Below are 131,729 nucleotides of genomic sequence, written 5' to 3'. Positions count from 1 at the left end.
TAGATAATGAATCAGAATATTGAAACTAAACAGGACAAACTAGACAAAAACGAAAACTGGAGAAAATAATAAACAGGACATAGATAGACAGAAACTAAACTTAAAACCGATATTAAACAAGACAAAATAAATGGGAACAATACCGGACAGGAAATACCAACAGGGACAGGACCGCGTCGAAACCCACGTCTTGCGTGGCGGAAGTTTGTTGACGGACTGACAAAGTAAGATAGAGCACACTTTGCCTAAAAAGACGAAAAGCCAATCTGTTGATGAGCCGCAGCTGGCGCTACACGATCGGGGCCAATTGGGCACCATGGCAATCGAGACAATTTTATAAAGTAAACTATACCCTAAAAGCATTGTTTGAAAACTACCCATAGAAGTTATATTATGGTCAAATTAACTGCTTCGAAACACCGACCTAATATGTTATTTTGCTTTTATTATGGAAAGAAAAAAATACTATAGCAATATGACCAAAATACTGCTACAGTCATACTATAATACAAAAATACTATTACCAGAATATTATACCGGAAAAACTACAATAATACAGTTTCAGTAATATCATAAAACTACTAGAGAAATACTGAAAAGATACTATTATAAAATCAGTATTACTAAAATACAAAGATAGTACTGTAGAAGTATAACAACAGAAATATGATGACAGAAGTACACCAAAATCCTTCTAAGGGAATACTACAAAAAAACCTACTATGGAAATACTACAACAACTGCTAGAGTAATACATTAATAAAAAACACTACTACATCTCGTAGTATCACGATAGAGATTCTACAGACTTACTACAACAGAACTATTATGACAGAAATACTATTACAAAAATACTACGGATACACTACATAAATTCTACCATGGGAATACAGTTCTGCTAAAATACCACTAAAGTAATGCTATAATACAAAAATACTGTTTCAGAAATGTGACAAAATACTATAAAAATAGTGCAGAAATCTTAAGAAATACCATTACAGTAACACAAAAATACAAGGATAGTACTATAGAAGTATTACAACAGAAATATGATGACAGAAATACAAAAACCACTAGAGTAATACATTACACTACCACATCACGTGGTATACTACAGACTTACTACTACAGAATTATTATGACAGAAATACATTTTCAAAAATAATACAAATTCACGACAGAAATTCTACTATGGGAATACAATACTGCTAAAATACCACTACAGTAATGCTATAATACAAAAATACTATTTCAGAAATGTGACAAAATACTATAAAGATAGTACAGAAATCCTAAGAAATACCATTACAGTAATACGAAAATACAAGGATAGTACTATAGAAGTATTACAACAGAATTATTATGACAGAAATACATTTTCAAAAATACTCCAGATTCATGACAGAAATTCTACTATGGGAATACAATACTGCAAAACACCACTACAGTAATGCTATTATACAAAAATATTACTTGAGAAATATGACAAAATACTAAAAAAATACCACTGCAGAAATCCAAAGAAATACCACTACAGTAATACTATAACACAAAAATACGACTACAGATATATTACAAGAGAAATACTACAGAAATACCACTACAATAAAAATAAAAACATTACTATGGAAATAAAACAACAGAAGTACTACAAACATACTAATACAGGCATATTACGACAAAAATAATAGATATACTATAAAAATTATATGGGAATGCAAGACGAATACCACCACAAAAATACTACTACAGAATTATTACAACAGAAATACTACAAAATACAACTACAGTAATACTACAAAAATACTATAGATGTACTGGAAAATTATAATATGGAAATACTACAGAAGCCCTGCAAAATACTATAAAAAAACATCTATTGAAACACTACAGAAATACCTAACCACAGTGATAAGATAGATGGATAGATAGATAGATAGATAGATAGATAGATAGATAGATAGATAGATAGATAGATAGATAGATAGATACATAGATAGATAGATAGATAGATAGATAGATAGATAGATAGATAGATAGATAGATAGATAGATAGATAGATAGATAGATAGATAGATAGATAGATAGATAGATAGATAGATAGATACTTTATTCATCCTCGTAAGGAAATTCACAATAATATAAAGAATACTATAAAAATACTAAAAAAACAACTACAGTAATACTTTAAAATTAAATATTGAAATGTTGTGCTTTAAACAGGAACCTAATATGTTATTTTGCTTTAATGAATGATATGGAAAAAAGGTCTCCAGGAGATCTTTTAACTCTGCCCCCCAACTTCAAATAGTTGCCAACCTCTGGATTATAACATCAAAACAGAATTACTCAATTTTGGAATTAACAAATCTATCTGATTCATGTAATTGGTATTTTCAGAGGCGCGCAATATAACTGCGTGTCGTTTCCCACACGTGACAGGTAACTGAATACGTATATTGTCTTTCTTTTTCCGACGCAAAAACCAGTCGGAAAGGTTTGAATGTTGACAACCTGTTACGAAATTCCCCTGTTCTGCTTGCTTTTGTTGATCGGCGTGTTATTTTTGGGACTGCGTTATATTTTTGAATCTCACAACCCTTCCACTTCAGTCAGTGTGTCTAAAAACAGAAATATGTTGATAACCAATCTGAGGTGTGCGAAGACCGCAAACATTCAACTGGTTTTCAAAGCTAAGAGGATCCTGTCCGCCTCAATTTCCTTGTGATCAGAAGACGAAGGAATTTCTTGAACTCGAACCGCCGTTAAATTGTTAACACACCAAGAACTCGGACATAAAAAGTATATTGTTCCCCAAAATACTGTACATACATGTAGAAAATACAGTACAGTATGTATCAAACTGCAGGCCGCTGATCAAAAAGTTTTGTAAAAAAAAAAAAAAAAAAAAAGTGGTGCATTTATTAGTGTACAGGAACCCCTCGATACTTAGTGCTTCGGTTATCGCTAGTTTACATCTTTGAGGATTTTGAATTGCTAGCTTTTAGCGGCTCATTACCTTGAAAATAAATTCATCAATTAAATCGGACTCTGAGGAAAGTCAGAAACCGCAACGAAAATGAGATCACCAGCGGGTGCTTTGTGGATTGTGCACAATTCGGTAATCAATGCCATTAAAGATAATTCAAATCTATTCTATTATAAATAAGAAAATGTTCTGTTTCCACTCTTGTCTCCAATGTCCCTTTGTGGCCTTCTCCTCCTTAAGAATATATACAGTGTACTTAAAACATAGGGTTGTGGACATTAAAATAATGTTGTTTGTATTGGCATTTTCTGGATTTAAAAACTTTTTTTAATCAATTATTTTATTTATCAACATACTTACGTCATGTCAAGTCATGTTTATTTGTATAGCCCTTAATCACAAAGAGTCTCAAAGGGCTGCACGGACCAAAGACTATTGCTAACTATTATTACAGACTATTATGACACCATCCCCTCATCTAAAACCTACATGAGGGCAAACAATACACATATTATCAACATAAAATATAGGTTATTCATATGCTATAGAGTAGAAGTATGTTTTAAGCTTAGATTTAAACATATCCACTGAGGTTGCAGATCGGATCTCAGGGGGAAGAGCATTCCACAGCACCGGGGCCCGAATGGAGAAGAACGCTCTCGAACCTGCGGATCTCTTCTTGGCTCTTGGGATCACTAGTAGACCAGCGTTTTCAGAGCGAAGGCTCCGGACCAGAACATAGGGGGAAATTAAATCTGAAAGATTTGAGGGAGCAAGTCCATGCATGATTTTGTATCATACCAAGAGAACCTTAAAATCAGATCTTAAGCTAATAGGGAGCCAATGCAGGTTAGCTAAAATCGGGGTAATGTGATCAAACTTTCTTGTCATTAGTTAAAAGCCTCGCTGCAGCATTTTGTACCAGCTGAAGGCTCTTGATTTTGGTCTTCGGGAGACCGGAGAGTAGTGTATTACAGTTATCGAGACGGGAAGTAATGAACGCTTGAATTATAATCTCCGCATCCAACGGTCCCCATTAACCACGAATGCAGAACAACACTTTTTACTCTCGCCATATCCCTGTAGTGGGAAATGGCGAGAGTAAAGAACTCAAATTATTGCATTCTTGACTCTTTCCGGGAGATTGATGAAGAGGAGGGGGTTCCCTGGCCCCTTGCTCAACCCAACCGATGCATCGCAACACCTGTCGTTGGGAGTTATTAGGTGAACAAACCCCCCAATTGCAACCCCTAATCCCCAGTGCCAAGCAGGGAGGCAATGGGTACCAATGTTGTCTCAGTACTTATATACATATACTTTAACACTTTAATTCTGAGTTTTTCTGAGTTCTTTCATTTTGTGTCCAGTTAGAACATGTTGGTGTTCCAACATATCCTGTGTTGCCTTTCATGTTGGGTTCAGTGAGGGCTGATTATTGTTGGAACATATCCTGAGTTATCTGCCTTTCATGTTTTGTGAGTTTAGATCTAGTTTTTCAAACTTATGAAGCAAAGATGGGTAGTGAAACCTGTGTGAGGTGGGGTTGGATGTCCTTGAAGTCTATAGATCCCAGTACAGTGGGACCTCGCTACTTCGCAGTTCCACGTTCGCGGGTTCAGAGCTTCGCGGGTCTAAAAAATAATAATAATAAAATAAAATAATATTTTCTTTTTTTAAGCATTTTTGAAGGGGCATCGCTACTTCGTGGATTTTCACTTTTCGCGGGTGGTTTTGGTCCCCATTAACTGGGTCTAAAAAAATAATAATAAAATAGAATAATTAAAAAAAATAAAATATATATATATATATTTTTTTTTTAATTTATTTTTTTTTCAAGCATTTTTGAAGGGGCAGCGCTACTTCGCGGATTTTCACTTTTCGCGGGTGGTTTTGGTCCCCATTAACCGCGACAACCGAGGGATTACTGTACTTTGTTATGGTGTCTCTGTATACTTTCCAAGAACTTTTCTGTAAATAAATTATTTTAGAAAATCTTATTTTGTGTTAACGATTTTTGGACCCGCATCTCCACTTAGTGCTGATACCATTAGTACTTGATTTACGAAAACTACTTCAAAAACAAAATCTTGGGAATTTAAGAAAATAGGAAGGAAAACTCAAATATAAGATGATAGATGAAAATAATATATATAATCCAAATTGTAACACACACAAAATTGTGCTACTCTTAACAGTCACCCCCCAAAAAAGTGACTGTAGCTTTCAACCAGGAGAAGATGTCATCAGGTGGTGTAATATATACAAATAATATATACATATAAAAGCAGTGATAATGTCTAATATTTTACAGAAATTTTAATACAAATTATTTTTCAAAAAATGATGACCAAATAATTCAGCGTGTGCAAAGGTCGCTGATGAACCTATGTGGTTGTAAAACTGGAATAGTGTACAGCAAGGTAAATTGAGGGATATTTAAATAAGACATGTTATGTAAATTACCAATACAATATAACATTTTTCAAGCAGTAGCTTCATTTTAAAGTGGCTATTGGAAACAAGTTTTATCCAATTGTATTATTACATAATACATTTATCAGTTCTATATCTTAAATCATGGACTAAATATCTCTATATTTATTTAGATAGTTTTATCTGATATTCATGTTTCTTTAACAGGACTGGTTCGGAAAATGAGAATACTCAGATAAAGTTCTTCATTTTCTGTCATGCAATTAAAATGACCAAGTGTATGGTTTCCTTACAAATCAACTGGAATATTGAAAGTCTTATTATTTGAATATTGCTGAAAACTCAGATACTATCTATATCTATCTATCTATCTATCTACACTGGTCATATCCCTTGACCGACAACAAAGACAAACGCGCACACAAAAACAAAGAAAAGAAAAAAGGCAAAAAGTAACGAAAAACACACACAAACTTTTGTGGACCATGGCCAACCCAAATGCCCAAACAAGTTAAGTACCTAGGCACCCAAGTTGGTCATGCTTTCGTCCCTCCAGATGAAACAGGACACGAGTAAGCGGCCATGTCACTCGGGTAAGGGTGACACAACACACTCCTCTGTTCAACAGCAGCGCCCGACAGCTTTCACTGGTTTACCCACGCCACATCATAGAACGCGTCCAAACATTCCAGTATCCTTTCACAACACCTCTCCACTCATTCGTATCACTAACAAGAGCTCTAGCTTCCACTAGATTTAGACCTCTTTCCTGCAGTGCACTCATTACACCATCCACGTCAATCACGGCCTTCCTCTTGGTCGCCTTCCATTTACTTCTGCTCTGTAGATCTTCAACATTCGCTCGTCATCCATACACTCCATGTGTCCAAACCAACAGAGTACTCTCTTATCCACACACTTGCTCAGTTCCACTACTACTCCAGTTCTGGCTCTCACAATTTCATTTCTCAATCTATCCAATCTTGTCACTCCTAACATACTCCTGAAACAATTCATCTCAAAAACATTTAATTTCCTTTTCAAACCTGCGTTCAGGAACCTAGTCTCTGCACCATACAACACAGTCGGCACAATCACACTCTCATACAGTCCTCCCTTAACATCCACACTCACTAAAACTCAAGATACCACACCTCAAAATAATAGACTATTGTATCATGAGAATGTATACTACTAAGCCGTAAAGCATAATTAGCTAAATGAAAATAGTTCTCTTTAAGTTTTGCAAACATTTCAGTCGATTTGCGGTGATTCATAATTATGACATTTAACTTGTTAGGAATTAAATATTCAAATGTATAGTTTACCAAATTGTTAGAGTTAGTTATCTGACTCCATTAACCAAACATAACCTTCATTCACTTAACAATGCATGCTCATTTCTTTTTGGGAAAAGATGGACAAGAATAGCAGACATTTTCACACAGGGGCAGATTTATTTTCTTAAAGTATTTAACTGAGTGAACTCCATCGAATTAGCTGAATCTTAGCTCGAGCCTTTTCTCTCAATCTCCCTCGATCTTCTGAAGTTCCCTCGGCCCACGTTTCTCCCGCTAGCTCGTGTGCCAGCTCCTCCCAAGGGCTTGCCGGGAAACGCCCCCACGCCTCGATGTCTGTCCTTGTGCGTCTGGCTTTCTGCGTCAGAGTCGTTATCAACAGAACTAAACAAAATATTCGCATTCAGAACGGCGTGACCTGAAGCTCACTCAGTGAAAATCTTCACTGCACTCGATAAATGTAATTTGTATTTGATCGTACAAAATCCCTTATAGACAAATGTATGAAATTCTTCAAACTGCATTGCAAAGGATAACTCAAAATATTATTTTCTGACACAGCTTTGTAAATCAAGTGATGCATATTCAAATGAGTTTATTAGTCACAAGAGTCTTGTCATTTTTACCCTACAAGGACACACCTATAATTACATTATTGTACCACACTTTGGGTGGAGACGTGTGACACAATGACAAAAAAAATTGAAAACAATAAAAGAGGCCTGACACAAAACTAATACTTTCAATCCCAATTTTTAATAAATCATCCAAAGTACACATGTATCTACAGAAGCTGTGTAGACCGATCCGATTTTAAGAAACTACAGTACAATCATTGCAGATCTTATTTACAAATTTTCCTCACACAATGAAATGTCAATTTGGTTTGCCAAAATTTAATTTTTTCCTAATTTTAGGCAAATTTAAGATTGAAATCCACAGGTAGTAATCTATTTTATGTCAAGTGAATTTTGGAGTGATCGCGAGACAATAAAACAGCTAATATACTTTCTCAAATAAAGCTCTCAAAGTCCGATGGCGCCCGGAATGCATAGTTCAGACGGCTGTGCTAGGATTCACCTCCCTGCTTCCGCCGCCGTCTTCATATTCGTAAAACGCATTTCAGTGCTCGGGTGTTTTTTGTTTTGTTTTGTGCATGAACAGGTTCGCTTTCAGATAAGACTTGCGACAAACAACAGTCAACAAACGTGAAGGGAAATAAGATCCGAAAGCGATAAGCATTTTTTTTTTTTACAAAGAACACGTGAGGAGGAGGGGAAAAGTGCATGATAAGGACATAAAAGGGCACTTTTGTAATTTTCTCGCTCCATAAATACTGCTGCAGCACATCCCTGTATGTAAGGCCCTCAAAACGGTCGTGAAAGCGACCCCCCCTTTTGGAAAACGGCAACTGGAGGAAGAAAAAAAACATAAAAATTAAATGTCGCTGCGATCTCTTTTGTGCTGCTGTGAAACGTTTCCTCTTGGGGAGTTGGAGGAAGTGCATACACTGAAGCGGTGGTCGTTTTTGTGCCATGAATATAAGCATCGTTAAGCCCGACTGGCCTTCAACGACATCACATTGAACATCAAAAAAAGAAAAATCTCAGTTTGAGGACAAAAGGCAGATAGGACATAGATATAAGCCACAGAATTAATAAGGACAAATCCTCCTTATATATGAGGACCACCATACCGGGTAGGAGATTGTTATGCAAATATAATACATTCAAATGGCCAATTTTGAATGCAGAAAACATAGTTGGCTTGAAAAAAATAGGAAAACTGAGAAAAAAACAGTAAAAAATAATTATGTTTTTTGGGAGGCGGGGCTTTAAAAGTCAGTAAAATCTGTACCATATTTCCACGACCATAGGGTGCACAGTGTTAAAAAAAACACAGTCTCCGTAGCTGCTTCAATTTCTGTATATAACACATACACGATAGGGCGCGGGTGCCCTCTGCTGCAGCCGCCTTACAACCAAATAGCATACAAGTGTGCGTTTTTAAAAACACATCCAGAGCAAAATTGAGTTTGGTTGTGGTTTACTCCAATATTGCTTATAAAGCAACACACACAGATAAAAACATAAGGTTTCCTCCACTTGCAAACCATTGATTAGTATATCTTCAATTCTCTGGCGGCAGCTGCCCGGTTTCCGTGTCCTTTTGCGTTGATATCAAAATTCCATGGCGGAAAAAAAACACAGAAAGCATTCAATGGAGGTAAAGTGAGGTTTTGGTATGAATTCATATCTGGAAAGGCAGCTCTGTTCAGCCTCCAGTAGCACAAAAACTTTCAGATAGATTGTTAGCATCCACGAGTACTTCCGCAAAAAATGGACACATTACGTGTGATGTCACGTGCACTCTTTGGCGCATGCCGGACATTGTGGCGTTCACAAAGGAGATGCGTAGAAGTCACAGGAAGTCGCATACAAGTCCAATTTAGTTAGACATGTGAAGAATCTCTCAAACTTTTTGATGTCACCTTTGGTGTATTACAGGGCATTTTTTGGCACACTTCTTTTTAGTATTTATATGCTTACGTGTGGTGAAATTATACAAAATTATAATATTAGTTGACACTGGAGACACCCGCTCCGTTAAATTGTAGAAATTCGGAGCCCTGGCTTGCGGAGATACAAAGATGGTTGTCACATAATTGTTTGCACCTCAACCTAGAAAAACAGATGTTGATTGTTGGTCCAGCTCATTGTTGTGATTTGTTCTCAAACTCTGTTCTGAACTTTGAAAATGTTATATCACCCAAAGTGGCTTGGTCAAAAATCTAGGCTTTATATTTGATCCTCATTGGTCGTTTCAGTTACATGTAAAAAAAAAATATTCCAATAATCGCTATCTTGCACCCTCATAATATTGCCAAGATTTGCCCGAAGCTGTCGAAATCAAATGCTGAGATCATAATTAATGCATTTATTACTTTTCGGCTTGATTACTTAAATCTTTTGCGTTCTTGTCTCCTGATGTCTAGCAACAAAAGTTTGTAGCTGGTTCAAAATGCGGCAGCGAGACTTTTGACAAAGACATGAAGGTTTGACCATATCTCTCCAATATTATCGAACTTGCAATAGCTCTCTGTGCACTTCAAATGTGACTTCAAGGTTTTATTACCAATATACAAATGTTTGCATGGAATTGCCCCCTTTAAGCTCTCGAATTTAATTTCCCGTTATGTTCCTGCACGGAGCCGCCGCTCGAAAAATGCTGATCTACTTGTGACTCCATGAGCCAAGACCTAAGACACACTATTTTATAGCTAATGCTTGACGTCGACCTCATACTGTTCTTTTCGGCTGCCTGGTTGGTGGTGAAATGAGGAAGGAGGACGTATTGGGCTAAATCAGCGGACCAGCATCATCATCTGCATCGACAGTCCGACTAAGATGGGAAGTTGCTGTCATGAACAATATTACATATTACCGTAGTCTTTTAATTGATGTTCACTACATTTTGTGTAGTGGTACCCAGTGCAATGAGGTTTTGAGTTTTTTTCTTGCCCGCGTGTTGGTTTCAGATCAGGGGATTTAGTAATTATGGCCTGTGCAAATAAATGTGAATGTACTCCCAAATTGAAATTGAGCATTCAGCTCTGCAGTGGGAACCTAGCCTTATATACACACCCACACCCCACCCTTGCAACCTCATCGTGTCCTCAGTTACGTCCACCAATTTACATCCTGCACATAGCGCAATGCTCGATAGGGCACAAGTTGAAGAAAAACGGAGACTTTTATCACACCATATGATCGTTAAAATACGTTAGGTAGCACTGGTACAAAAGATTGGCTTCAGCACGTATGTAACAGGCCACGATAGATGAATCGACGGGTCGGTACGGAGGTGGAGAAGCCAGCCCAGTGAAAAGGAAGACGGGTTAAGACCTTATAAAGGAGAGATCCGGCCTGGTTCTGTCCAGTTTAGTCCATTGGGAGAAGGGCAAACATTAAGGCGATCGACGGTGGATGCCGACAATTGCTCACAGGAGCGAGCAGCGGAAGAAACTGCTTTTCTTCGGTTGTTCTGTGATCTTCACTCCTTGGTTGCTGCCTTGCGGGTTGTTGCCCTCCTGAAACATGGACAAAGGATGCTTAGCTACGGATAATAACATGGTTATTACCTCTTGCGTGCATGGTTACTCACCAGCTTCTTGTCCATCTTTGCTTTGATATCTCGGGCGAGGGATAAGAAGGCCTGCAAGTAATATTGCTAATTAACATTTTATTTAGTTAGCAATACATTGATCTAATTTATTGCAGGGGTAAAGTTCCAAAAAGAACACACGATAGGCTGAATCCGTGAACAAGAAACCTTTCATTTTCTTAATCATGATAAATATAAATACAGTACACACCAGGGATACAAAGGGGGTGCGGGGGGTGGATTTTTGTAAGGTTTATTGTTCTATATTCTTTATCAATTAACCATTATCTGTTATCAGTCAAATCATAATAAGCTTCAAAGCCAAGGGGCCGAGACACTTGCTCTCAGCCAAGAGGCTGAGTCAAGGTCCTAGCCACAGAGCCAAGGAGCAATCAGTGCGAATGCACCGTTCCATTGTAACTTCATAGATAGTACACAATTCCAGAACCACAGCATCCCTGCCCTAAGGCACTTTCACTATACAACTTTGCAGCTTTCATGGGTTTGGCAATGTGACATATGTCTTTCAGATGCTTGTCTGCTATTGGCCATTGTCATATAAAATGCTCGTCTGCGATTGGTTTGAGTCACGACATCATAAAAAATATAGATATACTCTTGGCTTAACTCCCACAATGCTTTTTTCTCTCTTTGTCAAGTTCAGATTCTTGTGTGCTGTGTCTTTGATGGTCAGCCGTGCAAAACTGCTTTTTCTGTGGTGTAATTATTTACTATGGTATCAAAACTTGCAGTGATGCTAAATAAGGAAACAAAAACATGATAACCATTCAAACAAGGCTTGTGATTATCAAGAAATGCAAAGAAGTAACACAAATTGCGACCCTTTCAAAGTTGTATGGCCGTAACCAATCAACATTCCAGACCAATGTTCACTCTAAACTTCCACAGAGCCTGTGAACATTGCTTGGAACAACATCAAATCATGTTACATTTTGCTGAGTTTCCAGCAACACGACTTAGTTTTTTAATGAATTGGAAAGCTCGCACGGCCCAAATATGTCAGTTGTTTTTACAACTATTATATTTGTGTGTGAGAGTGAGAGTGAGAGTGAGAGTGAGAGAGAGAGAGACTTTATTCATCCCCGAAGGGAAATACACATTTCCAGCAGCATCCCTGAGCTGAGAACAATTTTGTTACCTAATATGAACATTTTGTGGATTTATTGAGTTGGTTTCACAATATATAACTGTATTGAATTACACTTTTAGATTAAGTATAATATTGAAATCGTACTTTGACTTAATATATTTGCATATCAATTGAATGTTACGGTAACGGTCAAAGAGACCCCCAAAAGTGTTGTTATCCTGTTATATATATATATATATACATATATATATATATATGTATGGCGGCGCAGTGGTTAGCGCGTGTGCGGCACAGTTCTGAGGTCGTGGGAACCTCCTGCGTGGGTTCAAATCCAGCTACCGGCCTTACTGTGTGGAGTTTGTATGTTCTCCCCGTGCTTGCGTGGGTTTCCTCCGAGCACTCCGGTTTCCTCTCACATTCCAAAGACATGCATTTCAGGTGAATTGGCTGTTCCAAATTGTCCCTAGGTGTGACTGAGCGAGTGAGTTGTCTGTCCCCGTGTGCCCTGCGATTGGCTGGCAAATAGTTCAGGGTGTCCCCTGCCCACTGCCCGGAGATGGTTGGGATGGGCTCTAACTTTTTACTAATCAATTTTCTTCCTTTATTTTATTTGTTACTTCATTTTCTCTTTTTCCAAGCTTTTTAATTATTTTTTCTGCCATTATTTTTTTTTCTAATTTTTTTTTTGTTTCCTTTTTCATTCCTGTCAATTTATTTTTTTTCCTTTTTTCCCCACCTTTTACGTCATTTTGTGACTAACGTTACATGAAGCAAAAAAAAAACAATTTACCGAGCTGTTTGAGAGCCGAAAAAACCTGACTCTTTTTAGTGAGTCGAGCCGAAAGAGCCGCTTCTATGTAAAGAGACGGAACTTTGCACTGCAACATTGATTAAGACACGTATGTAAGAAGGGTCCCGTAGCTATGGACTCTGCCGGTGCAGGCAATAATTAAAGTAAACCACAGTTGTCTTTGATGTTATTTGTGATAAACTAAATAATGTTTTTTTTAAAAAAGCAAACTTATCCACCAAGGGCCGATCCCCCCCCCCCACCCGCCACCTCTCTCTCTCGCAATATCTTGAGCTCACATGTACGCTTACTTTGATTTACTCAATCGTGTGCTGACACTGACTCATAACACTGCAGAGGGAAACCGTGTTGTTTTTGCCTGCATGCACTGTAATTCTGGCCGAATATGCATGTGAAATAATTTCGCAATGACGAGCCCTAAATTTTTAAGCGCAGGATAGAATTTCTTGTGCCGCTGAAAGGGTGTGGCCAGTGGGCATGTGTGCAGCTTAGACAAAACATTGATCAGGAATATTATGAAAAAGGAAATGTCAAATTAAAAGACAATTAAAGCAAGGAACTCTTTTAAGGGCATTAAATTCCTTGAGAGTGAACGTTTTATAAGTCTAGTTTTATTCCACCATCTCCTTTTCCATCTGCATTTACCCACTGACTCTACTGCATGAGCTAAAGTCACGTCACAGTCAAGGTAAACACATTTCCATTTTCCTTTACATGGGTATTTATAAATGTCATATACATGGATTTTAGACCAAAGTGGTTTTTACCAGACACCGTTTTTGTTATGAGACTTTTTTATCAGGAGTATGGGGTTTGGAACTGATACCCAAGGTTTCTATACCCCACTATATGTAAATTCCACTTTGCAACCCCACCTAAGAGCATATAAATCTCCTATACTGGGAGTCTACTTCACTCCAACAAACCTTTTTTCAGGGACAAGCATCTGTTTGACAAACAAAAGTACAGAACACTGTACCTGAAACTTATTCTTTGTCAAAACCTTATCTCTTAGAGACCGTTCAGCCAATCAGAATGCAGAATACAATGCATGATGAAAATACATGTACGTGAAGCAGCAAAACCATGAACGATGGCCCGCATTATACCGGGGGATTACTCAATGAAATAAAAGTGTAAACGTACATTCTCCACATTGATGTTAGCCTTGGCGCTGGTCTCCATGAATTTGATGCCATACTCCAGGGCCAGCTAGAAAAAATGCAAAAGAAAAACCAGTTCATCAAGTTATATAGGGATCGTGTTCCTTTTGGGATTCCTTGCTGACTCATATATTCCGTTACTAAATTAATGAAAATTCACCGGCTTAGCTTTTGTGCACACAAAAAAAAGAGTTAGCGCCATCTTGCTGTATGTTGATGCTTTGAAACTAGGAGAAAGGTCATAGATTTTTCTAAAAGTACTGCTTTATCAAAATACTAAAACAGATCAATCACAATAAATACATTAATTCAATTATTCACTGTTTCTATATAAACATAACAAATATTAGTGTCACAATGATTAAAATAAATTATTTCAAATCTAGAGACCCGTTTAAATTGGTTAAATAATCAATATAAAAAAATGGGGATTTCATTAATTATATTGGGCTTGGTCTACCTCACCTTAGGCACTATTGCATGTAGGAAACAGTGTTGAGAACGTAATTTTTTTATAAACGGGGTAATCTAAATATTTATTCAGCCGTTACCGTTACTAACTGTCAAAAGCTGTGTGTTACTTTGTCTTGTACAAATCAGCATGTTGTCTCGTGTTTAGGCTATGTCAGAGTGTGCAGTCTTATTGTGTGTAAGGAAGACAAGCAGGGAATCCTCGGTCAGCCTTTCGGCACAATTATTCACCAACAATACGCAAACATCAACATGGCTTTCATCCAACCCAACACGACAACTATCTCCAAACAGGGGTCTCAAACTCAATTATAGTGTGTGTGTGTGTGTGTGTGGGTGTGGGGGAGCAATCCGGTTGAACCTGGGCTGCATCAGGTTTTCACACAAAAAAGCTTTAATTAAACTATTCCAATGTCCTCAAATATGATTTTTTTTTTAACACAAAATAAGATGAAAAAATAAACATTTTAAAAATGAACAGCGAAATTGATCAATCGGGAAAATAAAATTATAATCATACAGGAGACATAAACGACTGAAGAAACCACATAGTTTCTGACAAAAAAAACCCGCTGATTTTTATTCAACTCAATTGCATTAAGAGTTCTTTAACTTGTAACTTTCTAAACATAAATGGAAGAATGAACTTACCATACAAATTTGGAGAATGTATGGAAGTATGGAAAATAACTGAAAAAGTGCTAAAGATAGTCATGAGTGAGAAAACGACTGAAACACAACTAAAAAAAATAACTAAATAGCAAGAAAAAGTGCTGAAAAGTAGTATAAAACGATTACTCAAAAGTAGAATAATGAACTGAAAAAGGTTTAAAAAAACGCTTAAAATAAAAATTGACCCAAAATTAACAATACGCCCCAAAAGACAAAAGACGCCCGGAACGACTCAAACCCACTTTTTAAAAATGATCGTTTTTACAAGATGGGGGCCGCAAACTAAGCGTTTAGTGTTGGAGACCACTGATCTACAATAACACAAAACAATGCAGTGCGTGATGACATCACACATTGGAAAATGTCTCACCGAAATATCACGAGTAAGAGCCCTATATAATTTACAATACTTTAAATTTCACTTGGGGGAAACTAGTGTAGGATTCTTTCTCAGTAATCCGTGCTTCTTTAAATACTATTTTTTCTAAAACTGCTGCTCCCACCTCACTGAGAAAAGTATTGCCAGCCATCATAGATAGAGAGGGATAAATCTGTTGTCGGTGAGGCGTTATTAATATGACAAGGTATGTCGCTTGTTCTCTATTCAACTGACATGAATGCTGCACAGAAAATTTCAAATTCTTTGACGTACAACAATTTCTTATTAAAGTAACGGAAATAGTTAATTTCCCAGGTACTATAAAGTAATAGTTACTTTTTGGAAGAAGGAGTAACTATAACTAATGTGTTTAAATAACGTGCCCAACACTGGCAGGGGATACTTATTAAAACAAGTTGATAATAAATCCGAGAGACAATTTCATCATTTCTTTTAGGCTCCTAATGACAATTTTATGTGGCAAATTATTATTAAGTTAATCCAGAAGAGATGGATTGGAAATTTATATCCGGCTCTCAAATGGGGAACACTTATAGCAGCTGTTGCGGCCGTATGTGGTTCTCTGGCGCTCCCCTGTGACTCCGTGGTGCTTTTTCAAAAACGTTTGAGAATGGAAAATGATATGGTTTCCGTGGGCAAGAACAGCCTGGTGGCCCACATCCCTCTCCAGGCTAACATATGTTTCCACTCGGTCTCGAACCCGGGACATAACGCGTGTTAGGCGAATACGCTAACAACTGCACTACGGAAATGTATAACATTTAATTTATTTGCATCTCAAATACATGCTTTTTGGTTTAATATGGCTCTTTTAACATGTTAGGTTGCCAACCCCTGATGTAGAGCAATTATTGGCCTCAATTAATTACATCAATCTATAATAAATCTAAAAAGAAAAGTTCTGTATACAAATGAGCTCATCATTTTCAAACTACATTATTGGACATTATTTTTGCAATGTTTATCCGTGCCAAATTTGATTAGTGTAAAACTACTTCACTGTTTTAAGAAATATATCAGCATATTTATTCCCACTGACAACCATATATGAAAAAGCTATATCTTCTATTAATTGATAACACCAGTAAGTAAATAAATGGCCAAACAAACCTTCTCTCCCCTTTCTTTTGAAACCTGTCGCTTGTCGTTGACGTCACATTTATTGCCAAGGACCATCCTCTCCACGTCCGCAGAGGCGTGCTGGGGACACCAGAAACTCAGAATTTGAGCAACATACTTTCCAAAGCCAAGTGTTGTATTAGAAATTGCAGAATGGGGGTTCTTGACATTTACCTCCTCTATGTTTCGTATCCAGTTCTTGATGTTGTCAAATGATTTTTCGTTTGTGATGTCGTATACTAACATGATGCCCTGCAGATCAACAAACATTTCGACTAAGACACCTGAAGTTGCAAAACCCAAAAGGAGGGTAAGCGCATGTTCCTACCATAGCTCCTCTGTAGTAGGCTGTTGTGATAGTCCTGAATCTCTCCTGGCCTGCTGTATCCCTGCATGGCAAAAAAAAAACACAGTATAGAAGAAGCATTAAAAGGCAAGCTTGGGATTGCTTGATCGTTTCTTCACTAAAGTAGCCTGTGTTGAAAACCAAACGATACAGAGTCTAAAACAGAGCATACATTCAAAACATGTGAATGAATTCACAAAGATGTCCACATCTTCACCATTCTGTGGCTCTTTCACGTAATGCATTTGCTGAAGATCCTCTAAACCGAGTAACATCTTCATCTCTTACAAACTTCCCATTCAATAAAGTTATCAATAATTTCCCAATGCTAAATATCCACTTAAAGTGAAAGTGTGTAATGATTCACCACAAGAAGTTGTTGTAACTTATCCCTGGGAGTAACAACTAAAGACAAGCCGTGCAGGATACACCTGAAGTGGTTGAAAAGAACAAATAGCTGGAGTTGGTCAGAGCCGGTGTAAGTGGCTATCTTTAGCGGCTAGCAGAAGATATTAACCCCTTAACATTCCTGTTAACCTAACTGTTGAGAAGCAAAGCTGTGTTTTCACTATGTCAGCAGTTAATGAAATATGTCATGCCACATATCATTAGAAAGCTTAAATTCCTGGGATTCAATATATGATGATGACCATTTCAAAATAAACTCACCACAGAAACATCATCATCAGTCTGAAACATGATATTCAAAAACTATCAAGCCAGATAGCTCACCAATCAGTCCCATGGTATTCAGCTCATGAGATCATTCTTTGCAAACATGGGGTCGTTACATCCAGGACAGTCCAGTGAATGTAACTGGGTAAAATATTTACTCCAAAACACACAGTAATGTTGACAGATTATTTATTTTTTTACCTACATGCATTTTGTGCATCATTGGACGTTACTGATTGCATTCCATCCGTTTCGCCACATAATTTCCGTTTACAAATAAACAGACTCGTAAAATTATTCCCAAATGGCTGCTAGCCTCTGAACTTTGATTGACACCACTCTCGGCCAATAGCAGGCTTTTGTCACGGCCAGCAGCTCGGGATATCTTTAGCCAGTAGTAACCGATTCAAATGATGATTGACATATTGGTTAGCCAATGAAATTCTGAAAAAACGATGCGCAGGTGTACACAGTGTATTCAAGTTAGACCCCAAAATAAACGTGCGTAACACCAGTCTTGATTCATTTCAACGCACCATTATTAAGCACAAGTGTGCCTAATCATTGATTAACTTCTGGAAAGAGAAGTCAAACATTTACAACTCTTTGAAAATGTCTTAAAAATGGCCAAAGTAAAATATGCAGTTGCAAAGGTTTTAAAGCTGTAAACTGGTCATCTCCAAATGGCCACTTTAGGAACACCGCTAGTGAACCCTTAGAAAAATGTGAAAAATACAATGTTTAGTTTCACAGCTTGTGATCAAATTTAACAAGGGACAAGGTAAGGCATTTAAGCTGTTTTCTTGCCTGTTATCCAGCTGAGATTCTCACGCTACACTCCTCTCCTCCAGGCATTTGATTAAAAAAAAAAAAAACAATGGGCAAGGATAAAACCTTACCGTGTTATTCAACTCGGATTACTCAAGGTTAGCAGCCCTTGTAGTGATCATTTCAAATTAGGTCAAAAGAGACCAAAACTGTCCATGTTCCCTAAACAGTTCAAGAAGAGCATTCAATTTACTCTGAGTAAGTCTGGGATTGAGATTTCAGACAAATCTTACAGAAACGTGAAGGCGTTTCAAGCAGACTTGTTTTAGTATTCTTCATTTAATGCTTGGTGTATTGAGTCAGACTGCTGAGAAACATGGCAACAATTTCCAGCATTTACAAGCACTTCACCCTTTTAAAGCTTGAATACACAAGCATTTTTAAAGATTTCACGCACCTTTATGAACCCTGACTTGCACGAGCAATGTAGCAAACATAGGCAAAGCATATCAATGATCAGCAAAAAAAGCCAGCGACAAAAATATGAAATGACAGTCCGGATGCTGAAAGGCTGAGCTTGCATTCTTAGCATGTGATAGAGAGTGTGACACATCTTACCATATCTGTAGTTTGATCTTTTTGCCGTCTAATTCTATTGTCCTGATCTTGAAGTCAATACCTGGGACAAAAGAAATAGTTTGTAAATCTCATCAGATAAGTGGGACTATTTTATTAATGCTTCACGTACAACTTCCGGTCGCTGTGGAAAATGATACAGCTAACCTAGCTAGTTTTTAGCTTTCCCTCGCCTTTACAAGATTATTCAGTTCAGTATACTTGATATAATATTTTTGTTGAGGGCTATTTCGCGATTTTGAGTTCTGGGATATTTCAAAGTCAGGGTTTGGATTAGGAAGACGTGAAAATGTTATTCAGGCAAGTCACTTCCGGTCTCCCCAAAAAGTTAGCCAAAAATTAGCATTGACGGGATGGGCAGCTCCTCGGGCTCATTTTGTCGGAGACACTCGACACGGACTCACCTATGGTGGAGATGAAAGTGGAGTTAAAGGCGTCCTCTGAAAACCTAAATAACACGCACGTCTTCCCCACGCCGGAGTCGCCAATTAAAAGTAGCTTGAACAAGTAGTCGTAAGTCTTCGCCATGTTATTAGCTTAGAGCTTTACCGCTGCGGATGTCCCGCCTACTTTGACGTCACTACTTACCAACTGGGATTCGATTGGACCGATGAGCTGTCTGTTATCAGGTGGCTTCGTGGCTCCGGAAATCCTTGTTGGGCGTATTTAATATTTTACTTTTTATTGCATATTTTAAAAATCGATATACTACAGTAAGAAAAGCAAGGGAAAAAGTAAAATATATAAATAAAATAGCATAGCTATATATATATATATATATATATATATATATATATATATATATATATATATATATATATATATATATATATATATATTCTTCTACTTTTTGTAGCTCCCTGAGAACACCCGAGTAGCCTGAAAATGTTCTGAAAATAGCTCACCCCTGACGAGTTATTATAATTTTCTAGAAAGATTTCCTCCTGGAACCTATTTCAACCCTACTTCTAATAATTGGTTGGTTGGTTGGATCCCTTAACCGATAGGGTCATAGGGGCACCATTTCCTGAGATGTGTCTTGGGAAAATACAGCCTGGTGGCGCCAATCCCCCGCCAGGCCAACAACCCGGTAATAACTTTATGACAACATAGTAGTACTACAAGATTCAAGAGATTGTCTTTATCTTCAATGTAAAATATCAATTACAACAAGACCTTGGTTATAGTGGTTAATGGGGACCAAAACCACCCGTGATAAGTGAAAATCCGCGAAGTAGCGGCGCACCTTACCAAATTTTTTTTTTTAATTATTATTTTTTTACACACGGTTAATGGGGACCAAAACCACCCGCTAAAAGTGAAAATCTGCGAAGCAGCGACGCCCCTTCAAAAAACATTTTTTTAAATTTTTTTTAACGATTACAGATCGCGAAGCTCTGAAGCCGCGAACGTCGAACCGCGAAGTAGCGAGGTCCCACTGTACATTTTATTTATCACGATGTATTTATCGTGTTGTTACTTTCTTTCTACGTGTACACTGTCACTTATTTTCTTTTGTATGTGTGGAGTAAAAAGCACAGATTTCTAAAGGATTTAAGTATTTGTTTCCTGAGGAGACATTTCATATGTTTTGAAACGGATCGTTTGTTGAAACATATTTATGATTTTAGTTTCATTGCAATCAAAGAGAATCTATCCCTCCGTTTTGAAAATACTGTATTGTTCGGAACTTTTGTTGCTGTTGCTGGTGGTACGCAGGGTCCCTTTAAGAAAAGACGTGTCACGAGGGAGGGGGGAGGCGAACGGTGTGAGTTCGACTAACAGTTGCTCTTGTGTGAATGTTTATCCCGCATATCATTTTGTTATTAAATTGGCGATAAGACTTATCAGCAACTGAGTGCCTCCTCGATCATATCGAGGAGCATTACAATATACATCCAGGTAAAAATGTGTTTCACCCAGTAATGTCATTATATTGCACTACATTTGATTGCAAAACTGTTACAATGCACTCATTTTTCATTGCACTATTATAACTATCAAGTTAAAACTTGAGATTGTATTAGTATAAAGAAAAGAAGACCCTCTGAGTCAGAAATTAGGTTTTTTAGCCCTTCCATCAGAGGTGCATGCTTTCAAGGTTTGCTTCCAAGATCGGCTCAGGAAGGAATCACGCTTCCCTGATGGCTAGAGACTAATTTATTTAGGAACACAGACTTGAAACAACACATCTAATTGGTTTAAGCGAGATCACGTGAATACAGGAAACGTTTCTGATTGGTCTAGACAGAAAATACATGTTTAAATGAAGTGAATAATGCTGGTTGCTAGATGGCGTGCGAGTATAATAAATGAGCAATAAGGATAATGAAACTTTAATACAAAAGGTACAATGAGTCACTGTGAAAGGAATGTGGAAATGGAGGCCACTTCTTGAGCAGGCTTCCCGTCACTTCCCAGCACCAAAGTGAAGGCCTTCTTGGTTAAAAGATAGCGGGCCCCAAGAGGATACAATTGTTTGGCTTCGTTAAGGTACTTTTGAGGATAACATCATACACATTCAAACTATAATCAAACTAAATTTTCCCTCACAATTACTTGGTTCAGTCTCCAGGTACTAACTTGTAAATATTTAACCCATTTATTTAGTTTTTTTTTAAGTATTATTTTTCACTTCAACGTCTTTATTACACGTTTACTTACCATAGAGTTCCATGTCTAATCTTGTTGCATTCACTGTGTAGAGCAAATAAGCCCAGCACAAAATTGACTTCTTTGTTTTGGGTGGCTAGCTTTGGAATGGATGGTACGACAGCATCCCCTTTTGAACAGTTCCTGAACGTACCAATTCACAGTGTACCATAATGAAATCTGATAAAATGAAGTTTGAATGTAATTAAAACATCCAGGGCTATGTATTGATAAAAATAATGTTCTTACCGTACGTAAGTATGTCAATTGGAGGGGCATTCTCAAGTAACATTATGCAAATTTCTTACTTATTTGGCTTTCTAATAAGTTTAGCAACTTCAAACACCGTCATCCGATCCTTGTGGTATCAGATATCTGAGACTACACCCAGAGGCATGATCTGGTCAAATGTCCCTGGTCCATATAAGAAGAGGAGCTGATCAATGGCTCGCCATCTTTTCTCCTGCTTGTCTGGCTTGTTCATCTCGCACGACGGCACCTTCCGAAGGAAATATCACTAAACCAAAATGGCAGTAAACAGGAGCTCTTCAACGGCTACACCCGCCGACAACTTCTATTTTCTTTTCTTGCTCGTTGAATCATAAAGCTCGATGCAAAAACTCAACACATGCTTTCATTACTTCCAGATTATAAACTCGCTGCCGTTTAAATCGTAAATGCATTCTCCCGAAAAATCAAACAAGTTTCTGTAAAACATTTATTAAGCAACATGAACGAGATTTGGCAATTTGAGACCTTAGAATTGATTCAATCGTGATAAAAGGGGTTTACAATGCAGCAAAAAATAAAAAATAAAAAAATTGTACCCCTTTGACAGAAAAGTAGCACATTTTAAAGGCACAGTGTGTAATAATTCACTAGAGCTTGTGGTAGCTTAGAATGGAATTGAAGTGCGTGCACTCGAAAAAGACACACTACAGAAGCCCGAAAATTATCACCTTGCCAACAATATTGGCCAGTCGTGAGTTGAGTGGCTAGAAAAGGAAACAGTGGAAAAAAGCGGGGGGCGGGGGGAGCCTGAATCACAGGGCTCGGCGACCATCACATGCTAAGCTGTGGAAGGTAAATGGCTGTCATGTGCTAATAGCTCCACTAGGACAAGCTACCATGGCAAAATTATCATCACATAATAATTAAATAGCGGCCAAGAATATCAGCTTCTTCTAGTAGCATCTAAAGTTGTGTCATTGAAAATTTCTAAACCTAAAATTGTTATTTAGGTTTATGACTTAGCATGCGTTTCAATTTAAAAAAAAAAACTTAAATTGTTTTATCCAGCACATTAGTAATTTTATGCATTTTTTCTAATCATAATAGAAAATATTTATTTAAAAAATAATACTCTACCATCTGCTGGATAAGACAATTACCTTATTTTAAGTATGTTTTTCTTATTTAAAAAAAAAAAAACCTCCAAAATAAAATATCGTAATACAAGATCATATTTACCAAACGAACCAAAGCAGTGTTTGTTGTCGGTCATGCTTTTGATTTTATTTTATATTATACTTTGAATATTTATATATATATATATGTTTTCATGTTATTGTTTGTTAATGCAACCTCCATTGCAGTCTGGTCCTCTCACAATGTTTCTTCATTTTCTTAATGTTGATGTTTTTTAGTTTTTCCTTGCCTTCATGTTGGCTTTAGATCAGGGGACGGTTTAATAATAGGCTGTGGTTTGCAATAGTCTGTGGCCCTTTGAGACTCTTTGTGATTTAGAGTGTCACAAATAAACATGGCTTGACATGTTTTTGAATGTTTCCTTGCCCTCATGAAGGTTTTAGATCAGGGGATGGTGTCATAATAGTCTATAGTTTGCAATAAGCTGTTGTCTCTGCAGCCTTTGAAGACTACTTGTGATTAAAGGCATCACAAATATACATGACTTGACATGTTTTTGAGTGTTTCCTTGCCTTCACGTCAGTTTTAGATCAGGGGATGGTGTAATAATGGTATGTAGTTTGCAATAGTCTGCGCAGCCCTTTGGGATTCCTTGTGATAAAAGGCGTCACAAATAAACATGACCTGACTTTTAAACAAGCATTTTTTTCTGTCAATTGGGTAAAACATATTTTCCTCTCCTGCATGAAATACACCCACACGAGATGCCGTAAAAGAAATAGTAATGTTATTTATTGTGAGTTTTCTTTGGTCTTGAAAAAATTCCCTGGTATCAAAAATGGATTAAAAAGGCAGGACTACGCTTAACAATTCTATTATGTACAATACGGATCAATTTTTTAGACATCGCTTGCAGTGGGTGGGAGGGGTTGTTTATCATCACAATATTGTTTGTTTTTGTAGTTTTACACACGTAGAAACGTCAGAATTAACGCATTGAACTGTATTATACAAACAAACATGCCCATTGTCGACACTAGCTGCGTTTCACCACCGGATGGCGCTTTAGAGTCACACTGCCATTCCAAAAAGTAGGAAAAAAGTGAATTTTCTTGGGCTGCGAGGAAAAGAACGAGTTTTTATTTAAACGGGTTTCAATGAACATTTGGGAAGCGATCTGTGACGTTTACGAGGACAATGCATATTTAATTTCACGTCTTAAAATTGAATCTTCAGAAAAAGAAAACAATAAAAAGAACATTAAGGGACGTTCGAGTTAATCCCTCTTACTCGTGGAATGCGGTGGAATGGAGTTGAACATTTACGAACTGCGTTTATAAACTGTTTAGTTCCTGCAGGGTCTGATCCAGGACTTGGTGCATGCCCATATTTTCTTCTTTGGCATGCGACAATTTATCTGCAAAGACAAAAGAACAGCAAGAGAGAGAGACTTTAAAAAATGTGGGAAACACAAGCAAGTAGTCGAGTGTAATGATTAATTTCACAATAGTATACTGTTTTTAGTTATGTTGTGCAACGTGCAGAAAATCCAAACCGCCACGATGTGCCTGTCATGCAACAAGGAGGGGAAAAGTCGTTTTTATTAGTTTTTCAGGTGACCAGCCACAACTTTAAATACTGTATCATTTACAAAGTAAATAAGATCAATAATTTGTAAGAAAAAAAAATAATCGCAAATTTTAAAATTCAGATTGCCCAATACCAGGTACGTTGTATCAGTTTGATCCCAAACCTTACCCCAAGAAATCAAAATGTAATTCCTTTTTGTTGAAATAGTGTTTTTTTCATCATAGTAATGTATATTACATGACAGTTGCTATACTGCAAATTATATAAATATATCTTTAAAATGGTTTTATTTATTTTCAAATACTACATGCAATACCAAGGGTCTCCAAAACGGGGCCCGCGGGGACCAGGTAGCCACCTAGGAACACCAGAGTAGCCCACGGACAGGTTCTGAAAATAGCTCACCAGTGATGAGCCGTTTTGCAGGAAATTTCATTCCTAACTGGTATGATCTTTTAAGGGTTGGCAGAGCCTACTTTAACTCAACTTCGAATAATTATAACCTTATAAAAACAGAAAAACAACATAATAATATAAGGATAAGATGTCAATTTAAAAATGCATGTCAAATTGATAGCCCATTATGCAAATCAGTAACCAAAAGTAGGTTGGTGACCCCTGTTCTACATATAAAAAAAATACAATAGTGTGCTGTTGTGACTGCTCACCGTTAGACAAACAAAACAAAAACACAAAACGTCCCCACCTCCCTAAAAGAGAAAAGTAAAAAACAACCCCCCAACAACAGTGTCTTACATAAAGAAAAAATAACCCAAAAACCTCCAGAACAAAAAAACCAAGCCCCAAAACTACACAAAACAAAATAAAAACACAGAGAAAAAAAAAACAACAAAAGACAAACGCCCCCCCCCCAAAAAAAAAACAAGACCCCCCCAGAAAACGATAAAAATAGGTAAAACAAAAAACCCTACCAGAGAGAATAAATCAATAAATGCAAACACCCAAAACAAAAAAAACTTCAAAACTCTGTAAATAGCCCCCCCCCCTAAAAAAACAACCCCCCAAAGCCCTCAAGACTCCTTAACAAAATACAAAACCACAAAACCATTAAAACAACCCCCCCAAAATAATAAGACCCAGAGACCCACCTCCTGACAAAAAAAAAACAACCAGCGCAAAACAAAAACCCAAAACAAGTAAAACTTTCTAAAAAACAAACCCCCCCCAAAAAATAAAAAAAATAAATAAAATAAAGAATAACAAAAAAAATAAACAAAAATCCCAGAACAAAACAACAACAAAAACAGAAATCCCTGAAACTTATCTAGTGAAAGGGTAAACTACAATCATACAAAATCTCACCTCCAAAACAGCGCAAGGCACAACACACCACCAATGCTGTTCTATACAGACACGCGAGCATGAATGAGGATGAAAACATGAATGGGAAAAAGACATTTTTTATTGGTCATCGGAAGAGCTGGACGGTAGGCACGATGGATTGGAGCGAGGGAAAAAGAGCCAAGCGCGTCTACAGAGACGTCATGTCATTGAGGGCATGATCCAGCTCCTCGCTGATGGCCTTGTACTTCAGCTTCTGAGCGTAGAGCTCATCTGGACGTCAAGGAGGAAAGCGAAGACCAAAAGCAAAGCGAGAGGTAACAGAGGCAGAAGAGGGAAAACAAAAATACCAAAAAAGTCAGAAAAAAAGCATGAAAGATGGAATGACTGACATTTGCCCTCACTCTGCCTTTGACATAGTACCGTAAATTCAGGACTATAAGCTGCTACTTTTTTCCCTAACTTTCAACCCTGCGGCTTATTCAGTGATGCGGCCAATTTATGTAATTTTTCTAACGGCCGCCAGCGGCGCTCGAGTGTTGCTACCATTAACTTGCCCTGTCACAGCCACTGTTTGGGATGAAAGCTATATTATTATTATTAAAGCTTTGAAAACTCTCTCGGTGTACCGTTTTTCTTTGTAAATATGTGTAACCCATGTATAATATGTATTTGTAACTGTATATTTTTGTAATGTATTTATCTATTTTTATTACTTATTCTGATATGTTTTGCACGGGTGAACGAAAAATGAGGGGGGGGAACAAAAACGGGGTGCCGAGTTTAAGTGGGGACCGCTAAAGGTGAGGGACAAACAAGAAAAGAAGAGGGGGTAAAAAGTTGGTTAAAGAAAAAGGAGTTGCGTGAGTAAATCTGTTCATCTGATATATTTTTCCCACCCTTACCTTTGGAAATATACACTTTTTTCCTTGGATTACTTTTAACGGGACCCGGACTCTGCAGGTCTGCATCAAACTTTAAGTACCGGTATAATTTTCCGTTCATTTTGCCGGCTGTGATTTTTGGACTGTGGACTTAAATGAAGGACATTTCGTTTCAATCGCGGGACTTGAAGTCGGGTTTGGGTTAATTTTGTGTTTGTGTTACATGTTTAAATGTGGGCGCATGCGGCTTATATACAGGTTTTCCTCTTAAAATGTGGTGGGTGCGGCTTATAATCAGGTGAGCTCTATAGTCTGGAATTTACGGTATACACAATAAGTACACCCCCGGGATACACTGTCCCCGCCTTACGACGTTTTCCCTTTACGATGTAGAATAAGAGGGTTTTTTGGACCCTCTAAGGTATTTTCCTCACCTTACAACATCAGCAACACGTTATTTCACATTTTGATATAAATCCTGTGTCTCATCCCCCTTCTGCATTCGCCCGCTAACTCCACTGCACCAGCTGAAGTCACGTCACAGCAAACTTAGATCATTTTTATTCCTTTACATAAATATTTATTTATGTTACTCGATCTAGGATTCGACCGATATGGGTTTTTCAGGGCCGATAACGATTACCGCATAAGGAAGAGGCCGATAACCGATATTTGGAGCAGATATTCATTTTCCGTAAGAGCCTAAAAATTGGCGTAGGAAATTTTTTATAGTGCTAAATGAAAAAAAAGAATATTTTTATGAATTTGAATTAAACTTAAATAGGTCTTGGAAACCTTTTACAAGTAAATAATTTAGAATTTCAACACAACTTACATGACTAATCTTTCACTTAGACCAAAAACTCTTCGTGCAGATAATGAAATTATGCTTAGAAGCAACTTGTATAAAAGGTAAATAAAAACTTAAATAGCTCCCTGATTTTTTTTTTTTTTTAACAATAAATAAATAAAAATGTCAATACAACCATCATTAATTAACTTCAACCAAAAAGTGCATAGAATTGTAAACTGGACTGGCAAATTGAAAAATGTGGGCAATCATGTTTTAGAGCCAGATTGACGAACTAATGTTATGATAAGAGCTCATTACTTTCACTTTATGTTCTCTCTTAATCACAAATAGACACACCTGACAAATTTTATAATAAGAACTAATATATCAGCCTCCACCCAAACATTCCTCTCTTAAACAAGTTAACTGCACCTTTTACACTATATAGTAATCACACATGCTTTTTGTACCATGGATACAGGCAGGCATTTTGGGATGAGTTAGCTGAGCTGCCGCTTTCTTTTATCGTTCCTGGTTTTGTGGCTCAGCCCCCGGTCGCTTATCCAATCAGAAGGCACAGGTTGGGGAGTGAGGACAGAGGAAGAGAGGAGTAGGAGCAAGGGTGAGAGTGCCTCAGCTGGAATCGGCTTGTGGAATAACTAAATATTCTGATACCGATAGCCGTCACATTCCCAAATATCGGTGGCGAAAAACGGCCCGCCCGATAATCGGTCCACCTCTAATTCAATCATATACATGTATATTATTCATAGGTAGTACTTACTAAATACCAATTTGTTATTTCAATATTTTTATCTGGGGTCCAGAGGTTTGAAACGCATTACTTCTCAAGGTTTCTCCATTTTCCTCATGTTGAGGTTTTTGAGTTTTTCCTTGCCGTCGTGTAGGTTCTAGATCAGGGGATGGTGTCATAATAGTCTGTAGTTTGCAATAGTCTGTGCAGCCCTTTAAGATTCCTTGTGATTAAGGGCGTCACAAATAAACATGATAATAAACATGACTTCGCTAATTACCACAAGTTTCCATCCCCTGCTTCATGACTATTTCATTTTTTTGTTTCTGCCTCAGAACAGATTTAGATCATATCCCAGGGGTTTATTCTTGTTTTCTTTTGTACTTTCCTGGTTTTTACTCTTACCTTCCAAGTCATCAATGGACTTTTCCAATTTGGCCACTGTCCTCTCTGCAAACTCCGCACGAGTTTCAGCCTGATGGGAAAACAAACGACAAACTCCGAATACTAAAGGCAGTGAATATGGTCCTTATTGTAAGTTATGACTTACCAAATATCCTGATTGTTAGAAAAAAATCAATAAAAGACGCTGTCATTGTCAATCTGGGATTAACAATCTTTTTAAGGCTAAGAGATACTTTTTTTGTAATTTAGCGTCAAAGGTTACCAGCTTTACATGCATTACTCAAATGACAACTCATCATGTTGTTACTATCACTATGATATTATTATGTGATTGCCAGGTTTTGATCATAAACTATAGAGTGAAAATACGCTCAGTCAACCACTAAAATATCATGCAAGTTAGTCATCAAATTTCCCAGAAAATCACAACGACCGATCACTGACAATTTTCAAAACCATGAGAACAGTATTTGTAAAAATGGTCAACAGATTACATTTCCCGACAACCTTAAGATTGATTTCTATTACTAGGAGTAATAAAAGTTACAATTACTGACTAGAATCCAAAGGTGTCACTGGCGGTTCTGTACTGATCACTACCAATACCCTCGAGTCGCTAATGATCAATGAAGTACTAGATATTTTAGCAAAAACAAATTGGATTTAAGAATATGATATAGTACATGTTTTTGCTTTTTATCAGATTAAATAGTGTTTGATTTAAAAGGGATTAAGTATGTAATGGTCGCTGTATGACACAAATACCTCTGAAATACAAAAACCTTTACGCACCTCCTTCAGTTTGTCAGTGAGAACTTTGATCTCCTCCTCATACTTGTCCTCCTTTTCTGAGTACTGTAGACCGACAGAACAAAATAACACAATGATTATTTCCACTGTAATTTCAGGTTAATATTGTAATTGCATGTCTATCAAGGTTAATGAAAACCATTATCAGATATGCCTCTGTCCCCAGCCCACTAACAACAATAGTCGACCAAGGATAACGGAACAAGGCCCAACAGGTGCCGTTTATTTTTGGCAAAAAGAACAGTAAAAAAAAAGCCAGCATGCATGACACAAATTTGCTCTCAACCCCTACTCCCAGTAATAGTCAACTGCGGATAATGGATTGTGGTTCAAACAAGGCAGTTCGTTTTAGGCTAGCCATAATGGCGCGCCTTATGGTTATAATTTAAGTGGAACTTTGGATTTTACTATATCAAGGTTCCCGCAGATCCTTGAAAAGTTTTCAAATCAAGGCCTTAGTTGACATTAAAATGTCTTGAATCCAATTTTCGAAAGTCTTAAAAATGTGACCACATTAATTAGATTTATAATCGTATGAACAAAACAAATTGAGTAACACGGGCTCCACAGGGAATACAAAAATAACGTCAAAAGAGCCGCCCGGCCCGAAATTCTTTTTTGATCAATATAATGAATTACAGCCGCACAATTGCATTTCACTTTTGGTGCACAAAATGGCAAAAAAAACACACACAACGCCAGACAAAAAATCTACTCTGTCGGCCCCTGCTCTCAACAATAATCGACCGATGAGAATGGATAGCGCCCAAAACAGCATTTAATCTTAATCGAGCCAGGACATATGCCTTCTGACAAAACTCCCTGCTTGCAGAAATACAAGATTGTGGATAATGGATCGTGGCCACATGAGTGCAGTTCATTTTAGGAAGATATAACTGTAAAAAAAGACGCTGCCATGTCCAACAAAAATGTGCGTTTTTTTTTGCGTACTCAAAGCAATATGCGATCGGGGATAATGGATTGTGGCCACATGAGTGCCATTCACTTTTTGGGAGACAGAACGGCAAAAAATAGTTGCCGGGCCTGACAAAAATGTGTTTTCCCCTGCTCGCAGCAATACGCAATCGGGAATAATAGGCCACAGAATACCTTTCAACCCGCGATCCGCTGATGCCACAAAGTAGGAAGAAGAGAAGGATTAAAGCAGGGTTCTCCAACCTTTTTCAAACGTTGAGCTACTTTTTGCTACCAATTAGCAAAAAGGGCATCCAGTTTGATATGCATTTCTAAAATAGCAACTTGGCTAGATGGCTTGCTATATAGGTAAAAAGGTAGCTTTATAGTTAGCTAGAACAGTGAACAGGTAAAAAACTAAAAGGGAGCTAGAAAGCTATAAGAGTAAAAAGCCATTTAAATAGCCAAATAGAAAACTAAAAACAAAGTTTGATAGCTAGCTAGAAAGAAGGCAACAATTTACCTTTATAACTTACAAAAAAGGTCCAAATGTTAGCTAGATACCATGCAAAAAATGACAAATGCTAGCTAGATAGCTTGCTAAACTAAAAAGGTAGGAAGATACTACAAAGCTAAAAAGCTAGCCAAATAGCTAGCTAAAAAAAAACTGTGAATTGGAATTTATTTTGTTGTATTGCTTGTCAAATTAATCAAAAAAAAGATGAGTACACATGTTTAATACACAAATAGATTCTCATTGCACTCTCTTCATTAATTGCTTAAAATCAATTATCAATCCTTGAATATATATTTTTGTCTATTAAGCCCACTAACTGGAATGTATTTAAATTAATAAAACAACTTCTGATGTTAATACTTTGTTGTTACTATGTTATTACCAGGTTAATGATTAGAAATGGGGTTATATAGATTCAGTCAACCAATAGAAAATCATTTTACTAGAAATTCACAAATACTCAGCACTAGTGAGCTGTTTTTTTAACAGGTCTGAGGGCACCTCAACTGTCCTTAGGGGGCACCACGTTGGAGACCCTTGGATTACAGTAATACTCAAATATTTTAGCTTACAGACAGAACACTCTCTCACCTTCTCTGACTGAGCTTCTAAGGACTTTAAGTTGTTGGTCACATTTTTAAGTTCTTCTTCCAGGTCGCCGGCTTTTCTGTGGAAGCGTTCCAGATAAATGAGGCTTGTTAAAACATTTTATTCCAAAATTGAATGTCACTTTGGAAAAATGCACAAGTTTTACCCTTCTGATAGCTCCGCCCTCTCCTCGGCCCGCTCCAGATCCAACTCCAGAATCACTAGCTTGCGGGCCACCTGTGAGAACAATGAAGGTCTTTGTCTTTTCTTTTCTAACCTGGAAGCTGATCTCTCACCTCTTCATATTTGCGGTCGGCCTCCTCTGCGATGTGCTTGGCTTCCTTCAGTTGCATCTCCTGAATCTCCATCTTCTCCTCGTCCTTCATCGCTCGGGTTTCGATCACCTTCATTCCTCTGAAGCGGATTGAGAAACCGTGTCAAGGTAGTGAGTGTGTTGCACATACAATGAAGAAAATAAGTATTTGAACACCCTGCTATTTTGTTATTTCTCCCACTTAGAAATCATGGAGGGGTCTGAAATTTTCATTGTAGGTGCATGTCCACTGTGAGAGAGATAAACTAAAAAGAAAAATCCAGAAATCACAATGCATGATTTTTTTAACAATTTATTTGTGGGATAATTCTGCAAATAAACATTTTAACACCTGAGAATGAAATGAATGTTAATATTTGGTACGGTAGCATTTGTTTGCTATTACAGAGGCCAAACGATTCCTGTAGTCTGTCACCAGGTTTGCACACACTGCAGGAGGGATCTTGGCCCACTCCTCCACACAGATGTTCTCTAGATCAATCAGGTTTCTGGGCTGTCGCTGAGAAACACTGAGTTTGAGCTCCATCCAAAGATTTTCGATTGGGTTCAGGTCTGAAGACAGGCTGGGCCATGCTAGAACCTTGATATGCTTCTTATGGTGCCACTCCTTGGTTTTCCTGGCCGTGTGCTTCGGGTCTTTATCGTGTTGGAAGACTCAGCCACGACCCATCTTCAATGCTCTGACTGAGGGAAAATCCACCGTTTCTTCCCCTTTTTGCATCCACCCACTACTCCATTGTACCAGTTCAAGTCATGTGTCGCCCCAGGTAAATAAAATGCTATTTTTTCTTTACATGTATGGTTATTTGTGTTATCAAATCGTATAAATGTATATATAGCATATAAGTAGTACTTAGAATATACCATTTTATTACAATTATTTTAATCAAATATATACAATTTTAATATTTTGACCCGGGGTACTGAATGTTTGGAAGCTGTTAGCCAAGTTCTATGGGGTTTTATCCCTGGGAATAAGACAGTTTCACCTAATGATCCCCCTCTCAGAACAATTTTTGGTGTATCCCGGGGGTCTATTTTACGAATATCCACCAGCCAGGAGTTTGTGCAAACTTAGGGGGATAATAGTATCTGAGGACATGATCGTAACAGGAAACCTGAAGCATCACCCGTCTCATCATGGAAAAAGCATCTATCTAACCTCTCGCTCTCGTCCGCAGCCTTTTCCGCCTCTTCTAGTTTCTGCAGAGCGGTGGCCAGCCTCTCCTGGGCCCGGTCCAACTCCTCCTCCACCAGCTGGATGCGACGGTTCAGAGCAGCGACATCACCCTCCGCCTGAAAGAGCGCAGGAGAGAGGGGGAAGATACATTTAGCCGTTCATTCCTTCAACTTAACTCATCCAAGATGGTTAATCCTTCCACCCGACATTAAACAGAAAGTGGTTAAATACACTCCGCCGCTTGATAAATGCCAGCAAAAACAATAAAGTACTTTTATATAAGGACACATGGGTTAGAAGACATCTGTGTAAAGATAAATATCTTCTAAAAGCAAAATATTTCGATTCATCTGAAGATTTTTGATTTGGCGAATGAGATAGTCAACTTTCGCTGACACTGCATGTACCGTTTAATCGGGTCAGTTGAAGAAAAATGGATGGTTCCTCATTTTCCCTGCATAAACAAAGGCATGAGGAGCATGACAGTAAACGGAAAACTACACAGGAGTTTCTTCTTAGTTGTCCGGACTTTGTAGCTTCGAGCTTTATTTACATAGAGCTATAAAGATAACAATAGCGGCTAGCCATAGCCTGCAGCCAAGTGTCAAGTAGAATGCCTTTATTGTCATTAAACAAAGTGTCAATGAAATTTGAAGTTGCCCCCATATTGTGCACGTATACACATAGAATTTATTAAATTTCAAACGTAACAATCTAAAAATATGGAAAAAGTTGCAGATGTCTGAATCTCGAAACTCAATTTGCATGAGCAGCTGTGTAAGGCGAATGGCACTTAAGGACAAACCATGATCAGTTAACAATAACAATAGTGTTTAGCAGCGAGACATATTCTGCAGCATAGTGGCTAATATTAGTGGCTGGAGAAAGAAATAATAGTAAAAATCTTCCATGCCTGAATCACTGAAATACTCCTACCCTGCTACTAGACAGGAAATTCTTCAGAGTTGTCTAGCCTTTGAAGGACGACACAAGGGTATAATGATAACAAAAAGCGGCAAGCCAGAACCTGCAGCCAATGTGAATGGCTAGAAACGAGTAAGTAGACGATTTCTGAATCACGGAACTCAGTGAAGTTCACTCGCATGAACAGCTGTGGAAGGTGAGTGACACGGAAAGAGGAACACGGAGCAGCTAGCAATACCAATAGCACCTAGTAGCGAGCCATAGCTTGCAACTTAATAGCTAACATGAGTGTTGAATTTATGAGTAGAAAAAAAGTTAAAGATGCCTGAATCATGGAATTCAATGACTGCCGCTTGTCTGAGCAGCTGGCGGAGGAAAATGACACGCAAGAAGTGGCTAACAATATCAATAGCTGAAAGTGGCTCATATGAGTGGCTAGAGGAGAAAACAGTTAAATAAAAGTTAGAAAACGCCTTAACTACAGGAATCTCAGACCATCACATGTAGGGCTAAGCGTTGTGCAAGCTACCGTTGCAAAATCGGTATTCAGGCTTCCAGAGAAGTGAAATGGTGGCCAAACCTGAGTTTCTGTCATGTTTCAAAAACCTGAAATCATGTTTATGAGACGCATGCGGTTTTGCTTATAATCTGGAGTATTTGTCCATCACTAGTGGTCGCCATATAATACACATTGTGGCTTTTACTCATACAAAGGGATTCAAATAGCCTTGAAACTTTTTATTTGCTCATAGGAAATTGCCACTCAGTAAAACCTCAAGCACTCAAAATGTATTTCAGACTCTAGAAAAAGAGCAGCAGCTCCTTTCTTAGACAAACACGATTCTGTGTTGGGATGCGGGCCAGAAGTTAGTAGGTCAGTTACTTATTAAGCACATCCAGAAAACGAGCTACAGCGAGCCAAAATGATTTTCAGTGGATCAGTAGAGGTCAGGTCATTGATTTAGACATGTTGGGGAATTAAAGGAAGCGAAGGAAGAGTAACACAGAGAGTTCAGTACACAGCACAGATAATGGTCTCCATTCAATTTCAATGTACAGTAGAAGCCCGTCTTTGTGGTGTTCACGTAAATGAATGTGAGAGTAACACAAATCACAGTCTGGAAACCACTAATGACAGGAATACTCGGGCAGAAGATTAGAAAAATCAAAGCCAAACAGCACTCAGACAGGTTTTGCTGTTGGCACAGTCCTTAAATCCTAGGTTCCTGATTAGTGTCATGTGCAGGTGATGAAGAACTAGTGTAGGGTCCTCTAATCTGTCCGCCTGTAGGCGGCTCTGGAGGACAGTGGCGTGTTAGGTCCTAACATCTGGTCCAATATTGGTTTGTGTTAGTGTTAGTGTTAGATGCTGATGTGCGATTGGTTGAACTCCCTTCCACAAAACACTTCCCTTCTCTCTTTTGTACAGGGGTGACAAACGGGCGACCAGCGGGCCGGATCAGGCCAGCTAAGGGATTGAATCCGGCCCGTGAGACAACACTTAGAGAAGCGTAAGAGAAAAACGATATATTTTTTTAACAGACCCGTTTAATGATTTGCGAGCGTGTTGCTAGTAGCGTGTTGCTACCTGTCACAGTCACGGTTTGGGATGAAAGTTATATTATTATTAAAGCTTTGAAAACTCTCTCGGTGTACCGTCTTTCTTTATAAATATGTATAACCATGTATAATATGTATTTGCAACTGTATATTTTTGTAATGTATTTATTTTAGAGACTTATTCTGATATGTTTTCCACGGGCGAATCAAAAACAAGGGGTGAAAACAACGGGGGCTGACAGGAAGTGGAGTAAAGGTGAGACGTGTTTTTGGACGCAGCGGACAATAGTGGATATATATTTTTCCCACCCTTACCTTTGGAAATAGACTTTTTTTCCTTGGATTACTTTCAACGGGACCCGGACTCTGCAGGTCTGCATCAAACCTTAAGTAACTATCATTTTCCGTTCATTTTGCCGGCTGTGGTTTTAGAACTGTGTACTTTATATTCAGTTACAATCGCGGGAATTAGTCGGGTTTGGGTTAATTTTGTGATTGTGTTACATGTTTTAATGTGGGCGCATGCGGCTTATATACAGGTGCGGCTTGTGTACGTTCAAAAGCGGTTATCCTCTAAAAATGTGGTGGGTGCGGCTTATAGTCAGGTGCGCTCTATAGTCCGGAATTTACGGTATTTTTCAATTTAGTCAATCATATACACTTATAATACATAAAAGTAGTACTGTAATATACTAATTCAATGCTTTTATCTAGAGTACCAGGAGCTCAGCGCGCACTAGCGAGGTTTCCGTCACCCACTTTAAGGCGATTTCACTTTGAGAACCCCACCTGAGAATGGATGAATGCCGTATCCCAGTGATCTACGGTACAAGTGGTAGAGAATGAGGCATACTTCCTGAACATCTGGAAAGGACATGGTAGGTCAAAAGTCAGATCCTTTTTGTTTATGTCTGAATAAACACAGCTAACTTTTTCAATTGAAAGCTTACTTGTTTTCTTTGATTTTCCCAAAAATAGAACAAAGTTTTTTTTCTCCGTTTGTGTCCATTTTAGGCAGTTGAATTTTTAACCCTGTGAACTATTACTCTAAAATCTTAGCATGACAACTGAGACCTCACTCAGAGACCCACTAGCGATTACAAACGCTCCCCTACTCACGACCGTTCGAGTTACGAAAAACGGTATGTACGAACATTTTTTCCGGGATGTCGAAAAATATCCGGACATTGCTATAAGTTAGATTTTGAACAGGACAGTACTGCAGTGCTTCTTGCCGCCACTACCGGCGTGTGGCGCTGTGAGCGGTCACCCAGCATCCACCCCGAAGAAAAAATCTGCTTCCTCTTAGTTCATGTGTAAACATACTATACTGTATAGGAGATTTGACATTTTTATTGTTTAATATCTCGTACATCCATTCAATATGGTTAGTGTAAAGCAGACGTGTCCAAAGTCCGGCCCCGGGGCCTAATGCGGCACGTGGTCAATTTTCATGTGGCCCGCAGCCTCCGTCATAAAATAAATTACGCCTGGCCCGCGTGTAGAATTATGTACCGGTAATACATTGAGCAGCAGTGCTGTTACCTGCATGTTCTAATGCTGTCATCTAGAGGTTCAAATAGGAACAGCCAATTAGTATGTAAGGCCCCCCAATTTTCTAAAATGGCGGCAATTAACAAAAGGAGAAAAGTTGACTGCGAGGGCCGACGGATCAAGGATGGATTGAAATTTGATTATTTCTTCACTGAAATACGTAACAACTGTGTCTGCCTCATTTGTAAAAAGACAGTGGCTGTTTTTAAGGAGTTCAATGTGAAGCGACATTACCAAACAAAACATGCTGACACATATGACAAGATCATAGGTAATGAACGCAGCAAGAAACAAACATCTTGAAGCTAGCTTAATGTCACAGCAGCAATATTTTACAAAAGCCCGAGGGTCAAACGAGAATGCTAAAAGGCTAGTTACGAGGTAGCAGCGCTGATCGCAAAGCATTGCAAACCTTTCACCGAGGGTGAATTTATCAAAGACTGTGTGATGACAATGGTAAAAAATATCTGTCCTGAGAAGCAGCAAGAGTTTGCCAAAGTCGGCCTGGCACGTAACACTGTGGCGCGCAGGATTGAGGAGGTGTCATCGGACATCAAAAGACAATTGGGAATCAGAGGAAAGGAGTTTGACTTTTTTTCACTAGCTTGCGACGAAAGCACAGACACCTCTGACACTGCTCAGTTACTTGTTTTTTTTTGAGAGGAGTGGACAACAAAATTAATATTACTGAAGAACTACTTAACTTACAGAGCCTGAAAAACCAAACAAGAGGAACAGATTTATTCTGTTCTGTTTGCGCTGCCGTGGATAACATGAAACTTCCGTGGAATAAAATTTCTGGGATAATAACGGATGGCGCGAAATCGATGACTGGCAAACAAAGCGGATTAGCAACACTAATAAGTAACAAAGTAAGTGAAGAAGGAGGGAAAGCTGTAAAACTCCATTGCATCATTCATCAGCAAGTTCTGTGTGCTAAACATCTCCGATACGAACATGTTATGGGACCGGTGATAAAGTCAATTAACTATATCAGCTCCAGAACGCTATGCCACCGTCAGTTCCAACAGTTTCTCAGCGAGATTCATGAGGAATATGGAGATCTTGTCTATCACAATGACGTAAGATGGCTCAGTTGGGGTTCTGCACTGTCACGCTTCTACTCACTTAGGCAAGAAATCTGTGAGTTTTTGGCTGAAAAAGGACAACCTATGGGAGAACTATGTGACCCTATTTGGCTGGCTGATTTGGGGTTTCTAGTTGACATTACAAAGCATCTTAATGTCCTCAACACCAGTCTCCAAGGACCAGATGCAGTCATAAGCCAACTATATTCACATGTCAAGGCCTTTGGAATCAAGCTGCAACTGTTTAAAAGACAGCTGTCGTTGACCCAGCCCAGCACTGCCCACTTTCCAGCGCTGCAAGAAATCATGGCCAGATTCCCACAGAGCGATGTCGGTGTGCAAACAAGATCACTCTTTTTTCTTTACCTTTCTCCGTAGACACAGATGATGTTCCAGACCATTTGCAGCTGGAGGTCATTGAGCTGCAGTGTGACGCAGAGATCTGCGGTCAGCACCAGCAGCTTACTCTCGCCAACTTTTACCGACAGCTGCATAAGGACAGGTTTCCAGAGATACGAGCATTTGGTAAGAAAATGCTAAGCTTGTTTGGGTCGATGTATTTGTGTGAGAAGACATTCTCGCTTATGAACTTAAATAAGTACACGGCTATCGGACTCTCGCTTACAAGACATCTTGCGCATCAATACTACTGCCATTGAGCCAGACCTGGCCTTTGTCCTGCACTCCAGATCTCAGTTTCACCCATCACACTAATGCGGACAGGTCATCATTTTTCATTGAGGGGGGTTATTTTGGTTTATTATTCTGGAGTGAAAGCCTGCAGGGTTGGACTGTAAGGTATGCACAAAGCGTGCTACACCGCTAGTGCGCGTCCTGTCCCCGGATCGCCAAGCGAGAGGGAGAGAGAGGTGTGCCAATCAACATTTATAGTTACTGTCATATTTTAAATGAGCCCTGCACTTGTTGATATGACAATTTCTCTGTTATTGTGTTTAAAAATTCTGTAAATATTAAACTGCCATGGTGAGATATTTTTTTATGTATCAAATGTAATTTGCACTCAAGAGTACAATTACTTCTCTTCAACTGTTACAAAAAAGTTAGTGTTTAAAAAAGTGAAGTTAAATGTATATTTAATTTCAATTTTCACAGTCAATTGAATTTTGATATGCATGTTTCATATGAACAGGGATCAGAATTTTCCGCGGATCCGCGGATTTCCGCTTTTTTTGAACCCCAAAGGCATTCCGACTTTTTCACTTTTTCTCTTGCGTAGCAAACAAATTCAAAATCCGACTGTCTCACTCTTTCCTTTATTGCTCTGGCGCACCCTGGCGGCCGTTAGAAAAATTGGCCGCTCTCCGCCCTGCTTTATTCCTGGACCCTGGCTATTTCAGCTGAAAATGAAAATCTCCATTCTGATCCCTGTATGAACCAAAACATATGCTTAAGATAGCTGAAATTAAAATAAAAAAGAGAAACACAGAACGGCTTGCTGAAATGTATTTAAATTAATTGCTGTTATATGTGAAGAACGTCCGCCAAGGTTGCCCCCCCCGCCCCCCTCCTACATTTTTAACATACCAAATCTGTCTCTCTTTGCAAAAAGTTTGGACAACTCTGGTGTAAAGTGTAAAGAAGAGGCAAGCCGTTTCTTTTGAAATGAAAGTGGAATAAGAAAGCTCGATGCGGTTGAGAAAATGGTTGGATCGCTTTTTTTCTGCCACTCTTTCGGAAGCTCTTGAAGCTCATCTTACAAAAGTAAGTTAAAATCAAATTTATCTTTAAAGAGCAAATTATTTTGCAAAACGTTTATTTTTTTTAGTACAAAACAATACAGGTTACGGATACAAGCCTTAAACATACAAAATACTTACAAACAAATTCAACCTACAAACGTTCATAAGTAGGGCAGCATCTGTATGCCTGTTTAACGGTGGATTTAACTCACTTGAATGAGTGTTTGTGTTACGTACGATTGAAAGTGCGCCTGGCTAGTTGACCTAAAGCTTGTGAAAAGCCTGTTTGTACCTCGCCAGTGTTCGTCGTAGCACGCAATTCAGGAAGTTGCGGGTAATTTCTGTTATTTCAGGTTCCACACTGCCGACAGATTTCAGGCCGCAGCTCGAAGTACATTTGTTGAGCCGTTTCAGGGCCGTTCTTCACCGTTCGCCGGGTTAGGTGTTCTTATCTGCCGCTGACTGTTTTAACGCACTTTGCTTTGATTCTGTAGATGTTTCCTGCCTAATGTCACAACAGGCAAGTCAGGCTATGAAAAGCCGAGAAAGCAAGAGAGAAGTTTGGGGTGAAAAACATTCCAGGCTGACTAAATTGTGGAGTGACTGACCCAGTGACGACCCAGGGTTAGATTTACGACACTCCCAAATGAAGCAGTGCACATGAGGTAGCTATGTGGTCAAGGCCTACTGTTTCATTTGAGTAGTTTCTACAAAATTAGAATCTGGTGGGGTTTTTTTCATATCCTCCCTACAGTTAGTGGCCACACTTATTTGCATACCGGAGGACATGTGTATAGTGTATTCCAGCTGATTTTTATGAGTGCAAGGTCAGCATGTTTTAGAGCAGGGGTGTCAAAGTCATTTGAGCTGGAGGGGAGAGAAAGATGGTAGAAAAAAAAACTAAGAAAAAGAACAAGAGACGGTGAGAAATAGAGCGAGAGAAAAGAAAGAAAAAGAGAAAGGGAGAGAAAAAGACATACATAATGAGGAGGAGGAACAAAGAGTGCAGTGAGAAACAAATAAAGAAAGAAAGGACAGAGAGAGGAGAGGTGAGAGAGAGAGAAAAAGACAGAAAATAAATAGAAAACTAAAGAAAGAGATCAAAGATAAAGAAATAAAGAAAGAAGGAGATAAAGACAGACGGAGGGGAAGAGAAAGGAAGGGAAAAGGAGAGAAAATACAAAGGCAGACAAAGCGAGAAAGAGAAGAAAAAAGGGGGGAGGAAAAAGATAAAAGAGAGACAAAGACTGAAGAAAAACAGACACAAAGAGTGAAAGAAATGAGAGAAAAGGGGAGAAAAGAGAAAAAAAACATAATAGTGACAGAGAAAAAACAGAAAGAGTGAGAAATAGAGATAGACAGCGAAATAAATACTGCTATAGTGTTTTCGTTAGTGGCGCTTGACTTTTGCGACACCAAGTGGACATATTTAAAACTGCAGCTCATTTTTCTCTTGAATGTCTCTCAGCAGTGTCTCAGAGCCAGAGTCAATGTGTTGGCGGGCCTGATCTTGCTCGAGGCCGCATGTTTGACACCCCTGTTTTCGAGAGCACAGCAGAGCCCTGTGATACTACATTACTACGATTCTGGACAACATGAATGGAGATAAAGGTATTGTGCAAGGGGGTTCAGCCAATAGCATAGCATGTCGGCATAATTTTCACACACACCTTTAAAAAAAAATATTGCTTGGTCTATAGAGTCAGACTGCCAAGAAACAAGCCAATGGCATCAATGTCAAGCATTTTCAAGTACTTCACCCAAAATTCAAACATTTTCCAGACCTTGAAAACACATTAAAATGCAAGTATTTTTAAGGATTTCAAGCACCCGTACTGTTGCTTTTAACTCCAATGACAAAGCAAGAAAAAACATGTCCACACAATAAAGTCCTTAAACAAATTTGTCCATTGCATATGTTTTGGATCCAACCAGTTTGACCCTAAATGTAGAGTTTACGGAGTTTTGCGGGCACTTTAATAAGAAAATCCAGGACAAGCAAGACAAGAATCTAATTATGATCCGTTTCCAGGGTAGTGGGCTAATGAACGACACAACGCCGAGGAAGTTATTCTTGACATTAACGCTCCCTACCCAATACGTGAATATAGGCGAATGCAGCGGAAACCAAAAGTCCAAATTCACCAAAGATCTCCATAATGCAACAGACTCCTTTCAATAATGATCAAGTCTCGACCTAAAGGAAATGTTTCTCATTTCAGTCAGAAGAACACAATGTTTAACCATTTCCTACAATGGACTTTGATTTTGCAGATGAATTCAGACCTACATCAGTCATGTTGAATCGCAGGAAGGGTTTAACGTTGTCAATATAAAGAGGTCATCGTTTTCAACTGTCCCCTTGACAAGTTAACAACCCTGCCATAGAATAATTCACTTGACTCTTTTAGAACTTGGCTAAATACAGACACTGGCCTACTTACGAACGATCGTTCGTAAGTTGAATTTGTTCCTAAGTTGCTATATTTTGTATGGAATGTATGTTTATGGTTTATAGAAGAATGTTTAAGGCTTGTATAAGTAAGCTGAATTGTTTTGTACTAAAAATAAACATTTCATAAAATAATATGCTCTGTAGAGATAAAGTGAAGTTTAACTTACTTTTGGAAGATGGGCTTCAAGAGTTAGGCGACTTCCAAGAAAGGTAGAAAGTGGCCAAAAAAAAGCGATCCAACCATTTTCTCAACCGCATCAAACTTCCTTATTCCACTTTCATTTCAAAAGAAACAGCTCACCTCTTCTTTACACTTTACACCAACCATATTGAATGGATGCACAAAATATTAAGCAATAAAAATGTCAAAGTTCGTGGCGCGCTGGAGATACAGTGTAGAATGTTTACACACGAACTAGGAAGAGGAAGCCGGATTTCTTCTTCCGGGTGGATGCTGGGTGAGCTCTCACAGCGCCACACACCGGTAGCGGTGGAAAGGAGCACTACAGTAATGTCCTGTACACAATGTGCACACAATGCAAAATCTAACTTACAGCAATGTCCGGATTTTTTTCGACATCCCGAAAAAAAGGTTTCTATCTACCGATTTCGTAAGTCGAATGGTCGTTAAGTTGGGGAGCGTCTGTATTCATGAGTCTCTGAGATGCGGGTCTGCCATTGGTTGGCGACATATAAAATAGTGGTCTGCTATTGGTTTGCGTCACAGGTGCATGAAAATGCCGATATGCTATGGGCCGAACTACCTTCCATAGTGTCTTTCTGTCGCATTATTCAGTTCAGAATCTCATGTACTTAGCAAAAACTCAAGGACTGTATGAATTCGCTATGGATCCAGAGGCTTGCATGGATGCTAAAGGGAGAAGCAAGAACCTCATGGAAACCATTATCAAGAAATACAAATAAGGCACACAAATGGCTCATCTCGCTAAGTGTCATGGCCATAACAATCGACGATCTGAACGATTATATTAAAAAAAATAATCAAAACGAAGTGAAAGAATAATGGAAGGAAATCACCTCTAAGGGCAGGACAAGATGGCTGTCTCCTCTCTCTGCTGCATTCACCTACAACTCCACTGCATCAGCTAAAGTTAGGTCACACCAAAGGTAAATAATATTTCATTTTTCCTTTATATGTACAGTAATCCCTCAGTTATAGCTGTCAATGAGGAAAAGAACCCCCCGTGAAAGATAAAAATCCGAAACGTGGAATCCTTTATTATTTAATTATTAAACAAGAGCAAACCCAATTCACAGGCTCAAGTATTTGTTCAACAAATGAAAGTACTGTACTTTATAAAAGTTTTCTTTTTTACAAACAACTTATGTACGGTCAAATTTTAATTTTAAAAATAATTTTAATGTTTTGAGGACCCAATCCAATTCACTTTACATGATTCTTTGTCGCCAACATATGGTCATTATGCGCCACTAGGAAGCGCATGCGGCCCCTGAGCAGGTTTAGCGGGTGGAGCGGTCCAATTCTGTTGGCGATAGAAAGCATCTTCTTCTGTTAAGCCAATCATAACACAGTGCAGAACACAATGCACCAAGAAACTCCGCAAAGCAGTGAGCTAGCAATAACTGAACCGCAAAGTAGTGAGATATCTCTGTATATGTTTGTATGTTATAATATTATACACTGTGTCTCACAAAAGTGAGTACACCCCTCACATTCCTGCAGAGATTTTATCATAATGTTTAATTGAACACAAAAGAAATATCGCTTTGACACAATAAAAGGTAGTCCGTGTAAAGATTATATAGCAGTGTAAATTTATTTTTCCCCTCAAAAATTCTAAATATAGCCATTAGTAGCTAAACCCCTGGTAACAGGGGTCAGCAATAAATGATTGGTGAAAAATTAATGCCATTAATTGCGAAAAATTAATGGAATGGTTGCTTAAATTCATAAATCCATTTATTGCAAAATTTAAATAATTAGCAATTATTGCGAGTTTGCGACCCATTAATTGCGAAAATATTCGGGTTTTTTGTTAGTCGATTGCGTCAACAAACGTGCAAATTTTCTCGCCGCGCGAGCATTTCGTATGCGGTCAAGGGCACATACACGCACAATCGGGACAGTGCAAGCATACGCGTAAGCTACCGTGTTTCCCCCATTATAAGGCCCAGCTTTTTATGAGAAATGAAATTCAACCTTCCTGCAAATAAGAGGCTCATATTACCTATGAAAACCGTACATATCAACGTTATTTAACAACGGCAATGCTTTTCTAAGAAATTTTTAGCGAAAATTTATTACTTTTGCACATATTTTTATTTCAAAACCTCAATTTTTGACGATGATTTTGAAGTAAGGCCGGCCTTATATTCGGGGAAACACGGTAGCTGTACGTACATAGTGTGGTTGCAAAGCAGCTTTTTATTGGTCGGGACAAAATCGGGCTTGTTGATTAGCTCACGTTTTGCCTCAAGCACGTACGTCGTGGATGCACATACGCACATGTTGTACACCACTACTATTACGCTGTATTAATTGTAATCTTCGCACGGTTATGGGACCGAAGGAAAAAATGGTTAGAGAGTACTTCACACAGATTGATGTCGTCAACGGCAAATGGGGCTGCTCATGTGGCGCCGAGCGCATCCAACGGCGCAACACCGGTTGGAGCAATTTGGAAAGCCACATTAAAAGTCAGCACTTGCAGAAAGAAAGTGATGCAAAGAAGCAGGAGTCATCCAATCCTGGATCGATAGAAAATTTCCTGTCGTCACCTTCAACCGTTTGCCGAAAAGGAATACGAATCTTCAAGTGGCTGCGGTTGGTTTGTATCGACCTGGAGCCTTTCAATGTTGTTGATCGGCCTACCATCAGGGACATCAGCAATACGGAGCCAATCTGCACAAACACCTTAAAGAAGTATTTGGCCTTGGTGACACAGGGTGTGCGACAGAAAATCGCCTTCGATCTGCCATCCCGATTCGCGGTGGTATTCGACGGATGGACTTGTTCTTCCGATTATTACGTTGGCGTTTTCGCCTCGTATATAAGCCCACGCGGTCGGGAAAGTGCTCTCCTCGGCTTCTCAACACTTTTGGATCCCAAGGCACAGACGGCTGAAAACCACCTGGTGTTCATCGAAGACATCCTTAGCAGGTACGGCAAGTCTATGGCCAACGTGGTGGCGCTTTGTGGCGACAACTGCAAGGTGAACAAAGCCATTGCAAAGCAGTGCAATGTTCCTCTGGTCGGCTGCGCCTCCCATCACTTCAACCTCGCTGTCAAAGAACTCTTGAAGCCCTACGAAAAGGTGAACTTCTTTTCTATGCTGCTTACTTATATCTCACAATATCTATATTGAAGACAGAGTGCACTCTGTCACAGCGGTTCCACAATATTTTTTTCACATACCCCACGCGGCCACGCCTTCTATCAAAGGAATTTTACGCAAGGCGATTTTAAGCTGCTCAAATTTAGCATATTTCTTATTTCCTGCTTTTACTTTTTTAAGGTACTCTGTAAGTTGAACTCCTTGATGGCTCGCCTGAGATACAGCACGCTTAGTGCACTACTGGATGAGTACACAGACCTTCGACCGTTGACGAGAAATGAGACACGGTGGTCAAGCACGGCAAAGATGGTGCGAAGGTTCTTCGAGCTGCAGAAAATTCTTGCAAAAGAAGTTTTCACCACCGACCCAAGGGTGATGGATTTACTTCTCAACGCAGCGGATGTTCATAAACTCACTCAACTCAACGGTGATTTGGCCAAGTTGGATTCTTTGACGCTTACTTTGCAGCAAGAAGATCTGACAGTCGCAGAGGCGAGGTACCTCTTTGATGTTGCAATGTCGTCCCATCCTGCCATGGCCCATCACCTCAGCCCCGACGCCGAAATCGTTCAAGCGCCTATGTTTGAGAGGGCTATTGTGAAAATTCAAAACCAAAAACATGGTCAACTTACGGCAAAAGAGCGTCAAGCAGTGGAGGCTCTCAAAGTCACCGAAACTGCACCGGTCGATGAAAGTCCAATAGATGAGTCATCGGATATGGCCTTCGGCAAAAATTTGATAAAACGGCGCCGCCTGAACATGATGCTGCCCACCTTTGATCAATTTATCGATACAACATTTATACTGCCAACTTCCAACATAGTAGAACGCTTTTTCAGTGCTGCCGGACGTGCCTATGCGGATGAACGGTACAACTTGTCAACAAATTGCCTAGAAGCCCAACTTTTTTTGTTTTCTAACAACCGCTTCTGGGACAGCGAATTTGTTTCCCACATCGTTTCATCTAATGAAAATCTCTAACATTTTCACTATCTCCGATGTTTCTATGTTGTACACATTTTTGTTCATAAATGAATGTGTAATAAATAGCAAAACCTCTTATTACTAAGGTGTCTTACTGCGCATGATAATGTTGGCGTGAATGTTCTATCATTCACTGTTCATCTAACCTCAGTTAGTGTTCCGACAATTCGCATATTAACTTAGGAGGAATCGACAAATTATAATTATAAAACAAGCCCCAACATGACGGTAGCTGATGTGATCACCAATAACTCAGAAGATATTTTTTGTACTAAAAGTAAAGATTAAAGGGACCAGTTTGTTCGACCATATTGACACGGCTAGTATACCATTAAATTACCAATTAATGGCTAGAAATCCAATAAATACCCATTAATTGGCCTTGCCGCAAAAAAATTAATTTTAATTTTTTCGCACTTAAATATTAATTTTTTTTCCAAAAATCAATTAATGATGACCCCTGCCTGGTAACAAAAGTGAGTACACCCTGAAATAAAAGTCCCTGAAGTTCAATATTTTGTGTGGCCATTGTGATTTTGTAGAACCACTTTAATCTTCCTGGCTATGGATTTTACCAGAGCCTCACAAATCGACACTGGAATGCTCTTCCAATCCTCCATGACAACATGACGGTGCTAGGGGATATTCTGGATTTTGAGCTTCTCCACCTTCCGTTTGAGGTTGCCCAATAGATTTTATAGGGAGGGTATCATTCTCTGCTCCAGTTTTTAAAAGTACATGCTTGAGGCAAAAAAGCAAAATGCAACTACCCAATTCCAGTTGCACTCATGCAGACCCAAACCATGACATTCTCAACACCATGCTCGACTGTAGGCCCGACACAAACATGTTTGTACTCCACACCTGCACATGCTACACACCACCTAAGCAAAAAATAAATATTTTTCTCATCAGACCAGATGATATATTTCCATTGTCTTTTCATTGTGTCAGTGATATTTCTTAAGTCATGTTCCATTAAACATAATCAAATCTCTGCAGAAATGTGAGGAGTGTACTCACTTTTGTGACATATGGTATCTGTATATCACACAAATGTAGTACTTTCTACATACTATTATGTTATTTTAATGATTTTATATTGGGTACAGGAGGTTGGGAAGGCATTAGCTAATTTTTATAGGTTTCCATCCCTGACTATACAGCCATGCCCACCTCAGAACGATTAATGTCACATCCCGGGGTACTGTATTACACTACAGCCCACTAAAAGTTTCAAGAGTAAATCTGGCTTCTGTTGGCAGGGATCATTTCAACTAAATCACACGGTCTCGCTCAGAGTAATCGCGCAATTATCACACAGCCACAAAGCAAAAGACATGGGAGTGTTCACCAGAAGGCCCGCCGCTGACGATACGCAACCGATACGTGTTATATTTGGAAAGTTGAGCTGGTCCTTGGGATAAATTCCAAGGGAAACACAGCAACCAGGAAGTCAGTCTTTCCACTGATTGTTGGGCGTGAGAGAAGTCCACGGTTCCAGACGTGATGACGGATTGGATTTCTACTTGCCGAACAGTGAGAAAAGCCTGGCATCCTTCAACCCACTCCTGCATATTGTTGGGCGTTAATGATTGATCGTGGCACAAATACCGTAAATTCCAGACTATAGAGCGCACCTGATCATAAGCCGCACCCACCACATTTTAAGAGAAAAAACGATTTTGTACTTACACAAGCCGCACCTGTATATAAGCCGCATGCGCCCACATTAAAAAAATGTAACACAAAGACAAAATTAACCCAAACCCGACTAAGTCCCGCGATTGAAACTGAATATCCTTCATAACAGTAGACAGTCCAAAAATCACATCCGGCAAAATGAATGGAAAATGATACCGGTACTTAAGGTTTGATGCAGACCTGCAGAGTCCGGGTCTCGTTGAAAGTAATCCAAGGAAAAAAGTATATACTGTATTTCCAAAGGTAAGGGTGGGAAAAATATATATCCACTATTGTCCGCCGCGTCCACAAACACTCACCTTTACCGGTCCCCAGTTCCCGTCACCCCGCGTTTGTTTCGCCCCTTCTTTTTTATTCGCCCGTGCAAAACATATCAGAAAAAGTGTCTCAAATAAATACATTTATACAGTTGCAAATTCATATTATACATGGTTACACATATTTACAAAGAAAGACGGTACACCAAGAGAGTTTTCAAAGCTTTAATTATAATAATATAACTTTCATCCCAAACTGTGACTGTGACAGGTAGCAACACGCTACTACCAACACGCTCGCAAATCATTAAACGGGTCTGTTAAAAAAATATACCGTATTTGTAAAAATCACGGTAAACCATCCATCTTCCTCCTTATAACTGACGCCATCAAAGTCGTCTTCCTCAGTATCGGAAAGAAACTGTCATATAGACGTCGTCCCACGCTCCCTTATTCCAAAACACGCTAGCAACATGCTCGCAAAGTAAAGTTTACGTGCAATAGCTCTGTTTCCTTCTTTATCGGATTGCTCGATTGCTTTTAGCCTGAAAGCTGCGTCATTTGCCTTTCTTTTTGCAATTTGCACGATGAGGGTAAGTTTACGCTAAGTTAATTTGTGCACACGCTAAGGAGTGGCAGTAATCCTCGGCGCATATATTCCAGCGGTCTAAATCTTACCTTTTGTACTCGAGCGCCGCTGGCGGCCGTTAGAAAAATTACATAAATTGGCCGCATCACTGAATAAGCCGCAGGGTTGAACGTTTGGGAAAATAGTAACGGCTTATAGTCTGGAATTTATAGCACCCTGGACACTAACGTGTAGCCACCCGGAGCTATCCGGCTTCGGCGCCGCTATACAGAGACACGAAAGCCTACGGGAATCGGAGAGGAGATGGACTCGCTAACACGAGGTGGTGTATCCCTGGACACAAAGAAAAATATTTTCATCTGCCGCAGGGATGTCGAACTTTTGGACTGGCGTGTGACGTCATCCACTCCGCTACAAGCACCCGTAGGGCATCATGTTAATCTGTTAATAAACAACAGGGTAGACTGCTGGAAGTGTGAATTTCCCTACGGGGATGAATAAAGTATCTATTTATCTATCTATCTAACTGGGATTTTTATAATACTGAGCAAGAGTGCTATGAGGTCATTGCAGTAGAATTGATCAACAAATCCATGCTCTGAAAATTTGACGTTTTGAATCGAGCTATAGGCTTTAGCTCAGCGATATGCTTAGTCCCCAGGGCCATTACCACCAGAAATGAGCGCACCAAACTGAAAAAAAAAAACAGATATTGAAACCTATTTAGGGTTTCTTCTTTTTGTTGCTGCTAAATGTTATTGCATGAAACTGAAAAGATACAACTTGTGACTTGTTCTGGGGGGTTTTAGGGGTCTTTCCATTGCCCAATATTTACGATGCACTATTCTTTTCCATTCAAAAACATTGCACTATGATTAAAATTTAGGCCAGTCTCTAAGCACTTTGTTGTAAATTTCTTTCCAGCAAGTCCTTTATCTTGTTTTCTCTTTAAAGTCTTTATTACATGTTTACCCTGGAGTGTCATGTCTTAAATTTGCATACAATGTCTCACAACGATGATATCGATGGCAATAAAGACAATTCAATTCAACACTTATGCCTGGATTAACTCGGCACGCGTTTCAACAATTTAGCTCACGCTCGTGGATGACTTAGCAGAAATGTTGCTTCTGTTAAGTCGCCGGTTTTATTTAGGATTCCGTGCTACTTCCCGTTTTCTTTGTTCCCTTTCCTGACTGAGTTTTTGTAATGGGTGTCTTGTATGTGAGTTCATCTGTTGCCTGAAGTGGAACATTGGCACTGGCTGCCTAAGAAGTAGTTGCTTACAATGTCATGGAATTCAACTTGAATCGTAACCGATGAGATTTCATTGGCACTTTTTCATGCAACAGTCGAATGCCAGCCCGACAATAAAACTAAGGCAGTTGCCAGTACAAAGTGCAAGGAAATGAAAACTTTAAATATATATCTACTAACCCCTTCTGAAGACAATCTAGTCCAGAGGTCAACTACTTCTTTGTTACTGATTAGCACAAAGTGCTACCAGTTGGAGATGCATTTACAAAATACTGTGTTGCTACTATGTCATCATTATGCTATAATCAGATTGTAATTATTGCTTAAAACTGCAAGGCTGCCAAATATTGAAAATCGTATTTCAGAAAGGATAAAGATAATTTTCATACTTGGAAACAAAAATCTCTAGTAGCATTTAAGAGTGCCATTTTCAGGATGAAAGTGATTCTTAAACAACGTAAAAATTAATCTGCAAACAATGAATTAGGGCTCATTAATAACTTTATTGTACAGAATTGGTATGACATTCTTGCATCTTATTATTTTTTCTTGTATGTCTTTATTACTGGATTTATTTACACTGTATTTATTCACTATATGTCCCAAGACTGGTGCTAAAGAGAGAAGCAAAAACTGATGCACTATTTTCTGACGCACTTAACAATTAGGCTATTCTCAAAGTACTCCCTTGTCAACATTGACCAGCTAGCATAATATATATTTTATGTTAATTAGATTTTTAAAAATATTTTGTTACATGTTTATCCTGGAGTGACTATAAAGACAATTCTCACAACTATAACAGTTTCACATTCGTAACGATCCAAGTATTTGTAAAATTCAACATTGTCAAAACAAAAATGAAAACGGCTTGTTTTTTACAATTTTTGTCATTTTACAGAAAATGCGTATCAAATAATTGGCAATAAACTGGTGTACTCGATTTTCCGCACTTTAAGGCGCACTGGATTGTAAGGCACCCACCCCCTGGCAAAATATTCTTTTCCGTCATATATTTTTTCATACATAAAGCGCCCGACATTGAGACTGCAGTAAGACCAACCGTGTGCGCCAATGAACCAATGATGTTGCGGTTTAAAAAATAAACGTACGTAAAAAAGCTTTTATAGTATTTTGTTGAAAGACTCAGTTTTCTCCATTCTCTAACATTTATAGGTGAATACAAGAGACTAATCTCCCGAAGTCTAGCATCAAACGTTGGGAGCTGGTTCAAAATACGGCTGCGAGACTATTGACGAAAACAAGAAAGTTTGACCATATCACTCCTATATTAGCTAGCTTGCACTGGCTCCCAGTCCACTGAATATGTGACTTTAAGGTTCTATTACTCACATACAAATGTTTGCATGGACTTGTGCCCTCTTATCTCCCCGATTTGATTTCCCCCTATGATCCTGCACGGAGCCTCCGCTGGTCTACTTGTGACTCAGAGCCAAGAAGAAGTCTGCAGGCTCAAGAGTGTTCTCCATCCAGGCCCCTGTGCTATGGAGTGCTATGCCTCCTGGAATAAGATCTGCAACCTCAATGGAAGTTTTTAAATCTAGACTTAAGACTCACTTCAACTCTATAGCTTATAATTGAAACCCATCTCATTTTTGTCCTTCCCGGTCTTTTTCCGACAGCTGATATGAGGGAGAAGGACGATTTGAGATGAGTCCGCGGACCAGCGCCTGGACCTAAAGCTTGATGGGAGATGGGAAGCTGCGTTGTTGTGGTCATGGACTTTTTGCACAATTTTATAGGCTTGTGGTGTTGTTGCTGTCATCTACTTTCTGGACAAATTCTTACCATCTTACCTATGGTCACTATGTTTTGTATATTGTTACCCAATGCAAAATCTATTGCACCCTGGACATCCTGGAATGGGGATCACCACTTGCGAGGCCCCTTCAAGGTTTCTTATTTTCCTCATGGTGAGGTTTTTGAGTTTGTCCTTGCCCGCATATTGGTTCAAGATCTGGGGATGGTGTCATTGTAACCTGTGCAGTCCTTTGATTCATTTTGAGATTGAGGGCTATACAAATAAATGTGACTTGACAGTTTAACCTATCAGAATGTAACATGCAAATCAGTGTTTTTGACATTGAAGAAATAGTGTGATAATGGAATATGCGCTAATGCCTTATCGTTTGTCCCCTGTACCACCAAACCCAGTGGATAAGTATCAGCGCTCTCACCGCCACTACTTGGGTTCGATTCTCCAGTTAGTGTTTTGTGATCTTGATGAGCAACACTTATTGACAGATAAATCTTTGCACAATCATTGCACAAATACAGTAGTATACTGTAAAAGCTCGCATGGTGACGCAGGTTATATAGTGCACTTTCCAATTTCTGGCAAAGCTAGGTTTTTTAGGTGCACCCTACAGTAATCCTATTTTTTAAAGGCATTGATTAATTATGTAAAAGGTTACATTTGGCATTTAGAATTATACTTTTCAAACTATTTTCAGAACGGGGTCCACAGGCTATTCAGCTACTCTGAGGGGGCTCCACTTTGAAGACCCTTGTAATCTGAACATGCCACTGCCACAAAAGTAAAAATCAAACCCTTTAAAAAGAGACCACACTTAGAAAATCTGCTCGACATGACTTCACCCCACTTAACTAGAAGCATTAACAGGCTTGAAAAAGACACCGCCAGTATTCGTCACTACTGCCACAACTCAAGCATGACCGCTGGAGTCGAGGTGGATTATGGATAAAGTAGTTGCCATGTGTTGAAAAGAAGATGAATGTGTGGAACAAAACAATCTTTCCAGTTGCGGCATCGGAGTCAGAGAGCAAGAGCTTGGCTTTTAATGAATGGCTTTTTAATGCACGAGGCCTCATTAAATTGCAAAAACTTCTTCCTGTGAAACTGGGCACACCGTGACAGGAAGTGCAGGCCAGATTTGGCAGGCGACATCCTGGGCAGGGCAGTTTCTCAAGCATGCATGTTTATAGTAAACAAAATGCAGCTTTATGGAGAAAAGAGAGGAAGTGTGGTTTTGGTTCACAAATAGCCAAACGCTTAGACAGAGCTTAAAGTAGCTCTTAGAACAGTTCAAACGCATTCGAACCAAATTTAAGACATCCTGGAGAGTAGCACTTTCAAAGAACTCAATTTCCTGAAATTGCTCAGTTAAAAAACTAGAATAGAAGCTGCTGGTGTCCTTCAAATGAGCCATGGTGGAGGGCATACTAGCAACACGGTGTGGTATGCTGGGTGCACCGCACCAGACAAAAGAATCTTACACAGTCATCAACACAGCCCAGAAAATCGTCGACGACTCGTATGTCATTGCACTATTTCTCATTGCACTGTTGTTCTGGTGCTCTTACGAATATTGCCACACTTTAAATGATCTGCATTTATACAGCGCTTTTCAAGTGACCGAAGACCTCCCGAATCGCTTCACAATGTACTTCACACTTACCCATTCATACACACTCATACATAGCCGTGCAAGGCTCCTACCAGCAATTAACTCTGAGGAATTAAACCTGCGACTTCTCGGTCCCGAGACGAGCGCTTTACCTCCTGAGCTACTGCCGCCCCCCAAATATTTGTCTATATCCCAAATAATATCAAAATAACTCAAATACCAGTAGTAAAACAAAGATAATTTAAAATTTTACACAAAATATTGCTCATCTCGAGTATTATTATTGTTATTTCCCGACAAAAAAAAAACAAGATAAAATATAGTAAAATACAAAATGAGAGCAAAATTATGCACCAAACTAAAAAACCTGAGCCACAGTGACCGCAGATGATAAAGACTGTATTTAGGCAGGATGTTCATTCAGGGATTTAAAAAAAAAAAAACACTGAAAACATGAAACTGGTCCCGGGAATGAATTTTCGACCAACTGTGTTCCTTGACTCTTTTATAGGAAAACTAAATCAAGTGCCTTGTCCCAAAAAATGTTGGAAAACACTAAGCGTCCTGGGGCGTCCCTGGTGCCTCCTGCCGATACATTGGAGCAGCCGCTCTACACCAAATCCCTCCTGGATGACTGAGCTTCTCACCTTATCTCTGAAGGAGAGCCCAACCACCCTACGGAGAAAACCGCTTCTATCCGGGATCATGTTCTTTTGGTCATTTCATGACCATAAGTGAGGGTAAGAACGTAGATCCACCGGTAAATTGAGAACTTTGCCTTTCGGCTCAGCTCCTTCTCACCACGACGGACCGGTAAAGGGTCCGCATGACGGCAGACGCTCCACCGATTCGTCTTTGGCTTACAATCCAAGAAGAGTGTAAGGCCAAGAAGGGCTTTTCATCGAATACGTCTGAATCCCCGTATATTCACCGTAATACCTTCCACGCCTACGCTGAGAAATGTCAAACGAAACAAGACTGCTTTACTCAAGTGTGCTTGCTAAGCGTTTCAGTTTTCCTGACTCGTCCAGTCTCAACTTGTAAAAGCCCCGAGAGCCACGAGCCCGACTCGTGTCAAACACCAAAAATACAAAAAATACACGCAAAATAGGCCATCTTGATTGAGAGAGACATAGCCATGACAGTGCACGGAGAAGAAACCATTTAAGAAAGCAGAACCATACGGTACCTTGAATTAAGAATTCAGAGCTTATAAATGCTAAATTAAAGCAGGTTCGTTAAGACCTTAACTATTTGCAAGGCTATTGCAAGAAATACCAACTTTGAGCCTACATTTAAAGGGACACATTTTCAAAATGGGGAAGTTGAAGTAAACCTCGCACAGGAAATCCAAGAATGTTCCAATGATTCAATGTCTGCTAGGTAAAAATCTGAAATGTATATTTACCATTATAAATGTTAGATTTGAAAAATCTGAGTTTCTTGAACCACATCCCCAGTTTTATTCGTTATGGGTCTCAATGCTAGCAGTGATGCTTAAAGAAGCAAAAATATGCTAACCATGGAAACCAAGCTTGCGATTAACAAGAACGACGTCAGGGGGCACACAAATCCCTGTCCTTGCCAAGTTAAATGGCTGTAACCAATCAAGGAACAGGACTATCATTGAAAGATGAAGGAAAGATTAAAGAAAAGAATACAGAAAGAGAGGAAAACGAAAGAAAAGAAATCAAATAAAGAAAAGTAGCCAGAGTAAAAGATAGATAATACGTTTTTGGGGCACCTATAGAAACAAGATGTCTGACAAAGATATCCGCTCCCTCTAGCTGAGCCCCAATTTATGTCAAATAAAAACAAATTACAACAAAAGTAAAAGTAAAAAATGAACATCTATACTACAGTTCATGTATTTTTACTCATGATTAAAATCCAAATTGTTTTCCGTCACAGTCATTTCACCATTAGTAGGCGCTAAATAATACTCACGGTCCCTTTAGAAATAATAAAGGGGCAAGGGACGAAATTGCGTTTTAAGGGTGGAATGCGCATGCGCGCCGAGCCACAGGAATCCAAACTTTTTCTCCCCCCTCCAAGAGGACCAACGCCTTACATTATGGCAGAATCACAACCGGCACCCAATGAATGGCACTTTTAATCACAAGTGTCGAATAACAAAACCAACTCCTCCACCGAACATCCCGTGACGACGTGTTATACACCAACAGCTAAGAATAGACTCACTGCGACGTGAACACGCGACATAAAAAGTCGACAAAATCTCGATTGTCTCACTTTCTCCCGGAGCTCTCGTTCGCCGTCCAACTCTCTTTGTAGAATCTGAGCCCGGTCCTCGGCGTCGTCCGCCTGCTGCTGCAAACATTGGATCTTTCTCTTGACAGCATCCAGAGAGTTCAAACCTGCCATTGTCGATTGATTTGATCACACGTGGACGGAAAAGGAGGCCAGAAATGTCGTCTAAACCTGACTGCTACAATAGGGAAGGGGGCTATGTTTAAAAAAATATTACCAACAAGGGGAAAACAAACAAAATTTGAATGAACTCCACACAAAAGGGGTCCGTCCAAAGTCTCGGCAACACGTGAAAAAAGGAAGATAAAAAAAACGGAAGTGTAAAATATTAAATAATCCCCCAAAATATATACATGTATAAATTGTTACGGTGCCAAGGAATGAATGAAAAACAAAGGTAAATTGTCTCAGGGAATGTAGCAGTTTGATGGTCCAGAGACTTGGAAGGGTAAACGAAAGCTGAGCGGAGGAGAGCGTCGCGGTGTGGAAGGCAGCGGAGGACAGACCTGATTGGATGATGATGTCATCGGGGGCGGGGCCTAAAGTCCACGTTAAAATGCATCTCCTGGACTGATCTTTTTTGTAAAATAAATACCCAGATGCATTGTACAGTAATCGCTCTTTTTTTACGTTCCAAAAAGTGAAATCCATCGGGTCGAAATCTTGTTTTTTTTTTTGGGGTGGGGGTAAGTATTTTACAATGAAATATTTTATAAAAAACTGAAACCATGGCCGTAACCAGCCCGTTTAGGGGTTTCTCAAGCACTTCCACACTATGATATCTTTAAAACCATCTTATCTTTGATATAGGACCGAAAAGGCTTAAAATACCTGAATGCCTTGAAATAGTTCATCTATTTAATTCCTACCATCGCTCTCACCCCCCTCCCCGCTCCTCTTCCCCTCGGCTGGTGTCACTTGCAGCATATTGGCAGTCTGTGGAGGTTTGGGTGTATTACGGCGAGAGTATGTTATACAGTGGATATGTTGAATGACTTTGTATGTTTGTGTATGTCTGTGTGTGTACTCTTTTAAAAAATAAACGGGTAAAAGCTGGGCACAGCGTAGTAATAGTATTTCTGCCAACCACAAATTGTAATGTGATGTTCACAACTGGGAAGTGACACTCCTGAACAGTGTTGAATGATCTTAAATCACTTCTAAACAAATAAATGAAGAAAAACAACAACAAAGAAACAGCCTAACAGTCTTGGTGCCAGGCACCCCCAAATCTCTGAACCTAGAATCGCCCCTCATTGAAACCAAAGACCAAATCCCTTTTAAAAGCGTAAGCATTAGTTTTAAAGTAGGGTGGGTTGTTTGAGCTGTCCCAACAAAGTTGAAAGTACATTTTCTCAATCAAGTATGTGTTTACCGCTAGATTCAAAGAGCCCTTATAATTTTGTATCCACCGCGCCTATCTGCTTTTATGTTACTTTTAGCAAAGCTGTTGCGGCCGCGGAACACATTAGGTTGGAGGAAAGAGGGGAGGAATGTAGGGAGGGGGGTGAAGAGTGACTTTATGTTTGGCACCAGAGTTTTTTTTATAAGTGATGCACATGTGTTAAACTCATGGCCTGCGGGACAAATGTGCCCCGCCACATCGTTTTATGTTCCCCACGAGAGCCTAAAATCACCAAGTGTCTCCAAACAAATAAGGAATAAGAGTGAACAGATAGAATCGAACCCTGTTGATGATGAGAGCAACCGCCAAACTTTTTGTCTGAGTCGGAACGGAAATGCCGTAAGCGTTAATTTCATTGAAGACAGAAGTGCTGGCTTTTTTTGTTTTCCCTAGCTGCATTCCTGACATTCCAGGGCAGCCCCCCCCTCCACCTTTTCCCCTACCACGGTGCCCTGAAGAAGTCATTATTTTCACGGCTGTTATCATGAGCTGAAGTGAGCTTTGGTTGCTCCCGATACCGGGATCAGACGCTCCTCCAAAACAAGTCAGCACCAAATTCAACACCCAGGGGATATGCATGCGTGCCTTGACCCTCTCAGAAATCTATTTACTCAAGCGACTGTTTATTATTGTGGTCGTAGTACACGCTGTTACACTCAACTGCTTTCTTGTGCCCGGATGATGAATTGCAAAATAGAAACCACAGTTAAAACAGAACATTCTGACCCTTTCAAAGGCAGATTTCTTTTAGTGACATAATTCAGCTGCGTAATATGGAATTACGTGATTGCAGTTTTTGATAAGTGACAGGTTTTAATGAGGCTTTTGATCTTGTTCAAAGCAGAACTGGAGCTAACAGCGCTTACAAGTTTTCTTTGAGTTTATTTAAACAGAGCGGGAGCTTAATCCATCCTGACTAACTGGCACACTTCCATTTTCTATATGTCCCCCCTTCCCCGTGCTTGCGTGGGTTTCCTCCGGGCACTCCGGTTTCCTCCCACATTCAAAAACATGCATGTCAGGTGAATTGGCCGGTCCAAATTAGAATAGAATAGAATATAATTTACTTTTATTGTCATTCTTCGTAACAATGCACACAGAACGAAATGTCGATACACCTGACCCGTACAGTTAAACTGTAGCGAGCCAATGCAGCCGCAGCCAAACAGGGGGCAGCCATTTTTGTCATTAGGTTGACCAGACCCCCCAATTCCAACCCTTAAAGCTGAGCGCCAAGCAGGGAGGCAATGAGTACCAATGTTGTAAGTCTTAGGTATGACTCGGCCGAGGCTTGAACCAGGAACCTCCAAGTCTCAGAGCGGGCGCCCTACCATCTACCGAGCTGGTGTCAAATTGTCCCTAGGTTTGAATGAGCGAGCGAATTGTCTGTCCCTGTGTGCCCTGCGACTGGCTGGCAACCAGTTCAGGGTGTCCCCTGCCCACTGCCCGAGGATGGCTGGGATGGGCTCCAGCACCTCCGCGACCCTACTTTGGATAAGCGGTGCAGATAATGGATGGATGGGTGGATATACAAATATTTAGGTTGAGTAAATGATAGAAAATTGCTGTTATTTTTTTCTTTGTAGTAAATTTAGCCCACTTTTGCCAAAAATAGAAGGCTACTGTTTGTGATGCTTCTTTTATTCAATGTTTTTTATATGCATATTATATATTTTATATTTTCTTATAAAGGAAATTTGTCTTTTGCAACCTCAGTGGAACTGTTTAAATCTAGGCTTAAAACACACTTATATTCTATAGTTTATGAATGACCTATATTTCATGTGGACAATGTCTGTGTAGCCTGGTCATCCTGAAAAGGGGGATATCTCATGCACGGCACCTTCTCGAGATTTCTTCTTTTTTCCTTACGCTGAGGTTTTTGAGTTTTTCCTTGCCCTCATGTAGGTTTTAGATCAGGGGATGGTGTAATAATAGTCTGTAGTTTGCAATCATCGGTGGTCTGTGCAGACTATTTGTGATTAAGGGCTATACAAATAAACATGACTTGAATTGACTATATAATACACTTAAAAATAAAGGCAGAGCAACTTCCAAGGAATCCAAAGCAATAATAAAGGACACATATCCTTTGATTTAAGCTCTTTGACATACATAGGCATTATATGATTATATCTTACCTTTGATGAAAAATATGTTTGTAAAACAGTTAAACTCTTAACATTCAAGATACCCGAAATCTATAATACCGGTATAGCTAACCAATAATATGCTGTGATAGTCAGCTGATTACATGATTCAACGCAGACATGATCTAGGTAAATACACAACAGTCCAGTGACTCCAACCATGTAAAATATTTACTCTAACACACACGATAATGCAGACAGATAAAAAAAAATCTGCCTAAAAGCATTCCTGCATCGTTTGACGATCCTTGTTGTAATCCGCTCGTTTAGCCCCATAGTTCCCCTTTTAAAGTCAACAGACATGTAAGATGATTTTCAATATGGCCATTAGCCTCTGACCTTATGACACCACACTTGACCAATTATAAACTTTTTTTGCAGTCTTTGAGCCTGCCAAATACAGACTCGACCTACTTAGGCTTCAAAGATCTTTAGCCAGTAGTGACCGATTCACCCCCAAAAAACATTTATGCATATTTACAATGTGTGTTAAAGTCAGAGCCGAGAATAATTGGCGTAATGCAACTCTGGATCCATTTTTACGTCCGATTATCATGCGCAAGAGTACACAATCATGGATTGACTTCTAGAAAGAGAAGTCAAACATTTACAACTCTTTCACAATTTCTAAAAATTGGCCTAGGTAAAGTACTCTGTTGCAGAGGTTTTAGAGCCGTAAACTGGTCATCTCAAATGGCCACTTTTGGAAACGCTTTGACATACCTTTAGAAAAAGTTTTGTGATCAAATTTGACCCTTGAAGGCTTCATGCTATTGTCCCAGCTGTTTTCTAGCTAAGATGCACTTGCTACACTCTTCTACAGACATGTGACTGCAAAGAAAATTCGGGCAAAAATAAAAAGCGTCTATTTCTGTGTGTTCCTACTTAGATTACTCAATGTTAGGAGTGATGATTTTAGTTTGGGACAAAAATTCAGAGTCTTACCTTATCAAAAGAGACCAATAACCATCCATAATCTCCAAACGGTTCGAGAACAGCATTCAATTTACTTTGGGTATGTCTTTTAGGCAAATTTTACAGGATTGTTAAGGGGTTCAAAGCTTCAAATGATTCTATATCTTTTTTTAAGGAGACAATAATCACATTCCTTTTCGAGGTGCTGGTTTATTCCTCACTAAACCTCCTTTGTATTACAGGTGGCGACATGCTCGCAAGTAGAGCATGAAGCTTATAATCCCGCTTCACAAAAAGCTTTTGAAGTTTGATCCATATCAAAACTGGTCAATACCAGCTTACGGGAACAGAATTAAGAGAGGAAATAAACACCTAAACAAAGACTTGAGGCAATAGCACATGAAAGACTTAGGTTCTCATGTTCAAACCAAGAAGAAAATGACACGGAAACGTTTATGTGTTTTGAGTCTCAGTCGAACGAGCTATCGTCTTTCAGGAGCTTCTGTGCAGGAATGCGAATTGTCTAAAAAGCCTTCAACTCGGATCAAAGTGAAGCCACAGCTGGATCTCTGTCCCATTGAGTCCAGCTGTGGAAAGGGAGGCTCCAAAGTGCTCTTCTAAGTGTGGATTGAGCAAGTTATTAACAAGAAGGAAAGTGAGTCCGGTTGATTGATGAGAAAGTTATTTGAGACCCACTTTGTGAATTTGTGCTCGCTTACGTCTGCAGCTGTCTTCTCAGAGAGTTCCAGTTTTTCCTGAGCTTCCTTGAGGCCCTCTGAGAACTTATCGAGTTCATCCTCCGTTTGCTTCATCTTCTTCTGGAGGTCAAGCAGTTCATCTTCCAGCTAACATAAAAAATAAGCAGATTGCATTGTGTTTATGTTTTATAGAAAGCTTGCTTCATTTTTTTCATCCAGTTTTATCAGTAAACATCAAATAGAAACTTAGTGTACATTTAATTACTGTAATCCCTCGCTACTTTGAGCTTCAAGGCCTCAGTGCGTTGCAGTTTGAAAAAACGTCCGTGATCCATTATCCCAATTGCATATTGCTGCCAGTGGGGGCCGGTAGAGCGCACTTTTTCCAAGCCAGGTGTCTCTTTCGAGGCTTGTCTGTCCACCAAAAAGTGAACTGCACTTGTGTGGTCGCAGCCTATTATCCCCCATCACACACTGCTGAAAACGAGGACCGGCAAAGCACACTTTTGTAGGGCAAGGCGTCTCTTTTTTTGCCATTATTTCCGCCTAACATCTACTGCACTCGTGCGGCTGCGATCCATTATCTCATATCCCATATTGTTTCAAGAAGGGACCAACAGAAGGCACTTTTGTCGGGAAGCATGCTGTTCTGATTCGCCTGAAATTAAATACATAGTTGTGGCTGCGATTCATTTTCCCAACGCGACTATCACTGAGAACAGGGGCTGGGAGAAAGAGTTTTTGTCTAGCCCTGTGACTCTTTTTTGCAAGTCAGTCTACGAGAGGCTTGAATATTGCTGAGAGTGTGGACTGAGAGCAAACTTGTGGCTCTTTTTTTGGTTCTTTCCGCCTAAAATCAACAACACCAGTGCAGGCGCGATCCATTATCCCCGGTCGACTATCACAGTAGAACGCTTGTTAAAAATGGGTGTTTGGGATACTTCTCATATTTCGCATATCGTGGTAGGTTCTGGTCCCCGTTTACTGCAATACACAAGGGATTACAGTAGTGTCCTGTCAACTTTCTAAACCTCCCACACAACGATAGGCACACAACAGTCCACACTTCAGCGGCCAAAATTAGCGTTGTTATCAGCGAGCAGACACTCTTCACAATCAGCTGAGTGTGTGGTAAATATGATACTGTTACCCAGGAACAATCAGCTCTATGTGTGTTAGATTCAGTTCCTACATCAAACGGGTCCTTAAAGTGTACTGGATACTAAAAATTGAGCGAAAGTGTGTGAGACAGAGTCTTTCATGGGTTCTCTTCTGTTTTTGTTGGCTGCAGTGAAGGGTTTCTATTCGCTTTTAGACCCGTGCCAGGACATGGAATAGAGAAGAGTAAATGAGCACTAGGGAATGTAAATACATGAGAGAAGTGCTTCCAGAAGGACTCCTCTGGGCTATGTGTGCTTTTTGACAACAATGACATGATATTAATGTGTCAAAAGTAAATTATGTTTTCAAATATATTTTTTTGAACATTTTGCTTATTATTGATTCACTTTTTTGACTTATTCCTTATGATTCTCTGGAACTTTGCCTATCAGCAAGCGTCAAACACCATGACTGTTTTGTATATTGAATTGTATTTTATATTAACTTATGTAATGCATTATCTTATATAAACATGTTTATTTTACTAGAAAATATAGGATAATAATATAGCGACATGTTATATCACTATATTGCTAAATAGTACTGTATTCCGTTCTATATGTTTCTACAGGTAGATGAATTAGTTAATTATCTTCTTATTACATATGATCTCATTTTATAAATGTTTTCATAAAATGAGAAATAAGATTCGCTTAGTATTAGCTACATTTGCCTTCTTACATATTAAATAATTTTGCAATTTTTTAGGATTATTTTAGCAATTTATGCTAAAAATATAGTGAGATATTATGACTATTTAATACTATATCGGGTACTATACTTTGTCCTTTCTTAATTACATTTTAACTTCCTTTTTTGGTAAAATATGTGAACAGAAAAACAATGATCTGATACAGCAAAACACAGATAATTTAGATCATTTAAAGTACTTTTTTTTTCTTCTTTTACTAAATATTTAAAGGTTTTTCTGGGGGGAAAAGAGACTTTAGAAACCAAAACAGACATATACAATACCATATTATATATAAATATATGTTAGTATTTTGATTTATGATTTATTTTTAAAAAAATCTGTAAAAAAAGAAAAATATCTCTAAAATACAGCAAGAATCCCCATAACTAATCTTTTTTTTGCAGTGTTAACTTGTTTCACAAATCCAATTTGCAATAAAATTGAATGCCGTTATAACACTTAATAACAAACTCACCTGTTTACATTTTTCCTCAGCTGCCTTCTTGTCCGTCTCCGCCTGTTCCGCCCTGTCGATGGCATTCTCCTTGTCCAGCTTCAACATCTGCATTTTCTTCTTGATGGCCTCCATGGCGCGTGCTCGGTTGGATCCGGCTCGGTTGGATGATGAACTGTTTCTTCCGAACTCCTGGCGTTGTTCGAGTTCTTGTCAGTGCGTTGATGAAAGTTGAAGCTCTATATGGGGAGCGATGTGAAGAGCAACAGAACCTGCCCACGAGTCCTCCTATCCTCCTCCTCTCATCCATCTCCATCCCCTCCTCTCCACTCACCCCTTGGCATGCAATCCATTCCATCAATCCCAACTATCACTCAGCCACACTTCACCATATCATATCACTCACCCGAGGCCATTCTGGTAAGGAGTGGTCTGCTCGGCTCTCTTGGTCGTCACTCGTGCATGATGTCCTTATTTGGGGCTTCATAAGGAACCGCTTTACAGAAGAGAGAGAGAGCATGACACTCTAAACCAGTGTTGGGGAACTTTTTTTGTACCAGGGACCGGTTTAATGTCTCACAATATTCTCGTGGCAAGGCCCACTAATAACAATAGTAATGATAACAATAACAATGTCAATAATAAGCTTAAATCCACTGTATTTTACTAGACCTCTAATAATCTTGATGACATGAGAAAAGGCATCACACAATTTTTACGGTACCATATTGTCTCACCTTTTTTATCTGAAAGGTGGACGTGATTGGTCAACCATTGTGAAACTTTGTTAAGGCTGAACTCATTCCCATAGTGCTCCAATATGGTGCAACGTTTGCAGCACAGTAATGGAGCATTACGAGAACGAGTTCAGCCTAAACAACGTATTACAACGATTGACCAATCATATCCGCCTTCAAGATAAAAAAGGCAAGATACAGTGGAACCTCGGTTATCGCGGTTAATGGGGACCAAAACCACCCGCGATAAGTGAAAATCCGCGAAGTAGCGGCACACCTGCACCTTAAAAAAAAAAATATATATATTTTTTTACATTTTTATTTTCTCATCTCATCTCATTAGCCGTACCGCTTATCCTCGTTAGGGTCGCGGGGATGCTGGAGCCCATCCCAGCAATCATCGGGCAGTGGGCAGGGGACACCCTGAACTGGTTGCCAGCCAATCGCAGGGCACACGGGGACAGACGACTCATTCGCCCATTCACACCTAGGGACAATTTGGACCGGCCGATTCACCTGAAATGCATGTCTTTGGAATGTGGGAGGAAACCGGAGTGCCCGGAGGAAACCCACGCAAGCACGGGGAGAACATACAAACTCCGCACAGGAAGTCTGGAGCTGGATTTGAACCCACGACAGGTTCCCATGACATGAACTGTGCCGCACAAGCGCTAACCACTGCGCCGCTGTGCTGCCCACATTTTTATTTTATTATATATATTATTTATATTATATATTATTTATTTATATATTATTATTATTTTTTAGACCCGGTTAATGGGGACCAAAACCACTGGCGAAAAGTGAAAATCCGCGAAGTAGCGGCACACCTTAAAAAAAAAAAAAATCTTTTATTTTTTTTATTTTTTTTTATTTCATTTTATTATTATTATTTTTAGACCCGGTTAATAGGGACCAAAACCACCGGCGAAAAGTGAAAATCTGCGAATTAGCGGCGCCCCTTTAAAAATGCTTTAAAAATAAATAAATAAATATATATATATATATATATATATATATATATATATATATATATATGGAGAGAGAGAGAGAGAGATATATATAGATATATATAGATATATATTTTATTTTATTATTATTTTTTTAAGTCCGCGAAGCTCTGAATCCGCGAACGTCGAAGCGCGAAGTAGCGAGGTCCCACTGTAATGTGGTTTCATAGGGGGGCATTAGCTCAGGAGGTAGAGCGCTCGTCTGTGTTATATGTTATATGTATGAATGCCCATATTAAGCAGGTAGCCTTGCATTGCTGACTCCCTATTGGTGTGTGAGTGTTTGTGTGAATGGGTGAGTGTGAAGCACATTGTAAAGCGCTTTGGGAGGTCTTCATTGACTTGAAAAGGGCTATATCAATGCAGACCATTTACGATTCATAGTAAAAATAGTATGAGGATGAGATGTTATCCAATGTGATCAACAGCGCTCTCACTGCCGCAATCCGGGTTTGATTCCCGTTGCGTCGAATGTTGAGCAATAGTGGTCGGCGGTAATTGTCGATGGATCAACCGCTCAAATACAACAATTTACCATCACAAAACCTCAAAATCTTTGAGGTGTTTAAAATTACAAAGATTTTGTATGTACACAAATAAATGCAACTATTTTTCTTTCCGTGCGGCCTGGTACAAAACAACCCACGGCCCGGTACCGGTCCGCAGCCCGATGGTTAACCACCTCTGCTTTAAATCAACTAAGAAAAGTACAGTACAGTGGGACCTCGCTACTTCGCGCTTCGACGTTCACGGATTCAGAGCGTCGCGGGCCTAAAAAATAATAATAATAAAATAAATTTATTTATTTATTTATTTATTTATTTATTTATTTATTTATTACGCATTTTTGAAGGGGCGTCGCTACTTCGTGGTTCCATGTTCGCAGGTTCAGAGCTTCGCAGGTCTAATAAATAATAATCTCATCTCATCTCATTAGCCGTACCGCTTATCCTCATTAGGGCCGCGGGGGGGCTGGAGCCCATCCCAGCCATAAAATAATTAAAAAAACAAACAAAACCAAAAAAATATATTTTTTTTTTAAGCATTTTTGAAGGGCCGTCGCTACTTCGTGGTTCCACGTTCGCAGGTTCAGAGCTTCGCAGGTCTAAAAAATAATAATAATAGAATAAAATAACTACTTCGCAGATTTTTACTTTTCGCGGGTGGTTTTGGTCCCCATTAACCGCGATAACTGATGTCCCACTGTAGACGCCTGGGATACAACACGGATACGTCCTGAGGTGGGGATAGAAACCTGTGGTAATTAGCTTTGAACCCTCGCTACGCCAGAGCAATACATAAAATTAGTAAAATACTGCAATTCCTCATTTATCGTTGATAATGAGGACTCAATGTAATAATATTGATTGCGCCGAAGCAGAGTGCATTCAATTTTTTAATCGAATGCTAAACTTTTGCTTTTTGTTTTACTAATTATTTGAATTTATATTTTTTTGTGTGTTTTTCAGAGGATCTGTGTCTAAATGGGTGAAAATAGAATTGTAAACAATAAGTTATTTTGCATTTTATCTTTTATTTATAGCACTGAAAGGTTAATATTTTTAATTTGTATTTTATTGCTTTGCATTTTTAGGCATTTTATGTATTTGTTCGACTTTAAATCTGTTCAGTGTGTAAAAAGCTAAACATGTTTGTATTTTAAACTTTTTTGGGTAGATTTAATAACATTTTAATTCCTATTTCATGTGTTTTTCAGGTATGCAAGCCATATGAAATTACTGAATAATTTTGTGCATAGTTTTGTCAATATTGATAATCCATCCATCCATTATCTGCACCGCTTTTCCTCAGTAGGGTCGCAGGGGGTGTTGGAGCCCATCCCAGCTATCTTCGGGTGGTGCGCAGGAGACACCCTGAACTGGTTGCCAGCCAGTCGCAGGGCACACAGGGACAGACAACTCACACGTTCATTCACAACTAGGGACAATTTTTGTTAGGCCAATTAACCTGACAGGCATGTTTTTAGAATGGAGGAGGAAACCGCAGTGCCCAGATGAAACCCAAGCAAGGACGAGGAGAACATGCAAACTCCACAAAGGAGGTTCGATCTCATGACCTCAGAACGGTGCCGCACACGCGCTAACCACGTGCTGCTCATTATTGATAATATATCATTAAAAAAGAAATCAATCGGCTTGTTTGGAGAGTCGAAAGAGCTCTTCTCAGTGAGCAGAGCCAAAAGAGACGGAATTCTAAATAGAGCTGTCCTCTTGGGTATGAGCAGTAGGGGGCGGTGACGCTTTACATGACGTCATAATGACAAGTCACCAGAGCAGGCGTATCTCCATAAAATTGTCTTAATTTTTTTGTGATATCTATAGTCAGGCTGCCAAGAAAAATGGCAAAGACACCAATTTCAAGCATTATCAAGGATTTCAAGCCCCCGTACGAACCCTTAAATATGCACTGATGCGAAGTACGAAGCCAGAAGTAGCAAGGAATTACGGTAATCGACTAAGCTGCAGTTAAATGGAAATGCCACTGTAAAACATCAGACTGCATTTTATGAGGAGAAAAGCTGCTAAATGTAAAATCCCAAATAACTGTCGCAAGTGGCTGATGCTTGCAACAGCTGTCAGCAATGCTGAAGTGGAAGAACGCCCGCAACGGCGGTGTCGCTCGACACGTCGAGGGGGGAAAGGAAAATTGCTGCAGCTGGAAAGCCTTTAAAGAGTGAGTGAGGGGATTTTGCTTGGCAGGAGTCAGCAGACATTGATATTTTCTTGTCCGACTCAGGTTCCATATAGAATTGGCAAAGGGGAAAATGCAGAATGTTTTTAGGAGCCGGGTGTGTCACAAGACAAATATTATCTATCGATCCGGATGAAACTATAATGCCATTCATTGTCTTTGGGGCACCTGGTTTAAACATTTCTTTAAAAACAATCCATTGAAAAAAAAAACGTAGTGTCTCGTACGAATCTATTTATTAACAGGAATACTGCCATAGAAACCCTTAAACATGCCGTTTTGTCAACCAAAAAGTGAACTGCACTTGTGCAGCTGCGATAAAATAGACTTGATCACATATTACTGGGGGTGGGGACCGGCAGAGCACACTTCGTCAGGCCCTGGGAGTTTCTTATTTTGTCAATACTGTATTTATGGTTGTAAATGAACTGCACTCATGTGCCCGCAATCCATTATCTCCAATCTCATATTGCTGCGAGCGGGTGCCGGCAGAGGGCCCCTTTAGTCTGGAGCGTGCTGTTCTGGCCCACCTAAAATGATATGGATGCGGCTGCAATCCAATATCCTCAGTCGACTTTTGCTGTGAGCAGTAGTCGGCAAAAAGCATGCTAAAAAAATGCGTGGGCGGAAGAGTCATTACAGATTGTCGCATAATAGAGGCCACGGTAAATGGAAGAATTACAGAAATAAACAATTGTCAAGTACATTTTACTTGTTTTAACCAAATCAAATATATTTTTTATTCATTTAAAATGTGTCAATACTTAATTTGGTGATAATGTTATATTTCACAAATGTTTTTAACAATTTTATGAGCAAATTTTTCATTTTAATTTGTCAATATTTTCTTTCAATGTCGGGGTTGGGATAGCATTGTTAAAATACGTACGTATGTCAACATCTTCCAAAACTGTCACGGTTACCACGCCACCCAGTTGGGCCCGCCCGTGTGGCGCCAGCTGCGGCTAATTGACAGGTTAGCTTTCTGTCTTTTTAGGCTCAGTGCTCTCATTTTTCCTTTGTCGGTCCATCAACGAACTTCTGCCCCGCAAGACGAGAGTTTTGACTCGGTCCTGTTCCCTGTTGGCATTCCCTGTGCCCTATTGTTCCTGTTTATTTTTGTCCTGTTTAATATCTGTTTCCAGTTTCGTTTCCATCTATTTTTGTCCTGTTTATCATTCTCTCCAGTTTTCGTTCCCGTCTAGTTTGTCCTGTTCATTTTAGATATCCTGTTTCATTATCTATCCTGTCTGTCCCGTCCTGTCCTGTATCGAACCCATCCGATATCAACTCAGGCAATTGGTATCGATCTCGTCGGCCTCTGGCTCCCTATCGTTTCACGCCAGACTACTGCCTAACGTGCATGACTCCCCATTTCCCGTAAAATAAAAGGCTTGTCTGAGTACGTCATGCGTTTGGGTCCTGATCCTGTTCTGGTTCATGACAAAAACAGAAAGAAAAAAGGCAAAACCATGGTCAACTAAAACTTATGTGAAATGCTAAAACTGAAAATGAATGAGCAGAGCATAATATAAGAGCAATAGAAACACAGAGCAAGAGATGGATAGGTTTCTAGATTCCCATGAGGAAAATTAAGAGTCAGGTGATCCCCGGCATGCACGGTGGACAGGAAATAGTCTTTCCACCACATTTCAAGTTTGAGGACCGCTCTCCTCTTTCCATGCTGTAGCCTCGTGAAAATGACTAGAAAAAGTATTGGGTTCAAGAGTAAAACTCACAGCAAGGTTCAGCTTTTAACATTTCTTCTCTGCTAGGCACATGACGTTTGAATTGTCTATCGATCATCTTGTATGCTACTTCAGTTTGACTCATGTGAAACGTCATCATACGGTATTCTCCCGCCATTTTGTACTCCTAAATTTGCGCCCTTCCTCTATAGTGATTTGCCAGAAGCATGGACCGACACTGTAAGTACATGGATACAACTGTGACATTTTTTAGTCTGGGGGCAGAGAATAAAAAGGAAATGTCCCACAGAAATCAACCAATACATGTGAAGCTTTTTTAGTGACTAAGCATGAGTTTGCGTGTATCCTTCGTCTCTGTACTACAATTCCACAATACCTTGCGTCATCAAAATTTCCCGGATAAGGGGAACCTGCACATGTATAGTAATTCGTACAAGCAAACAGAATAATTGTGTTTGCCATGAACTGGAAAGTTGTATATACAGTGGTACCTCTGAAGTAGAATGACTCTACACTCGAACAAATGGTTGTTCTACCCAAAAATCGGAATCTTTTTCGCTGCGGTGTTCGAACGAAAAATTGGGAGTGAAATGAGCGGCCATCTTGGATCCTCTATCGTGGTCGAATAGCATGATTTTGATCGATCGTCAGTTCGACAACACGTGTTGAGAATTACTTTGTATTTTGTGTGTTTTATTGCCTTTTTTGTCAAAAGGAAGAAAGTGATTGATAAGGGGGAGGAAACGTGAGAACAACGATCGAGTTGAGGAAGTAATTAATTGCAAAATACAAGAATGGTCTACAACCGTCTGCCATCCTACTGCAGCTCAAAAGTACATTGTTGGGTTAAGAATTGTTTGATATTTTTATCTTTATTAAGTTTGATCTTCAATATCTTCATTAAGACTTTTTAAAAAATATTTTGGATATTTTGGAATGTTCAAGTACGTAAAACAAATGCCAGTATTTCTTGTGGGAAAAAGGTTCAGTACTTGAGCAAATCAGTGGTCAAACACCTGTGTAACAATGTATGTATTTATATTCATAATACGGTGGTTATGGAATGGATAACCGCAAAAAAATGAGAGAATACAATAGAACTAAGATGTGCAGGTCTGCTTAGCGTGATGACTGGTCCATCTAGGGTTGTGTAAGCTTCTTCTGCCTGGTGAAAGACCATATTTCATGAGTCACCCAGGTAACACCTGGATTCCAGGATTACAAACTGTCATGCCCATAAATAACCTTTGATCACCTTCTTGCAATGATGTAAGAGGTGATGTTAATGTTTACTAGCAGACTGACATGCTCTCACACAAACACCTTGTTTAACTCCACGTTCTACATGCTTTGTCATGTATTGGCAGACATGGGACCAAGTCACACATGTGCAAGTCTCAAGTAAGTCTCAAGTCTTCACCTTCAAGTCCCAAGTAAGTCCCAAGTATTTTTTTCTTGGGCAAGTCAAGTCACAAGTCAAGTCCCGAGTCTTAGATTGCCAAGTCCAAGTCAAGTCACAAGTCATAAAAACAGCGACTCGAGTCGACTCGAGTCCAAGTCACTAAGTCTCAAGTCCCCATGTCTGTGTATTGGTGTCTGCAGTTCCTCTATGGTGCCTGGCAGCTTTACCCCATCTTCCAGTCTCTCTTACTTTTCCTCTCCCCAGGTGATTTCTATTTGAAAATCAGCCCCCTCTGCGATAAATACCCTGGGCTCCCACCTCATTTTGCTTAACCATTTGGATTCCTGAAGATTTTCACTCACCAAAACAACAAGCTTTACCTCCCATGACTTCGTTCTTTGATTACCTCCACTCATTCCTAGACGTGCCACACCAATTGCCTCCTTTTATCCCCTCTTCGTGCCACGATCAGCCATCAAGCTATTGGTGTCTTCTCGCCTTATTTTGAGTGTCTATTAAAGTGTAAACTCAACAGGAACATTTAAGATGGGTAAATATTTTGTCTGACATACTTTTGTCTCCCCACACATCTGACATTTTCCAATATCTCGTGAATGAATGACAATTCTTGCCACATTTCCTCTTTTAGTTCCAATCCCCAATCTTTATTTCCTCGCAGTCCTTTTATCTCTTCTTCGTTTCCTTATTCTCCATTCGGGAACATTTTTGATAAATCGTGCATGACCTCACGTTCACCTCCAGTCACGTGGAAGTTGGGGTGAGGAGAGACAAAAAAAATATAACATCTACATCTGGACCAAGCTAGATTTTATAACTGTACTGGGAGCTTAAAAAGGAAGTGTCTGTGTGTGAGGTGGTCAGAGTAATGCCTGCAGCTCTAAAATCAAGCGAGAGAGGAAAGCCTTCCCACAGGAAACTAGCACTCCAATCCAAATCATTTTTTAGGGTTAAAAAGTAAACAAAACCTTGCAGAGGGTGTTTCCATTTTGTTTAGGGAATTGTCTAAACATGAGCCAAATGCAGCAATGATAAAAGCTCAATAAATAATATGAATACATTTTCTTGATTACCATGAGAACAATGTATCTGCCTGTGTGCTCACAAACACGATATTGTGTGACTGTATAAACGGGCCCCAGCCAGAAGCCATGAGAGTGAGTTAACTTTTCTTTAAATCATCATCACCATCAGCAAATGCTTCAAGCGTCAACTTACTTTTCTGAAGCCCCTCGGAAAGTTTCCTTTGTTTCGGCGTTGACTGTAAACAGCTGCTGGCTTCTTGAAAGCAAGCTGAATCAGAAATGGGAATGTCTGTAAAATTACACAGCAATTAGACCAATAGCTTATTAAATGAGTTAAGATGTAATGTTGGGGGGTATTTTTCAAGTGAGATTCAGAACTCACATTTCTGCCCTCTAAGGTGTTTAAAAAAGTCTATACACCCTGGATGTAGCCTATTTTTTGTTTTAATAAAAGAAGCCATGAAAAATTATTTAAACCCTTTAGCCACTGTATTGTGTCATATCACCTGTAACTTTCTGTTAAAAATATAAATACATAAATGAAATAAATCATTTATTTAAAATTGTATTATAGATAGGTATGTAGGTAGGGAGAAAATTATATATATATATATATATATATATATATATATATATATATATATATATATATGTGTGTGTGTGTGTGTGTGTGTGCAATGTATATAGCATGACGAAGTAAAAATTAATTCAAACAGTTAGTTGATTATTAAAATAGAATTATTCTTTTTGAGAATTATTTAAACCCTTAAACTAGCATATTCGCCCTGAAAATGCTTGTCTACTAGTTATCCCAAGAGCCAAGAAGAGATCCGCAGATTTGAGAGTGTTCTCCATTCAGGCCCCGGTACTGTGGAATGCTCTTCCTCCTGAGATTCGATCTGCAACCTCAGTGGAACTGTTTAAATCTAGGCTTTAAACACACTACTATTCTATAACATATGAATAACCTAAATTTCATGTTGACAATATCTGTGTATTATTTAAAAATGGTCTGCGTTCATATAGCGCTTTTCAAGTCAATGAAGACCTCTCAAACCGCTTTACAATGTGCTTCACGCTTACCCATTCACACACACTCACACACCAATAGGGAGTCAGCCATGAAGGGTGCCTACCTGCTTATTGTGGGCATTTGGGATTCAGTGTCTTGCCCAAGGACACTTCGACATATAACACGGTGGAGCCGGGAATCGGCCTACGACCTTTTGATCCCAAGACGAGCGCTCTACCTATTGCAACATCCATTGCAACCTGGTCATCCTGGAAGAGGGATAACCCTGTGTGCGGTCCTCTCTCAAGGTTTCTTCATTTACCTCATGTTGAGGTTTTGAGTTTTTCCTTGCCCTCATGAAGGTTTTAGATCAGGAGATGTTGTCATAATAGTCCGTGTTTTTTCCCCCACCCAAACACCTGGAACACCAAATACACAAACATGCACAATGGTTAAAATGAAAAATAAATAAAATAAAATAACAATAATACAAATTACTTAAATGTATACAATACATACAATTATGGCAAGGCAAAAACTAACCAAATAAATAAAACAAAATAAATGAATAAAATGAAACATTGATAAAAATTAAATACTGATAAAACATATAAACATGTAGACTTTCTAGATGAACAATGGAAACGATTGTTGATTATTATAGTAAGGTTTTAAGCTTTTTAGAAAGAAGACCTTGAAAATAAATTAAACAAAATATATTAATAGAAATTATATATATATATATATATATATATATATATATATATATATATATATATATATATATATATATATATATATATATATATATATATATATATATATATATATATATATATATATATATATATATATATATATATTATAGTGTATATGTGTATACACGGGCAGCACGGCGGCACAGTGGTTAGCGCATGGGCGGCACAGTTCATGTCTTGGGAACCTCCTGCGTGGGTTCAAATCCAGCTCCAGACTTCCTGTGCGGAGTTTGCATGTTCTCCCCGTGCTTGCGTGGGTTTCCTCCGGGCACTCCGGTTTCCTCCCACGTTACAAAAACATGCATTTCAGGTGAATTGGCCGGTCCAAATTGTTCCTAGGTGTGAATGAGCGAGTGAGTTGTCTGTCCTCGTGTGCCCTGCGATTGGCTGACAACCAGTTCAGGGTGTCCCCTGCCCACTGCCCGGAGATGGCTGGGATGGGCTCCAAACACCCCCCCGCCCGCGACCATAATGAGGATAAGCGGTATGGCTAATGAGATGAGATGAGATGAGATGTCTATACACAAAAATGGACTCACATTTACAGCATCCATGAGCACAATGTACTGTACAACTGCCACTGTGAATTTGCACGTATTTATTACGTATCATTAAATTGTTGTTTTTAACATTTTTTTTATCCTTTGGCACATTTTGCTTTACTTGCCGTCCAATTTCCTCATATTTGTATTATTGACAATAAAGGCCATTCATTCCTTCATTCATTCAAATATAGTACGGTATTTTAACTAAAAAAGTATCCAAACGAATCTTTACATTATACAGCAGAAAAAACAATTGACAACTACTTTTTTTAATTAGCGGCCAAATAAAGTCCCGATGTGCTTGTCGGCTTTTCCTTACATTTTAGCATGGCAGGGAACAGTACTGCCGTTGTACCATTCTATTTTTACGACGTTAAAAGTGGACAGACTGCCACTTGAGCAAAGCCATACTACTCAATGCTGAGGTTATCTCACCTCTGCACCAAAATAGCTCATGCAGGAAGAATGCATGACGTCATCTGTATCACTGATAGGCAGCGAGAGGTGAGCTACAATCGAAACCCCACTACCAGTCAAATGCATGATCTGCATTGACTCAAGCCTTAAATTTAATCTTCCCCTCAAAAAGGTACTCAAATCCCACAAAGAAAATAGCTCACATTCATTAAGTCTTTGTGATATTTTAACTGATTTGCTGTGTTTTTCTTATTATATCCCTTACAAGAATTCCCCCAGCTGTAACTGAGTCTTCATTTAAACATGCTAATAGCGCCCTCTTTTGGGCTAAAGGTATAGCAGTACTGTAATAGTCATGAAGCGTTGTCCTATGAGTTTGTGCAATATTTTACATTAGAGGTCATCAACGTGGTGGTGCTCCTGAAAATAACTCACCGCTGATAAGTCAAGGAAAATTGATTTCTAATATGCATAAGAAATCATTGACATGAGAGTCTTTAAATAAATAAACATCCACCCATCCATTATCTGCACTGCCGGAGCCCATCCCAGTCATCTTTGGGCAGTGGGCAGTAGACACCATGAACTGGTTGCCAGCCATACGCAGGGAACACAGATACAGACAATTCACCAGCTCATTTACACCTAGGGACAATTTGGACCGGCCATTTAACCTGACATGCATGTTTTGGGGATGTGGGAGGAAACCGGAATGCCCGGAGGAAACCCATGCAAGCTCGGGGAGTACATGCAAACTCCACACTGGAAGGTTTGATCCCATGACCTCAGAACTGTGCCGCGGACACGCTAACCGCTCAGCCACTGTGCCCATACATAAACAATCCCTCCAAAATTATTTTTGATAGATGTAAATCACTTAGTCCCCATATACAAGGTGAATCTCTAGTTTAGTTTTAAAAATCCCAAACTGTTAATGAAAAAATATCAACACGATAAGTTGTTATTTGAAAATGTTTTTTTTTTTTTTTTTTTTTTTTACAAAAAAGGAGCTCTCACCCTTCCAAATCTTTTTCATGAACGTTTAAGTCAAGTCAAGTAATGTTTATTTGTGACGCCCTTAATCACAAGGAGTCTTAAAGGGCTGCACAGACCACAGACTATTGCAAACTACACATTATTATGACACCATCCCCTGATCTAAAACCTACATGAGGGCATGGAAAAACTCAAAAACCTCAACATGAGGAAAATGAATAATGCATAATTTCAATTTGATCATTCACAACGATGCATTTTCAGAAATTACCATAAGAGTATGGTTAAAAAATAAGGTTGTGATTACAAATTCTTTCTTGTTTATCACTATCACTGTCTCTAAAACAAAGACAACCAAGCTCTACAGAGAGTTTCTTCCCCAGGGCTATTACTACCCCAAACAAGAACGCAAAACTGTGATAAACATATATCTTGTTTAAAATATATATTCTTTTTATGGACAAAATTTATCAACAAATTCTTTCTGTAACACTTTTCAGGTGGACCAAATGATAGAAAAGCAGGAACTGAGGCAGGGGTGCTTAGAATAAGGATGTTTTTTAACAACAAAACCAGAAAAAAGGTAACAAACAAGTGTCACAAAACAAATGACATATCCAGACAAAATCAACCATGACAATGTCCAAACCAGAAACAAAGACCGAAATTGAAAAGCAGATGCAAGGAACGAAGTAACAAAAAAGGCGTCACAAAACTCATAATAAGCTGTCCAAACCAGGAGACAAAAAAAAAAAAACAGGCGTGGCAGTTGAAATGCAAATAAAGTAACAAACAAGTGGGCACCAAACTATTATCAAAATGTCCTAACAAAAACGGGAAACAGAAAATAAAAACCAGATATGATGTTGCGTTAATAGTGGAAATGAAAATGACCCGACGAAGTGTGCTCTTTAAAATGTCCTTATAAAACAGGGGTCAGGAACCTTTTTGACTCAAAGAGCCATAAAAGCAAAATATATTAATTTTATTTTGGGAAAGAGCCACACCATATATTATGAGACAAATTTACTAAATTGCTAAACCTGCGCCCCAGACAAAAGCTTAGTCTTCACCACATTTTATTTGGATGATTTGATAAAAATTATGAAAAGAGAATAATGCCAGAGCCCGTGTCTCAAAATCAACAAACATACCACTTTAAACTTGTCTCTTTCTTGCAATTACTCATGATCGGTTTAACTCATTTTGACCCTTTTTTTCATACATATTGGTTTCAAAACCAGATGCAAGCAGTTATTTTGTAAAAATGTCACAATATTCTGCAAACAGGGAGCCTGAAGTGCTTACCTTTGGCGCAGATGGCGTAGGGCGAGAGATGGGAGGGAGTGCTTGCACTTTTTGCATAGCTCCACCCATCCCTCCCACTCACCCAATCAAATAACTTTAAGTTCTCTTCCGGTGTTTTGGCGTATTTTATTTGTTCTGTGGATTCATAAAAAAGTATCCAAACACTGAACACAGATTATATAGTGAGCTTTTATATAAAGGATTCTTTAGCGTTGTACAGCCAAAACGAGTTTTTTTTTTTTTTTTTTTTTTTTTTTTTTTTTTGGTGTGACACCTTGACTGTAAATTGTAGTGAAAAACGTGCCCTATATATTTTGCGAAGTACTGCTTTGTGAGCCAGCCTTGGATTGGCTTTGCGTGTATCTGAACAGGATTTATGGCTAAAATTTTGAACAAGATGGAGAAAATTTGCATGCAATCAAATTTGTCTCTGAGCCACAGGTACTCATAGAAAGAGCCATATATTGCTCGCAAGCCATAGGTTCCCGACCCCTGTTATAAAAGGTCAGAATAATCAGGGACAGGTGTGCTGTGATTGGACACACTTGTGCCCAGTTCCAAACATGATTAGTGCCCTCTTTCTTTACACAATTGTACTTTAATGTTCAATTCTAATTAGCTTCAATTTTGCAGACATAATTTAAATAGCACAGGATTTATTTCAATAGTATTTACCTTATATAGTAAATAAGTTATTTATAATTGGGGTTTCCTACAGAAAAGTTACTAAGCCTGGCAGTCAGGGGCGAATAGCAATATAAAAGTGCACCAATAAAAAAGCTGAATTATTATTATTTTTTGTTTTTCCAACAAGATTCAGATGCCGTGCCTCAGTTCCTTGAGTGTCAAGGCTGCTTCTGGTTCATATCAAATCAAAATCACGAGAAGAGTACGTTCCTCCTCAGACCGATAGCATTTCATGGAGAAATTAGTATGACCTTGTGGAACTGGTTGTTTGGGGTTGCTTTTGAAATCACAGCCCTGAAACTACTAAGATGTTTTGTCTTCAAATTTACAGTATGAACAAATGGCAACTATCATTTATGCAATACCAGGCCTTACTTCGAAGTATTGTTTTCCGAAACTTTTTGGGGCGGTTTTATGACCAGAGACTACAATTTAGACATGGGGTCACCGACATGACTTTGTTGTGAGACTATTGTATAATGGTAGGGCATGACAATCCTCACAAGTGGAAGTTTTGAAATGAATTGCATTTTTAATCCACCTTCTCCATCCACCCACTAACTCCACTGTACCAGCTCAAGTCACATCAGACCAAAGGTAAAAGAAAATCCTTTTTACTTCACATGTATATTTATTTATAATGTCATTTAAACATATTTATGCATATTACAATTAAGTTGAGCACGGCAGCGCAGTGGTTAACGCGTGTGCGGCACAGTTCTGAGGTCGTGGGAACCTCCTGCGTGGGTTCAAATCCAGCTCCCGGCCTTACTGTGCGGAGTTTGTATGTTCTCCTCGTGCTTGCGTGGGTTTCCTCCGGGCACTCCGGTTTCCTCCCACATTCCAAAGACATACATTTCAGGTGAATCGGCCGGTCCAAATTGTCCCTAGGTGTGACTGAGCGAGTGAGTTGTCTGTCCCCGTGTGCCCTGCGACTGGCTGGCAACCAGTTCAGGGTGTCCCCTGCCCAATGCCCGATGATTGCTGGGATGGGCTCCAGCATCCCCGCGACCCTACTGAGGATGAGCAGTGCAGCTGATGAGATGAGGCAATTAAGTTGTACTTACTATATTCTATTTTATTATTTGAATGGTTTTCTCTCTGATAACGAGGGTTCAGAAGGAATTAGCTGAGCATTAGCATAGGTTTGTATACAGCAATTTCACTTTGCGATCCACACCTCTGAACAGATTAATATCTTGTCTTGGGGGTCTACTGGACATGTGTTTAGAATTAATGTGATAAATCAGTGCCCTTTTTTCAAAATAGACTTGTCTTTGTCAAGTCATGTTTATTTATATAGCCCTTAATCACAAGAAGTCTCAAAGGGCTGCACAGACTACTAATTACACCATCCCCTGATCTAAAACCCACACGAGGGCAAGGAAGAATTCTTTTCAGTTTTTTTAAAAGTTTGACATATTCTAATCAAGACACGCTCTCAGATTCAAGGAATTTTCTTTACTGGTCGTCTACATAGAAAACTTAAAATGGAAAACCTAACAAAAATAAGGTTAAGAAGAAAAAAACGATAGAAGTTGGGATCTTGGGAATAAAAAAATGTCAAACTTTGAAAAAAGAAGTTATGAATAATACATCAATAAAAAACTATCTAAGGAACTGTTTGGGAGTAGAGTCAAAAGAGCCGGTTTTCTAGATAGAGCTGTCCGACATGACGCCATAATGACAAGCCACCAGAGCAGACGTGTAGGAGTCATTTCCATGCATTTGCGTAAAAATTTCCTATATTTATTGTGTGGTCTATAGTCAGACTGCCAAGAAACATGGTAATGGCAACAATTTTAAGCACGTCACCCCAATATTCAAGACATTTCCTGACCTTGAAAACGCAAACCTAAAATTCAAGTGTTTAAGGGAATAAAGCACCTGTAGGAAGCCTGTCTAATATGTGGCTTTTATATATTTATTTGGTTGACTAGGCATATTTAGCCAAACTCCTACTGATAATAACATAGCATTCAATAATAACAGGTATTTCACAAATGCCTATCAAATTGGTAGCCCTTTCCACTGATCCATATCGAAGAACGTTCTCAAAGTTTGGTGACCTCTCGTTTACACTTTCTGCATGTTGCGTGTTCATTTTTCCCCTGCAGGGGGAGACATTTAACCATGTTAAAAGAAGCTACTTTAAAATCTGTCATAGAACTCCTGTAATGCATGCATTTCTAAACAGCACGTACTTTAAAATACTTAAAATATACACACTCAATCCAAACCGTTGATTGTTGTAGTTTAACTCTTTACAGTGGGTATATAAATGTTGATTAAATGTAGAGCAGTGCATCTCATCCCAACACTCACATCAGCTCGCATTTATGTCAATACGATAAAATACAATGCGCTCATTGTGTAGGGTAGACATTTTGTGCAGAAAAGGAAGGGGCAAAGTGGGTCAATTTGGGGAAAAGGGTTCAAAGTGTGCCTAGTCAGCATAAAGAGATGAGGTTTGATCATTCCCATAGCCCATGAACTCTGAAGGCCAAAGAAAGTAGTCATTACTCCTGTGATCCTTTGTCTGGCACAAATAGCGCACTTATCTACTGTTCATAGTGCAGCAATATTTTTTCTGGGTTACTTGTATCGAATTTAAAGCTATCTATCTTTTATAACAGACTGAAGACACTATGGTTTGATGGCCACTAAAGGTGAATGTCCTCACGTGACTTTTTCAAAGCGGCAGCATAAACGCTAAATGTGGGGTAAGTGCAGGTTTTAATGACAAGTCTAGCGTAAAACATAAAGCAGTTCAAAGTTTGCATTTAGTTTCGACATGTTTATTCTGCTATGACTCATCGCATGTTAGGAGTTATGGGAGAATGGTTACAGTTGCAAGAATCCATATGGGAGATTTTGCCTGTGATGCATGGGGCTGGGGGTAGGGTGAATCAGGGGTGGAGAGCACTGGTGGGTGTGTTCATTAACTCGGGTCCGGGTGATCTTGTGCTGGCCAATGGGAGTTTGAAAGGTTTCTGGGGGAGGGGGGTTGCTCAGTCAATGATTGATTGGGGGTTGGGTGTAGGTTTCTTTTCCCTCCTTTTGTTTTAAAAGGGAAATGAGACCATGAGAAACATTGACATGTTGATTGGAGTAGGCCTGTGTGTGGTAGTGTAGTATGATGTGTGTAGTATCAGGTCAAGAAGTTGACCAGATTTTGAGTGCAGTGACCTTGGGTCCTTGATCAGCAAATTTTAACAATTTCAGAAAAAAATTGGTGGGATTTTACGCAAACTTTCACTTGGAGCACTGGCGCGATTAGTTTTTAATAGAAGAACAGGTTGCATTCTTATTTTTGGTAGTACATTACAGTGGCCTCACCTTGCAAAGTTTTCACTTTAGGGCCTTGAATACATTTATGTCTTATCGGCCCCTGCTTTACAGCATTCTTCCCACTATACAACATCAAGTACGTATTTTTTTGGTTTGGTTTGAACAAATTTATTGACACTAATAACAGAAAACAAACAGTGTGAGGTCTGAATAACCCCTCTTGACAATCTCAACAGCAATCAAGCACATTCACAATATTATATTTCAATATGACGTTTAACAGCAAACACAATGTGAGGTTTGAACAACCCTTTTCGAAAATCTTAATAGCAATCAAGCATATTCACAATTTATATATATATATATATATATATATATATATATATATATATATATATATATATATATATATATATATAAACTTATCAAAAGAACATATAAAATTCAAACTTTGCAGCAACTACATGTATAGTATTGTCTCAAAATAATGGTCTGCTATTGATTTGTGTCATGGCGTCATGAAAATGCTGATTTGTTTTTGGTTGAACTGCCTCCCTCAATGCATTTCACTTTTCTTAGTTCATCACAATCTTTGCGAGATACAAAACTGTATTTTTGGTACTGGATTCATTTATAATTGGTCTGAAGTCTTGCAGTGATGTTAAATGGAGAAGCAAAAACATGATAACCAAGGAAACGAAACTTGCGATTATGAAGAAAGATTAAGAACGGACTGAACACGCTACTCACTTTAAGTTACAGGTCCAGCAAAGGGTGCATAAAAGATAACTAATTTAAATATATAGTGAACCCCTGGGATACAACAACCCCTCCTAATGATGTTTTCACCTTACCATGCAGAATAAGACGTTTTTCGACCAATCGCATTTTCTCCACTATACAACATCAATGACAATTTATTTTGCATGCCAAAAACTTTAACATTTTAAACTTTGCATGGTTTGTTTGTAGGCCGAGTTAAGTCTCTAAGAGTCCTGTCTAATCTGGTCATAAACTATGTACACTACGTTGTTATCAATGACAATAAAGACAATTCTATTCAACTATGTGTTAATTAATCGTTTACATGTTTACAAAAGGGAATCATTACACTCTTATTATACAATGAGTCATCTGAGTTTAGCTTCAGGTCACAACTTGACTATAAATACTTTTACCTAAGAATTTTTTTCCGTGTTCCTTGAAATACGCGCGTAGCACTCGTATTCCTTCATGCATGCAATACAAGTCTGAATATGCCTCACCGCCGTTCAACTCCACGACAACTCGCATTCCACTTGGATCATATGGGATGAAGAAGAAGAGGTAGAATCACAAGAAGCTAAATGAAACGAGGGAAGAAAACAACTTTTCCTATGAGGCAGTCATGAGGGCTCGATTTTGCTGCCTGCTTGTTTTGTTTCTCGACTGTCAAGCGCGGATTACAGGTAGCGAAGTGCAGGAATGTGTAGATTAATGTGTGGGAAAGAACGATCTTGTCACATATTGATGACTTTGCTTTGTAAAATGGCGTGGTGGCCCTCTTTTTCCTTTTAGCTTGTGCAAACAGATCCTCTAGGCAATGCCACAACCCGCAATACCCAAAGTGATGGTGACACTTGCCCTTCATAGCAAGGGAGTTATGTGGGCCTGTTTCCCTGTAGGAGAGAAAATATAGACAAAAGGCCATCGGCTGCGTTTCTTTTTCACAGTGCAATAACCTCATAGTCATTGGTGACTCATACATACTCATACTGTGACAAGATCATGGTTAAATAAGATTTTTTGTATATCAAATAGAGGAAGTCATAGTTCAACATGATGTTTAAAGATGTAACATACATAATTTTCGTGTAATTTTAGTAAAGCAGAAGTGAACGTGGGAAGAAAAATGTTTAAATCCATCTTGCATTGTGGGTGTTATTCTATTTTGTATCTTTAATAAAATTGTACAGCAAGGGTCACCAATCTGCTGCCCGCGAGCACCTAAATAGCTCATTGACCGGTGATGAAAATAGCTCACCAAAGATGGCTCAATGTGTTTTTTTAGAAAATATGATTTCTAACTGGCATGAAGTTTAAGTGGCCAACCGGACATATTTTAATTAGACTTCAAATAATAACAACCTGGAAACAATATAGTAACAACATAGTAATAACATGATAAACTTACGTTGGAAACTCATAAAAGACTATGCGCTAATCAGGGACAAATAATGTATTGCTAAGCTTTAAAAAGGTTGCTGACCCCGAATCTAAATAGTCTCTGGATTTTTTTTTCTTTATATCGAGTAGAGGAAGTTAAAGTACTCATTGAAAGGATGTCAATTGACCTTGAAAATATTCCCCTTTATAGATATTACATGTATGAAGCAGTGTCTGAAATAACGTCTGCCCGGACGCCCGGGGCGTGCATCTTTTACATCGGGCGTACAACTTACAAAACGTCTCCACCCGGATGGCCGACAACTTTTTCGTGAAAAAAAAAAAACCCAGAAAGATTATTTTTTTCAAATAAAACGTTTGCTTTATTCCGATTTATAAATCTTCGTCAGGTTTGGAAATTTGGTTCGTTTGGCAATTAGCATACTCGGCAGCCATTCAGAAGCCTGCATCGAATAACTTCGTGCTTCCGGACTTTCCCGAGCGTTATAAGGTCGTGCATTTGCATATCATTTTTCAAAGTAGACAGAGAACATGAGAAAAATGGATAAGTGTTGAGGAATCAAGGCAAAACCTCAGCCCCAGAGGAAATATTCAAAAGAAGCTAACAAAATTTATGACGCTACAAAAAGCATCGTGGAAAGAGTTCACGTGGCTTGTAGCAGATGACGCAACGCAAACATTGCATGAATGAAGATGAGTAAATACAGGTACATACTGATGGCAGATGGACAACAGCGATGTCATATATATGCAATGAATGTTATAAGGAGATTTATAATAAACTTAAATTTAAATAGTTGTTCTGTTACATATTCTGATTATCAACCCTTAATATTTTCTAACAATGTTTTTTTTTTTTTTTTTTTTTTTTTTTTTGCGATTAGTCGTCTTATTGCATTTAATGTTGTGAAAAATTGGGCAGGCAACTTTATGGCTGGGCAGACTTTTCAGAGTTGTCCGCCCTGGTGTCCGGTAACTTTTTTGCCACGAGTTTCAGACACGGATGTAGGTTTTGTGCCATTTTAGTAAGGCAGAAGTGGATGTGGGAGGGAAATGACTACACATCTTGTTTTGTGGGTGTTATTCTTTTTTTTTTATCCTTATTGAAACAACGGTACGATACATTGCTTGTTTTGTTTTCCAAGTCATCAGTAAAAAATAATGTAAATAGGAAATACAATACTTAAATTGAGCAAAACAATTATTCAAAGAGAAAAAGAATATATTATTCAGAAAAATTGTGATTGATGAACTCTAATGTAAAACATTGCATATAATCCCAAGAGAACTCATGAGTTGTAATGCTTTTATCCAAAAGTACAAAAAAAAAAGGGTGCTCATTATTTTTTCTATGTCAGCAATAGAAAATGTTAAACTGAGAAGATAATACCGGTACTTATTTTGAGCACAGAAACTTCTAAGACAGCGGGACCTAAACAAAATGGTGATCGAAATAAATCGAATGATCAGCAGATTGTACCTGTTTCCTTTTTTACTGTTTTGTAAGTCCTTGGCCTGGATTTAGTGCATATTTCTTCTAATGCAGCCACTGACAGTATTAGCAAAAAGTATCGTTTTGCTAGCTAGCTTCGCTTTAGCTGCTAGTATCATTTAAGCAGGAAATACTAAATGCTGGAGCAACTTCACAGACCTTAACTTCTAATGCTAATAACTGTTAATACTTTTGTCTTCTCATTAATGCAAAAAGTTAAAAAATTGTTACAAGTAGTCGCCCACCATTTTTTTAGGTCATAAGAGCTTCATCAGTCCGTTCATAAAACACTACGAGAGGCTCTCATATGACAGGGAGGACCTCCACAGGAAGCACGTGCGAGCCCGCCGAGCTGCGGAACCTCAGCGACACATTCTAGATCTAGACTTCAATGCTTTCCACAGGTTCAGTCCAAAAACATATTCCTATTTGAATGTATTAAATCTTTTCGGAACCATTTTTAAATCTCGATTGTTTATCTTCTTCTATTTGTCCTGTAGAACTTTCCGATTGCGCCTAAGACGAGACACTGGATCGTTTTCCAGTGATTTCAAGGTGGTCAGTGAGGATGGAGCCAACAGCGTTGACCTCTCCCACTTATATTCAGGGACATTGGAGGGTAAGTTTTTGTGCAAAGGTTTTTTTTTTTTTTAGAACAGAGCTATGTCTTTGAAATACAGGTGAAAACGACTCGGCCTGTCATGGTTCTGTGTTGGACGGCCGGTTTGAAGGAAGCATTCACACAGGTGACGACACCTATCACGTAGAAGCGGCTAACAGATACGATGTGAGCGATCACCATTCCATCATCTACCGTGAGGATGACATGGGTGAGAAAATTAAGCACAGGCAATGTATTCTTATTTTTGAGGAACATGATCTAGAGTAATTGGCACGGCGGCTGGGTGGTCAGCGGTGCAGAAATCCAGGGTTCAATTCCAGCTACTGCAGCCTCCCCGTGTGGAGTTTGCTTGTTTTCCCCGGCGTGGATTTCTACCGGGCGATCTGGTTTCCTCCCACGTTCCAAAAACACGCATATCTGTTTAATTGTCTAGGTGTGAAAGCGCGAGTGAGTTGTTTGTCTATATGTGCCCTGCGACTGGCTGGCAACCAGTGCCCGAAGATAGCTGGGATGGGCTCCAGCACCCCCGCGACCCTAGTGAGGACAAGCGGCGCAGAAAATAGTTTGATCATTCAGAGTAAAGAAGAAGAAAAGTGATAAAGTATAAATGAAGAGTTTTTGAAACATTTTATACCTCAACTTAATAAACATTGTACAACAGTACATAAAATATGGGAGACATTTTGGGTAAAACCATGTGCTAATAGTTTTGGGAGAGGATAAAGAATCCTTATGTCAGGCACCAGAAACGGAGACAGAACCCAATTGCGTTTGTTTCTTAGTTTTATTTGAGAAGGAGACGAAGGCTGGCACCCACGATCCAGTGATCATCAGTTGCGGGGAGCAGGTTACTCAGGACGCGGAAGTGGCACTTCATTGGCGAGGGATAGTGGTGTCAAAGACGGGAAAACAGGTTGGGTTGTCGGGGCGCAGGAGCAGGGACGTGGTCAAACAGAAACAGGTCGAAGCCAGGAAACGTACAAGAGCCAAAAAACAGGTCAGGGTCGGAAGGGTTGCCCTAACGGGAGCTGAAGGTTCGCAACGATCGGACGCCGGTAACAGGGAGCCGGGGGGTTTAAAAAGTGGCAAGGAGCCAATCAGCGACCAGGGCTGTTGGCGCCACCGGGCAAGCTGCTGGTGCCCCTAATCAATAATCATGACACCTTAAGTGTGACAGTTTTGTTTTTTAGTACATCATTCACTTTGCTAGCACATATTATTAGTTGTTTTTCATTTCCATAAAACAGACAGACAGGCAGGCAGACAGACGGACAGACATTGTATGTCATTTTAAATACTTATACACAAATTTTTAATTTCACTTTTATTTCATTCATGTGTTATTTTATATTTCTAATTTTTAAATTGTTAGTTTAGAAGTTCATGCTCAGCTTTTTTTGTTAGCTAACAGAAATATGTATAGAAATATTTGAAATAAATGGTACTTGTGAAAATGAATCAGATGATGATACTGTCAACTAAAACACAACAAAAATAACTAAAATGGAAATAGCATAGTACAGCACAGCATAGTAGCATAATGAATCAATTCACTCGTGTGTGGAGTTTCCTTCATCCGGGATATTTTTATGCCACAAAGCACTCTGGGACTTGTGCTACAGAGACGAAAGACTGACAAATGAACTCTGACTTACTCACTAAAAATGCCTCATGTGCATCGGTTGATTTCTGTGGGATACTTCCATTTTATTTTCTGCTCCCACTGCGAAAATGCCACAGTGGACGCCACACTTGTGTCCATCTACATATAGTGTATGTTTATCCTTTTGTCAAGCCACATACAAGCACAACTTGTTAGCAGACGGGACGAAGCAATGGGGCACACTTGGAGCAAACAAGCACTGTACTCTGTTCATTTTGGGGAGTTACATGAATGTAATCATCCTTTATTTGATGTCAAAGTGGAAACAAAGTGTATTTTTGTAATGTGTTAGCTCGTGCTTGCCCCCCCCCCCCCCCCCATCAGTTTGCTCACTAAAGGCATGTATACTGGGTTATCTGTTTGTCACTAGTCCAAACAGAAGACAGTTTTCTAATTGGTTTGAGTGTAAAGATGCTTGTTAAGTGACACTGTATTCTGCAAAGTGTGCATTTATCCATAGAACCTGTTAAAAGGGAAAAATCCGCCATGCATGAGGACACTAAAGTCGAACCGCAAAATGGCGAGGAAATCCTGTACAATCTATGAACATGACTGCTATTAAAATTCCACGCTACAGTAGATCCCATTCACAATTTGATCCACAACCATCTTGGCATTAAGCTTCAACTACAGAACGCTCTGTTGGCCAGTTAACTTGAGGTCGGCAAATCAGATTAATGGCAGAAGGGAGCACTGTGACCACAGCCAAAAAGCAAAAGGGAGATAAAATGATGCTAAAAGGAGGAGGGGAGTGAGAAGGAATTCACAAAAAAAAATTGGAACGAGTATCAGGAGATAGTTTTATATAATGGTTACATTCCTGATATGAGGAAGTACATGTGTGTGACTTGGTGTTTCTTTTCAGTGTGATTTTGTTTTCCAAGAATTGACTCCGAATTCCAAGCAGGTTTGAATGGCGAGCACGTGTGATCTTGTTTAACCTTGTCATAGACAAAACCGTGCAAAATGACATCCTGTGCTTTCATGGACACGCCACAGGAAAGGCCAAACAATCTGGTGCGAGATGTTTTGATGCAACAATCGACAGTCTCAATCTCGGTTTATATTTGGATGCGAGGGAGGGAGACGCGCCGTGCGTCTGGTACAAGGAGAATTTCCACTTTGGGTCGACGTTAATGAAAGCCTGAAGGACATGGGCCCCCCCTGAGATTGGTGATGTCATGATGAAACCCAAAGATATAGAAACGGTGGCGGGTTGCAGGTTGTTGCGCCAAATAAACTCACAAGAGATTCAATTGATAAAGCAAGAGCCTGAGGTTTGAATCTTGATTTTGACCTTTATGGTGTGAAATAAGATGATTTTGAGACAATTTAATGGCAATTTACCCACTATACAACAACAACAACAATAATATGCCTGTCCAAAAACTTATAAATTTCAAACTTTGGCCCAATATCTTAAATACCTTGCAGCAATATTTCTGTCATAGGGTATTCTGATTCCTCTGGCATCACATTCTGCTCCGTTAATTCTCTCGAGCCATTAGATTGTTTTTAGATATTTTCTAAATGTTTCCCAGGCATTTAAGACAAGCCACTGATTCATAAAATATGACTTTAAAACATGGCTGAACTCTGTTAGAGTTGCAAAATCGTTGGTTTTTCCTGAAGATTTGCAGATGTGCTGCAGTTGTTAAATTCTTGGAAAGCACAATCTTAAAGAGAACCAGCTTGCGCAATGGGTTTTAATTAAACCTGAAAGAGGGAGTCATCTTCCAGTAAATCAAAAGTGGAAGAGACCAAAAATCTTACTCTTTAAAGTAGTCTTGGAGCCAATAGTACAACAAACAAATGTGGAATTACCTTCTTGTCCTGTATGAAATTAAATTGCAGCCACGTGATTGGTTAAGTCAGAGTTTTGTCAAGTGGTGTTATCGAATGGCCTCGCTTCCTCTCTTTTGTCTCTGAGTGGGCTCTTGCCTTGAAGTTTTCATGGGTCACCGCTCTTCTGACAATTTTTTTTTCTCGTACCACTGTAAACAACATGTGAAAGTGATTTCAGGTCATGTGACTCAAGAGCGGGAATCTACAGCTATTTGTCTTCACTTAATGCTGCATGGGATGGTTGGTCTTGTGAGCAATGTTATGGGTGGTTCTTAGACCATTTTGCCATGACTTGGAGGGCTATGCAATACTTTTTTGGGGGGACAAGATGAGCGTTAAATTTTTATGTGTATTATATAGCAACCCCTAGTGGTGTTAAATACTTATTTTATGCACATGTACCATCTCATAGACATTATTTTTTTAAAGACTCTTATGCATATTTGGGCACCATACTACCGAATTCTGGATGACAGTTTTGCAAAGGTAGCCAATCCCAGTGGTGCTTTTATTAATAAACAAAAACACTCGTCTTTCACAGCTGAGCCCTGCATGTGATGGTCGTAGAGTCCCGTAATTCAGGCATCTGATACATTTTTGTCCACTGTTTCATTCTCTGGCCACTCATGTTAGGCACTTGGCTGCAGGCTATGGCTCACCGCTAACCACTATTGATATTGTTAGCGACTCCTGCTTCATCCTTCCACAGCTGGTTATGCAAGCGATCATCGAATAGGTTGATCATTCAGGGTCCCGATGCTTGGCAAATTCTTAAAAACTCTTTTACTAGCCCTTTTATAAGCTTATCTTAGCGCCTTAAGTAATCCCTATTTTAGCTGCACCGGTTGTATTCAGCTCCGTCAGCCGACTTTAGCTTTTATTTCCAGTCGCTGGCTGAAATTCATCCTTTCCTTCGCCTGAAATAATGGAAGTACGATAGGCTTCTAAATTTTTGCTTGAACTCTATTCTAAGCAACAACGACCTTTAGTAGTAAACTATTACACACTTTCACTTCAAAACTGATTTAAATTCAGTTACCAGTAGTTTAATCTAAACATTTTGCACAGGATGTACTTTTTAATCAATAAAAAAATGTGTGTTCAATCAAAACCAATAAAAAATAAATAAAGATATTTTTGGTCATATCCCCAAGCTCTAGAATTTACTATACTTTTGTTGACGGATTGCCCTTTTCTGCTAGCGTGCGCAACACGATTTAGAAATGCACAACAATGCAACAACTTCCATGTGAGCCAGAATAACTGCAGACATGGATGAAGAAATCTGTACCAGTGAAATTAGACAGAAAACCCACTGGGAAAGCACATTTCCTAACCTGTCTCCAAAATTTGAAATTGATTGCATCTGTCATTGAATTATGAACATTGAAGACTACCTGCTTTAGTGATTTTGTAAGTGCTTTAGAGCAATTGTCGCTGAATCTTTGTCTGGACTCACCATTAGGAATGGATGTTACGAAATCCCAAAATACAATATGAACGCTACGGTGCAATGATTATGACGCTATTGTGGGGATATTATAGAAATAATAACTCTTCATACTGTACATGATAACAAATATAAAAGCTCCAGCTTAGTGTTTGAGCGGGAAAAAGTCACTTTACAAAATATGAGTCAAAAAGACCAAAACGTACCTAATTAAGAATGTAACTGTACATGTAACATCCTCGTTGGGGCACGATAATGAATACAAATAAATAGAGAGCTATCAAATACGAATCTCACACAGTTAATTAGGCCAGTTTACAGCAAATTAGTAAATGCTCATTTTTTATGAAAACTCATTTCTGTTATCAAAATGTTAAATTTTTCAAAAAACTTGATCGTTAAAACTTTTTAACAGTCATACTCATACCAGAGTTGTACAATGATGTAATCAATGATCATTTTAAGTATTATTTTTGTTATCTTTCTCAAAAATCAAGAACCAATGTAGTGAAACTTCAAAATGAAATATTAAAAATCCAAAATTACAGATTGCACGTCAAAAAAATTTAATAAATCAAATGAAGCGTTGCAGATCCCAGGGGAGTCCATGTCCTTCAGGCACACAATTCAGTTGATTTGTAAGATTTTTAGTGTAAGAACAAAATTGCTGATAAAATAGAACTTGTTCCACTGGTATATCATTTTTTGCTCATTTCAATTGTTTTGTTATAGAAAAAAAAACATTAGTAACACTGTAAAATCAGGTTAAAATCATATTATTCTTAACCAAAACAAATAACTTGCATTCCATCTTAAACCACAGTGACCACAAATGTTAAAAACTTTATCCCGCCAATTTATGTCACGACCAGAACATAATCAGGACCTAAATGCGTAGCTTTAAAGGTTTTTGATAGAAAGAGGAAGGGCAGCGCCCGCGATCCGGTGCTCGCTGGACGCGGGAAGCAAGCCACTCACAGGAAGCAAGCCGCTCACACAATTGGATCGTGATCAGAATACGGAAGTGGATCTTCCTGAGCGGGAGATGGCGGTGTCAAGGACGGAAAAAAACGGTCGATAGCCGGGACAGAAGAGCAAAAACGTGGTCGGGATCAAAAACGGGTTGAAGCCAGAGACAAACGGGGAGATCAGAAACGGACGGGTGGAAAAACAGGTTTAAAAAGTGGGACAGGCGGGAGTCAGAGTCAAAATGCTTGCCTTGTAGAAACAGAGGTTTGCTGACAGACTGACAACAGGCGAGTCAAAGGACTGGGCTTAAAAAGGACAGGGAACCAGTCAAGTAGCCCGCAGCGGCTGGCGCCAACGAGCGGGCACAGGTGATCCAAATAAATCATCATGACATTCAGGCAACATGATAATGTAAGCTTTGAAAAAGAAAATACATGGAACAAGTGCCGGGAAATAACTTTTAAACATTTTTAAACATATACCTTGGGATTTTTTAATGAGTAAGTTTGACAGGGCTCAAAAAAAGTTGAGAAATACTGCTCTGCTGTATACCTATCTGGATATATATGAGGAAAAACCTGCCAAGAGACCCATGACCCGCATTTTGAATATTTGGGATTGGAATTTGATTAGGCAAGCGGATAAAACATTCCCACAGACATCTTTTCCCAGAATCAAGGAAATCATTATCGCTAAGAACAGCATTAACCCTAAACTTCCTGTATTTTTAATAGCCAGTTGTTTCAGCATCGAATAGGTAGGAAGAAGTTAGTCCCCGTGTTCATTTCCAGCAAAGATAAAGAGATAATTTGTTGTCGCCCATACTACGTAAAGCAGGCCTTTTCCGGCAATTCTTGACTGCACCTGGACAAAACGGAGACAACTTTTATGACTCCAGGATGCTGGAGCAGTTAAATTAATCAATCGGTACACTGCATTATGGTATCCTTGGCTAGCATAAAAAAGGTTTTGTTTTACGTTGTCATGTCCTGTTTGCTTCAATGAATTCCTACATTCGGTGTTTGCTTTTACAGGGGGTGTTAACCTCTTAACGTTCCGAGTGCCCCCCGGCGGTGTCACTGAAATAGGTCATGCCACATATCATCTGGGGATTCAAAATGTCATAAATGTTTCATTATGTACTCATCGCAGACACTTCACCATCAGTGTGAAACAAGATACGAAAAAACTATAAAGCTCACCAATAACGTCCCTTGGTAGTCAGCTAATGAGATGATTTTCTGAAAACATGGTTTTGACAAGATACCAGGTGAGGGTTCAAGCTAAGATGCTACACTCTTATGCAAGCATTAGATTGCAAAAATAATAATAAAGTGGGAATAAAAACCTATTTCTGTGTGTTACAATTCAGATTATTCAATAGTAGTAGCACATGCAGAAATTATTACAGTTGGGGAAACAACTTGAGAGTGTTTCCTTTCAAAAGAGACCAAAACCGTCCATATTCTCCAGATCCAACATCAGGTCCAACAACAGCATTTAATTTACTTTGGGTACGTCTTAGATTTGGATTTCAGGCTAATTTTAAAGGAATATTGAGGAGTTAACTTACTATATGCGTGTATACAGTGCCTAAAAAACATCACAAAGCTTTGTCCATTTAAGTGACAGAAAAACAAGACCAAACAGAAATAATTTCACATTTTCCAAGTGTTCAAACCAAATATAATGGAATACAGTCCACTTTTTCAATAACATTACAACCGTTGATTTTTCAGGTTATAGGTTCCATTTAAGTGAGGGAAAGTTTTTTCATCCTATTCTCAGCTTTTGTATCACAAAAACTGGTAGTTCAACTGTGGTGGGCGATATTGCAAAAATATCATATCACCATTCTTAAATTATTCTGGGGCAACTAATTAACACCTTTCAGACCCTTTTCTTATCACGTTTTACCCAGAAAATAATAACAATAATAACAATAGACCTTTTAGAATGTTTATCTACTTTCTGGACAAAGTAAGGTTTAAATAAGGCAAGCTTTAATCAACAATTGCAGGGTTTAGCATTAGGCATTCATAATAAAGACTCTAACATTAGCAGCTGGCTGCTGTACCCACAATCAAGCAGTAGCAGTTAAAGTCAGTAAAATTGGCATTAGCTGCTAAATGATTTAGCATTAGAATTAGAATTGTCTTTGTTTTCAATGAAAAAGATGAAGTGAACATCGTTTACAATAGTTAGATGTGGCAGTCTAGGATAAACATGTAATACAATAACTTAAATGAAAAAATAAGACGTTAAAGAATATTAGGATATCTAAAATCTTGGGAAAACATATCTTGTTTAAGTTCTTTACCATCTAACATTCACAGACTTTTTAATGCCACTGTTTATCTGACCATTCAAACTCTTTGGATCTAGTGACATGTCCTTGTTTCTTTTTAGTTTTACCAGGACGAGGAAATGGATGGAATTCTGGATTTTGTAGTTCAAAGTATCTACAGGGACTTGTCCAAAGCCTGAAACCTGATGGTCAGGTAAAACAAATAAAAAAATTGTTCAATTCATCCTATGATTTTTTTTACTTCGTCTGTGCATTTGTAGTGTTACGTCTTTAAAATACTTGTTGGTCGACGTCATGTAAGATGCTAGCCTAGTAATGGTTTGCGTAGCAGCATTATGAAAATACACATATGCTGTAGGCCTAACTAGATCCCACAATGCCTTTATCTTCATTCAGTTCAAAATCGTTTGTGCTTCATAATGTGTTTGAGTTAGTGCGATACAATACTGTATTTTTGTACTGTATGTGTCCCAAGGCTTGTAGCGAAGCTAAAGGGAAAAGCAAAAACATGATAACCATGGAAATAAAGCTTGTGATTACCAATAAATATGAAGAAGGCACACTAATTGTTACCATCTGCATGTCTGTAACCAATTGGCTACAATTAAAAAATAAGGATGCGACTAGAAGGTTGGCTGTATCTTTAATCAGTTGCCACACCTTCCCCCTGCACCTCCTTAGTACAGTATATACTATTTTAGGCAATATCTAATTACCACAGGTTTCTATCCACCGCTATACAGCAATTTCACTCTGCGATCCCCACCTCCAAACAGATTCATGTTGATCCCTAGGGTCTACTCTACTTAATGTGTTGTAAAACTGTCAGTGGAAATAACATGATCTACTAATTAACATTCCCTGAGGGTAACTATGGCATTGTTTGTCAACTAGTGGGGTGTCCCAGGTGTCCTTACTCAACAATGGCTTCCTGAACATGCATCCATTTTTAACAACATACCCGAGAGTACAGATCATTTCCAGGCACTGGACGTGTTGGAATGGCCTGAACAGATGTTTTTGCAAACGTTATGTTCCTGTAGCCGCGCATTATTTTGGTGACCTTTCCTTTCTGCGTCCTAAAGGGGGTGGCAACGAGCCGTGCGAGGAGAACGGTGGATGACGCCAAAACGAGCTGCTTGCTGCATCTCACTGCTGACCATCGCTACTTCAAGAAGTTTAAGTCTGTGGAGGCTGTTGTGGCTCAGGTGACCTTCACATACTTTTTGCCAAGCTTATCTACAAACAAAGTCAAATGCTTCACATGCAGAATCGTTAGACTAATCTAATTCGCTAATTCAGCCAGATTTAATCATAAATCAGCTTAATTAACACTACTCAATTATACTGCAGAGTTTAGCTGTGCTAGAGTGGATAACTTTGTGATTTCTTTTGAGAACATTATGTTCCCTGATTTTGTGTCGGGCGAACATTATAAGTGGAGTTTAGCTAGCCTAGCACAGCTCAAGGCGAGTCTTAGCGCCAGCCAGCCAGTCTAGGTGTCTTCGTCTTATTTTTGTGCAACTCTGAATTTGCCTGTCTTTTCAACTTATATATCAAAATAACATTAGGCCACCTGAACTATAATTTAGGCCTGCTTTGTTTTAAGCAAAGGAAAATATTTGACATTCATATACATTAGACTAATGTGATTTGCTAATGATGCCAGATTTAATCATACATCAGTTTAAGTCATGTCAAGTCATGTTTATTTGTGATGCCCTTAATAACATGGAGTCTCAAAGGGTTGCACAGACCACAGATTATTACAAACTACAGACTATTAATACACCGTCCCCTGATCTAAAACCTACATGAGGGCAGGGGAAAACTCAAAAACCTCAACATGAGGAAAATGAAGAAACCTTGAGAAGGAACCGCACATGAGGTAATCAGTACTCAATTATAATGCAGCATTGCAGTTTTTAGCATTGTGATTGTGGACAACTTTGTGATTTATTTTGTGAACATTCATTCTTTTGTAGTCAATGACTCTTATGGGAGGAATTTAGCTAGGCTAGTACAGATTGAAAGAGTCTTAGCTCCGACGCAGTAGAGAAAGCCAGCCAATCGAATAGGCTTTATTTTAGCTTCGTGCAACTCAGATTTTGTCTGCCTTTGTTTTGATCATATCCATCAAAATCACTTTACGCCGCCTTCACCATGATTTGGAACTGCTTTGTGCTTGTGTAAAAAACAAAAAAGCTAGTTAAAATTAAAAACTGCACCATTATAGACCAACCGTTTGATCAATAGGTGTCCATGTGCTTATTTAGTTGTACTGCATCCAAACGTGAAAAAAGTACTATTTTTAAAAAAAGTAATTAAAAAAGTCAAATCAATGTCACAATTTCTCAGGTCCGTTGTAAGAAAATGTTAGTGCTTTTCAATGTATGTTCCTATTTCAAAATGCCATATTTTTGCTTATGGTAAAAAAAAACTATGGCTAATCAAATTTAATTTTAAAACCGATTTATTTAATCTTTCAGCAGCCAAATTAGGAAAAGTATTTTTTCCAAAAATAAGGAAAGTCATCCTTTATCTAATGTCATAACTTCTTTGTCTGCCTGCAGATAATTTTGCATATTTTTAAATACATTTACCTCTTGCATAATCCAATTTTTTTTTTATTCTAAATAAATTACGGTGAATATAAATGTGATCAAATTTATTTATTTAGATTTACTGCTGCCATCTAGAAAAAGCGTGGTTTGAACATTAAGAGAACAATGAATAAAATAAGTAAAATAATAACTTCACAATTTCTTGGTGTCTTGAAATATACTTTTGCTCATTTTAGATATATTTTCTCATTTTGAAATTCAATACTTTTGTTTTTAGTAAATAAATTATGCCTGAAATTAGCCTTTTTCTCCCTTTCGTCTGTCGTACCTCTTAATTCAGTATTATTGTCACGAAGCGGAGCGGGGAACAGGAAAGGACCCATTCGCGTGGACAAACTCACAATTTATTGGGAGAAGAGGAGGAGGGTGCACACACTCGATCCGGGGATTGATGGTCGCGGAGTGGATTAGAAATCCAAACAAAAGAAAAGTTGTACAAAATGGATCAGACCAAAAACAAAAAAGGATCAAACGTGGGCAGATTTACAGACTAGGTATTTCTCAGAATTAAACAGAACTTGCAGAAATCTCCGCGCCAGGCATGACAATTATTTCTTTTTTATACCTATGTAAATTTAAATGGTCTGCATTTATACAGTGCTTTTCAAGTCAACGAAGACCTCCAAAAGCGCTTTATAATGTGCTTCACACTTACCCATTTACACACACACACTCCCACAGCGATAGCAGCGTCAGCCATGCAAGGCAACTACCTGCTTATTGGGAGCCGGGAATCGACAACTTGATCCCAAGACGAGCGCTTTACCTCTTGAGCTTCGCCACCTCATAAAACATGATTTGATCTTGTTTTCATTTTAAACATTTGCCTTTTCCACAATATTTTCTTTCACCTGGAATTACAGAACAAATAGAGCCCAACTTAGAGTTTTGGTATTTATTTTAAGACTTGTTTCAACTTTTTTTTATAAATGTACTCAGCAAATATTTTTTCCAAGTACAAAACAAAAACATGACTGAAGTAGCGGGTTTACAGGAGACTGCATATAAAACGTGTATATTATGAATATGAATATATTCAAACACTCGAAACGCTTTACTTGCTCAACTTAGCTAAATACAATAATGAACACAACATGCTACATAGTGATGAGAACACCTTTTCATGGCCAAATTCAAGCACTTATGAGGATTTTCAAAGCCAATTTTCAAATTTCTCCAGTACCATTAAAAGAGGAATTCCGGTGTGAATCTTTTATTTTGCAGAGCCACAAATAAACAGTATGAGCAATTTACATATGCAATTTTTAATCTTGCCTGAGCATTTATTAATCAAGACAAATTCTTTTTAGATTTTGAGTAAATAACAAATATAATTGTTTTTGAGACAAATATCTGCACATATAGGTGTTTGGTAGAAATTACACTAATATGTAGCTTACATGTTTAATTGCATGAAGTTCTTCCCATTACGATTTACCACTGGGAAACGCCAACTTAATCTCTTGCATGGCCCACAATAAATGTCCATAATTGATACATAGTCCTTGCACTAAAACACATTTCATAGTGCCCTGTAGGGGGCGACCCATAGGGGCCAAAGACGTTTCATAGGACAATGCCGTACAGACTAATGCCAGCTGCAGTTAATCACGAGGGAAGAAATGCAATGTCAAAACAAAACTACCAGATAGCAGTGCCATTTTAAATAGACATGGCAACGATTTCAAGCAATAACAACCACTTTTCAACCCTTGAAAACAAAACAATGAAATTCAAGCATTTTCAAGGATTTCAATCACCCGTACGGACCCTGTAAGAAATATTTGTCCTCTTGTTCTTAAGACGCCATACCCTCCTCCGCTCACTGTTGTCTGCCCTTGGGTCACCTCTACGAACCTTCTTTGCATTCTTTCCACCACAAGCTCGCAAACAGACGTGTTGTCCCTGGCCTGCAGCCAGACACATGCAAGGTGGGCTTTGAAAATACAGTGTAATTGAACCCGTGATTTGATACGTAGGTGTAAATAGACAGAATGTTGTTGTCCATCACTTCTGGCTTCCTTTCACCGTCTCCTCCCCGTATCCATGGTGTCAATATTTACGATCAAGGAAAGTTTCCCTGCTGGTTCAACTCTCACCGTATAATATACACTCATTAACGGTCACACGTGAGCATATTTCACGTGCATTATGCAGTAGATCCCCGGGGTAGGATGGTAATCCGTTCTGAGTGTTTGAAACTCCCTGTATCCCTTAAACATAAAAAACAAAATAGTATCTAGTAAATTCTATTTATGTGTGATATATGTGAGCAGTGTTCTCGTTTGCCTGCGTCCCTGCGTCCTAGACGCATCATTTTTGCTGGGGACGCATAGTCTATAATCAACGTGCGTCCCCGGGACGCAACTTTTTTGACACAAAATTGTCATTATTACCCGATTACATTTTTTTAAACAAAGATTTACCGCACTGCAAACCTTTCGTCAGGCAGATCCGGCAGATGTTGTTTTGGTCTCGCGGTTCGAGTTTTCGTCTGCACGCCGATCTCGAGTTGTGTGGTGAAAAGTCCGTCTCTTTTTAGAGAACCGGCTTTTTCGGCTTAACTCGTTCAAGAGAGCCGGCTCTCAAACGGCTCACTTGCTTTGATGCATTATATTACGAATTATTATGTTGTATAAAGAAGTTAAGAAAAAAAGGAAGTATAAAAGGAGAAAATGAAAAAAAAGACAGGTTTGTGGTTATCCCTTTAATCGGTATATTACCAACAATAATTTGATGCAGAAAATGAATGAATAATTTGATGATTAAAACTGAATGAATATATAGATTTTTATTATATATTTGTCACCGATTTACAATTTCAACCTCGACAACATTAAATTTTGGGGACCCATAGATCTCTGTTGGGACCAATGTTCCCTCTAAGCTGCGCGCGTGCGCAATCGTGCACTGCCCGCACAATATCAGCGCACAAGAAAATCTATCTGGCGCAATGTTCCCTCTAAACTGCGTGTGTGCGCAACTGCGCACTGCCCAGAGCTCTTTTGCCCACAAGAAAATCTAGCCAGCTCACAAAATTCAGGGTTCGAAATTGCTAATTAAGAAGCGAATTAAGTCAAAGTTACAGTGCATTAAGGTAAAAATACACGGGTTCCCCTGACGTTGTGTTCTAAAAGCAGTCTTTTAAAGTCAAGGTCGAAGTAGAACGAAGTTGAGTAAAGTCAGTAGAGTTTTTCGAGAACCGGCTTCTTCGGCTCGGCTCACTAAAAGGAATCGTCTCTTTCGGGTCCTAAACGGCTCTTAGGGTTGTTTTTGCTTCTTTCATCCCTATATGACCAAAAATTATGTAAAATTTTGCACAAAATGACTTAAAGGAAGGGGTAATAGCAGCTCGGTAGCCTAGATGGCAGGGCGCCCGCTCCGAGACTGGGAGGTCGCTGGTTCAAGCCTCGGCCGAGTCATACCTAAGACTTACAACATTGTTACTCATTGCCTCCCTGCTTGGCGCTCGGCATTTAAGGGTTGGAATTGGGGGGTTTGGTCACCTAATGACTTAAATGGCTACGCCCTGTTTAGCTGCGGCTGCATCGACCCGTACAGTCAAAGTACGGGCCAGGTGTATCGACATTTCGTTCTGTGTGCATGGTTACAAAGAAAGACAATAAAAGTAAATTCTATTCTATTCTAATAGAACAAAAGAGAAAAAATATCAAAATGAAAAAGTAGTGAAAAGCTGAGAAAAAAAAGAAACAAAATGAAGAGAAAATAGAAGGAAAAATTCAGAAAATGCCAGAAAAAAGGAAACAAAGTAAAAAAAAAAAAGTAAATAGAGAACAAAACAAAAAAAGTAACAGTTAGGAAAAAATAAACACAATGAGATCTTTTTTAAAGGAATTAAAAAAAAAATAGAAAAAAACGGAAAAAGAAGAAAATGTTTGTGTTGCATTTAATTTCCAATTATACCAAGTCAATCTTGTTGCCAACATTGTACTTACACTAAATTTTTTGACTAAATACAGTTGTGTATCGTGCAACCGACGAAATAAGCCCCCAAAAATGTTAGTATTATGCGACAAAATATACCAGGAAAAAAAAGAAATGGAAATCTTGTGAAAGAATTGTTGTAAAAACAAATGATGTTTGTAGGTTGTACAATATAGTACATGAGTCAATTCATTTGAAAGAGAAAAATAATTTTGCATTGCCAGAACCTCAGCAAAATGTAACTTGATGTCAAGTTTTGGACATGTTTGATAATGATTTAGTTGCCACACTTGGGATTGCTGTTGCTCACTGTTGTTTCAAGTGTTGCTCACCGACTTTGTGTGAATGCTCAGACCCGTGGAAAATTAGAGGGAACATTGGTTGGGACCCATAGATTTTTGAGCATGCGAGTCCCCGGGACTCATCCCTTTTCAGAGGTAAAATGAACACTGTGTGAGTATGATCAAAAGCTTTATAGATACATTTAAAATACATTTACATGCTAATGAAAAATTACCTTTCATCTACCTTTGGTGTGACATGACTGGAGGTGGTCTAGTGGCGTAGCGAGTGGATGCAGAAGGGGATGAGACAGCAATGACCAATTAAAAATGAAACTGATTTTAAACTTCCCACTTGCTAGGATAGTAATATCCTTAAAATATTTCCTTGCTTTAATCGCCTCCTTAATTTTAATAGTCCCAATTATGAATTGGTTATGGAGATACAACTTAGCGAGGATAGTGTTTCTTGTGCCCTCTTATAATTTGTTGATAACTGCATGTTTCGCTCCCACTATCATCATGTTTTATCTTCTCCCTTTAGCATCACTGCAAGCCTTGGGACACATATTCGCAAAAAAAAATAAAATAGAATACAGTGCAAACAATCACGGCATCGCATGGCTGTTTCCCAAAGTCTTCATAAAGCTCAGGAGACTCTGAACTGAATGAAGAGAAAGGCATTGTGGGAGGTATTTCAGTTAATAGCATCTCTGGATTTTGATGATGCCAAAACACAAAAGTATAGCAGATAAGCATTTTATATGATGTCGACCAATAGCAGACAGACATCTTGAAAGATGTAACTGGGTGTACACAAAATCATCGCAAAGTCTGAATTTTAGAAGTGTTTGGACACATAAAATTTGTTGTTGATGTTGTATAGTGGGGAAAATGTCATAATGGGGGGTCGAAAAATACCTTATTCCACACCAGGGGTGACCAAACTATGGCCCATGGGCCACATCAGGCTATGGGATGTAATCCGGCCCACGAGACGATGCTGAGAGAAGCATGAGAAAAAAAAGCCTCTTCTAGTCAATAAATGACCTGCAGATTTTAATGTCCACTGGATGTCGCCAAAGCCTTGTGCCATTCTACCCATTGTAGCTCTATGCTGACGATTACTTCTCAAACAGAGGCATTTGTACAAACGCCCATTCAGATGTGATTTTATTTAAAAGTATTTATTCAAAGCAATACCATTGCACTCACCTGGATTTGTTACCCTGTGTCCCTGTGTACTACCATAAAAAATACATATTTCATTAAGCTCACGGCCATCATTCAAATAGGCTAACAAACTATTTTTAATTTTAATTTTAGTCATCAACATGTTATATTTCATGCAATAAGACGTAACTTCTGCAGGTAAAAGCAAACGTGAAAAAGAAACGTTTTTTTTCTTATATTACCTATTTTCCTAATGTATTGCCGACGTATCGCATTTAAGACTCTGGCCGCATATACCAAAAATTAAATACATCAGCTATTTTAATTCCCTCTGGCCCAGCACCTGTGCAGATTTTTTTGAACCAAAGTGGCCCACGACTAAAAAAGTTTCGAGACTCCTGTTCAACACCATAACGCAAAAATGTCGTCGCTGTATCCCTGTGTCTACTGTATAGATTTTTGTTCTCAATTACAACTTATGACAACATTTATGACCTACATTACATGCCTTAATGTTTTCTACCTAAAACCTTTCCCAGGTTGCCTCCTACATGCGAGCAGTTAATGACATATTTGATAAAGTGGAATTCGATGGAATCAAGCTGATTAACTTCAAAGTCAAATCCCTCACTGTAAGAAGATAATGAACACCAACAGCAATGGATGGAGGAAGAAAATGTTTACATTCATCCAAAGTATTTGCTCTCATGGTCAGGTCATGACAGAGGAGAACAATACAGACCCCCTCAATCCTCTCTATATTGGCCCAGAGAGGCTGTTGAGTCTTTACTCGGAACACAACTGGGGAAACTTCTGCCTATCGTACCTGCTGACCAACCGAGACTACAGTGGAGTGCTTGGATTGGCCTGGGAAGGAAAAGCCGGTGAGTTGCAACACTTCATGATAATACAGTCTCAAAAATTTACCACCAATGTCATTTTTTCCCATTAAATTCTTAAGCCCAATCCCGACCGAGTTCGACCCGATCCGAATTTCGGTCCTGGTCGGGCCATAAATGTCAATCATTACGTTAGGGTCAAATCGGGCTTCTCTCTCGCTGACCTTTTAAGAAAATGTGTTTATGAAAATTAATGGTTGGTTGGTTGGATCCCTCAACCCAGGGGTGTCCAAACTTTTTGCAAAGGGGCCAGTTTTTGTGTGTTAAAAATGTAGGGGGGCCAACCTTGGCGGACAGTCTTTAAATACATTTCAGCGAGCCGTTCTGTGTTTCAGCTATCTTAAGCATATGTTTTGGTTGATTTGAAACATGCATACCAAAAATCACCATGGCAGTTTAATATTTACAGAATTTTTAAACACAATAACAGAGAAATTGTCATATCAACAAGTGCAGGACTCATTGAAAAATATGACAGTAACTATAAATGTTGATTGGTACACCTCTCTCTCCCTCTCGCTTGGCGACCCGGGACAGGACGTGCGGTGGTGATGTGCGCACTAGCGGTGTAGCGTGCTTTGTGCGTACCTTGCAGTCCAACCCTGCAGGCTTTCACTCCAGAAAAATAATCAAACATAACCCACCTCAATGAAAAGTGATGACTTGTCCGCATTAGTGTGATGGGTGAAACAGATCTGGAGTGAGGGACAAAGGCCAGGTCTGTCACGAGGTGGACCGGACCAGAACGGAGGCAGGAGGCAGGAAGGGAGAACTCAATTGCGTAGACGATCAAAACTTTTATTTAGTAAAATAAAAGTCGTCCAAAACTAAGGGACAAGACAGAACAAACAGGCTTTAACTAAAAACGTGCAAACACAGGTTTCTTCCGACTCAAACAAAACAGGACATGGCAAAACAGAACGGGAGATGCAGACAGAAAATGCAAATCAGAAAATGCAATGAGCCAGCACCCGCAAAACCCACAACCCACCCTTAAGTAGCACACACGCAATTGGCTGATCTCCTTCAGCTGGTGCCCAGGGGGCGGGGCCAGCCGGTCGCCACAGCGACCATGCTGGCCATGACAAGGTCTGGCTCAATGGCAGTAGTATTGATGCGCAAGATGTCTTGTAAGTGAGAGTCCAATAGCCGTGTCCTCACATGGCTCTTATTTAAGTTCATAACCGAGAATGTCTTCTCACACAAATACATCGACCCAAACAAGCTTAGCATTTTCTTACCAAATGCTCTAATCTCTGGAAACCTGTTCTTATTCAGCTGTCTGTAAAAGTTGGCGAGAGTAAGCTGCAGGTGCTGACCGCGGATCTCTGCGTCACACTGCAGCTCAATGGCCTCCAGTTGCAAATGGTCTGGAACATCATCTGTGTCCACAGAGAAAGGTGAAGAAAAAAGAGTGATCTCCTTCTCGATTGCTGCAAAGTCCTGAAAGCGTTGTTTAAACTCTTCGGCCAGAGATGAAATATCTGACGCGTACCTCCTTGTTTGCACAATGACATCGCTCTTTCGGAATCTGGCCATGATTTCTTGCAGCGCTGGAAAGTGTGCAGTGCTGGGCTGGGTCGACGATAGTTGCAGCTTGATTCCAAAGGCCTTGACATGTGAATATAGTTGGCTTATGACTGAATCTGGTCCTTGGAGACTGGTGTTGAGGACATTAAGATGCTTTGTAATGTCAACTCGAAACCCCAAATCAGCTAGCCAAATAGGGTCACTTAGTTCTCCCATAGGTTGTCCTTTTTCAGCTAAAAACTCACAGATTTCTTGCCTAAGTGAGTAGAAGCGTGACAGTGCAGAACCCCAACTGAGCCATCTTACGTCATTGTGATAGACAAGATCTCCATATTCCTCATGAATCTCGCTGAGAAACTGTTGGAACTGACGGTGGCATAGCGTTCTGGAGCGGATGTAGTTAATTTACTTCATCACTGGTCCCATAACATGTTCGTATCGGAGAAGTTTAGCACACAGAACTTGCTGATGAATGATGCAATGGAGTTTTGCAGCTTTCCCTCCTTCTTCACTTACTTTGTTACTTATTACTGTTGCTAATCCGCTTTGTTTGCCAGTCATCAATGGCGTGCCATCCGTAATTATCCCAGAAATTTTATTCCACAGGATTTTCATGTTATCCACGGCAGCGCAATCAGAAGAGAATAAATCTGTTCCTCTTGTTTAGTTTTTCAGGCTCTGTAGGTCAAGTAGTTCTTCAGTAATATTCATTTCGTTGTCCACTCCTCTCCAAAAAATAAGTAACTGAGCAGTGTCAGAGGCGTCTGTGCTTTTGTCGCAAGCTAGTGAAAAAAAGTCAAACTCCTTTCCTCTGACTCCCAATTGTTTTTTGATGTCCGATGACACCTCCTCAATCCTGCGCGCCACAGTGTTACGTGCCAGGCAGACTTTGGCAAACTCTTGCTGCTTCTCAGGACAGATATTTTTTACCATTGTCATCACACAGTCTTTGATTAATTTACCCTCGGTGAAAGGTTTCCAATGCTTTGCAATCAGCGCTGCTACCTTTGTAGCATTTTCGTTTGACTCTTGAGCTTTTGTAAAATATTCCTGCTGTGACATTAAGCTAGCTTAAAGATGTTTCAGTTTTTCGCTGCGTTCATTACCTGTGATCTTGTCATATGCGTCAGCATGTTTCGTTTGGTAATGTCGCTTCACATTGAACTCTTTAAAACTGTCTCTTTATACTGTCTCTTTACAAATTGTCGGTTAATGTAACTTCTGCAGACACAGAAATATGAAAGATGTAATTGTTATTTTATACAGTCTTGTTTAACTTCCATTAGAAAAGACAGGCTATAATATCATAAATAACCTCTCCTCTGTCTGAGTCCTCGCAAATAAAATATGAAATTTCAGGTTTTCTTCGGGCTCTGACCTGAAAATCAAGTTTATTGGGTGGCCTAAGGCTGGGTCGGGATTTAATACCCGCGGGCCAGGGTCTAGATTTTTTTAGGCATGATCTGGCCTCTGTGTGAAATAAGAGAAATGTACAAAATAATTCCTGATAAATAATATATTTTTTTAAATCACATGACATTTACTGTTTCTTTTTAGGTATTTTTAATTTGCTCATTGTGAAGGTTAACATCTGAGATCCAAACAGAAAGGACACCATATCGTCATTGTCTTATGGAAAACTATCTCCCAATAGTGATTTTTAAAAGGTAAAAAAAAAATCACTGTTATTGGTCAAAAATAAAATTTGGAGATCTTTTTGACATGAAAAAAGATACATTTAATATTGACAGGTTCAAAAATCATTAACGGTACTCTTTAAGTAACTCTTGAAAAAAAACATTGAGCGAAATTTTAAATGATAATCAAACAATCAGTACAGTGGCCTGTTCTATAGCTGCATTGTTAAAATTATATATTACGTGCATTCCTTGCAATTTAATGCTTACCCATTGGGTATATTTATCATTATAATTGTATGCATGTCATTCATATTCTGCAAACCAATTCATCCATTATCTGCACCGCTTGTTCTCAGTAGGGTCGCGGGGGTGCCAGAGCCCGCCTCAGCTATCTTCGGGCAGTGGGCAGAGGACACCCTGAACTGGTTGCCAGACAGTCGCAGGGCACACAGAGACAGACAACTCACTTGCTCATTCACTCCTAGGGACAATTTGGACCGGCAAATTAACCTGAAATGCATGTTTTGGGAATCTGGGAGGAAACCGGATTGCCCGTAGGAAAGCCACGCAAGCACAGGGTGAACATGCAAACTCTGCACATAATGGCTGGTAGCGCAAATGCAAACCAATTAATTCTACTAAATCTTTGCCAAAAATACTTTCACATGTTTCCCCTTGAAAAATTGCTTCAAACTAAAATACAAAACAATAGGAAAATTCCAGTCTTTCACATATAACAAAGAGCAAAGATATTTGTGTGTCCAGTCCACTCTCTCACAAAGTTCTTTGACTTGAAAGGTGAGAAAATATTAGTCTGCTCTGCATCCCACTGTCCGTGTTTGAATATCCACATGGTGCACTGAGGTTTATTGCCCATATGACTTGTTGGACCTCCCTGGTCTTGAAGAGTGACTAGAAAGCTGAAGTCTCATCTCTCATCTCATCTCATTAGCCGTACCGCTTATCCTCATTAGGGTCGCGGGGGGGCTGGAGCCCATCCCAGCCATCTCGGAATCGATACAGTTTTATATGTACTTTCTATATGTGAAAAATATTTCCATTCAGGTTTTCCTAGAACAAAAGGTCACAGAGGTGCCAGAATCCTTAATTCCTTTAGGGACCAAAATGAAACCTCAAAAGACATTAACTGTTGTTTTAAGAAATTTGCTTTAAGATTTGTATCCTGTACATTACATGCGTGATTGTAATTGTTATGCAGCTGGGAATTGGGCCGATATAAAAGCATTCTTCCTGCTTTGTTTGCCGTACATAGTCTATGATTGGCTAACCAAGGGAGGCGTGAAAGCAGACTGCCTCAATGACATGTGATTAGGCACCAACGAACCTTTGGCACCCGAACACACCACCGCTTTTGACGCCACCCCCAGACGTCTTAAAGGCTGCATTCCATGGAACGATCGCCATGGGGATGTCTCACGTGAGGAGGGCCGATTTGTTGCCAATGGGATTGTTGACCCCCACCATGTGACTGGTCAATGCGTTTCTAATCACATTTGACCTCAAATGACCGAGTCTATCAAACCTAATTCTATCGGTTCATTGCCGTGGCTGGCTAATATGAGTCTGAGAGTGAGATCCCCCCCACCCTGTGTCCTTGCAACAACACGCATATGCAACACCCCCATTAATCTCACAAGATTCTTTCTCAACTTGGGTGTCTTATATCAATGAAGATAGGAGGTGGGAGTGTAATTGGCAGCCTCAACGCACTAGACCACAAGAAAGTTCCATCTTTGCTTTAAACAATGTTTTACTATTGTTTGCTTCGGTTTTACTGACCTAATTACCTTAAAACGTAGTTTGTGTTGATCTGTTTATACACAAAGACAGTTGTTTTAAACTGTTGTAACTTGAGTGTATTGCTTTTTGAAAAAGTAACACTTTAAAAAGTGTTTAACTAACACGCTTTTTCTAGTGTTACTCAACACCTGCAATGTTGCTGTGTAATTACATCTACTTAAAAATTGAAAAACACACAATTAGCCTCTTATTATACACCCCCCATATAAAACATTAATCTACTCTGAGTCAGGGATCACAAGGTGAAAATGTTGCCATTAGAAGACTTTGTTGACATAAACTTTTAATTATTCTAAATAAATGTCCAGATCATCGATTTATTATGGCCAAATTCTTTATCGAGTGTGATAATATTTCTGCCTTCCTCGTATTCATTGCTTAGTTTCCATTGTTATCATGTTTTACTCCTCCCTTTATCATCATCTCAAGTCTTGGGACCCGTAACTAATCAATACTGTAAAAAAATACGGTATTTAATTGCTTGCTAAGTCTTTACAAAGCACACAAGTTTCTTAACTGGAAAAAGAGAGAAAAATAAATTATAGCGGAAAGTGCAGCCAATAGCATATCAGCATCTTTATGACGCAGTGACTCAAATCAATAAAAAAACAGAATCTTACATGGTCGACCAAACCAATAGTGGACAGGCATCTAAGAGACATAACTCACCATATGCACAAAAACCACAAAGTTTGAATTTTTAAAAAGTTTTTTGGCACACAAAAGAAATGGTTTCTGAAATTGCCATAATGAGGCAGAAAAGACATCTTATTCCACGCCTTAACCCAAAAACATCGTAGGGTAGGAATGCCATAAAATGGCGTCTACAGCTACTGTTTAGATGGAATTGCATACTTGAATACCTAAATATTTCATGCTTAGCTAGTGCTAATATATGCAAACATTGTACTTTTTTCCCAGCAACAAGACAGAATTAATGTTATATACAACGGATATAGTGATTTTTAATTTTGCATCAAAATAAGAATCATTTAAGTTATTTTAAGGCTCAAAGAATAAAGTAACAATTGGCAAGCACAGGTGTCCCATTCAGAAATCTACATCTGCAATCCAACTCAAACACTATGAAGAAGGCTTCTATCTTTTAAGTCTCCTATTTGTGTGACTTCTCCTGAAAGCCCAAATACAGTCTTGAAAAAGAATCATCTGCACAGCCTTGACATTGAAACGTGTGTGCTTTTTTGCCTAATCCTGATACAGTATGGGATGTCAAAAAGAAGGGGAAAACATTGCTTTTACTTTACAATGATAATATGATAGAGTGGATGAGGGTCATTGAACTTTGAAGGAAATAAGTCCCTGGACTTTTGTTACCTTATTTGTTTTGAACAATATGAAAACGCCCTGGGAGAATAGTATTTTATTAGCCAATATTTCCTGAAGTTGGCTCCTGTCCCTTCGTACACGTGTTGTTGTTGTGTAAGGGATCTAAAGAGATTGTTTTCGGATGTGTTTTTCCAAGCGGCTAATAATAATCCTTTAGGGGCACCCTTTCTCAGGCCAAGATGAGGAGGAAAGGAAAAAAAGGGCAGGTCTTCTGCCCGCAGCCTGCCAAAATCCACAACCGAGGCTTTTCAGAACTCTTTCTAGGAAGTTCGGCTCCTTGAATGAGCCTTTTAGCGAGGGTTTGGGACAGAGCTTGGGGGCTGAAAAGTAGTTTGTACAAGTAGAATTTCGAATGAGTTGTTTTCCTCAAGCACTAGTGGCCTGGCAAATTATAAACCATTGATTAAAGCAAAACAAGAGTATCTTCCTTTTTTGACGCCTTGTCTCTTCAATGGAGTTTGAGACACTTTTGTTGTCGTCACAAAAAATCACAATGGCACCCAAAAAAACAAGCTGATGGGAGATACAGAAGCCCACACAGCTGGTTCCCACACTTCTAAATGGCACCTGGTAAGCTCGCATTTCTGTGAAGTGGGGATATCTTTAACAGGCGAGCACACTTCCCTTCCTCCCAAATGGGGATTCCACAGGTCACATTACGCAAGATGTATTACGTAAAAAAAAAGTGTGACGAAGCTTAAACACACATAGCAGGAGTTGGCAACAGATCGAAGTGGCACCCATGGGCAATTACAGTAGCTGACCTTTAGGGGTGCTCAGTGCACATTTTAGAGTCTAGCAAAAAGTATGGTGCAGCAATCTAGCAAGCCAGAACAGTTTACGGTCAAATAGGGCTGCACGATTTAGGAAATAACCTAATGTTGATTTTTCAGACCTGTATTGCAATTGCGATGTTATTTTCCATTTTAAAAGAAGAGTGCATTTCTGTGCTTGGTATGTTTTAATTACGTAAACATAGTAACTTGCAAACTTACATCGAGATGACCTTCTTGGAGACTGAGAGTACAGGACAACTGTATAGAATTGCAGTTGAATAAATGGTCTTTATTGTCATTATACAAAAATTCAACGAAATTGGAGGACTACTTCTTGCAGTGTAAGAAAGCGATTTAGCGAGCGGATGGCTAGGTAAACGCTAGTGATGGGTAACCGGGACTTGTACAAGGGCTTAATGATATTGAAGAGTCACTAATCTAGAGGTTTTCCACAAGTAGTAGCTCCAAGTCACCCGTTTCATTGGTAATGGATCTGGCGTTGGTGATTAGATAGATAGATAGATACTTTATTCATTCCCATAGGGAAATTCACACATCCAGCAGTATCCTTGTGTTGAAAATAAAACAATAAAAAAGTAAAAGGAATATAATACATAAATACCCAATGTAACGTGTTGATATAGAGAAATTGGTAATTATGGTTGTATGGTTTAAAACACAGTTCACACAACAGCTAAATAGCCACGTTTGTCAGTGGTGGCTTAAACGTTGTTAGCCTATATGTTAGCTTTCCTTTCTGACGCCGCCTCAGTCAATTCCCGGACGCGATAAAAATCCAGGCGGCACCCGCTGGTGATCAGCTTTTCTTGCCCTTTGAGACTCTTTGTGATGAAGGGCTATACAAATAAAAATGGCTTGACTTGACTTGTGCTCTTCTGACTTTCCTCCCATTTAGTCGAACAGTTCATTTTCAATGTAGTGGGCCTTTAAAGTTACGAGCTGTCGTAATTGTTTTGGTAGCCAGTTGGAACATACGTCTTGAAAACTTTGCCTCATATTTTTTGGATGGTGCCATTAAAAACTGCTTCTAAATGGCCGGCGCTGTTAAACCCTAAAATGTGAGAATTCTTGTTGGCCAAACACTCCATCACTCAAATAACAAACTGGAAGTATAAATACTTAAAAAATTGCAGTGTTATGCAGTTACACTAGCAAACTTTGTCACAACGCTTTTATTTTCAGCCTCATTGCCTGCTTCCCTGCATATGGAGGTAATCAATCAAAATAAAAAGAAATCACCGTCTATTTTTAGAATCAATAATTTAGATACCTGATGTAAAGAATATCCTATGAATGTCAACTCCTCAGGTAAATCGATTCCCATTATAAATGTCCTGCATGGTATAGGGCTGATTGTTTTTGTTTGTGATCAAAACAAAACACTTTTAGAACACATTTTTATGGTAGGGTTCACAAACCTTTTTGAAGCTGAGAGCTACTTTTTGGTTACTGATAAGTGCAAAGGGATACAGGTTTTATATACATTTTTAAAATAATGTATCACGTTATTACTGTTATGTTATTACCACGTGGTAAATGTTGAATGAATTAGGGTTAAAATGGTCTCAATTAATCACTAAAGCACTATGACAATTATAAATAAAATTTCCCAGAAAATCACAATGATTCATTCCTTGTGAGCTATTTTTAGAGCCAGCAGCTGTCCTTTCAGCTGTTCTTCAGGGGCTACCTGGTGTCCACAGGCACCACATTGGTGATCTTTGGACTAACATATGAAAATGCAATAGTGACCTTTTACTAAATTATCGTATCTTAAAATGATCTTAAATCATCGTTACAGGTTATTGCAGATAGAAGTCTGCCCCACGCCAGTGATTTCTTACACATACCAATTTTGAAAACATGTTTTATTTTGAATAGTTAAATTAATAAACATAGTTGACACCTATTTTCTGGCAGGTCATAGGCCAATCTAGTAACCAAACTAATATAAATGTATAGTCTTTAAAATTCTAACGAGACGTAAATTACAGAGAGCAAAATCCAAACAGTTTACAGTATGTCACAATGGTGAATACACAACTCACGATTCGAGATTTCATTATAACGTTCAATAAAACATCACTGAATAAATGCTTTGACAAGAAGAAGTACTGTATTTAAACAAAGGCCATAGCTTACTGGAAAGATATCTTCTGATCTGATGAGAAAAAATATTTTTTGGGGGGCTGAGATTGTGTGAAGCGTGTGTGGCAGCAACCAGGAGTACAAACATGTTTGTATTGTTTCAATGTTAAGCATGGTGATGGGAATGTCATGGTTTCGGGCTCCATGAGTGCAAGTGGAATTGGGGAGCTGCATTTCATTAAGGGAAACAAAAACTCAGTGATGTGCTGTGAAATACTGAAGCAGAGAATGATTTGTTCCTTCCAGAAACTGGGTCACAGGGCAATGTTCCAGCCTGACAATGACCACCAATACACTTCTAAGATGAACAAGGCTTTTCTAAAGGGGAAACGGGTAAAGGGGATGTACTCGCCAAGGATGTCTCTAGATATATATCCAAGAGAACATCTTTGGGGCATCCTCAAGTGGAAAGTGGAGAAGCACAAGATCTTGAATTACCCCCAGCTAAGTCATGTTGTCATGGAGGAGTGGAAAAGCACTCCAGTGGCAATTGTTGAGGCTCTAGTGAAATCCATGGCCAAGCGGATTGAAATGGTTCTGCAAAATCATGGTGGCCACAAAAAATATTGAACCTCAGGAACTTTTACTTGAGGATGTACTCACTTTTGATACCAAGGGTTTAGCTTCTAATGGCTATAGTTTGAGTTTTTGTGGGGGGTGATACATTTACACTGCTATATAATCTTTACACAGACTAACTTTTATTGTCTCAAAGTGATGTTTTTTTCGTGTTGTTCAATTAAACATAATGATGAAATCTCTGCAGAAATGTGAGTGATGTACAGTGGGACCTCACTACTTTGCGGTTCGACGTTTGCGGGTTCAGAGCTTCGCAGGCCTAAAAAATAATAATAATAAAGTAAAATAATATCTTTTTTATTATTATTTTTTAAAAATTTTTATTCTTTTTTAAGCATTTTTGAAGAGGCGTCGCTACTTCGTGGTTCCACTTTTGCGGGTTCAGAGCTTCGCAGGTCTAAAAAATAATAATAATAAAATAAAATAATTAAAAAAAAAATATATATATATATTTTTAAGTATTTTTGAAGGGGCATCGCTACTATCTAAAAATATAATTATATATATATATATATATATATATATATATATATATATATATATATTTTTTTTTTTTTTTTTTTTTTTTTTTTTTTCAAGGGGCGCCACTACTTTGCGGATTTTCACTATTCGCGGGTGGTTTTGGTCCCCATTAACTGCGATAATCGAGGTCCCACTGTACTTACATTTGTGACATACTGTAGTTTATGTGATTAGCTGATAGATTGGCTAAGAAATGCTTGGATTAATCAAATACAAAATAATTTAAGGCACTTCTACCTTTTTTTTAAAGTTTGGTGGATGCTAACACAAAAGAAGCACATAAAATGTCGGTCGCAGCTGCACAGATTGTGGGAAAGTCGTATAATCAGGGACACTCCGATCCAGGAAACCAGATAACTCCACCGATCAGCGTGGCATTGTTTTCAAACACGTGCCGCCTGCAAAAACCTTCAAACGTCACCGTGTCACATCGACTCGGCCGTGATCACTGGCTCTCTCACAGGTTCCCCTTTAACCAATTGCATTCTGTACACCCAGTCCTTTGAATGACATCAAAAACCCTGGTTGCAGGATGACCACCTGTTGGTAAACACATGGTAACCCATATTAGGACTGTTACATAAACCCGCCATTGGGCTAAGGGTAGGCTAGCGGTCAGAGAGCTACATGTTCCCGGTTGTCTGTGGGCCTCTTAAGAGGTTGATAACTTCAGCAGGCATTACCTTGTTGGTTTAAAGCATTTCCAGTAGCGCAAGGTCACTTATGTAATCGGGTCAAATGTATGTAGGAACACTTTGATGGTCCAGTTAACTAAAAGTAGTTGATTTACTATCAAAATCTGACATTGCCATATTGTTGCTATTTGTTCATTAAGACAAGATTAAAGTAACAATGTCTTCTCAACTCATTAGCTACACCGCTTATCCTCAGTAGGGTGCCCATCCCAGCAATCATCGGGCAGTGGGCAGGGGACACCCTGAACTGGTTGCCAGCCAATCGCAGGGCACACGGGGACAGACAACTCACTCGCTCATTCATACCTAGGGACAATTTGGACCGGCCAATTCACCTGAATGCATGTTTTTGGAATGTGGGAGGAAACCCACGCAAGCACGGGGAGAACATACAAACTCCGCACAGGAAGTCTGGAGCTGGATTTGAACCCACGCAGGAGGTTCCCAAGACATGAACTGTGCCGCACATGCGCTAACCACTGCGCTGCCGTGCTGCCCTAACAATGTATTTTAATGATATAATAATGCTCGTAAATGTGTGCTTCAAAGTCAGTTTAATTTTTATTTCGCCATCGTAGTCTTCCCCCTGCATCTAACTGCTACTGCACTCAAACAGCACAGGTCACATAACACCAAGGGCAAACCAGATTACTTAAAGAAGGACCAAGACCGCAAGGAAAGCTCTAATTTCCCTCTTTGGATGGTGAAAATTGGAGCAATACAATACAGGGCATTGAGAACATGTGCCAATACGCCCGCAAAGATATAGTGCATTAACTTTGTATCCCTCCCAGCTAATACAAAATATAGTTGTTTAAACATCAAATAAATACTTTTAGCAACTTGCGGCATTGCCTTGTTAATCCTTCAACGTGGATGGAGACAGATTTGACACGCAACTGTCAATTCAGCCATAGTGTGAGTCTTGTTTAATGTGAGGGACCCAGAACCGGAAGTAGCAGGGGAACCCTGAGGTAGTACTATTACGGAATATTTTTTAACTTGAAGCTCAAATAAACCTGGATATTTATCTAAAACAATTCTTAATAAAATTACAACACATTTTAGCCCTGTACCGGATTTTAAACACATTAAATTATTTGTTAAAGAAAAATGATTGCCTAATGGGAAACACATTTATATTTATTTCCAATTCTATTTAATCGTATACCCATATATAACACATTCTTACTGTATACAATTTCTTATTTTAATTATTTTTTCTTGGGTACTGGGGTTCTGAACACATAAGCTACAAATTACCATAGGTTTGTATCCCTTGCTATAGGGCAATTTCCCTTTGCAATAACAATTTCAGAATAGTTAATGTCATATCCCGGGTTCTAATGAACGATTAAAATTGGGTATAAAAGATGTTAAAACTTGACCTTGACCTCAAAACCATCAGACACTTTTGAAAACAACTAGAAAAAAATATATAACCCAAACGTTTACGGTCGTTCCCCTTGTCTTTTATTCAGGTAACTGGGGAGGAATCTGTTCCCAGTACACCACCCTCCGCAATGGCCGCCATTCCACCCTCAACACGGGGCTGGTCACGATTCAGAACTACGGACAGTTCCTGCCTCCTCGACATGTCCAGTTGACCCTGGCTCACGAACTGGGACACAGCCTCGGATCACCGGTTAGTCGCCTTCCTGCCATCTCCTTGTCCCGTCTTATCAAGTGCGAGTCTATTCTTGTCCGCTACATGGAGCCAAAGACCAAAACAATAGAAAAAGAGACCCCTGTCAGGTGCCCCTTTTTCTTATCTTCACAAAAAAGCAGTTTTTTTTTTTCGAAACTTGTCTTTGTGTTGTACTACTATGCGGCTTTCCAAATCCCTTTTCAGCGCTTCCGGCACCGAGAAATCACCATAACAAAACACTATCTATGCGCACACACTAAGAGCATACATACACCTTTATGTGTGCTATAACTAGAAACTCCCACAGCCCTTTTCAATGTGCCAAATGTGTCTTTTCACCGGGGCCTCCCTTTAACACAAATCCATGGAGCAAAAAGAATCTCGTTGAGGTGCCCCAGAGCTGATTAGTTGACTACGTCAATCCTTTTGAGGATCTATGAGTCACCATCACCGGAATCCAAACAGCTATTACCTTGTTTATATCTAATTCGCCAATTTCCTTTGCTTATTTAGCTGTTGTGTGAACTGTGCTTTAAACCATACAACCACAACAAAATTCTGAATATGCTGAATTGCTGTTAAGATTGTCGAGAAAAAATTGTTCAAACCTCACATTGTTTATTTGCTGTTAACAGTGTCAATAAAATTGTTCAAACCAAAAAAACAACCATAATTACCAAGCACCTATCTTCCTGTCTACAAATATACACAATAGAGGAGATGAATATGATCTAGAAAAAGCTCCATTTTGTAAAGAAATTTCTAATGAAGCACAATTTGAACTCAAAGGAAGTGCAGTTACGAGTTGATTATAGCACAGTTTCCGTCCTAAATTGGCCTCTTCCGTGATGCATAATTACAATGGATATAGAAGTTGAACACACCCTGCTTAAAAATTGCTTTTTGAAATGTAAAACAATGACTTAGACTGAGTCAAAAATATCCACTCTGATAAATTTCTTTGCTTTAATTGCCTCCTTATGTTAAGTAATTGTCTTGTCGCCCATTGGTTACTCTTGATAATCACAAGCTTTGTTTCCACGGTTATCCTGTTTTTGCATCTCCCTTTAGCATCACTGCAGGCCTTGGGACCCATTGCGACTAAATACAGTACAAAAACATAGTATAGTATAGTACTGTATAGTATAGTATAGTATAGTATACTATAGTATGGTGTCACAGTTGCCAGGGCGCCCAATTGGCCCTGCCCGTGTGGCGACAGCTGCAGCTTGGAGACAGATTGGCTTCCTCACTAAATCCTGTCTTGTCAATCCCCGGTTGTTGGTCCGTCTGCGAATCTCTGTTTTTACAGGGCAAGCTCTTTTTTGCCTGTCTTGTTTTTTTGCTCCTGTTTGTCCCCCGCTACGATCCATTTTGATCTCGACCACGTCTGCTCTCCCGTCCTGAATTACGACCTGTTTTGATCTCGACCACGTCTGTTCTCCCGTCCAAATAACCATCCGTTTTTGATCTCGACCACGTCTACTCTCCTCTCCTGGCTTTCGACTTGTTTCCGATCCCGACCACGTTTTTGCTCTTCTATCCGGGCTACTGACCTGGTTTTTCCATTCCCAACACCGCCATCACTCGCCACGCAAGTGCCACTTCCGCGTTCAGAGCGACCTGCTTCCTATGTCCAGCAATCCCCGGATCGTGGGCACAACCCCCACCCTTTCTAGTGTAGTATAGTATAGCATAGCATAGCATAGCATTGCATAGTATCGTATAGTATAGTATAGTATAGTATAGTATAGTATAGTATAGTATAGTATAGTATAGTATAGTATAGTATAGTATAGTATAGTATAGTATAGTATGGTATAGTATTGCACTAACTCATCAAGATTTTACAAAGCACCGAGATTTTTAACTGAATAAAGAGACAGAAAGGCATTGTGGGAGGTAGTTCAAACAATAGCATATCAGTATTTTATTGATGCCGCAAAACACACCAATAGCTGACCAGTATTTTAGATAATGAATAGTAAACAGGCATCATAGAGACCTAACTCATCATACACACAAACACCTCAAAATTTTAGTCTTAAGATTTTTGGTCACACAATATAATTTGTTGTTTATGTCATATAGTAAGGAAATGCTGCAAAGAGGAGCTTAATAAACATTCCACACCGTAAAGTAAAAACATAGACATCGTATAACATGGGTCTTCTACTTCCGTTGGTAGCTAAACAGATTTGTTTCTTCCAATTTATCTGGACTCTTTTTAAGTTAGTTTGGCCTTTTTTTCATAAAATGTTTTCTAAAGATTAGAACAAAACTAGAGGGGTTTACTGTCCATCCTCGCTTGTCAGAAAATTTCATTCCTCCACTTTTCCAGAGTCACCACATTCTCAGCTGCCAACAAGATACAACAAAGATAAACAAAACTTCTCTGTGGTACTCAATGGCACCGCGTGGTTGGTTAATTGGTTGAGTGTATTTGCAAGATTCATTCACAGGACTGTCTAGGAAAATTAGAATATTGTGACTTATTTTCTGTAATGCAATTTTAAAAAATGTTATACATTTTGGATTAATTGCGAATAAACTGAATGTGAAGCAACTCTATAATCATTTTAATATTGTAGATTACTGTAAAAAACTCAAATAGAGAGAGATAATAAAGTAGATATATAATTCATGATTGTTTTGATGATGGAATAGGCCATGAATGCAAAAAAGAACTTTGTTATCTATGTTCGCTGGTCATCCAGGGTTTTTTTTTTACTCTATTTTTTAGCACGATGAAGGCTCTAACTGTGGCGACCTGGGCTCCCCTACTAGAAAAGGTCGATACCTGATGTTTCCCCAAGCCACAGATGAGGTGCGAGAAAACAACGACAAACTGTCCCCCTGCAGTATTAAACACATCAGCGATGTGCTCCGCCTCAAGAAGGACGACTGCTTTGTCGGTGAGCACGTGTTTGCGTACGTCACTTTAAATATTATCGCTGGATTGTCAGCCTATTTACACGCGTGCTTTCTGTGGTCAGTCAGCGATCTTCCTATATGTGGTAACCAAATAGTGGAGGAGGGTGAGGAGTGCGATGTGGGCCACAACAACACTGACCTCTGCTGCTACAGCGCTAAAGAGCGTGTCGGGGTACAGTGTCGCCTCAAGCCTGGTAAAATATGCAGGTAAAACACATCATTGCCTGCGCTCCAGAAACCGAGGCAGGCGTGCCCCCAGAAAAATATTAGTTGTACCCGACAACTTCCTCTCATCAAAATTTTTTTCTCAACCTCTTTTGAGCCAAGGCACACGTTTTTTATTGAAGAAACCCCAACAAACTGTGTTATAGAGCATGATGCCAAATATTTATATTTATCTATCAAATCAAAATGAGTACATTGAAATGTATTCATACGGATGTCTAAATAAAAAAACGCATTTATATTCAAGTTGTCAAGACAGGCATTGTAGCTTATATTCAAAATATTAATAAACAGGAGACTTATTTTATAACATTCGCTTCAAACAAAATTAAATAGACACCAAAACTATTTGCCTGTATTACCTGCTCGGATAATTTAGGCAGTTTAGATTATTCTAAAAACAAATTCCAGCACCCAATAGCTGTAGATGCGGTTCCACCTTTTATGAGGCACTTTTAGTATACAATAAACCTTATGGCACACCATAAAAAATAAGAAAGAATATATTCTAAATTTATAACATGACATTAAAATTACTACATATAAATGTAATAATACAAATCTCTAAATGTATTCATTGATAAATACCTACACTACTGTTCAAAAGTTTGGGGTCGCTTAGAAATTTTACTTATTTGAAGTTTGCAACGTTTGAAGGATTAACATTTTGTTTTTTAAATAAAAATAATTATTTCTAACCTTATTCTATTTACTTTGAAACTCATTTGATTATTACGTAGTGTAAATGATCAAGTTTAACATATGAAATAAATAAAAATAAATGAAAGAATACCAGCGGCTAACTAGACTAGGTTTTACCTTTTGAGAGCCGAAGCATACTTATTGCATGCAGTCGAAAAAAGATGTAATAAAATTTCATAGTATTTATTCGAATTACTAAGTTTTTGAACAGATTTTTAAATGAGTAATTTGTAAAAAAAAAACTTTTACTATGCATTAAAAAAAACGACTTAATTCGTTACCTAATATGTGACTTATGTTCTGCAGTCCTAGTCAAGGCCTTTGCTGCGGTCAGGACTGCAACTTTTTGACAGAGGATCACATCTGTGACGAAGAAACCGACTGTCAGAAAGAAAGCCTTTGTTCGGGTATTTCGGCTACGTGTCCGGAACCACAACCTAAAGAAAACCTCACTGTCTGCAGTCAAGGGACCCGAGTCTGCTTGAATGGGGTAAGGCAAAAATCGAATTCACTAAATCCCTGGGACAGGGCATTATTTCGTTTTGAGGTAGGGAAAGCAAAGTTAAATTGCAGTATAGCGGGGGATAAAAACCTATGGTAATGCAAATATGCAGATTAAACTGGCGCATTAAATGAACTGATTTCGTAAGGATTGTCATGCCCTTAGAAAGAAGAAGAATAATTCCGATCGTTGATTGGTTACGACACCGCAACTTAGCAAGGGTAGCGATTCGTGTGCCATTTTTGTATCTTTGATAATCACAAGCTTTGTTTTAATGGTAAGCATGTTTTTTGCTTCTCACTTTAGCGTCACTGCAAGTATTGGGACCTATAGCCGTTAAATACGGTACAAAATACAGAAATGTATCTGTGACTCTGCAATTTCAAGATCCGGTGATAAAAACCAAGAGCAGCCCAGCATTTTATGTCGACCAATAGCAGACATGTCACGACCAGAACGGAATCCGGACCCAGATGCGTAATGTTAACCACAAGTTTAGTTAGAAAAAGAGGAAAGGCAGCGCCCGCGATCCAGTGCTCGCTGGACGCAGGAAGCAAGCTTCTCACAGAATCGGAACGTGTTCCGAATGCAGAAGTGGATCTTCCAGAGCTGGAGATCATAGTATCGAAGACGGAAAAAACAGGTCGATAGCCGGGACAGGAGAGCAAAACATGGCCGGGATCAAAAACGAGTCGTAACCCGTGACAGGAGAGCAAAATGTGGTCGGGGTCTAAAAACAGGTCGTGGCCGGAGACAAACGGGGAAATCAGGAACGGACAGGTGGAAAAACGGTTGAAAAAAGTGAACCGGCGGGAGTCAGAGTCAAAGTGCTTGCCTTGCAGAAACAGAGGTTTGCTGACGGACTGACAACAGGGGAGTGAAAGGACTAAGTTTAGGTAGGACGGGGAATCAATCAGGAAGCCCGCAGCGGCTGGCGCCAAACGAGCGGGCACAGGTGAAACTAATCAGTCATCATGACAAGACAAACATCTTAGAGACATAATTCTACTTATACACAAATACCTTAAAGTTTTAAACAATTGGTTGTTGATGTCGTATAGTAGGGAAAATGCCGTAATGAGGAGCTGAAATATCATCTACTTCCACACGTATTGTAAAAAAAAGGCTCATAAGGTGGGGTTGCCCGTATCTATAGCTTTACTGTAAAATTCAATCCCTTTTTTTGTTTGTGGGGGTGGGCCTGCAGGTCTGTGCCGAGTCTATATGCGTGAAACACAACCTGGAGCAGTGCGACTGTCCAGGTGATTCTAAGAAGCAGAAATGTCATGTGTGCTGTCAAGAGCCTGGTAAGCTCCCGGCACAATAAAATCTGTTTACAGTCAGTGATACAAGGTTAATGTGTTTTACCTTTATGTTTATTCAGGTGAACCTGAGACATGTGCCAGCACCACCTCCTCCGTGTTGTCCCGTATATTCCAAAAAAAACCTTTACCCCTAGTAAGTGGGGCACCGTGCATGGGCAACCGAGGGTACTGTGACAGGTTTCATGCTTGCCGCTTGCTGGACGCAGATGGCCCCATCGCCAGATTGAAGAATTCATTTCTCAACATCGATGAATATGAAGACCTGGGAGAATGGATGAAGGTAGTACGTTACTCATAGTGTTGCTTCGCCATTTTGCTTTTCTTTGTTTTTAATGAAATTAAAAACGAAAGGGAACACAGTGTTGAGTGTTTCCTATACCATATAAGAACTGCACCAGGCCACCAGGGTGAAATTGGTCCCCGCCAGGGTCTCAAACTTGAATCAAAAAACGAAACGAATTGTCCTCTCACATCCTCTTGGTTAATTGGTTGAGTGTATTTGTTCGCTGAGTAGAGGAGGGAGTCTTCAGCGTGACTCATTTCGCACAGGCATGGTTCAAGAAGGATTGCAATACGGAGGACAAAAACTAAATGATTAAAAAAAACGGGTCAAAGCAGGAAAAATGTTCCTTATTTCTCTAAAAAGAACCAGAACCTAATAGGTTGCGCTTTAAATAGTAAATTGTCCGCATTTATATAGCGCTTTTCAAATCAATAAAGACCTTCAAAAGCGCTTTACAATCTGCTTCACACTTACCCATTCACATACGCACTCACACACCAATAGGGAGTCAGCAATGCAAGGGGCCTACCTGCTTACTGGGGGCATTAGGGATTCAGTGTCTTGCCCAAGGACACTTCGACATATAACACAGAGGAGCCGGGAATAACATACCTGTCAACTTATACGTTTTTCCGATATTTTTTACGTTATTTCATCATTTCAAATTGTGTACGCTGTATGACAAATTTTTATGTTTTTTTTTTTTTTTTATTATCACTGAATAGGGGAATTGCAAACATTTATAGGGGGAGCAATAGGTTGAAGTTGACAGGTACGAAATAACCTGTAAAGCATCAAAGAGGAACCGGCATCCTGTCATAGCAGCAATCACAAAAGCAGCGGTACTGATCTTTAATACTGTAATTTACTAAATCACTAATATGAGTATTGAAGTTGATCAAGTCAAGTCAAGTCAAGTCATTTTTATTTGTATAGCCCTTAATCACAATAAGTCTCTAAGGGCTTCACAGATTAGTACACTATGTTACACAGACTATTTTTCAGCCGACAAGAAGAGTAGGTTATTATTCATATGCAATGGAGTAGAAGTGAGTTTTAAGTATAGATTTAAACATTTCCACTGAGGTTGCAGATCGGATCTCAGGGGGAAGAGCATTCCACAGCACCGGTGCCCGGATGGAGAACGCTCTCGAACCAGCACAACACTTCTTAGCTCTCGGGATCACCAGAAGACCGGCACTCTCAGATCGTAGGCTTCGGACCGGGACATAGGGGCAGATCAGATCTGAAAGATAAGAGGGAGCAAGTCCATGTATGATTTTGTACAATACTAAGAGAACCTTGAAGTCACATCTTTGGCTAACTGGGAGCCAGTGCAAGTTAGCCAAAATCGGTGTTATGTGATCGTACTTTTTTGTCCTAGTTAAAAGCCTCGCTGCGGCATTTTGTACTAGCTGAAGAGACTTGATTCTGGACATCGGGAGACCGGAGAGTAGTGCATTACAGTAATCGGGAGGTAACAAATGCATGAATTATAGTTTCCGCATCAGACTGAGACAGTATTGAACGGATTTTGGCAATGTTACGAAGATGGAAGAAAGCGGTTCTAGTAATTTTCTTTACATGCATCTCAAAGGTTAGATCAGGGTCAAATATGACACCTAAATTTTTAACTGAGTCACTCTGTGTGATGTGACATTTGTCAATGTTCACAGCAGTTTTTGAGAATAAGTCACGGCATTTGGATGGACCAATGACTAACATTTCGGTCTTTTCAGAGTTAAGACGCAAGAAATTGAGTGACATCCACTCTTTTATCTCAGTGAGGCAGGCCTCCAAATTTCCACAGTTTAGTGTGGAAGATTCCTCCAACGGAAGATAGAGTTGAGTGTCGTCTGCGTAGCAGTGGAAGCTGATATTGTACTTGCGAATAATGTCACCTAATGGAAGCATGTAAATGTTGAAAAGAAGGGGGCCAAGCACTGAACCCTGCGGAACACCGCAGGTAACATTAAAGGGCTCAGATGTCATTTCACCATATTTAACACAGTGCGTCCTATCTGAGAGGTAGGATCTGAACCACGAGAGGACGGTTCCTGAGAGACCAATCCATTTTTCCAACCGTTCTAGTAGGATATTGTGGTGCACTGTGTCAAAAGCAGCACTAAGATCCAGCAGCAGCAAAAGTGATGAAGCGCCAGAATCCATTGACATTAGGAGATCATTTGTTACCTTGATCAGAACTGTCTCAGTAGAGTGGTTAGCCCTGAATCCTGATTGCATGGATTCAAAAAGGTTATTCTCGGATATGAAAGCATTCAGCTGCTGTGCCACTACTTTTTCGAGTACTTTAGAGAGGAAAGGTAGGTTTGACACAGGTCTGTAATTACTTAATATTTCTGGATCAAGGTTGGGTCGTTTCAGTGTGGGTTTAATAACGGCGGACTTAAAAGCTGCTGGAACTACACCTGAGGAGAGTGATATGTTTATAATATTTAGAACTGAAGGTCCAAGGATGCCAAAAAGACTTTTAATAAGTGAACCTGGGAGCGGGTCGAACTGGCAAGTTGTCGGTTTGGCCGCATTTACCACCTGTTTGAGATCATCAAGTGACAGTTCACTAAAACCGGCCATTTTCCCAAGGCAGCCACCCTGTCGTGCATCTGTAAATTTCAGTCCTTTAATATGTGTGGTATTAATAATTTCTTTAGCAATTTCTTCCTGTATGCATTGAATCTTCTTAGTAAAGAAGACCATTAAGTCCTGAGCAGAGTGTGTCGAACTATCTGCGATAGTCTGTTGCCTTGTAAGCGATGCTACAGTGTCAAAAAGGGCTTTGGGGTTGTTCTTTTGAGACGCAATCACCTTCGAAAGGTAGGCCGATTTTGCAGAGGCAAGGGCCGCTTTATACTTTAACAAGCTGTCACACCAGATTTGATGGAAAACCTCAAGCTTGGTAGCGCGCCATTTTCTTTCCAATTTCCTGCATTCTTGTTTAAGGGTTCTAGTTTCATCAGTAAACCAAGGCGTGCGTCTTTTAGGACGTGATTTTAGTTTTATGGGCGCTATTGAATCCAGCACACTAGTCAGGGTGGTATTGAACTCATTCATGAGTGAGTCAATCGAGCCATTGTATGTAGGAAAGGACGCAACTGCTCCAGGAAGGAGTTCAAAGAGCTCAGAAACTGTGCCAGTGCTTATATTGCGTCCGCTAAATACTTCAGCTTTTTTAACACTATACTTAGCTAGCACCTCAAATGTAACTAAATAATGATCCGAGATAACGGTAGTACACGGTAACACCATAATGTTTGAGGTTAAAACTCCTCGAGTCAGAATCAAGTCTAGCGTGTTCCCATTTTTATGGGTTGGCAAATCAACCAGTTGATTAAAGCCAAATGCATCAATTAGAGACCTAAACGCAATAGTAAGTGAATTGAGTGGGGAGTTCATATCAATGTTAAAGTCTCCCATAATTATAATTTTGTCTGCATAGGTTACTAGTTCAGACAAAAGTTCTGCAAATTCGTCTAGGAAAGTTGTGTATGGCCCAGGTGCACGATAGATTGTTATTACATAAATTGACAATAGAGAGGACCGCATCACAAGAGCCTCAAACGCCTTGTAATTATTAGAGGTACGTGGATTAAATCTGAGCGATTTTTCAGAAATTAGCGCAACACCACCACCCCTTTTCAACGTGCGTGCTATATGGCTACTCTCGTAGTCTGGGGGAGAAGCATAATTTAGCGCTAAGTACTCATCCGGGCGTAACCAAGTTTCACACAGACCCATACAGTTAAGTTTATAATCACGAATAATGTTATCAACAAGTAAAGCTTTTGGAGCAAGCGATCTAATATTTAACAGACCAAATTTCAGCTTTGCTGAATCATTTGACTTAGCTGAACTCTTTGTAGTCTTTGTCGAAATCTTCAAAAGCTGCCGCTCTTGTGGCTTTTCGTGTGGGTTGTCCGGCGAGGGATGAATGGTGGAATTAGTTACATCCTCGCGTCCTTCCTCGCGTCCATCTTGCTGCTTAGACTTCGCACGCTTCACACATCTGCCTGCACGGCAACCACGCTTCTGTTTTCTGTCCTTACGGCGCCGTTGTCGTCGTTTATTAAGCGGAATAGCCGTCCACAAGGATGCCGGGTCTCTTTGAAGTTCGCTCGGTATATCATAGGCGGTATAAAAAGTGCCCGAAAAGTCGAAATTTAGACGCCCACCCAACCGAATAAGTTCGTCCCTACTGTAAGTATTTTTGGCCACACATGTGTCCAAAAGTGAAAGCAAAAAAGACAAGAGAACGGCAATAAATAGAATATAGATAAATAAATAGAAGATTAGCAACGAGCCGCAAGCATGTATCCATGCGCCGCCATGTTGTCACTTTTAAAATTTATTTAAAATGTATTTCTGTGATTTGATCTGTTTATGACATGCTCCCTGGAAGCGCCCCTTGACCCCCCTACACCAGGGATCGGAAACAGATTGCTCACGAGCCAACATGGTTCTTGACATGAGTACATTTGGCTCAGAGATAAGTTATCACATGCAAATTTCATCAGCATTGTTTCAATTCCAATTTTTTTGGTTTGAACAATTTTATTGACACTATTAACAGCAAATAAACAATGTGAGGTTAGAACATTTTTTCTCGACAATCTTAACAGCAATTAAGCATGTTCACAATTTCGTTACATCTGACAACATGACGTTTTAACAATTTTTTCCGACATTTTTAACAGCAATTAAACACACAATTTCATTATATCATATCCCAACAATATGCGTTTTTATCGACACTTTTAACAGCAATTAAATACATTCACAATTTCATGATATCATATTCTAACAATATGAGGTTTGAACAATTTTTATCGACATTTTTAACAGCAGTGTGTAAAGGGCAATACTATTGTGCAAGGGCATAGCTCTGTCTTCTCAAGTGGGATTCCATCCCACCCTCCCAAGCAGCATCCTCCAGTCTTCTGCCAGGGATGCCTAGATGGGCCCTCTCCCTTCTTACTTTTACCTTCCACAACCACCCGAATAACCAAGTCGTTGCTGCCGGGAACCCCACAGTGGAGCTCCGGTTCCCTCCTCCGGGTGGGTGCAGACGATTCTTCTTTATGGCTGCGTCCTAGGCTTGCCGCTCGCAGATTGTATGGTATCTGCAGCCTTTCGGAGCACAGCCACGGGGGGATCTGCCTGCACCTCCTTACCAGCAGGTTTCTGGAGGTCTTTGATGGCGGCGAGAGTGAGCCAGTCCTTGACAAAGTCGTTCTGTGACCTTTTCGACCGACTCACCCCGTAAAGCACGTACTGTGCTTCAGGGACCTCCCCCGCAGGCAAGTCCGGGAATTTTCCTGGGTGGCCGGTGTAATGCCGAGAAATGCATCCCCTCCGAGATTTGCATCCCCTGGCTATTATAAGCACTTTTACCTGGTTTTATCTCACTTTTATATCACTTTTCGGGAATGTAATGGCGAACATATTACCAAAACCACTTTGTCTTGCATTTGTTGGGAATGTAATACAATTCAAACCACTCTGTCTTTGTATGCGTTGTGAATGTAATCGAACGGTAATGCACACAGTATATAAACCACTTTTGAGCAGGTAACATGTTTATTTTGCCTTTTTCGAATCAAATCGCTCGTATTAAAACTGTTATGCACTCTACCATAAAGCTTATTTAAGCATAATAAGCTTTATGGTAGAGTGCATAACAGTTCTCAAAAGTGATTTATATTCGGTGTGCATTACTGTTCGATTACATTCCCAACAAATACAAAGACAGAATGGTCTAAGTTGTATTACATTCCCAACAAATGCATGACAAGGTGGTTTTGGTTATTGGCTCGCCCTTACATTCCCGAAAAGTGATATAAAAGTGAGATAAAACGAGGTAAAAGTGCTTATAGTAGTTAGGGGATGCAAGTCTCGGCAGGGATGCATTTCTCGGCACAACACCGGCCATTGCCTACAGGTCGGCTACCAAAGTCAGGCACATGTGAAGCCAATGTGACGCTGAAAATATAAAGTTTGATTTAGTAAATTAAGGGCACTGTTTTTACTCCAGTGAACTATCAAAGTGTCACACCAACGGACCCCGTTTTGGCTGCACATTGCTAAAAAATCCTGAATATGGAAAGTTATTAAATAACGTATGTTCACTGTTTAGACACTTTATGATGATCATCCACGGAACAAAGTAAACTTCCCGAAACTTCAGCTAAGTAGACAGATCGATTTAATTGGGTGGGTAGTAGGAATGGACAGTTTTGATTTGGTGAGTGGTAGGGTGGGCGGGTCTCTGCACACACAACAAACTTCCTTCTCTCTCGCACCTGCCCACTGCGCTGAAGGAAAATACTGTAAAGCCAGAGACTTTTCATTTGCAGTATTTTTGGGACATTTTTACAAAGTAACTGCTTGCACCTTGTTCTGAAACAATTATTTATGAGAAAATGAAGGTAAAAATGAGCTTTAACGATCTCAAGTTACTCCGGGAAAAAGACAAGTTTAAAGTGGTATATTTGTTAATAAGGGCAACAGGGTCTAATCTGGCATTATTATTATTTTATACATTTTATCAAATAATTTTACGTCACACGGTGAAATAAAATGTGCGCAAAAATAAGCTTTTGTCTGAAGAGAGAGGTAGGCAATTTTGTTAAATGTTGTCTTAGTATATATGGTGTGGCTCAGTCTCCCCAAAAAAATGAATCTTTTTTTGCTATAATGGTTAAAAAGATTCCAGACAACTGCCCTAGTCTACCCACCGGGGTTCTCACAAAGTTATATGGAAACACTGGTGTTCAAATATGAACCAAAGGTGGTAAAATACTCATACCTGTTCTTAATTATTTTTTGTCCACAGGCTCACTGGTGGGCCATCTTGTTGGCTATCCTGATATTGTCAGCACTCATGGGCTGCACTGTCTGCGTCTTTGGCCAAACTCTGGATACCAAAAACCTGGAGTGACTTCATGACCTTGAAGATGTTTCAAACAATATTAATTGTTTAACACCACCTACATTGCATATTACCGAATCTTATTGCAATATGTATTCTGTGTAGCACTATTTAGTTATTCTATATAACACGCTACAGTGGGCATTGCATATTACCGAATCTTATTGCAATATGTATTCTGTGTAGCACTATTTAGTTATTCTATATTATTGTATTGTTCTCAGCTCAGGGATGCTGCTGGAAATGTGAATTTCCCTTCGGGGATGAATAAAGTATCTATCTATCTATCTATCTATCTATCTATCTATCTATCTATCTATCTATCTATCTATCTATCTATCTATCTATCTATCTCTATCTATCTAATTTATCTTGGTGTTTTTACACTTTCCGGTAACTTGTCTTGGAAAAGCTGCTTAATGAAATATTCAATCATAATAGTGTGTATGAAAATGGGGCAGCACGGCAGCTGGGTGGTTAGTGCGTCCGCGGCGCAGTTCTAAGGTCATGGGTTCAATTTCAGCTACCAGTTTTCCTGTGCTGAGTTTGCATTTTATCCCCGTGCTTGTATGGATTTCCTCAGGGCACACCAGTTTCCTCCCACATTCTAAAAACAAAAATGTCAGGTTAATTGGTCGTTCCAAATTGTACCTAGTTGTGAATGAGCAAGTATCTTGTCTGTCTATGTGTGCCCTGTAACCAAAACAGGGGTGTCCCCAGCCCACTGCCAAACATAGCTGGGATGGGCTCCAGCACCCCTGCGACCCTACTGAAGATAAGTGGTGCAGCAGGTGGGTGGATGGATGGATGGATCAAAGTGTTTCACAGTTTACCAAGATTTTTTATCTGCAATTTAATTAAAGGCACAAGATTCCCACCAAGCAACTTATATTTTGGTTGTCTTTTGGAAGCTGGATTTTGGGGAAAGTGTCAGATTCGTTTCAGAGGTGATTTAGCAGGAAAATACAGTAAACATCTAAAATTGTCTTGTATTTAAACCTTCCAACTTGGAACACATTTAGTCCAAAAGTACTAATTGTCATGTTTAGATAGCTATCTAACTATAGCTTCTAAACATGTCCATGAAAAGACGCTTTTGGACGGAATTTAGGCGTCTATGGAGTATACTGTAACATCTTTTCGACCCATTTTTAGTGGGTAGGTATTAGCCTCTCCAAACAGAACAAGAATTAGTATTGACAAAATTATCCCGTTCAAAAAATATCCTGATACAAAAGAAAAATGTCTTTTTTGCTGTGACTTAAAGAAACGGTTCATTAAATGTTATTAAATAAATTTTGTCACCACAACCTGGTAACCAATCCAACGTTAGCTTAGCGACTAAATTAGCATCTCCAAAGTATTAGTGAATCATTTATTTTTTTACAAATTACGCACCTAAAACGTGTCCATAATCCACAGATAAAAATGAGTGTTTTCTGAAAATTAAGTCTTAAAGAACATTAAATTATTTAAAACTAAAATAGGAACTTACCTAAAATTAAAAAAAAGAAATCACACCGAGTGAGTCTGTAAGTGGAGCCCAAAGCAATTAATTGCAGAAAACATTACCAGAGACAGGTTATCTATCGAAATCTCGCAGATAATTAACACATCAGAATAAGCAAAAAGAAAAATGTCTAAAGAAAATTGAATTTATCACACATATTTGTCAGAGAAATTATTTATTGCCAAAAAACGCACGCAAATTCATGACAAAGGAGCATGTCTGTGTTACATTTATGTCTTCTGGATTCTTTTTCATGTCTTCGTTATGGCATCACATGACATTTTCTGCACAATAAATCCGCCTGCTCATGTTACAGCGTGTGTCATGGAAAAAAAAGCCACTGTTGCTGTCAATTGCAACCAAGCGGGAATGCACGGGCCTTCCATACCTAACAGATGCAGAATGTAATTTAGAGTGCCAGGGGAACTTTCCCTCCATTCCGTCACCGCGTCCTTGCCATCTTTGAGTATGAGTGCTAATGCACCCTGTGATAGGTGTCCAGGTTTCCATCTTATTGAGGTTATACTGGTGCGACTCTTGCTCCAAATATTACACAAGAGCACAAACACACCTTGTAAACATATGTAATGCTAAATATTTTGTAATTTTACAAATATAAAAAAACGGGTATCTTTGAGAAATGTTCAAAATAATCAGTTAAAGATGCATGTGAAGGATGAAAACTAGATGGCGATAAATTGATGAGATTTAGGCCTGGTATTTAACTTGGGCTAAAATTGGTGTGAAGAGCTAATGAGAATTCATTCTCAAATTTAAGCTTTTTTGGGTAAAGTCCAAAAGTTGAATAATCCACAACCTGTACAATGAAACCTAGAACATTAGAAATAGAATTACAATTGTATTTGTTGTCATTGATAACAACACGGTGAACATTGTCTACAACAAAATTAGTCGTGGCACTCCAGGAAAAACATGAAAAAATAAAACACAAAATACAAAACAGGAAAAAAAACATAATATTAGGATAGGCAAAATTTGCAAGTAATTCTTGTAGACTGGCTCCGCTGCAGTATTACAAGCGGGCAATGTCCACCAGACTGGGCTAAGAACAGCAGATGATTTTCTGGGGTGTGTTAATGACTTTCTGTACGGTTTTTATGTCTGTCATATAAATCAAGTGACACTAAAATCATTAAAGGCAATCTTAACCCCAACATTTTTTTGCAATTTTTGGGTGCCAGTACCAAAATGCCCACCACCTGATGATTGTTAAATAGAAAAAGAGGACATTGCTATCTAATAATCCATATTTCATAATAATCAGAATACCAACAAAGGCAGTATTTCTTGCTCTACTTGATAAACTGTAAAGTAAATTACATTTAGTTATTTTGGGGCAGCACGGCGGCGCAGTGGTTAGCGCGTGTGCGGCACAGTTCATGTCATGGGAACCTGTCGTGGGTTCAAATCCAGCTCCAGACTTTCTGTGCGGAGTTTGTATGTTCTCCCCGTGCTTGCGTGGGTTTCCTCCGGGCACTCCGGTTTCCTCCCACATTCCAAAAACATGCATTTCAGGTGAATTGGCCGGTCCAAATTGTCCCTAGGTGTGAATGAGCGAATGAGTTGTCTGTCCCCGTGTGCCCTGCGATTGGCTGGCAACCAGTTCAGGGTGTCCCCTGCCCACTGCCCGAAGATGGCTGGGATGGGCTCCAGCCCCCCCGCGACCCTAATGAGGATAAGCGGTACGGCTAATGAGATGAGATGAGATTTGTGTATTTCTCTGTCACCTATGTTACAAATAATCCTGATGAAGTTAACCTGTTTTTTCCTCTTTCCGTTTTCTATTTTAAACATATGAGTAATCATTAAAATACAC

General features: G+C 39.2%; 4 protein-coding genes and 1 long non-coding RNA gene across 8 annotated transcripts; 3 read left to right on the top strand and 2 right to left on the bottom strand.

Annotated features, from left to right (window-relative positions):
* Positions 1 to 7,457: 7,457 nt before the first annotated feature.
* LOC148354723 (ras-related protein Rab-8A) lies at positions 7,458 to 19,631 on the bottom strand. The gene is made up of 8 exons (XM_088350507.1): positions 19,461 to 19,631; positions 19,039 to 19,099; positions 16,960 to 17,020; positions 16,806 to 16,883; positions 16,623 to 16,712; positions 13,953 to 14,018; positions 10,885 to 10,935; positions 7,458 to 10,810 (listed from the first exon to the last, which is right to left on the bottom strand). Exons 1-8 carry the CDS (start codon positions 19,582 to 19,584, stop codon positions 10,721 to 10,723), a joined length of 621 nt encoding a protein of 206 aa, XP_088206633.1. The 5' UTR covers positions 19,585 to 19,631; the 3' UTR covers positions 7,458 to 10,720.
* A 4,215-nt stretch (positions 19,632 to 23,846) lies between these two features.
* tpm4a (tropomyosin 4a) lies at positions 23,847 to 63,953 on the bottom strand. Of its 3 annotated transcripts, none has more exons than XM_088350268.1 (9): positions 63,696 to 63,953; positions 61,387 to 61,512; positions 33,131 to 33,264; positions 31,931 to 32,048; positions 31,801 to 31,871; positions 31,638 to 31,713; positions 29,597 to 29,659; positions 28,805 to 28,874; positions 23,847 to 24,493 (listed from the first exon to the last, which is right to left on the bottom strand). In XM_088350268.1, exons 1-9 carry the CDS (start codon positions 63,807 to 63,809, stop codon positions 24,411 to 24,413), a joined length of 855 nt encoding a protein of 284 aa, XP_088206394.1. In that variant the 5' UTR covers positions 63,810 to 63,953; the 3' UTR covers positions 23,847 to 24,410. The 3 variants fall into 3 exon arrangements, with proteins under 3 accessions (XP_088206394.1, XP_088206395.1, XP_088206396.1); XM_088350270.1 differs by lacking the exon at positions 23,847 to 24,493 and adding an exon at positions 26,144 to 26,241 and having other exon boundaries at positions 63,696 to 63,872; XM_088350269.1 differs by lacking the exons at positions 61,387 to 61,512; positions 63,696 to 63,953 and adding an exon at positions 56,180 to 56,686.
* Positions 36,426 to 41,676, top strand: LOC148354722 (uncharacterized). Its single transcript, XR_015852275.1, has 4 exons — positions 36,426 to 36,510; positions 38,653 to 38,799; positions 40,469 to 40,639; positions 41,446 to 41,676. It is a non-coding gene; the product is annotated as an uncharacterized LOC148354722 (long non-coding RNA).
* On the top strand, positions 44,988 to 47,189 carry LOC148354721 (uncharacterized). The gene is made up of 2 exons (XM_088350144.1): positions 44,988 to 45,725; positions 45,927 to 47,189. The coding sequence occupies exons 1-2, from the start codon at positions 44,988 to 44,990 to the stop codon at positions 46,725 to 46,727; spliced, it is 1,539 nt and encodes a 512-aa protein (XP_088206270.1). The 3' UTR covers positions 46,728 to 47,189.
* Positions 63,954 to 82,620: 18,667 nt separating the features above from the next.
* LOC148354719 (disintegrin and metalloproteinase domain-containing protein 10) lies at positions 82,621 to 128,539 on the top strand. Of its 2 annotated transcripts, XR_015852230.1 has the most exons (16): positions 82,621 to 82,749; positions 85,216 to 85,363; positions 85,460 to 85,578; positions 85,640 to 85,789; positions 93,918 to 94,009; positions 94,902 to 95,024; positions 102,379 to 102,471; positions 102,555 to 102,723; positions 115,299 to 115,462; positions 118,209 to 118,380; positions 118,462 to 118,606; positions 119,633 to 119,816; positions 121,036 to 121,135; positions 121,213 to 121,286; positions 121,360 to 121,433; positions 128,287 to 128,539. XR_015852230.1 is itself a non-coding variant. In XM_088349759.1 (15 exons), the coding sequence occupies exons 1-15, from the start codon at positions 82,689 to 82,691 to the stop codon at positions 128,389 to 128,391; spliced, it is 2,046 nt and encodes a 681-aa protein (XP_088205885.1). In that variant the 5' UTR covers positions 82,621 to 82,688; the 3' UTR covers positions 128,392 to 128,539. The 2 variants fall into 2 exon arrangements, 1 of the variants encoding a protein (XP_088205885.1); XM_088349759.1 differs by having other exon boundaries at positions 121,213 to 121,433.
* The last annotated feature ends 3,190 nt before the right edge of the window (positions 128,540 to 131,729 follow it).

This window comes from Urocampus carinirostris, chromosome 12 (genome assembly GCF_059441175.1).
Source record: "Urocampus carinirostris isolate Australia breed hairy pipefish chromosome 12, RoL_Ucar_1.0, whole genome shotgun sequence".
Lineage (NCBI taxonomy): Eukaryota > Metazoa > Chordata > Actinopteri > Syngnathiformes > Syngnathidae > Urocampus > Urocampus carinirostris.
This window is presented reverse-complemented; position numbering and strand designations above follow the sequence as displayed.

Excerpts from the sequence above, each read along its gene's own strand:
- LOC148354719 (XM_088349759.1), top strand. The coding sequence starts at position 82,689 with ATGAGGGCTCGATTTTGCTGCCTGCTTGTTTTGTTTCTCGACTGTCAA. Across the intron at positions 94,010-94,901 it reads GCCTGAAACCTGATGGTCAG|GGGGTGGCAACGAGCCGTGC; the intron begins GTAAAACAAATA and ends TGCGTCCTAAAG. Across the intron at positions 102,724-115,298 it reads GGCCTGGGAAGGAAAAGCCG|GTAACTGGGGAGGAATCTGT; the intron begins GTGAGTTGCAAC and ends TCTTTTATTCAG.
- tpm4a (XM_088350268.1), bottom strand. The coding sequence starts at position 63,809 with ATGGAGGCCATCAAGAAGAAAATGCAGATGTTGAAGCTGGACAAGGAG. Across the intron at positions 61,513-63,695 it reads CTGAGGAAAAATGTAAACAG|CTGGAAGATGAACTGCTTGA; the intron begins GTGAGTTTGTTA and ends TTTTTATGTTAG. Across the intron at positions 24,494-28,804 it reads GTCCATTGATGACTTGGAAG|ATAAATTGTCGCATGCCAAA; the intron begins GTAAGAGTAAAA and ends TTGTCTTTGCAG.
- LOC148354721 (XM_088350144.1), top strand. The coding sequence starts at position 44,988 with ATGGTTAGAGAGTACTTCACACAGATTGATGTCGTCAACGGCAAATGG. Across the intron at positions 45,726-45,926 it reads TCTTGAAGCCCTACGAAAAG|GTACTCTGTAAGTTGAACTC; the intron begins GTGAACTTCTTT and ends TACTTTTTTAAG.
- LOC148354723 (XM_088350507.1), bottom strand. The coding sequence starts at position 19,584 with ATGGCGAAGACTTACGACTACTTGTTCAAGCTACTTTTAATTGGCGAC. Across the intron at positions 19,100-19,460 it reads CACTTTCATCTCCACCATAG|GTATTGACTTCAAGATCAGG; the intron begins GTGAGTCCGTGT and ends CTTTTGTCCCAG. Across the intron at positions 10,936-13,952 it reads CTAACATCAATGTGGAGAAT|GCCTTCTTATCCCTCGCCCG; the intron begins GTACGTTTACAC and ends TATTACTTGCAG.